At 33.5% G+C, this 144,179-nt stretch overlaps 4 protein-coding genes and 1 non-coding gene across 18 annotated transcripts; all 5 read right to left on the reverse strand.

Moving 5' to 3' along the window:
• Positions 1 to 23,716: 23,716 nt before the first annotated feature.
• On the reverse strand, positions 23,717 to 23,789 carry TRNAA-AGC. Its single transcript has one exon. It is a non-coding gene; the product is annotated as a tRNA-Ala (tRNA).
• Positions 23,790 to 24,975: 1,186 nt separating this feature from the next.
• Positions 24,976 to 26,884, reverse strand: LOC110612401 (peroxidase A2). Its single transcript, XM_021753175.2, has 4 exons — positions 26,592 to 26,884; positions 26,297 to 26,488; positions 25,928 to 26,096; positions 24,976 to 25,486 (listed from the first exon to the last, which is right to left on the reverse strand). Exons 1-4 carry the CDS (start codon positions 26,826 to 26,828, stop codon positions 25,032 to 25,034), a joined length of 1,053 nt encoding a protein of 350 aa, XP_021608867.1. The 5' UTR covers positions 26,829 to 26,884; the 3' UTR covers positions 24,976 to 25,031.
• Positions 26,885 to 33,145: 6,261 nt separating this feature from the next.
• Positions 33,146 to 41,823, reverse strand: LOC110611239 (probable plastid-lipid-associated protein 12, chloroplastic). Its single transcript, XM_021751431.2, has 11 exons — positions 41,508 to 41,823; positions 41,364 to 41,417; positions 36,799 to 36,873; positions 36,313 to 36,432; positions 35,231 to 35,422; positions 34,991 to 35,074; positions 34,809 to 34,901; positions 34,508 to 34,561; positions 34,311 to 34,390; positions 33,605 to 33,712; positions 33,146 to 33,491 (listed from the first exon to the last, which is right to left on the reverse strand). Exons 1-11 carry the CDS (start codon positions 41,742 to 41,744, stop codon positions 33,404 to 33,406), a joined length of 1,185 nt encoding a protein of 394 aa, XP_021607123.1. The 5' UTR covers positions 41,745 to 41,823; the 3' UTR covers positions 33,146 to 33,403.
• A 3,127-nt stretch (positions 41,824 to 44,950) lies between these two features.
• LOC110611237 lies at positions 44,951 to 50,336 on the reverse strand. 13 transcript variants are annotated; one of them, XR_006350185.1, is made up of 6 exons: positions 48,450 to 50,299; positions 47,773 to 47,804; positions 47,627 to 47,696; positions 45,893 to 47,522; positions 45,363 to 45,588; positions 44,951 to 45,225 (listed from the first exon to the last, which is right to left on the reverse strand). XR_006350185.1 is itself a non-coding variant. In XM_021751430.2 (2 exons), the coding sequence occupies exon 1, from the start codon at positions 50,078 to 50,080 to the stop codon at positions 48,470 to 48,472; it is 1,611 nt and encodes a 536-aa protein (XP_021607122.1). In that variant the 5' UTR covers positions 50,081 to 50,299; the 3' UTR covers positions 47,923 to 47,941; positions 48,450 to 48,469. The 13 variants fall into 13 exon arrangements, 1 of the variants encoding a protein (XP_021607122.1); XR_002487334.2 differs by having other exon boundaries at positions 45,893 to 46,004; positions 47,341 to 47,522; positions 47,627 to 47,804; XR_006350184.1 differs by having other exon boundaries at positions 45,893 to 47,804; positions 48,450 to 50,097; positions 50,183 to 50,336.
• A 1,799-nt stretch (positions 50,337 to 52,135) lies between these two features.
• LOC110611097 (callose synthase 3) lies at positions 52,136 to 117,513 on the reverse strand. 2 transcript variants are annotated; one of them, XM_021751222.2, is made up of 43 exons: positions 117,369 to 117,512; positions 116,886 to 117,128; positions 115,916 to 116,016; positions 111,851 to 111,975; positions 111,641 to 111,734; positions 111,365 to 111,475; positions 111,164 to 111,280; positions 110,937 to 111,029; positions 110,212 to 110,303; positions 107,967 to 108,093; positions 96,073 to 96,210; positions 95,888 to 95,964; positions 95,714 to 95,807; positions 79,278 to 79,400; positions 79,075 to 79,192; positions 78,280 to 78,614; positions 78,066 to 78,118; positions 77,927 to 77,987; positions 77,587 to 77,668; positions 77,460 to 77,509; positions 77,264 to 77,350; positions 71,761 to 71,895; positions 71,513 to 71,607; positions 71,329 to 71,413; positions 71,097 to 71,257; positions 70,808 to 70,931; positions 70,621 to 70,721; positions 70,404 to 70,536; positions 70,142 to 70,293; positions 65,425 to 65,534; positions 65,216 to 65,338; positions 65,056 to 65,124; positions 64,748 to 64,937; positions 64,514 to 64,670; positions 63,248 to 63,367; positions 62,706 to 62,824; positions 62,538 to 62,621; positions 55,823 to 55,935; positions 55,510 to 55,739; positions 54,621 to 55,418; positions 54,463 to 54,513; positions 53,557 to 53,742; positions 52,136 to 52,611 (listed from the first exon to the last, which is right to left on the reverse strand). In XM_021751222.2, exons 2-43 carry the CDS (start codon positions 117,097 to 117,099, stop codon positions 52,363 to 52,365), a joined length of 5,877 nt encoding a protein of 1,958 aa, XP_021606914.1. In that variant the 5' UTR covers positions 117,100 to 117,128; positions 117,369 to 117,512; the 3' UTR covers positions 52,136 to 52,362. The 2 variants fall into 2 exon arrangements, with proteins under 2 accessions (XP_021606914.1, XP_043810737.1); XM_043954802.1 differs by lacking the exon at positions 54,463 to 54,513 and having other exon boundaries at positions 117,369 to 117,513.
• Between the last annotated feature and the right edge of the window lie 26,666 nt (positions 117,514 to 144,179).

The following is a 144,179-nucleotide window of genomic DNA, read 5'->3' on the forward strand; positions in this document are numbered from 1 at the left end:
ATACCCTCGTCTCGAATATCCCTAAGGTTAGACGCAAACATACACTTCTCGACGTCATACTTCTTGTCCATAGAAGTCAGTCGGAGGAACCCCACCTGCTCGGCAAGGCTCAGCTGGGGCAGGTCATTGCAGCCCAAGGGAACATCCTCCCAGTCGAGCCCTACTCCCCACGACAGGTCGGTCTCTTTCTTCAACTCTGCCATAAGGAAACTCTCTACCCAGCCCTTTATTGAGTCCTTGTAGCCCTTGAAGAGAGACAGCCCTCCACGGGGGGCAAAGTAGTAAAAATTCTGGATCGCCTTAACAAGACGGAAGAAAGTAACGAATAGACACGCCGTGGGCGTAAAACCCCAGCTCAAGCAGATAGATTCAAAGCAACACATGGACAAAATGGAATTCGGAGACAGCATCTGGGGGGTTATCCCGAAGTACTGAAAAACCTCGACGAAGAAAGGGGTAAACGGAAAAGTCAGGCTGAGGTCCCGTTGCTTAAGGAAAAAGACTATACTACGACCCTTTTGGGGATCTATCAAACTAGGAGGGGAAGGATTTGGAAGAACTATCCTTTCATTCTGGAGGGGAGCTCGAATAAAATAAAGCGGAGTATCTAAATACTTCCGAGAAATGAACTTAGTTATGGAAAAAGGAGTGATGCATGATTTAAGATCAAAAACTTCGGGAAGTTTAGGACCTTCCATGGAGGAATAAGAAAGCGTACCTGAAACACAATAAAGATGGATAAGCAGAAGAGGGCGAAGGAGAACAGAGAGCAGAAGAGAGCAAGTTTTCTGTGAAGACAGAGAGAATTCAAAATGTGAAACAGTAATGAGACGAAAAGTGGTTCTGAACAGTTTTGTCCTGGAGCAGCGCGGTCATTATTACTCACGATGTTTACCCCCTCGTCAGTCGGGCAATAACTGACGAGAAGGTAAAGGGGCAATTGATGACCGCTGGATTTCTCCACCTCGGTCTAGGGTCAGGCCCACGATACCAGCCCATTATCTAGAGGCCCTCAAGCCTCACACATGCACCAGATCCGATCCGCTCAGCCTTGAGACCGGACTCCCGTTAGTCTCTTCAACTGGGTCGGCCCAGCATTGTCGGCCCAACGAACAGATCCTCTCTGGGTTCAGTCTTGATTCTACCTTTCGGCCCTGCTCAAGATCAGGAGGGAGGCCTACCCATCCGTCATAGGGGACCACCTGCATGCACGCCCGGGAAGAATCAGGGGGCCATTACGCATGGGGCAGAAATTTGATTCCCTCGTACATTCGTATCAACGTAGCAGAGACAGGTGGACCAATGACATGCGTTCTGTTACACGTCACTAGCGGACAAAAGGAAACATATAAAAGGAGAAATACTCTCCTCTAGGTCCAAGCTTTTCCTGTCTTACAGAACCCATTGTAAAACCCTATTTTCTGGATCTCAGATCATCAGATGGTAAAATGGCTTCGAGTGAGCTTCTAAATTTATTGTTCCGTGCCTTCACAATAAAATATTTTCTATATTTTTTTAATGTTTGAAATATTTATAACAGAGAAATATTTTCTTAATAAAAAAATTAAATTATTTTTTAAAAATATTTTTTTTAATTTTGAAAATTTTATTTATAAGAGTGCATTTATTTATAAAAATAATTTATATTTGGAAAACATTTTCTTTGTAAAATATTTTTTAATAAAATAATTTATATATCTGAAAGTAAATTAAAAATGATTGGTCAATATGTAAATTGATATTTATAGATAGCTATTTTGACGCTCTAGTCAATAAATTAAAATTATCAGGATGAGTGTAAATTTATAATACCCGGCTAGATCTCAGCACCAGAATTTCTACCTTCCGGCGGAATCTCCGTTGGAATCCGAAATTTCTCGGATGTTGGAATCTTCTAGAAAGGTAAAATAAAGATTTTCTAAAATGATTTTACATGTTTTTATGGTTTGATCAAGAAAGAAAATTGAGTTTTAAAAGAAAAGAAAGTTTTGAAAGGGAAATGCCAGGTTCGGCCGCCGAACCTCATGTTCGGTCGCCGAAAGTGGCTCCCTTTTTCTGTCGCCGAATGTCAAGTTCGGCCGCCGAACGTGGTGGAGTTTTGGAAGCACTTCTGGCCTCCGAAAGTGGTCTGGCCAGCCACCTATAAAAGGCCCCATGTCCGAAAATGGGCGAGTTTTCTCTCTCCATTTTCGAGCAAAGGTGAGTTCTTGACCCTCCATGGTTGATTTTATGTTTTCCTTCAAATCTCCCAGAGTTTTTATGAGTTTTTACCATGTTTTGAAGATTTTAAATCTGAGATCAAGGTTTTAGAAGCTTGGAGACCTCAGGAGTTCGTTTCTCTACATCTCCAAGTTTGGGTCACCTCTCCTCTCGATCTTCAAAAGGTAAGAGTAGATCCTCATCCTCTCTTATGTTTTAAGTAAGTTTTGAGGGGTTTTGAGGGTATGTGATGCATGTTTAGAATAGATCTAAAATGTTAGGGTTTATGGACCCTTATGTTAAATGTATGCTAAATGTGATGTTTGTTGGGGTATAGGCTAGTTTTAAGCCCCTAAATGCTTGAATATATATATTTATGCATGCTTTTATGTGTGTTGGTTTGAGTTTGGAGAGTTTGGGAGGCAAAATGTGCATGAGAGGCTTGAGTTCTCCCATTCTGGAAGAACTCAGGTTCGGCTGCCGAAGCCATGTTCGGTCGCCAAACCTGCCTATGGTGGCATGTTTTGGCCGCCTAAACTGTAATTGTAATACCCGGCTAGACTCTGGTATCGGAATTCCTACCGTCTGGTGGAATCTCGGATGTCGGAAGCCTCTAGTAGGGTAGAAACATGTTTTCATAAAATGTTTTAAAGCATTTCATGGTTTTAAGTATGAAAATTAAATGAGTTTTTGCATGAAAAGTCTTTGGAGGAAAACCCAGGTTCGGCCGCCGAAAGTCAAGTTCGGCCGTCGAACATGCATGCGTTTTGGAGGCACGTTAGGCCCCCGAAAGCATGAGTGAGGGAAGTTCAGGTTCGGCCGCCGAAAGTCAAGTTCGGCCGCCGAACATGGCATGCGTGCGGAGGCACTTTCGGCCCCCGAACGTGGTCTGGCCAGCCACTATAAAAGGGGTACTTAGCCGAAATGGGCGAGCTTTCTCCCATTTTCGGCCACAGCTAGCTTCCGACCTCCCTCTTCCCAATCTAGTGTTCTTCCTTCAAATCCCCACCATTTTTCTTGAGTTTTAAGCTTGCATTGAAGGTTTTGAACTTTTGAAATAAGTTTTGGAGCTTTGGGAACCCAGGAGCTCATTTTCGTGGATCTCCAAGTTTTGGTCGTCTCCCTCTCGATCTTCAAGAGGTAAGAGCCGATCTTAAGCTCCTTATATGTTTTAAGTAAGTTTTAAGTTGTTTTATGGGTAGAGATGCATGTTTAGGCTTGTTGATGAGTTTGTGGGTTTTGATGTTTTGATGAACAATGTATGTTGTTTGTGTGTGTTTGAAGTGTTGTAGTTGGGGTATTTGATAGTTTGAGACCCCTAGGTGTGATGTATGGTGTTTATGCATGTTTTAGAACAAGTTTATGCATGATTGGTTGTGTAAGGGGTTGAAATGGGCATGAAGAACCAAGTTTCTGCCCTTTTGCAGAAACCAGGTTCGGCAGCCGAAGGCACTTTCGGCCGCCGAACCAGCTTGGGAGGCAGCTTTAGGTTGCCGAAGCCTGCCCCCGAAAGTGGGAGTTTCGGCTCTGTCCGAGACTTTCGGCCGCCGAAGGTGCCGCCTAACATGCATGAGTTTCGTCTCTGTCTGGGAGTTTCGGCCGCCGAAGGTGCCGCCGAACCTGCCTGACTTTCGGCTCTGGAGGGACTTCCGGCCGCCGAAGGTGCCGCCGAAAGTGCCCTTCCCAGCCTTTTCTTGCATGTTTTCTAGGGATGTTTTGAGGTGTTTTTATGGAAGACCAGCGAGGCCCATTCTACGCCCCTGGCACTATGTAAGAGAAAGACCAGCGAGGCCCATTCTACGCCCCTGGCACTTTAGGATGTTATGTTATGTTATGTAAGAGAAAGACCAGTGAGGCCCATTCTACTCCCCTGGCATTTGGAGATGTTGAGGACTAATGGTGACAATACCATCCTTTATGTGATTAGCTGTGATGTGTTGCATTTCATGAAAGCATGAATAAGAAAAAGAAAAAGTTAAATAATATGATGAAATAAAATAATAATAATAATAATAATAATAAAATGAATAATAATATACCTAAAAATGGAGGAACTAAAGCAAATGTTTTTAGTTTCTGCTCACTGGGCTTTATAGCTCACCCCCTCTCCCCTAACCCCAGTCTTGCAGGTACAGAGTAGATAGAGAAGTCAGCAGAGTAAGAGAAGTTTATGTAATAGCTTAGCTGTGGACATGGTTTGTTTGTAATGTAAAAGTATGAGATGTAATGTAATGAAAGTTTAATAATGTGCTTGACTAGAGTCTGTTGTATTCCCTGTACACATGGTCTTGTATGAGATATAATGTTTTTATAATGTTTATTTTATCCAAGCCTATGTTATGTTATGTTACCCCATTGGAGTATTTGTTGAGGACTCCAATGAGAGGTTTATGTTATGTTTGTGCATGCACAGGCTGGCTTGGTAAAGAAATGTTTGAATGAAAGAAAAGTTTTAATTTTTATGTATGTTGTTGATCATGTATGGGATTAAACAGGTTCACAGGATGTATGTTTGGCTTGCTACGGGTTCTGGCGGCCTTAAGCCGACCTGAATCCTAGCGCCGGTAGCGGTCCGGTTTCCGGGTCGTTACAGAGTGGTATCAGAGCCCTAGGTTCATATGGTCGGACCTAGAGTGTCGGGCTCATAGATGTGATAGAAAGGTCAAGCACAATAGGAAATCATGTCCACTAGGATAGGATGTAGAGTCCTGTCTTGCATGAAAGTATGATATGCCATGAGATATGCTATGAATATGATGTGTATATGATGTGGGTTCATGTGTTTCCACATGAACCATTTGATGCTAATGTTTTGTTATCTGTGCTGTTTTTCAGTAGACAGAATGCGAAGAACTCGTCGATCAGCTAGATTGACTAGAGTACCACCGGAGGATGAGGGCACGAGCGCCCGTCCTCCAGCATTGCCAAGGGCAATGTCAAGTAGGTCCAACAGGGACAGAGCAGTGGGAGACCCTAGAAGATCTCTGGATCTGGGTAGAAACAGATCAGTAAGAGGAACGGTTCAAGGGGGCAGGTCAGTGGATGTGGGAGAAGAGATGGATGTGGACCAGAGGAGGGATGGTAGTCTTGGTGTAAGCATGCCAGAAGAGGGCATGGGTGAGTCTCAGGGAGGCACTCAGGCCTCGGGGTTTGTTCCACCACCCCAGTACCCACCTTTTTCACCATACCACGGGTATTCGATGGGAGGTACATCGGATTACCCCAGTTTTAATCCTTACCCTTCTTACATGCCATACCCACCTTTCTACCCACAGTATCCACAGTACCCTATGTACCCACCTCCATCCTTCCATCCAGGCACAGCAAACCCTATCCCAGGGGATGCCGCACCTCCACCACCAGCAGAAACCGCAGTTACAGAAACCCAAAGACCTCAACCTACCTCATCTGGAGGGAGCAAGGCCAAGATGACCGACTATATGAAGTTGGGTGCTCCCCAGTTTGATACCGGTAATGATCCGTTTGTGTACCTGGAGAAGGTCAAAACAATTACAGATGAGATAGGGGCTGATGACAGCAGAGCCATTCAGATGGCTGGTTTCACCCTGAAATGCAAAAAGGCCCGTGAGTGGTTCAAGGGCTACGTGAAACCGAGGGTGGACAGTCTTTCATGGGAGGAGTTTGCGAATGAGTTCGCAGGATGGGCTTTCCCTGACAGTTCCAGGGAGCTGAAGATGATTGAGTTTGAACAGCTGAAGCAGACAGATGAGATGGGTGTCGATGAGTACACCGATAGATTCTTAGAGTTGTTGCCGTTTGCTGGGCAACATCTGGACACAGATCCGAAGAAGTCGAGGAGGTATATCATGAGGCTCAATTCCAGGTATTCCTCTTTGATTCAGTCAGCTGATAGAGAAAGTTTCCATGCCATTATAGACATGGCCAGGAGAATGGAGGCTAGTGCCGTAATAGAGGGAAAAGTCAAGCAGTCAGTGGCACAACCTTCTGGTTCTAAGACCCCAGGTGGGGGAAGGATAGACCCTTCATCCTTGAGTTCAGCTAGTAAGAAGTGGGGCAGTACCACTAAGAAACCAAAGAAGAATAAGTTCTGGAGCAAGATCAAGTCAGGTCTGAGATTAGGAAGTGGCTCAAGCTCTGGTGCTGATAATGCAGTGTGTGCAAGGTGTGGTAAGCTACACAGAGGGGTATGCCGATTTGGGACGACAGCCTGCTACAGGTGTGGGCAAGAGGGACACATGTCTTGGGAGTGTCCGAGAGCAGTTCCTACGGCACAGCCCCAGCAGACAACTTCAGGTAGTGTGGCACAGCCAGCAGCTTCAGTCGCAACACAGGCTAGTGGCAGAGGCCGAGGGAGAGGGTCAGCCTCTTCTTCATCAGTTTACAGAGGGGAAGGTCCGTCAGCTCTAGCACGGATCTTCACAATGACACAGCAGGAGGCAAACGCATCCAACACCGTGGTGTCAGGTAATATCATCATTGGTTGTTCAGATGCTTATGCCTTAATGGACCCGGGTGCATCCCATTCTTTTGTTTCTCCGAGAGCGGTCGAGAGGTTGGGTTTGATGGTCTCTGGGTTAGAGTGTCCCCTATGGGTCAGTGGACCCAAGTGTGACCCGTCAGTGGCAGAGTCAGTCTGCCAGTACAGTCCAGTTTTCATAGAGGGAAGATGCCTATCCGCCGACCTAGTGGTTCTAGACTTGACAGATTTTGACGTCATTCTAGGGATGGATTGGCTATCTACCCATGGTGCTACCTTGGATTGCAGAGACAAGGTAGTTAAGTTCAGATGTCAGGATGGGTCAGAGGTTGTCTTTAGAGGAGACAGGGGGAGTACACCTAGAGGTTTGATATCAGCCCTACAGGCTCGTAGGCTGCTCAGGAGGGGTTGTCAGGGTTATCTAGCTCATGTGAGAGAGCTAGACAGAGATGTCAGAGAGCCCGCCTCGGTGCCTATGGTTAGAGAGTTCTTAGATGTTTTCCCAGACGAGCTGCCAGGTTTACCACCTCCTAGGGAGATAGAGTTCGAGATAGAATTGATGCCAGGAACCAGACCGATCTCTATCCCTCCCTACAAGATGGCGCCAGCAGAGCTGAAGGAGCTTAAGGAACAGTTACAAGAGCTGGTAGATAAGGGTTTCATCCGACCGAGTACCTCGCCTTGGGGTGCTCCAGTGTTGTTCGTGAAAAAGAAGGATGGATCCCTCAGACTTTGTATCGACTACAGACAGTTGAACAAGGTCACTACCAAGAACAAGTACCCGTTGCCTAGGATCGATGATCTATACGACCAGCTAGCAGGAGCAGGTTGTTTCTCCAAGATAGATCTGAGATCTGGGTATCATCAGCTGAGGATCAGAGATGAAGACGTGCCAAAGACAGCTTTCAGGACCAGATATGGGCACTATGAGTTCCTAGTGATGCCGTTCGGGTTAACAAACGCCCCTGCAGCATTCATGGATCTCATGAACAGAGTATTTAGCCAATACCTGGATCACTTCGTTATTGTCTTCATAGATGATATCTTAGTGTATTCCAGGAGTGCAGAAGAGCATGCCCATCATCTGCGGTTGGTCTTGCAGACTTTGAGGGAACATGGCTTGTATGCCAAGTTCTCTAAATGTGAGTTCTGGCTGAGGAGCATTTCGTTCTTGGGGCATGTAGTGTCAGAGAATGGTATTGAGGTGGACCCCAAGAAGACAGAAACTGTGGCTAACTGGCATAGACCCACTTCAGTGACAGAGATTAGAAGTTTCTTGGGTTTGGCAGGTTACTACAGGAGGTTCGTTCAGGACTTCTCAAAGATAGCAGCTCCTCTGACCAGGTTAACCAGGAAGAATCAGAAGTTTCTGTGGACCGACCAGTGCGAAGAGAGTTTTGAAGAGCTTAAGAAGAGGTTGACTTCAGCACCAGTTTTAGCTCTGCCATCTAGTGATGAGGACTTTACAGTCTTTTGTGATGCGTCCCGTGTGGGACTGGGTTGTGTATTGATGCAGAATGAGAGGGTGATTGCTTATGCTTCTAGGCAGCTGAAGAAGCATGAGTTGAATTACCCCACACACGACCTGGAGATGGCAGCAGTAATCTTTGCACTCAAGATGTGGAGGCACTACCTCTATGGGGTAAAATGTGAGATCTTTACAGATCATAAGAGCCTGCAGTACATCCTGAGTCAAAGAGATTTAAATTTGAGACAGAGAAGATGGGTAGAACTGCTCAGTGACTACGATTGCAAAATCCAGTATCATCCGGGTAAGGCGAATGTCGTGGCAGACGCCCTAAGCCGGAAGTCACTAGGCAGTTTATCCCACATATCGGCAGAGAGGAGGCCAGTGGTGAAGGAGTTTTACAAGCTCATTGAGGAAGGTCTACAGATGGAGTTGTTTGGTACAGGAGCCTTGGTGGCCCAGATGAGAGTGACACCCGTGTTTCTGGAGCAGGTGGCTCAGAAACAGCATGAGGACCCAGAGTTAGTGAAGATTGCCAGGACTGTTCAGTCAGGCAATGATAGTGAGTTCAGATTCGACAGCAAGGGGATCCTCCGCTATGGGAGTAGACTATGTGTACCAGATGACATCGGGCTAAAAGGAGACATTATGAGAGAGGCTCATAATGCAAGATACAACATTCACCCCGGAGCCACCAAGATGTATCAAGATCTAAAGAAAGTTTATTGGTGGCCAGCAATGAAGAAAGAAGTGGCACAGTTCGTGTCAGCCTGCGAAGTGTGTCAGAGGGTGAAGCTGGAACATCAGAAGCCGGCTGGAATGCTTAACCCGCTACCGATTCCAGAATGGAAATGGGAAAATATAGCTATGGACTTCGTAGTAGGGTTACCGGCGGCGTCCAACAGAGTGGACTCCATATGGGTGATTGTGGACAGACTCACCAAATCTGCTCACTTCATCCCTGTCAGGAGTGGCTACTCTGTGGACAAGTTGGCGCAGGTGTATGTGGATGAGATTGTCAGGCTGCATGGGGTTCCTGTTTCGATAGTGTCAGATAGAGGGCCCCAGTTCACCTCCAGGTTTTGGCGGAGTCTGCAGAATGCCATGGGTACTAGGTTGGATTTCAGTACTGCCTTCCACCCCCAGACTGATGGACAGTCAGAAAGGACCATCCAGACTATCGAGGATATGCTCAGGATGTGTGTGCTGGACTTTGGCGGTTCTTGGAGGCAGCATCTACCTTTGGTGGAGTTTGCCTACAACAACAGCCATCATGCTAGCATCGGGATGGCTCCATATGATGCTTTGTACGGAAGGAAGTGCAGATCACCTGTTTGCTGGGAGGAAGTTGGAGAGAAGGCCTTGGCAGGGCCTGAGCTAGTAGAGATTACCAGCAGGGTGGTACCCATAATCAGAGAGAGAATCAAGACTGCTGCCAGCAGACAGAAGAGTTATGCAGACATCCGCAGAAGGCAGTTAGAGTTTCAGGAGGGGGATCTGGTATTGCTCAAGGTGTCTCCAATGAAGGGAGTGGTTCACTTCGGGAAGAAAGGTAAACTAGCCCCACGATACATCGGACCCTTTGAAATCTTGCAAAAGATTGGGAATGTGTCGTACAAGCTGGATTTACCTGTTTCAATGGCAAGAATCCATCCGGTTTTCCATGTTTCGATGTTGAGGAAGTTTGTGTCAGATCCGAGCAAGGTTCTTAGTGAGCCTGATATGGAGGTCCAAGAGGATCTCACCTATGTTGAACAGCCAGTACGGATCATAGACACCCAGATTAGAAAGTTAAGAAACAAGGAAATCCCGATGGTGAAAGTCCTGTGGAACCACCACAACTTGGAAGAGTGCACTTGGGAGACACGGGAGTCTATGCTCCAGCAATACCCTCATCTCTTTTAAGGTTAGATCCCTATGTGTTGATGTGCTATATATGTATGTTATATGTTTGCCATGTTATGTGTTGTTTGGTGAACATTCGGGGACGAATGTTCTTAAGGGGGGGAGAATGTAATACCCGGCTAGACTCTGGTATCGGAATTCCTACCGTCTGGTGGAATCTCGGATGTCGGAAGCCTCTAGTAGGGTAGAAACATGTTTTCATAAAATGTTTTAAAGCATTTCATGGTTTTAAGTATGAAAATTAAATGAGTTTTTGCATGAAAAGTCTTTGGAGGAAAACCCAGGTTCGGCCGCCGAAAGTCAAGTTCGGCCGCCGAACATGCATGCGTTTTGGAGGCACGTTAGGCCCCCGAAAGCATGAGTGAGGGAAGTTCAGGTTCGGCCGCCGAAAGTCAAGTTCGGCCGCCGAACATGGCATGCGTGCGGAGGCACTTTCGGCCCCCGAACGTGGTCTGGCCAGCCACTATAAAAGGGGTACTTAGCCGAAATGGGCGAGCTTTCTCCCATTTTCGGCCACAGCTAGCTTCCGACCTCCCTCTTCCCAATCTAGTGTTCTTCCTTCAAATCCCCACCATTTTTCTTGAGTTTTAAGCTTGCATTGAAGGTTTTGAACTTTTGAAACAAGTTTTGGAGCTTTGGGAACCCAGGAGCTCATTTTCGTGGATCTCCAAGTTTTGGTCGTCTCCCTCTCGATCTTCAAGAGGTAAGAGCCGATCTTAAGCTCCTTATATGTTTTAAGTAAGTTTTAAGTTGTTTTATGGGTAGAGATGCATGTTTAGGCTTGTTGATGAGTTTGTGGGTTTTGATGTTTTGATGAACAATGTATGTTGTTTGTGTGTGTTTGAAGTGTTGTAGTTGGGGTATTTGATAGTTTGAGACCCCTAGGTGTGATGTATGGTGTTTATGCATGTTTTAGAACAAGTTTATGCATGATTGGTTGTGTAGGGGGTTGAAATGGGCATGAAGAACCAAGTTTCTGCCCTTTTGCAGAAACCAGGTTCGGCAGCCGAAGGCACTTTCGGCCGCCGAACCAGCTTGGGAGGCAGCTTTAGGCTGCCGAAGCCTGCCCCCGAAAGTGGGAGTTTCGGCTCTGTCCGAGACTTTCGGCCGCCGAAGGTGCCGCCAAACATGCATGAGTTTCATCTCTGTCTGGGAGTTTCGGCCGCCGAAGGTGCCGCCGAACCTGCCTGACTTTCGGCTCTGGAGGGACTTCCGGCCGCCGAAGGTGCCGCCGAAAGTGCCCTTCCCAGCCTTTTCTTGCATGTTTTCTAGGGATGTTTTGAGGTGTTTTTAGGAGGTTTTTGGGGGTATGTTTAGAGTTATGTTCTTGTTGTTTGGTGCCTCATTTGAGTCCACCTGTGTAGGTTCGGACCCGAGGAACCGAGACCCCCGGTTGTGAGATAGTCGTTCAGAGTCCGTTGTTAAAGCTTCAGTCACCAGGTGAGTGGAACAACCCCTTAAGTTTTAAAGTAAAGTAAATGAATAAATGAATGAATCATAAAGCATTGCCATGCATCATTATGCCATGCAATATTTCAGGATGTTTGCATTAGAATTCACGAATATGCTGCATTGCATAATTTGATGTTGATGTGGATGGTTGTTGGGTGATCCATAGTCCTCTGATGTTATGTTATGATGATACGTTATGGAAGACCAGCGAGGCCCATTCTACGCCCCTGGCACTATGTAAGAGAAAGACCAGCGAGGCCCATTCTACGCCCCTGGCACTTTAGGATGTTATGTTATGTTATGTAAGAGAAAGACCAGTGAGGCCCATTCTACTCCCCTGGCATTTGGAGATGTTGAGGACTAATGGTGACAATACCATCCTTTATGTGATTAGCTGTGATGTGTTGCATTTCATGAAAGCATGAATAAGAAAAAGAAAAAGTTAAATAATATGATGAAATAAAATAATAATAATAATAATAATAATAATAATAAAATGAATAATAATATACCTAAAAATGGAGGAACTAAAGCAAATGTTTTTAGTTTATGCTCACTGGGCTTTATAGCTCACCCCCTCTCCCCTAACCCCAGTCTTGCAGGTACAGAGTAGATAGAGAAGTCAGCAGAGTAAGAGAAGTTTATGTAATAGCTTAGCTGTGGACATGGTTTGTTTGTAATGTAAAAGTATGAGATGTAATGTAATGAAAGTTTAATAATGTGCTTGACTAGAGTCTGTTGTATTCCCTGTACACATGGTCTTGTATGAGATATAATGTTTTTATAATGTTTATTTTATCCAAGCCTATGTTATGTTATGTTACCCCATTGGAGTATTTGTTGAGGACTCCAATGAGAGGTTTATGTTATGTTTGTGCATGCACAGGCTGGCTTGGTAAAGAAATGTTTGAATGAAAGAAAAGTTTTAATTTTTATGTATGTTGTTGATCATGTATGGGATTAAACAGGTTCACAGGATGTATGTTTGGCTTGCTACGGGTTCTGGCGGCCTTAAGCCGACCTGAATCCTAGCGCCGGTAGCGGTCCGGTTTCCGGGTCGTTACAGTAATACCCGGCTAGACTCCGGTATCGGAATTCCTACCGTCCGGTGGAATCTCGGATGTTGGAAACCTCTAGAAGGGTAAAATCATGTTTTTATAAAATGTTTTAATGTATCTTATGGTTTTAAGCAAAAAGGAAATTGAGTTTTACGCCGAACGTGGGATGGTTTAGGGGGGCAAGTTAGGCTTCCGAAAGTTTCAAAGATTCGGCCGCTGAACTTGCATGAGTTTTGGAGGCACTTGGCTCCGACAAAGTGGTCTGCACCCCTATAAAAGCTCATGACGAAACGGGCGCAGTTTCTCCCCATTCGCACGTGAGTTCTGTCTCCCATGTTCATTTTAGATCTGCCTTCGATCTTTCATGTTTTAACAACTTTCGTATTTGAAGATATTTGAACAAAAGAGCGAGTTTGAAGCTGAGCCATGATGAAATGGCATGTAATGTAATGAATTGTAAAATGATGTAATGTAAAATAATGTAATGATGATTAGTATTGTGCTTGGCCCTAGTGTTTATAGTTAATCCCTGTTGTACATGATCTTGATGTAAATGTTTTAATGTTATGGTATGTTGAACCAAATATGATGTATGAGATGTGACCCAACTGGAGCGTTTGATGAGGGCTCCAGTAAGGGGTTTTATGTTTACAGTTTGGTGCATGCACAGGTCCAGCTTAGTTTATGTGAAAGTTTAAAGTTTTTATGTAAATGTATGATCATGTATGGGATTTTACTAGATGTACAGGATGTATGTTAGGCTTGCTACGGATCCCGGCGACCTTAAGTCGATCTGAATCCTAGATCCGGGTCGTTACAAAATTAATTGTTCAAATTTAAAAAATTTGTAAGAATGTTTATCTTAAATTCTATATATATATTTTATTTTTATAATATAAGAAAATGGAGTTAGTGAATCTCTAAAAAATCCAATTAATACTAATTAGTAGATAAGATATCTCGCAATTATAAGTATAATAAAATTTTATTGTATAATATCTTTTAACGATAATTTAGATGTCATGAATGGCTCTACCGATGACAAGAGAATAAATCTTCTATTATTTTGAGTATTTATTATTATGATACTCATGTCTCATTTTTTATAAATGAGACTTTTGTGACCGAATGTCATAATTTATTAAGACATTACCACTTGATTTTATCGTATAGTGACAGCTTATGACATATTTTAAACGAATATTATGTCATATCAATAACATATTTTTTATTTAATTTTAATTTAAAAATAAAATTTTAAAAATGACTATCGATTAAAAAAAATCATTTTACTTAAAATAGTTTACTTTTTTATTAAAAATATATTTTCCATATTCTAAATGTGAGAAAATGTTCAAAAATATTTTCTCTAAAACAAACATAAGTTAAATTTGTTAACATATTGTATTTTTTAAATTAAAATTAAACAACTAAAACTAAGCTATTTTATTTCATAAAAAATATATTTCATAAAAAATTATTTTTCATAAATAAACAGAGATTTTTAAAAAAAAATTATTTAGCTACATTGTATTTCGCTTATAAATTTATTAGGAAATTTTATTCTAATTTACTTTTAATTTTGTCTATAATAAATTTTAATTTAAGCTGAATATAACTTTAAAAATATAATAAATTTCTAGATTTTTATGGACTTAAATAAATAATTAAGATGTTTAATTTCATAATTAAATTTCTTAATTTGTATGATGTAGTCTAAAAATGAGCAAACTCAATTTTTTGTTTTTCTTAGTTAAGTCTAAATTTAGTGTTCAATTGAAATTTTTGAGCTAATTTAGACAAAAAAAAAATAATAAATTAATTATGTTAAAATTCTTCAATAAGAGGAGGGCTGATATTGAAGTTTAATCTAAGTTCATTTATGTAAGTTTGATTTTCACGACTCTTGTAGTTTAAGTTATATATATATATATTTAAAATCTTATTTTTAAATTTCCGTTATAATATAATTTATTTTTATTAATTTAATTGTTATTGAGAATTTTATTGGTTACTTTAATTTAATTTAATTTTTCGAATATACTAATATGGATGTTCTTCTAATATAGATAGTTTTTTTTTTTTTTCTTTGTATGGCTTTTCCTGCTGTGAACATGTGACAGGTTCCATTTTGAAGCTCCATGAAGCCAACATCAGCTATATTAAAAGGATAAAATTTCTATATATAATATATTTACATATTTATGTTCTAAAATCCAAAAAAAATAGGATTTATAATAGTTGTGTAAACTTGATCGAGAATCTCTTTTTTTCCTTTTATTTCTAACGATCTTTCCGCTACAGTGACATCCATATCTATCGGGCAGATCTATACGTAGTGTCAGTCTCCTTATCTATGTTAGGCGACTATTTAATTTTCCTCAGTACACATGCAAATAGCGCTGTGAAAGGACTGAGCCTGCTTGTTTCTCATCACGTCCCATCATCGGACTGGCTTCCTTCTAACTGGATTTAGGTTCACGGCAGATCTATGCTTTCTGGAATCCAAGCCTAAGCTGCTGGGCAGGCCTGCCTAAATACGTTCTAAACTCTAGGTCTGATCTATTTTTGCGGGCCCTGACTCGATCCAGTTAAATACGAAAATCAACGGTTATCACATATATAATATAAAAGTGTGAAAATGAGCGAATAACATATTTTGATCTTTTTCTAAATAAAATTTCATTGATAAAATATCAAATATGTAATACAGCTTAGTCTAGAAAATATTTAAACAAGACTTCCAAAAGAAAAGATGGTAAACAATAAGCATACCACTAGAAGGCTGAAAAGAGCTTTTTCATATCCAATCTCTAAAATCTATCGAGTCAAACTCGACTCATAAAAAAATGACAAAATGTTGTGCCGTCAATGATAAGCTTCTCTCTACCATCATAATAACAAGAAAGCACAATACAACAATAAAAAAAATCCTTTCGTACAAAAAAATACACATGCTTTTAGCCGTTTCTCCATAGAGTGAGAGAGAGGAAATCTCATTTAGAATCCAAATGACTATCAATAAACCATGAAACTCAGCAACTATGGTTGAGAAGGCAGAAGGTTGAAGCTCTAACTCCATGCATGCGGTGGTAGACAAAACTCGTGAGGAACCGAAGCAACCCAAAAGGGATATCGTGAATGTCCTGGATATAGACTCACCACCCAAAACTCAAGTTCTAGCAGATCCACAAGCCAGATCAACAAGGAAGATATCTGTGAGCGCATGCATGATAAAAGCAAAGCCAACCACAATGAAAAGAGAAAAAAGCAGATAAAAAAAATCTCTCCTTTTAGCACATATTTACTTAAAATATTAAATAAAATCAGTATTTACATCTCATCTAAAAGATAGAGAGAGGAAAAACTCATAATCCGATGGGAGAAGCAAAGCTTCTCATATTCGAAAGGAGCAGGAGAAGCCATAGTACCAGATCTACTACCAATCACACTCGAAGTCTAAAAACAACAGAAAAGAAAAGAGCACTCGTCACCAGAGCTGAAGAACAAGGAAGTACTATATCATTATACAAGAGGACTGTAATCTTTCATATGGACATACTTTTAAACCGTTTATTTAATCGAAAATATTGTTCAGTAAAATATTTTTTATGGATATTATTTATTTTTAAAAAATTTAATTAAAAAGTAAAAATTTTGTAAAAGTATTAAAATAAATTTTGTTTGATTGCCACGTTTACTCATTCAGAAATTTCACTTACTCTATTTACTTTATTGTATAATAAATAAGTTAATTATTTTACTTTAAGCAAGTAGAGTTTCTATTCTACTTTCGATTTTGCCCTAATTCTTATTTTTTTTTATATTTTTTTTATTCTCATTGTGACTTTCTCATGAGACTTCAACTTTTTCCATTCAGCTAAGATTTTTTTCTCTCATCATCTCTAAGTATTTTTTTAATTTTTATTCTAGATTATGAAACTTAAACTTGACTTTTTCTATATTGCATTTTTTTTTCGTTCTTTACTTTTATTTTTAGATTTGTAAATAATTTAATTTTATTATAAAAGTTAAATTCCTTTGCAACGTAAGTGATTTTACTACAATTTGTGAGTATTTTTATTGTAATTTTTCAAATGTTTTTGCTGTAATTTCTAATTTACATCAATTTTGAATTTAGATTTTGTTTACTACATACATATTCTAAATTCTAGCAATGAGGTTTGAATAGGCCATGAAAATGGATGTTTTTATTAATATATTGTTATAATTTTAGAAAAATACAACTTCATTGTTTTATTAAATTTAGCTGAATAGTTAGAAAAAAAATTAAATATTTATAAAAAAAAAATAATTAAAATGATAAACAATATAAAATAGCACTCACAGATTTACTATCCTAATAGCAAGTATATCTGAATAAATCTGAAAAATTTTAAATTTTACTCTCTAATTTTCCATTTTTATTTTAAGAAAAAGAAAAAACAATATAAAATAAAGAATAAAAATAATTTTACTATTTTAGTGTTAGGCCTAGTTGACTGTCTTGTAGTAGTTAATCGTAGATAAGGTTTTAAGAAGTCAACCTCTCTGTGCAGTAAAGATGTTTGATTTGTCGATATGCTATGAAAATAATCCCATTGAGAGTTAGTAATAGAGTAGGGGCATTTATGTCATTTGAACTATTAATTTCTATTAAAATAATTTTACTTTTCAAAATTTAACATATCAATCAAATAGATTAAATCATATTTTTTAAAAATAACTTACTCAGAAAATAAATTATTTTGAGCCAAATAATGTCATATTTTATTATGTTTAAATATTAAGAAAAGTTAATTAATGAAAATATTTTCTTAAATAAAGAAAAAATATTTTCTTTTTAAAAACATAAAGTCATTTTCTATAATTTAATAATTTTATTTAAGATTTCTTTATATAAATTCGTTAATACATTTTATTTTTAAATAAAATTAAAAAATACAAAATAAATTTTTTTATTGAAAAAATTTCAAATAAAATATTTTTTAAATTACAACTTATTTTTTAAAAACAAAAAAAAGCCTTAAGTTTATATAATCATCAAAGAGGATATAGATAGAATTAAAATATATAATAAACTTTTAGTATTTTATTATGAATTTAGTGTTATATTCTGTGATATAAATTTTTGATATTTATTTATTAATAAAAATTTGATAAAGTTTAATTTCATTAGATTAATATATATGCTAGTGGAAGAATAGAAAGTAAAAAAATTTGTTAATTATCTTTAAATTTATGATTTATGATTTTATGTTGTTATGTCGTTTTTCCATTGTTTTCAGAAACTAAAGCAGAAATTACTTATTATATGTAAAAGGAAATTAATTTAATGATTCTATTAAAAAAATTAGTTTATTTCTTATACATTAAGAGCTTAATATTTTATTGCTTTCTAATTAACCTTTAATTTTATTTTTTAGCCAATTTATATATTATCTTCATTAAAAAGTGTTAAATGATATATCTTGACGTAAAAAAAGAAATACAATATATTTAAAATATATCTTGTGCTTATATGTTAAAATTAAATTAAAAATATGTAAACTAAAACCATTTTTTTATTAATATCACAGGTAGATTACTTTTTAATCATTTTTTTACTTAAAAAAAAATATTTACATTACATTACTGCAACTGGCTGTAAAATTTCATTACAAGAAGGAAAGTAAATATGACATTTGGTCCTACTGTTAATCGCGCGATAATAAATTTTATAGATAAAATTTAGCTATTATATTTAGAGTAATATTTATATGATGAGAAATCCATTGAAAGTAAATATTTGGAATGCAAGAGTAAATATCAAGTATAGTTAGAACCGAAGTTACGCTATTCCAATATCCCATGGGATAGCCGACGAAAAACCGTAAAAAAATATTGTAAATGGTGATAGAATTAGTTTCACATATAATAAATTGAAAGTCCGCATCGTATGCTATTTTGATTGCTGCCAACACAGCACATATTTCTCTTGCCATAATAGACTAACACCATACTTGCATAGCAGTACCGTGCACAACCCTACTTATATTATTTCTAGCTACCACAGCAATAGCAATAAGGAAAAATTGATCGAACCAAACTACATCACTATTTAGCTTAATACATCTTAAAGGGAGGACACCAAGTAGCAACTGAACAAGATCTATATGACTGAGATGGAGAATCAGTAAAAATACCACTTTGCTGGTAAAAGGCTGGAATCAATATACATATGATGTGAAACAACAACAGAATAGGCTGTACAAACTCAAAAATACATTTATTTATTTCCTTCCATATATGTCATAAAGTAAGAGTATCATGGTCAGTAACCGAGGGATCTCTGTATTCATATGAAATCTTTCCACTAAGACTTTCTATTATATTGCAAAATTAGAAAAGTCCAAAAAATCAAGTTTATACACTACAAGATTTTTCCGGATTAGTAACGGATTTTTCCGTTACTAATCAATGAAAAATCCGTTACTAACCAGTTTAGTAACGGATTAGTAACGGATTTACATCCGTTACTATGAACCTCGTTGCTAATGCAATAGTAACCGATTAGCAATCCGTTACTGATTTAGTAACGGATTTAGTAACGGATTTGTAATGAAATTTAGTAACGGATTTCAAATCCGTTACTAATTTAATAAAAATTAAAAATATATAAATAAATTGCATCCGTTACTAAATTTAGTAACGGATAGAAATCCGTTACTAATCCGTTACTAATTTAATAAAATGAAAAATAAAAAAAATATTTTAAATTTATATTCCGTTATTAAATCTATTGTTAATTTTAAAAATTATATTAAATTATTAATTTATTTCATTTTTTTAAATGGAATTAATTTATTTCATTATATTTTACATTAGATAATAATTTAATTATGGTAAACTATTAATTTTTTCATTGTATTTTATATTAAATATTAACTTTAATATTTTAAATTTTATTAATTTTATGAGAAAATTATTATAAAATTACATGAGAAAATTTAAAAAAAGAAAAAAAGTGAGAGAATAGAAAAAATGAGATATAAAAGAGAAAATAACAAAAGAAAGAAAATAAAAGAAAATAATGATAAAAATGAAGAGCAAATAAGAAAAAAGGGAAAATTAAAGGAAATGAGAAAAAAGGAAGAAAAAATAGAAAAAAGAAAGAAAATGAGAGAAAGATGAAGAAAAAATGAAGAAAAATAAAGAGAAAATGAAGATATACAAAAGAATGTAAAAATAAAGGTTAGAGTATATATATGAGAGAAAAGAAAGTAAATGAATGAATAATGAAAGAAAAAGGAAGGGAAAATGATAGAAAGTGGAAGAGAAAATGAAAGAAAATAAAAGAAAATGAAAGAAAATATAAGAAAATGAAAGAAAAAAATATGAGAGAAAATAAAACAAAAATCAAGTGATAAAAGAAAGATCAATAATGAAAGAAAATTGAAGAGAAAATTGAAGGAAATGAAAGAAAATTGAAGGAAATGAAAGAAAATTGAAGAGAAAATTGAAGGAAATGAAAGAAAATGAAAAAAAATTGGAGTTAATAATTAAGAAAAAAAAAGATAAGGGAGAAATGAAGAAATGAGGAGTGAAGAGGAGAAAGAAAATGAATGAAATGAAAGGGAAATAAAATGGGGAGAAAGAAAATGAATGAAGTGAAGGGAGATAAAATGGGTGAGTGTATAAATACGCGAATTAGTAACGGATTTAGTAACGGATTTAATCCGTTACTAAATTTTAAAAAAAAAAACGCGGGCGAACTAAAATAAAAAGGCGGTATTATTCTCCAAATTTTAGTAACGGATTTCTTAATCCGTTACTAATTTTTAGATTAGTAACGGATTTAGTAACGGATTAAATCCGTTACTAAATTTTTCAAAAAAAAACGCGGGAGAACTAAAATAAAAAGGCGGTATTATTCTCCAAATTTTAGTAACGGATTTCTTAATCCGTTACTAATTTTTAGATTAGTAACGGATTTAGTAACGGACTAAATCCGTTACTAAACTTAAAAAGAAAATTTGGAATTTTAAAAAATAAAAAATCGATTTTTTTATTAAAAAAATAGTAACGGATTAAATCCGTTACTAAATCTGTTACTAATTATATAATATATTGCATTCCGTTATTAAATCCGTTACTATTTTATTTATTTAATTTATTTATTTAGTAACCGATTTAGTAACAAATTTATTAACGGATTGAAATCCGTTACTAATTTTTAGCTAATTTAGTAACGGATTTATAACGGATCTCAAAATCCGTTATTAAATTTATAAATAATTTTATTAAGTAACAGATTTAGTAACGGATTGTTAATCCGTTACTAAATAATAAAAATTAATAACGGAATATAAAATCCGTTACTAATCCGTTACAAATTAGTAACGGATTTAAATCCGTTACTAATATCCGTTACTATTCCGACAGATTTTTGTAGTGATAATCACAAATATCAATAAGTCAAACTGCACGAGCACATGAGCACAAAAAATAACATGTTTTAAAATTTTGAAGAAAGATTGACAAATGAAATACTTGAAATCTTGCAAAATATCACAGTGAATCAAATTAACAGAGACCGGTAATACATTATAAAAAAGTCGCCAAACAAAAAAGTTTAATTTTAGAGGGAGTGAAGTGATCATATGGTAAAATAAGCAAATTTCTTTCTTTATTTTGAGAACTTAAAAGTTTTGTTTGTATAGGACTCCATTTATATCTAGAAAAATATCTTCCATTAGAATTTTTTTTTTTTGTATTTTCTAATTTTTGAAGTATTTAAAAAATTTAACTAATAAAAAATATTTTTTAATAAAAAATTATTTAAAAAAAAAACTTCTTCTCTTTCTTTATATTTTGAGATTCTTGTTAAAACACCTACATATAAATTTATTAATAATTTTTTTAAATTAAAATTAAATAATAAAAAATAAACTATCTCGTTGAAAAATATTTTATATAAAAATATTTTTTAATATAAATTATTTTATACAAATAAACAGAGGCGTAATTATCAGTATATTTTAATTCCAATTCTTCCATCAATATAATCTGTTAAGTGAACTAGACGTTTCATCTTTCTCATTTTTCTTTTTTGATCTGCACGTTTCATCTTGCTCATTCCTACTCTTCAGTGTTGCCATGTGGAGTTAATTTATCACAGTTTTTAAGATTTTTGAGCTAAAATTAGTGAATTTTTTTAAAAATTTAAAAATTTCGATTATAATTCACTCATGTTTAAATGATTAATTGATCCAAAAAAGTCATCATATATTTTAATTTTAATTTAATTTTTTTGATCTAAAAAAAGTAAAGTGTTTGCATATATTTTTGTTTTAATTTCATTTTTTAATTTTAATTTAATGGATTCTATTTTTATATTTTAATACAATTTTAATTAACTAAAATTTTAAATTTAATAATTTAGATGGAGTGTATTATTATTATTATTATTATTTATATAAATTAATGACTAAATAACTAAAAAAATTTAATATTTATATTATTTTATATTTTAATTTAAATATTTAAATTTTGGATAAATTGATTTAACATTTATATTTGAATATAATTTTAATCAATTTTTAAAAATTAAAATATAAGAATTCAAACACAACATCGAATATAATATTTTATTATTTTTTAAAAATAAATTAATTTTATATATAAAAATAATATTAATTTATATTTAATTATAATTAAATGATTTATTTAATTATAATTAAATGATATATTTAATTTAAAAAAAAATTTAACCGTGAAATATGGTGTCCACAATTTCATCAAAATTTTATTTTTTATTAATAATTATAAAATTTTTATAATAGATATATTATTTTTAATTATTTCATATATTATTATTTTAAATTAAATAATATATATTATAAAATATTCATAATTATTATTTTAAAATAAAATTCATTACGGATGGTTGAAGAGGTGCACTATATATTTAATAATTAAATTTTTTATTTTAAAAATGAATCAAAATTACATTTATGCATCAATTTATTTAAAATTTAAATATTTGGATTAAAATATAAAATAAAATAAATATTAAGTTTTTTTAGTCAATTGACCAATTAGAAAAATAACAATAATATAACTATTAAATTTAAAAATTTATATATTGATAAAAATTATATCAAAATAAAAAAATTGAACCAATTAAATTAAAAAAAATAAAATTACTTTTTAGTTTCTAAAATTTAACATAATTAATACTTTTATTTTTCTATTTTGACGATTCAGTATTTAAATATCTCATTTTTTATATGTTCAAATTCGTACTTATTTTATTCAAAATAACTATTTGGTTAAAGAGTTGTGAGAGGTAACGCTTTTTCTCAAAAATGCATTTGAACTTATTAAACATCTGAAATCCCTAAACCATTCTTTTCCTTTTCTTACTCAAAATTAAAACTAATATTTTAATTCAAAATTAATTATAATTAAATGAAACTAAGTATTATCTCGTAATATATACTCCACTTTTAATTCCATACCAAACATACCATTAATAATAAAAATAGTATATAAAATTAAATTAAATAATGAGTGAATAATTTAAAAAAATTTTTTACCTATTTAAAATATTGAAATCTTATAAGTAAATTTTTTTTATTGAAAAATAATAAAAAATTAAAAAGACTAAATAATATAATATGTATAGCTAAAATAAATAGTACCACTAGAAATTTATTTGATAAAAGAACTCAAAAGTTTTGATTTTAAAAAACACAAAATATCTTAATTGGATAATTTTAAAATAAGAACTATCCATAAATTTTTTTTAAATATATAAAGATTTAATTGTAATTTTTCTTACTTTATATAAAATTACCTAATTATCCTTTAAAAATTTGAAGATTTTCAGAGAAGTACCTGTGTTTCTACTAGAAAGTAATATATATAAACCTAAATCCGAATCTGAAAATTCAAAAGATTAGAAAACTCATACCGACAATTATTTATATTTGGAAATAATAAATAAAATTATAATACATTTTTAAGTGTTAATTTTATTAAATAACTCATAAAAAATAGTTACGCAAACTATTATTGCCAAGAAACATGTTGAATAATGAAAAATTAAAAAAATTAACTATAAGTTTTAAAGTATAAAAATAAAAAATAAAAAATTAGTTTAAGTTAAAAACTAACTTATACTGGTAATAATGGAGATGCAGGGCATCGATCCCCGTACCTCTCGCATGCTAAGCGAGCGCTCTACCATCTGAGCTACATCCCCTATACATTTCCTTTATGAGGTTTTCGCTGTATAGTATATTTCCGACGTGAAAAGTAGGAACATTACTGATAAATGGCTTCTAAGCTTATTCCATAGAAAATTTTATTTAGCTAGGTTCAATTTCACTTATATATTTATTAGAATTTTTTTAAATTAATTTCAAATATTTTTATAAAAATTTAATATAAATTTAATTTAACTAAAAAATACAAATTTTTATATTAAATTTTTATTTTTTTATTAATTTGTATCAACTAAAAATAGAACATATATATAGATTTTAATTGAATTTAACTGAATTAATTTTTTTAATTTTCTTATTACGATTTTGATTCGATTTAATTTTCTCCATTACGATTTTAATTCGATTTTAACTGTAAGGCTGAATAATTTAGTTTTTAATTTTTTATATGATTCAATTTAATTTTAAATCAATTAATTGTACACTTTATTAATTAAATTTAATTTATGTGAATGAAAGACGTTTTAGTTCGTTATAGTTGTATGAGATTTCAAAATTTATAAAAATTTATTCAAAATTCAGAATCAATTTGGAAGAGAATAAATAGTTCTAGCTGTTGTGGATGTGATCTGTGAAGGATAAAACTCATATAACATCAACAATAAATTGTATTTTTTTAAATAAAAGAAATTCTTACCAATATTAAAGTGTACAAAAACCTAATCAATGATAAATATTGGTATATTTAATTGGGTTTGATTAAGTGGATAAATATATTTACTCAGATTCTATAATAAACCTCACCTAATCACTTATTTGGAAAAAAATATATATATAGTTTTATGCAAAAATTTAAATTAAATTAATTTTTCGATTCAAATTCGTATATTCTTACTATCTCTTTACAAGTTCATTAATAAAAAAATTAGTTATAAATCAAAGTAAAAATTTATTTTTTTTTCAACATGGATAAAAATTTTTTGAAATATAATAACTTATATAACAATTATACGGATCAAAATTCTTAGAAAGTGAATGAAATTAACCCATTTTATTGCTTAAAAGTATATACTATACGGCCTTAGTTCATGCGGTTCCGTATCCAGCAAATTCAAAAAAGCAGACCATTTCAGCCAAAAATTACTAGTAAATTACATCATAAATACTTTCATCATTTATAAATATATAGGCATAATTGTGATATTTCTGACGGTCCATGATGGAGAGTACTGTTCCAGTTGTATATATTTTTAATTATTATCTATATAACAGTCATTAAATCATATTAAGCTCACAAGAATACTATCTGCTGTAGCTGAATTCGCATTAACTTCTCTGCAATTCAACCTGATCTCCCCATGAGTTCCTGTTAAAACACTAAGATTTCCCATTCTGATCATGGATTTCACAAAGCTTTCAAAGAAAGCACTCTGATTAGCACTGAAGTGGTTGACAATGGCGACAGTATCAGCCCCAGTAGTTGAAAATAGTTCCTGATCGCTCTGGAGGAGGCCTTGGTTTGATAGAAGATTAGAGAAATAGTTATTGTCAAATGCATCAGGTGTTGTCAATTCAAGATTGGCTATGACACTTGCATTTCCACCTTGTGGGCATATTTGGCGAAGTCTTTGCAGATAAGTTGTGTTCAGTGTTGGGTCTGGAACACCAGTGTTGTTGAAGTTGTATAATCTACCATTGAAAGTTAAACACTGAGCTCTTCCAAAAGTGTGAGCACCTAAAATGAGAGAAAAAGCCATTAGCGCCAAAATGAATTTTGTGACCTTCTCGTCACATATGTTGAATCGGCTCCACGGTAGCCCTTTCTTTGCATAGTTCTGTGTAATTTTTTTAACTTTGAGTGGCCAATCCAATTTAAAATGAACCAAATACTTTTTAGATTCGTTTTTAATTGATCCAATTAATTAAATTACTTAATAATTTTTGCTAACTATATATGAATCTATTCATTTTTTTGCGTGAAATACTGTATCAAGTATCAGTAATACTATATCAAGTATTGGTATTTCTCTTCACTAATCAAGCTAGGCCAGGCAACCTAGCTTATCTATATTAATAACAAAAAGAAGCATCATTTGTATACCCTTCTTTCTCTTTTATTTTTTTTTCCTTTTAATAAAACTTTTTTTTGAGGAAAAAGAGAAGAAATAAGGGTTACCAGAGAGAGCAACCAGGTCAGTGTTTCCATTGAGGCCTACATTTGTAAACTTAGATTTGAGACCACCAAGAGTGTCAAAGGGACTTGGAATGTTAATATTAACTAGAGTTTTGTTTGCTGTTGTGCTGTCTCTTCTTCCTAGTAGATTACTCCACGAGGGACCTCCTGCCTGCACAAAAAACAAACACATCATTAGTCTATGCTAAAAAAGACTTGAGAAATTCATCAACACATGAAGATTAATCAGTACAACAATCTTCCTAAAAAAAAAAATCAGTATAACAATCAAGCTAGCTCACTTTTGGCCTTTCCTATGAAACTTGCCCATATCAGATAAAAGAAAAATAATATATTGCAGGAAATATTTACCAAAGAAACAGATTGTTGAGCTGCATTTGTGAGTATATCAGCACAAGAAACAGTGGAAGGACAGATACTCTCCAGCCTACCCTTGATAGTATCAACAACATCAAAACCTCTGGCAGAGTTTTTATTGGCAGCAGCTTCCTTTTCACTTTCTATATTAGGACTGTCGTCCAACAGAATTGATCCATCGCATCCCTGAAACAAAACCCGTTTCACTTTTTTTTTTGTATGAAATCAAATGGAAAAGAGAAAAAATTAAGCAGTGGGAGATGGAAGGGAGAGAGAAGAGAAGTGTTACATTAACAAAGCAGTCATGAAAATGAAGCCTGATGAGGCTAGCGCCAATCCTGGGATCAGATTGCATGGATTGCTTGATGACCTGACGTATGATGCAAGAAGCATATGGGCAAGTTTCGTCGTAAAATGTTGGACTCAGCTGCCCATTTGCTAACCATCCTCCAACCAGTAATCCACATGCTAAACCTAAAACTAGCATTAATGAACAAGAAGAAGCAAAACGAGAATGAGATTTCATTCTTTCTTTCTTCCTTTAATTTCCTGTGTTGATTACAAGTATCAAATTGGACCTCCACCTTCTATTTTATAGATGGCAAGAAGCAGGATACGAGAAACTGGGACGCGGTCCCTGCCTACACTAAATATATATATATATATTTTTTTAAATAAAGCATATAATTCATTTAAATTATTTTATTGTGAAATGAGTTATATCAGATGAAATTAAAAATTTTATCATGTAAATTTTTATTTTTTTTATAAAAAAATTATGAATTGAAAAATGAAAATTTATTCCATATTTTTTAAAATTAGAACTCTATTCTTAAAATAAGCATGTAAGAAGTAATTCTGAAAGTGTCTGTGTGTATTAATAAATTTGCTTGGACTTTAATTAATTATGACCAATATATGATTCAGTGAGATCGTAGAGTTTTGACATATAAGCTGCAATTTTGGAAAATCTATATGCCATTTATATCCCTATATATATATATATTTCCATGTGATTGATTCCCACAAATTTTCATTAGTTTATAAGAAAATTAGTTATTTAATTAAGGGTTGATGAGCAGTTTGATTTAAAAGAAAATTTAACGAATTAAATTAAGAAAAACAAATATAAATAGATAAATAAACCAAATTAAAATAAAAAATACAAAATCCAATTAATTAGAATTTGAATAAAAATGAATTAATTTTTTTTTATTTATCCTTTCTTAATTAAAATTAAAGCTTGCGAAATTAGATATGCCTTTTAGTTTAATTGGCTATAAGCCCCATTCGATTCAAATTAAAAAAAATTGATCAAATTGAATTAATTTAAAATTTTAGTTTACTTTTTTTATTTTGTTTGGCTTGATTTAATTTAATTTTTTTATTTTTAAAAATTTCAATTATTTCAGTTCGATTCAATTTTATTCAGAAAAAATCACTAAAACCGAATTGATTAGTGACTAAGATATTATTTTTGATAATATAAAAAGTTTAAACTATAACTAAAATTTAAATACTTTAATTAAAATTTAAAATATTAAAAATAGAATAAAACCAATCAAATTAAAATAGTTTAATTCAAATAGGTTTCTTCGCTTTATAAATATTAAAATTTTAATTTTTAATTAATTTAATTTGATTTAATTTTTAATGGAATTAACTAAATGTTTGTGGTTATCGTTATAATTTTAAATATACATAATATTTATTTTTTTAATTAAAAATAAAATAAAATAAAATTTTAATTGAGTGAGTTTGAAATATAAATAAATGTCTGATAATAATTATTGAATTAGAGGAAGCATGTGAATAGGTTGTGTCTGCCAAAAAAGAAAGGTTAAAATTAATAGTGTGATAGATGATGACATTCATAGATATATTGCTGTATAAAATCAAATCTCAATAATGCCATTCTGAGTATCATTTACTTTTATTCCTCCATCGTTAATATTTAATGAAAATATAAAAAAAAACTTTTATAAAAGAGATATTTCATTCTATTTTCTAAAATAAATAAATAAGAAATTTCAAGAATTATATAGTCATTTATTTGAAATTTAATTGAGTATGTTAAAATATATTAAAAATTAATTATATTTGTTGTGCTTTAAATTATCATAGAATTATAAAGTTACTTTTGTCTTGGTGGAGTAATTATTTTATTAAGTTTTTGAAAAAATAATTTATAATTTTTTTAAAAAAATTAATAAAATTTAGAGTATAATAAATAATATGTTAAATTATTTATAATTTTTTTTTATAAATTTGCATGTAATCATTATGCTTTTTTTCAATAAATTTTGATTTTAGTTGTTCAATATATTAATCTCAAATCATAAATAATGCAAATGTTAATAACTTTCATTAACATGGGATGAAGGAAAATAAGTTCTCCTTCTCTAATTCTTCTTCTTTTTTATTTTTTATCTTTTATTTTATCCTTTTTCTTTGAGCCTGGACCTCTATCTTTATTGAGTTCATCGGCTTTTTCTGTCTTTTTGGGTAGGGAGAGTTCTCTTTTTCGGCCTGTTGATTTTTCTTTTTTCCACTTTCGTGTTGCGACTATTTTCTTTTATTTATATTTTTATTTTTTTCTTTCCTTTGAATTTGAATTGGGCTCATTTTTGTAAAGGTGGTCTTTAAAGAGGAATATCTTGATCTTGCATGGTGTTTTGAGTGGTTAACAAGTTTGCTCTGAAAGCTTAGGTATGTTAGATTATTTTAACTTTTTTTTATAAATTATGATGATTTGTTGATGCCAAATCTAGAATAAAAAATTCAATCACATGACTTGATAAAAAATTAAAATGTGATATTTTTTAAAAGTTATTTAATTATACTTCTGACCAACTAATAAATAATCAAGCAATTTCACATAGAAAATGCCATAAAAAGTTTTAATGTGAAGGAAAAAATCTATATTAGAATGACACAAGGTTGAATATTGATAAATTAATATACAATAAAGAAAAACCAAAATTTTAAGAATAAATTCTCATTATATAAATAAATATCAAATTTTTATGTATTAACTTTTTTTTTTTACATATAAAATAAAGATTATTTATAACAAAATATTTTTCAATCCTAGTACAACAAAACAAATTTCAATTAAAATAAAAAAATAAGATAAATTATAGTTAGAATAAAAAAATATAAGATAATCATATTTAAACGAGTAAAACTAAGTTTAATTCTACTAATTTGGCTTCTAATCCATATAGAATCATAAAAAATATCAAAACACACTAAAATATTTCATATATGAACTTCCAAAAGTGAATTTATAATGACTGAATTTGGATCCACGAATTTTAAATAAGCCAATTTCTTTTTCATGCCTTCCAAATGTGGTATTTAACATGAATAATTCGACTTCGCCTTGATTTTTCGTGATTTCTTACTTTTCTAGTTGAATATTCAAATAATATTATAATGTTACACTTCAAGTTGTTGAAAAGTATTGCACCTCTTGTGCACACATCAATTCCTCCATTTTGATAATATGCACATTTTGTAGTTTTAATATTCTGAAACACTTTCATTTAAAAAAAAATATATTCTGAAACACTTAAATATTAAATTTAATTTTATTTAAAACATATTGATTATTTGAATTCTGATATCTTAATAGGTCAAATAAGGGTTGGAGAATACCAAGAGAAAAATTCAATTTGGACTTTACCTTCTGAAATCAAACGTGAACACAATCAAATTCATAGAAGAATAAGAAGTAGAATTATACTTAAACTTTAATTCCCAGACGAACAGTGTTATGGGCATAACATATATGACAAACATAATCTAGTTTCAAATCCGAAAAACAAACAGATAACTCTAATATGCCAAAATGTAGTCAACCTTGATTTTAGCTACTTATATTTATATTAAGTTAGAACTCTTAGTACTATAAAAAAAGTACATTCTGATGTATCTAGGGACATCTCATCTCTCATCTCCCATTCTTAATTAGTGTAGGAGGTTGAAAACACTTTTCTCATTGTGGTGTTTCAGCCATGAACATAGCGACTAAGTTTCTTCTTTCAATTAAAGAATAATTAAGGTCTCGGTTCAATTAGTTGTGAGATTTACGTGATTCTTTTATTTATTTACTTGTTCTTTATATTTATATTATTTCTGTAACTAGTGTTTATTACTATTTTATTGATTATTGCAATAAGAGTCCATTGTACAGTTATTCGAATAATATATTGTCATTCAGATTGATTAAATACGTAATTGTTTAGTTTAATCTGAAACAAGTGGTGGATTAGGTTGTGGAAGGTTCTCCTAAGTAACAATATAATCTAACTTAAATGAACCGAGTGTCTCGATTTGTTAATTAGAACCAGCTCTTTCTAAATCTTTTAATGCTATTTTAATGCTGTAATTGGATTAAATTCTAGGAGCGTGTCCTATGATTGTCCAAGAGTTAGAGTTAATTAACGAGCGTTACTTAACTAGTTTTATCTAAGAAAGGATTGGATATTTGAAGCGTTTTCAGTATCTATAACTAGTTTATCAATAATTAATTTTGAATTAATTTTATATTTTTGATCAACCAATAAAACTGAAATTAAAATTATTCATTTTACTAAATATTTCTCCTCTTGATTCTCTTTCTTAAATTTAATTACTTTTTTTTGAATTAGTTTTATTTATTTTCACTTCTCTACCTTCAAAACTTCACCATTTTATTTTATTATTTTATTTTTATATATTTTATTCATTCAATAGAATTAATTTACTTACTAGTCTCTATTAGATCGATCCTGCTTAACATTATCACAAATCGATCCTGCTTACCATTATCACAAGTTTTATTTTTTAATTTTTAAGTAAAAATTTATTTTTGGTGGTTTCGACGCCTATTATAAATAGAAAAATTATATATTAAATAGTAACTGATGCAGAATTCAGAATCTAACTCAATCAAAAATTCCGTCACAATTTAATAAAGAATAAGACTGAGATATCTATCAAATCTGTCACATTATAAGATTATTACAAAATTGAATATTGATAAGTTGCTATATAAGGGAGAAAAATTGAAATTCTAAAAATAAATTATCATGGAGAAAAATATCAAATTTTTTATTTATTAACTTCTTTTCTTTCTCTGAAATAAAAGTTATTTATAATTAAATATCTCTTAATTTTAATCGTAAATAAAAAATGATAAAATTAAAAATAAAAAAATTACTTTGAGGTAAGAAAAGGAATTTACTTTTTCGAAAAGTTATAAAATTATGATAAATAATTTCATACTTTCTGAAAATTTGAATTTCCATTGCTAATCAAAGGAACCCTAAGAGTTGAATATATGCAGACTATGCATAATTATGTTTTTTTACCATATTGTAGTTGTAGCAATTAACAAGGCGGGGCAATGGACAATATATAAAAAGTGACCCATACTAACGGTTGAGCTATTAAATCAAACCTCAATTCATTTTAAAAATATGCTTATACGTCATAAATTTAATTAAAAATTAATATAAATTATTTAAAATCATCACAAATTTAAATTTAATTATTATTATTCGAATAAAATTTAAACACCGTTAATTTCATATATTTTAATTAATAATTTATATAAAATATATTTTTCATTAATAATTTTTATTTAAAAAATTTAATACTTTTAAAAAATATTTAAATTTTAATTTTTAAATCAAAATATAAATTTTTATATAAATATTATTATAAAATATATATATTTATATTAAATTAATTATTTATATAAACATATTAAATCTATTAAAATTGAATCGAATTAGATATCTAAATCCATTATCATCCCAACACATCCAAAATTTATAAAAACAAGCATAAATCACAAAAACCCACAAATCAGACAGGTTACCCCGATCACCATCAACCATAAAAACAGCAGCCCGGAAGCAACTTCTAGAAACGCCTTCTATCCAGGAAGAAGCAAGCAGATAGAAGATCAAGGACCGAACCAAATAGTTTACAACTGTGAATATGCAAAAATTGTGTATGTTTCAAGGATTCCTCTTTCCTTTTCTTTATATGTTTGTTCCCCTTCGAACTTTCATGCTATTAATTTGAAAACTAATCAGAAAACCATTCACCTCCAATAATGGTAATCATTAAATAATAAGGTAAATTACAAAAAGATCAAGAATAATACCATGACTTAGTATTTTTAAAAACTCAAAACATCCTTAAATTTTACTTTTGTTAAACACTTTAATTAATTCATTCTTTTAGGTATTATTTCTTCCATCTCATAATTTTTATTTATTTTTATTTTTTTATACATATTAAAAAAATAAGTAATACTTATTGAAAAGACTAATCTATATTTTTCAATTATAAATGAACAAAAACGTTAATAATGCTAAAATTCAATGAGTAAATAACTATGTATTTAGAAATTGACAACTAAAATATATTACAATATATTTAGAAAATGGATAGAGAGATTAAAGTATCTACCAAGATCAAATCTCATAGACATTTGCATGAGGTTCTTACATTTAAATGTAAATATATCTGACAACTATATTTGAACATTTCACATCCTTATCTAAAACAAGAAGGTTGATCCTCAAACAAAGCTGTGTTATATACATATATATATAAACCAATGCCTTATTTGTCCTACCGGTGTAAGATAAGGCATTAGTTAATTCAAGTAGGACTTCCCAAGAACTTACCTAGGTATATTTTGTTCTGGGATTTAAAATGGTCCAACTTCCTCTCCATGGCAGAAGTTACCTTCTAAGGAGGAATAGCCTGGAAAAAAAGGAAAAACATGATAATAATAATAATAATAATTGAAGAGCTAACATCCTAGAGAATGCACATGTATAACTGAACACACAATATCTCTTGGGAAATGAACTTCCTCATAAGCAGTTTTCAACAAATAGCTCATTATATACCAAACAAGGCCGAAAATACTAGCCTTTCTGAGTTAGCTTGGCTACATGGCAATATCACTTGTAATTATAATTACATACAGAACAAAAAAGCTTATTAGTTTCATGTTTTCCCTTGGCCTGTTGCTATGGATGTACAAGTTAAAGTACCATAAAATTTTACTCTTTCTTTTGATACACCATTGGCCTATTCCTGCTTTGTTCCATCTGTCCGTACATGCACGAAAACAATGCCATTATACCCCTTGCTAATTCTGATCTTTTCATCAGTATACCTGCAGTATGTACATCATATTTTAGCGGACAGAATCTGGCTAACTCTAGTACTAGATAGATAGTGGAATAGGTAATTTGATAAGTCATAAAGGAGATTGAATTCAAGTCTTACAGCAGCTCTAGGTTAATCTTGGTTTCCATCTCTAAAGGATATCCATAAGGGCCTGCAATGATCGCTGCATCATCCATTATAACATTGTATTTGTTTGTCCCAGATTTCCTGCAAACATTTGATGGGTATTGGCTAATTGAAAAAGAGAAAGCAAACTAAAATTTTGATTTGCTAATGCTTTTATTCTTATCATCCCTGCAAAAATTGCTACTTAAGTACATGTCGTAGAACATTTACTAAAAGCTTCCCTAAATTCACAAGACCTTTCCCAACCAACACAAAATCTATTTCTCTCAACCCTGGTCCCTTCACTTCTCCACTTCAACTTTTTAAAACCTCTGAAATATCATCTACTTAGTTTCACCTCTGAAATATCATCTATTTCTCTCTGGCTTTCCTTTTTCCTTTTACTAGAACTTCAATCCTTTCCTCAATCCTCAACCTTGTCAAAAGAACAATCCACTTGACACACATGTCTCCACATAAATGGGAATGCTAACTTACATGATGTATTCAAATAGTGCGTTAGAAATTTAGAATTCTCAATCCGAAAACCAATCAGAATTTAATGTAATTTGGTGGTGCAATTAATGTTTACGTTCTTTATCCCACAACTTTTTACATAGCTCTGCCTCTATGTATAGAATTACCATCAAAGACAACATATGCATAATAGATATTTTTGCATAAAAATTTGTGAACTCACTCAAATGTTCCAGTCATGGAGAATCTAAGCCCAAGCAAGATGTCTACCACAAACTTCAGTTGTCCATTATTTTTGACAATCTAAGAAGTAAAATGAGGAAAGTGAGGAAGTGAAATAGTCAAACAGGATGAGCCCATGAATGATAGTCATGTGCACTAGTATCCATTGTCAGAATAACAAACAGAAAATATTTCTACCTGCTTGCCCATAAGACCATTGGCAGCATTTTCTATCCAACTGTCTGTCTCCGTCTGCAATAGAAAAACTGCTTATTTGAGCAGAGTACCAAGTAAAACCTTGGCAATGTTATAACAATACTCATGAACTAAGTTGAGAGAATCTGCTAAGAAAACTATAGTGAATGTATTCTAGACGAGTGATAGAATTTGAATAACCCAAACCCTATTGAATAGATTCCGATTTACTATCATTTTCAGATATAAGGCAATGGTGTTTTTAAGTAATTCAACATGGATGTTAATATCATCACACAGTCACCTGTGAACTCCATATCATTTGCCATTCTCCATCGAGGAGTTCTATTTCGTCTTTAGCAGTGTTCTTATTTAGAGATACGAACTCATCTATTGCCTGTAAAAATTATAGCAAAATTAGCAGTTGAATATTGGCAGAAAATATTTCCTTCAACTCATTATTCAAAAAAACAATTCCAATTTTACCTCTCTGACTTGTGTTTCTGTAGAAATGGCTGCAAGCAATCTTTGCCTGGGTTCAGTTTTTTTTTGCAGCACAAATGTGGTGCCCTGCACTATAGAAATGTTGCTGTGTATCTTTAGTAAATTAAAACAACAGGAGACTTCAGAGCCAATACATTCAATACAAAACTCCCCAGCAAAGGAAATGGAGAAGGCCACTGAGGGCTCAATTAATGTGCTGGATACTGTGGAGACTATATTTACCTTATTTCCTCTTGATATGCGAAGGTTTCCGGATGGGGACAAGTATGTAGTGTCCAACCAACCCTTTGCTTCATCACCAAGAAGCCGGAATGGCACTGGATAGGGAACTTTAAATGGTAAAAAGTTGAATGAAAATGCTGCTCTGTCAAATCGAAATATGATCCGTTTTCCATTTTCAATTGCTGCTGCTGCCTGTGTAAAGACAAACAAGATGCAAAATTTCAGAGAGAAGGCTGCAGGTATAATGTATGAAAAAATTTGAAATATGATCTATATTTGCATGGAAATCCAGGGTACAACCAGTGCATCTTTTGCTATCTGAACTGTTTAGGAGAAGAATAGCATCAACTCACTATTTGGAAGGCAATTCTAAGAAATGAAAGAAAGGGAGCAAGTCAAATTGGAATAGCGAGTAACATTAATAATTTATCTAGACACTCCTTGACATTCAAGATTGCAGTCCACTTAATAGTTGGATGTCTAAACTTTAACATCGCGTCACTACTAAAAACATCTTATCACCTGGCCACTTCTCACTGGAGATGAGGAATGAAAACTCAAGGAGAAATGTCTATCGTTGATATGAAGAAAATTGTGTTTCCAATGAAAATGTTCAGATTATAAATATGAAGAACATAGATGTTCCTTTAAGCAACTTTATGCTTTCTTCCTCTATGTCAAGGCATAGTTCTCTGGCTTTAAGTAGGTTAATCTGCTGTTGAGAGGAACAGAAAACAGAAAATTGTGTGAAATCCTTCTAGTTTGTAATGCAGAAGATAGGCGAAGCTCTGGGTAAAAAATAATAAGAAAGTTGAAGTATGCTGTTGAATGCTTAATTACAATCTGGTGGAAATAAGCCAAGACTTCATTAGAATACCTATGAGGATTCTATTAACGTCCATGATGTGAACTGCAGGCTCAAGGGCTGAAAAGGTTGACGAAAGTAAGTTTCTAGTCTGGTCATGATAATTTGGTCTAGAAGACAAGTCAGAGTTCTTGCAGCCACAATAGCTCCTATAACTTTGAACATATAGATATTTCAAAAGCATTTGACAATCAAAAGATAGTGAGTGAGTTCATACCTCCACCTTTAGCTCACCTATTGCATCTGAGAACCTTACAATGTTAGATACACGTGGATCATTTGTCTTAAGGTATACCTCTTGAAATACACTAAAGAAGTCAACACCTACAAATGTTCTCTGCAAAACATATGCAGACCAAATGAAAATAATTGAGCACAAAATACAGATGAAAACAAAGAAAAGATAGACATGCCATTTAAAAGTAGCATTAACCCCGTTAAACAATTTGCCATTCTAAAGCATTTAAAGTTAAATTCACACTTTTCTGCGCAAGAGGTCTTCTTAGGTTCCACAACCCAAGTACCCAAGATTCAAATTCTAGACCTTGTGCTCAGAAACAATAAGCTTTGATCATATTAAAAGATAATTCATCAGAAAAGCTAAAATTCGTTGATGAGAGGCTAAGAATAGGTTTTAGTATCCTTTACATGTCCGCATGGGCACACACACACAAACATACATGATGAGGAAGTGTCATCTAACCTGAATTGGAGATGCTGTCCCTGGTCTAGTTGTAAACATCAATTGCCAGCAACCTTCAATTAAATCTGAGCTTGTCTGTAGTTATTCAACAGCATAAGCACTCGCAAGGAACAACAGATTACGGTAGATGACAAAACAAAATCAAGCCATAACATGTTTTCTGGAGGTTACAAAGCTTAAAAGAGAGGAAAAAGCATTTGGATTACATAAAATTAGATGCATATATGCAAGACTTGCTAAGAGCAAAAGGTAGTGATTAGCAAAAGACAGCTTCAAGATCTTTTTGCCAAATGTGTGCAGAAAAAGAAAATTCCTGTCTATGTCATTTGGGAAATATTTTCCAAACCAAAGTGAACTTTGCCACATAGGCAGAGTCAACAACAACGCTAACACTATGACTACAGGCATTGCTTACCACCACTATAAAATGAAGGCACGACAAACTTTGTATTAGAATGCCAATACTACAAGTTGTGGGATTGCGTCACTAAAATCCCACCCAATGGCTATAAAATCCCATTATAAGTTAACGCAAAAAAAAAAGAAAAAAGCTATAATTTAATTTAAAAATAATACAAAATTACAGTTATTTAGACTAACGCTATATTTCTCACATAACAAACACTATATTAAAAATTAATTACAAATTATTATTATTATATTATTAAAAATAATTATTAAATCATTAATATATTTAATGGCATAACAATTAATAATAATATTTGTCAATTTTTTTATGCCTAATCAAATTAAAACAACAGAAATTACAAGTACTTAACTAAATGAAAATACAATTAATAAATATTACATCACATAAATATTTTTTTTTTTCATTTTAATAAGATATATGTACTATAAGTACGCAAAATAGAAAATTCTAATTGTAACAAATACATACCTTTTTGTTGATTTTGTTACTTGTGTTCCAATAATTCTTTTTTGTGCACACACTTAAGAATACCAAAGTATTTTAAAAATACATTAATTATATCTATTTAAAATTTTCAGGTACTATTAAGTATGGGTAAGAAATCAATTTACTAATAGTTTAGTCTTTATAAATAAATACAATTAATGTTATTCACAATTTTTAATATAACATTTGATGTTAAAATTATTACATTAGTCTAAATAAATACAATTCATACTAATTTAAACTAAATTTAAATTATTTATTTTTGTGTTAACTTACAACTGGATTTTATAACGATTTTGTGGTATTTTGGGTCAAATAAATGTCACTGTGTTGGCATTCTCACACAAAGATTGATGTGCCTATATTTACAGTTTGCAAGCAAGGCCTCTAATCATAGTGGTAAGGTTGTTATTGACTTTGCCTACATGGCAAGATTCTCACCCACAACCTAGCTGCTGCACGTAAAAAGCAAAAAATACCATCTACATATTAAAGCTCAAGGAACAACAACACTAGAGTTTGAATTTTATTTTTTTCCTTTAAACTTCATGATATAGCTTTTTTTTCTTCTTGTGTATGTCCATCTGTAAAATAGAATAGATTTTTGTCTTGGCTATTTTAATTTCAGTAAGGTTACTTTTATTTCATGAGGTTATGCAATACTGTCCTTAATGCTTTGTGTTTACTGTTTATTGATTCATAAATGATTCTAGCTAGTGAAATTCAAATAGAGAAGCTAAAATTTATTTATTAAATTAATTTCATGATTGAATCTAAAAAGGGTGTTGCAGGACTAGGACTATTCAAGAGGGACCCTGAAAATAATATATGTTAGTTCACAACTGAAGAGCACAAATTAACAATAAGGGATTCCTGATTTTGATTCATTTAGATTATTGATTACATGAATAGGGATCTTTAATATAGATGATTATACTACTTGTAAAGGACAATTGACTTTATTGAATCCTAATATTTTATGCTACAAAAGATGCATTGGGTTGATTTTCAAGCATAAATGATGGTTGTAATCTAATGCTTTCCATCATAAGCAGTTCCTTAGATTAATTTAGTTATTTATTTTTATTTTGATTCTTAGTTTCAATTAAACTTAGATATTTAGTTTCTTAAATAACAATAGTGATATTAGTTTAACTACATATACTATGTTAGAACGGTGGGTGTATAAATCGGTTTTGAGGCGTGAAAGGAAAATATTTTTTTTTTAGAATTAATTACCCCACTGTATTTGCTGCTGGGGTGTGGCAACACTTCTTCAAAATATAACAAAGCCAAGAAAATTACAGGCAATAACTCTGTAATTTTCTAGAAGAAATTCAGATTGAAAATTTAAAGGAGAATAAGAAAGAATATATAGAGTTTGGAGTAACTACTTGTGATTGTTGGAGACACTTTTTTAAATTAATATATTTGTGACCGTTAGAGACACCTTTTCAAATAGATATGTTTGAGTAATCAATTATCAGTTTGAATTAATCACGTGCCAAGTGCCAAGTTTTAATTTATAATATAATTTATCAATTTTGGATTCCCTCCAAAATGTCTCTCCAAAACACTTCATGTTTAAATTAAAATTTTTCACAACATAAACACTTGAAAAGTCTTGTAATATTTTTATGTGAGATTCTTTATTGTCCATTCTCATAACTTATTAAATTAAACAAGCTATTTTTATAATATACTAAAGTTGTGAAAACTGAATAGGATCAGCTGTTTGGACCAGTTTATCAGGGAACCGGAGCCTGGTCCAATTCAGTGCACTACAAACCCTTATTTTTAAAAAATTGCTATATACTGGAAAGAATTAGCTGGTTAACTAGCAAACTGGAAACTGTCTATTCACTTAAAAAAATGAAAGGAAATCTTGCAATTGAGGAGATTAAAACCCTAAGCGTGGACACTTCTATTAGTTCTTATCCTTCCTACTGAAGGAATACACACGCGCGCACACACACACACACAGTCTTTTTTTTTAAAAGAGAAAACATTATTTGTAACTTCAATAATTAATTAATAATTTTACATTATTAATACTACTATGAAATTTCTTTATTTTTATACTATTTAAATTTAAAATATATTCTATTTATTGTTTTATAAAATGTAAATTTCTTAAAAACTTATTTCTCATTAATATGAACAAAATATATTGTTATGAATTATTTTAAATATTATTGTAAAATTATCACACAAAATTTCAATTAAAATGTTAAATCACTTTTAATATTTACATATCAAAATTTAACTAAAATTATTTTAATTATCATTATAAAATGTATTTAACTACTAATATAATGAAATATTATTTATAAAGAAATTACTAATTTTCAAATATCATTAATTTGTTTTTTAACACTATATCGGTTAAACCTTGATTGACCCTAGTTAAACCCTAAATACTTGACCTCTACCTTCACTAGTTTATTGACTGGGATAGTTTTAAAAACATTGCATATGATAATTTGATTTTCGTGGGATGATACTCTTTCCCACTACTTTATTACTTGAAACGTTTAGTGCACTTGCTAGAGTCAGTTAGGTTGCATGAAGTGACCAAGTGACACTTGGTGCACATGTTGTGGGCGGAGATTTGGAATGGTGCTCTCTTGGAATAAATCCATAGCACATCAAGAGACATAGACAGGATAGCTTCTAAAGAAAGCTCCTTGGCCTTAAAGTTCCATTGGTTTGTACCAAACCAAATTCCCCAAAGTAGCACAATCAGAATTTTCAAGTAAGGAGCACAATAGTAAATCAAGAAGTTTCAGAAACCAACCAGAAAATAGATTAGGCAGAGTTGGAAATATCAACACACAAGGGGTCATAACGCCAAAACCAACACATGAAGTGGCAATGTCAAGAGGGTAATGCTCAATAGTTTCACAAGCCATGCGACATCTAGAACACCATCAGCGATATTCAGTGCGTCTGGAATGCAAAACTGAAAGTGTAGGTAGCACAACTTTGCTGCATGCCAGAGAAAGAGTAGGCACTTCCTGTGGGAGTGGGAGCTGAAGCTTCCACAGTTTAGACCAGTTACTATATATATACACGTTATACTATAGACTCAGTTTCAGTCAATCGGTTTTAATACTGCTCTGACAACATAACTAGATTAAAACACTCCAGATTACAAAAGCCCATCACACCGTACAATGGTTTTGCTCCAAGCAATCAAGTGAAACTTTTGCTACTCATTGTGTTGCCCCATCAAAAGCAAGCCATCACAGTTTCAATTTCCTTATACAGGAACACAGGTAAAAGAAAACAGGACATAGCATAGGTGTGTACACTCCCTGCTTTTGTAGATATATAATGTTTTAAAAAAAATAAATTACAAAATTTAATTTGACTACTTTATTTTATCTTTTACAGTGGAAACTAAAACGAATTCTTATAACAAAAAGAATTGAATTATTTAATCATAAAAACTGAATGCAATTAACCAAAATGCAAAATCAGTTTAAACTAAATGTAATAAAAGCATCATAATTCAGTTAGAACCAGAAGAACATTTACCCTCTTAAGCACAGAGTTGCTGCACATCAGGGTAAGTAGGCAACCAGCAGACTATATGCAGGAAAATGGAAAACTAATAGCTAAAACTGAAAAAGAAATTATCACATACTGGTTCAGGAACGCCTTCTAAACCTTCTAAAGCTTTCACTGCGCTCTCCACTTCCTACAAAAAGTAGAAAACCCTCTTTATCAGTTATCATCCTCTAATAACATCTAAATAAATCACACATATTACATAATAATAAAAATTAACCTGCAGTTGCTGAGGAGATGCGGATTTGCCTCGGCCTTGGATCCCAATAAGGGCATCAATCAAGTGAGTTTCGGGTTTAGAGAAAGAGATAGATTGCTGCTGTTCCTCCACAAGAGAAGAGCGGGAAACATGGAGACCTCTTCTACAGCCATATGCATGGAGCTTCTTTGAATTGAATTTGGGAAATGGATTCAATCCTAGGCTTAAAGTTACACTAAGATTCAATTTCATAGCCATCGTTGAAGAGCCGAAAACTCAATGGTTCTGTAATCTTTCAATTCGGAAAAAATAAAACATTACTAAGATTTTTATGTTTATTAGTGGCGTTGGACTGAGAGCTGAGATATGCGTAATCTCTCAAGTACTGGGAACGTGACACGTGGCTTCTCACAAATCAGAAACCTTTTAGCAATTTCTTTTTGCCAGTTCGAAGCAAAATAATTCTATATGTTTGTGATATGACCTTTATCCAGCAATTTTATTTAATGAGTTTTTTTTATTTTTTAAAATGACAGCGGAAATTGAAAGAGTGAAATATGAGATTTATTAAATTAATTTTGTGGGTGTTTTGTTTAATGAGTTTGATATTTTTTTAAGTGGTTTTTACTTTTGCAAAAAATAATCATTTGACTAGAAATATGCTAAATTAATGAAAATTAATATTAAAAAATATAAAAAATATATTTTTATATAAATTAATATAATAAAAATAAATTAAAAATAATATTTATTTTATTTTTATAAAAGGGTATTATTTATATTTTAAATGTTAATATATTTTTACTATGTAAATATTTTTGTATTTTTATTAAAAAAATATTTTTGCATTAAAAACCTAGTGGGCTGCAATATATAATCTATCAAAGAAACAAACTAATAAATGGTTTAAACCACAAAAGAAAAATGCTCACAAACAAAAAGCCCAATAAGCCCATGTGCAAATCAGGCGTTGCACGAAGACCATCTACCGTTCACCAACAAGATTGCCAACAAACTAGAACCGCAACACCATCAGTCAACAGTAAACAATCTCAGAATGTTAAGAAGCGCAACAACAAGCAGGAAAAAAGAAAAATAAAGAAGGAAATGAAAAGCAACAACACATAGAGACAGAAGGAACAATCTTGCAATCTTGAATCAAGAGTCACAAGCATATTGAGACTGTCGCCCAACCCACTGCAATCTTCAAGAGCCATCGCTAATGTCTAGCGAAGAGACAAACATTTTTCGGTTTGGATAATTATGGATCAATCAAATATAAAATTTGAATAGTAAATAAAGATATATTTAGTCTAATTGACTTGCAATGGACAAATTGTTCTTTTACTTCAAAATAAACTTATAAAATTTCAGTGTATCCCTCCATAAATCTTTGAAATGATTCATTCAATTTCTTAGATCTCAATTTTATAATTGATTTTTGAAGTAATACTAACTCATGATTTTTTGTGTTATTGAATGATCCAATAAAAAATTTAATAAATTTAATAAAATTTATATATTAAAATTAATATATAAATATTAATATATAAATAAATAATAAATAAATTATATAAATAAATGATAAAAAATTGAAGCAAAACTATACAAAGCAAATAATTATTAGTTTTGATTTTCAAAATTTTCATTTAAATTGTTTTAATTCATTTTTGATAAAAGAAAATTTAAAAAAAAAATTAACTGAATAATTATTTTTGAATGATTTTATATAGTTGGGTACATGAACTATATAGCTTTTTTTTTTTTTTTTTTTAATTTTATAGTTTTTAATTTTAAGTTTATTTTTATTTATTTATATTGTTTAATAGTGATTATTAAGAAAAATTAAAATTAAAATATTTTAATTAAATTTTAAAATAAAAAAAAATATTTAAAAAGTTTAATTGACTGAACCAATTTAAACAGAATTAAGATAATTCAATTTAGATTAATTTTTACTTTTATTCAATTTAATTTGATTCTTATAATTGATAGAATATATGGTAGGAATATAAAAAATGATGTGTGCATAATACTTTTAGTAAATACATTATTATTAAAGGATACCGACTAAACCAATTATTGATGATATTAAATAACGAGATAGTAGGTAACAAACTCTTTAAAACGATTATTATTTAAGACGTGTAAATGTATAATTGGGTGTGTTTAAAAGGGGCGTTATTCCACCTCTCGTGAAAGCCATGGAGTAATCTTTTGTCTTCCTGTTGCCTCCCACCTTCATAATCTTGAGAATAATAATTCTGAATAATAATAAAAAAAAAAAACTACTTCTTCACATGATGTTCTCTCGAGATGAGTTACCTATCAAATCAAAATCAATTCCAGCTAACATTGCATTTGATAAAAACATTAGATTCTTGTTCTTCATCGATCTCAGAAGCTTCGCTCATAAAAATTGCAATATTAAGGTAATGCTATTACCTGGTTGCTTGAGTTTACATGAGTGGTGAAGGCAATCAGATCGGAAAACGGGAGTTGAGTAGGAAGTGGAAGTCCTTCGTTCAATGACACAAAAGACCCTTGTATCATTCTTCCGCCCCTGTATCAAGTCTTATAATCATGGAGAAATTATTGACTCGGACTGCTTTTGCTGTATCGTTTCTTGTTGATTTTGTCTCCTCATCTAGTTTGCAGTTTTGGGTATTTTCATGCTTAATGCAAATCTCTGTATAATAGAGGATGCAATGATAATAAACAAAGTAAATTTTGGGATTGTCTTCTGCTTCTTGTATAATGCGATAATCTTCGGATAGCGATGAACGGGTAGGTAAATAGGAACGGTATTGGATTGAGGGTCTTGGCGAAAACAGCAGACTTAGGAAATTAGATTATCAAAAAAGACTATAACGAACCAGAAAAAATATTTGGTTCCGTTAGGATCAACACAATTTTCTCTTTCAATTGCATTTGATTTGGTTTTCATTTCGTTTTTACAATTCAATTCAAAACTGAAGCAACCAATGTCACACTTCTAATTCTACATCCTATTCTCGTGAATAGGCGCACACAGTTCCGATTCTAAATTTGCCTAGAAATCAAAACTGAACTGAAATTTCAATTCTACTACTCTTTCTGTTCCAATTTGATACAACTATCGAAGCTTTGATTCCAGTACAGTACATTCGAGGACAGTCCCAGCTTAGTTCCAGGTAGTTTTATACAATTTTTTTAATAAAATCATTCTTAAATTACCATTTAAATGTAAAGTCAATCATTAACATTGAGTATATTATATACATTACACAATTAAACTATTTACTAACTACGTAATCTTTATCCCGTGAACATATACATTTAATTAAGAATGAAAATAATATCACATCATAAAATATATATTTCAGTTACTAATTAAAATATTTTTATGCTAAAATTATTATAAAAAAATAAGTGAATAAAAAGATAAAATAATAGTTTGTATTGTCCATAATTATATATATATATATATAACACAAGAATTATAATATATATATGTGCAAGTACATTAAAAGTCTATAAATTGCAGCTGCCAACGTATGAAGAAGAGAGAATTTGCATTGTTTATTAAATTTGGAATACGGACCCATTGCAAGTGCTTCTCTCCTATTTATATTTTATACTAAAACCCCTAATTGTAACATATTAACTGCCCTACCTATCGCAATCAGCTCATCTCATCACAGTCAACCATCCCACCTCCATTCATTACAAAACCCATTTGAAATCATGATAGCTTGCCCTGCCAAATATACAATTGAGAAAGGTGGGGTGAGGGTGGAGTTGATGCAGAACTTCCAAGTAAAATTAACTAAAGAAACTAATAAATAACAACGAATTATAAGCTATAGAAAGCATTATTACAGTAGTGTTTCTTACCATAACATGTGCAGGACACATGAACAAAGTTCACAAGACAAAATGAAGATTGCAAAGCAATGCGACTGACAAATGGATGGCACTGCCGAGTCAGCTGAGATTTGCAATGCGACTTACACATGTGATGGCTGAGATTTCACGTGTTCTCCTTGCCCCTTCAAGATTCCACCAAGTTGAGTAAAACTCAAGCACTCATAAAAGGGAAACAAGGTGAGAGAAGAAATTCCTGAGGTTAAAACCAATGTTAGGATAGCAAGTTATGAAACACAAGGCTGAAGAAAAGACGTGGCATTAGCTTTTTGTCTACTACTACAGTGAGTTTACATGAATGCTAAGATTAATTAGAAAATAATAAGTTTCTAAAAATAAATCTCAAAATCTTTTACAACATCAATTGTACTTTTCTTCATAAAAAATCGTAATAAGAAGTTCTTTATGAATTAATTAAAAAATAGAAATAGTAATAAACTCAACAAGTCGACTTAAGTTTAAACCAAACTACATGCAATCTCCAAATGTTTGCAGCCTACCATTCATGTCAGTTCAAGCTCAGAACCAAGATTGAACACACTTGACTTGGATCAGAATGTTCGCCTACTTGGAAAATATGTACACTCCGTACACCATTAAGAGAGAGGTTGCCTGTAAAAGTCAGAGGAGTCTTCATCAAGCAACGATTGTTTGCGGATTCACTGCCAATTTCATAAACCAGATGATTTATAAATGGATATACCCATCTATAAAACCTGAATGTGAACAATATATCCATGCAAATACCCCTATTTATGTGCCAGAAGAACACTATAGCTCTCCAGATTAGACACTAGTTTAGCTACAGGTTGCACCTTATCATCATCAACTGAAACCATCAAAATTCATATAGCAGTAACATTGATGGCATAGCCCCATACTAGCCATTCCTACACTATTTTAACAATCCTCTGTTCCTTGGTAGTACAGGTATCTAGTGTGAGTAGGTGCTTGATCTGTCCCAAGTAACCAAGTCTAGGACCAAAAGCCAAAATGCATTGCATTACACAAAATGTAACTAGCATTACTATGTGAAAATAAAATAAAAAGCACGGAAGAAAACATAATTTCTTAGAAGGTGATGAAGATGAAGAATCAGTTCTTGGGAAAATTATGGGTGCTAAAAAGACTAATCGAAGGAGAGGGAGAATTGCAAACAAAATGGTTATAAATGTGTCAAAGTGGCATAGTTTGAACAAGGAGAAATATCAGGAAAAAATTTGGAATCTTATCTACATAGCTCCAGGCAAAAAACAATTCGAATGGAAGCAAGAGAACCGATTGTCTAAGAACACATATGAAATATTTCTAATAAGAAAAAAAATCCTAACTAGTTTCAAAACTTCTTTCTAAAGGCTTTAATCTCATTTATCTCCACAAGTCCTGATTAAGCAAAAATATATTGTGGTAAGTTCAGGTGACTAGCAAACATCATCTCTTCCTCTTGCCTTCCTTTTCGAAGTACTTTTTCTGATGAGCAAGAAAATTTCCAACTGCATGAAGAAAAAATTAGGATGCTAAAAACATTATTTGGGGAAAGAAGTTGTGTTTTTCCTATGCTAGACCAACCACCCATCTCTATCCATGTTGCAACCAGTTGAGAAAAGGACTCAAAGGGACTGATGTCTGCTAAGTCCAAGCAGACTTTTTTGATAGTTACAGACACAAAACTACTGATAGTAAATTGACAAAAGGACTCAAAATAATGCAGTGCCCAAACACAAAACTACTGATAGTTACAGACTTTTTTGATACATCAAACATCACAAGCACTCGTCAGATTTCAATAGTACAAATATCAAGTCCAATAACACATGTTTTATAAGCCAAATTCCTTCCATTTGTTAGAGATGATAATTAACTATTAGCATCATATGTGAAGCCACAAAACTTATGAGTTCTTAAAGAAACTGAAAAAATAAAAGAGGAATCGACAATACTACATTACCATTAATGATAATGAAGTGCAATTTTGATGAACAATTATGCTTGGGAGTCACTTTTACTGAGAGCTTCACAAAAATGTGTACCAATCCCCTTCTGGCTAATCATTTTCCTATTTGCTATTGAGTAGCTCCACCCTCCAATATAATTCAGACTTCTTCAGAGTACATTGCATGCCATAATAAACTGATAGATGTCCCAAACAAAAGTTGTAAAGTAAATAATTGACATCTATTAGAGACATATTTATTGCAATGGTAAATGTTAAAACAGTTTAGGCAGCCAAATACCTCTTGTCCTTGTTCACAAATGACAATGTTCATTAGACTCCAATTGTTGGTTTCCTACCTCAGTTCATATCTAGAAAAAGGACATAATAGATCTGCACTTTAACACTAAAATCATTCATACAATCAGACTGATTAAAACCACTAACCTCTATTCTGGAGAGGCTCTTCATGCTCACAACTGTTCAGAATTCCATGGAGAAACCACCACAAAGTACATTAAAGATTTATCCATAAAGCAGAGGGTGAAGCAAGTCTCATGATATGAACACATTAAACAACAAAATAGCATTATACAAGCAGAGCAGCTGAAACCCTCTGTTCAAACCAGAATCAAAGAGCCATAATAAAGAAGTAAATAATTTTGTAAAAGAAATAGATAAAGTTAATAGCAGAAATATCAAATGCACCAAAAAGGTTTAATGGCATTAAAGATGAGAAAAGCCCATAAATGGTTAAGGATTTAGATTAGCAGTTGAGGTCCCATTCAAACACCAGATAAAGAGCAAGGTACACAGAGACTTATATGTTTATCAGAATGAACCTCCATACAAACTTCCTACCAACTCCCAACATGGAAGGCCCCTACCTCAAACAACCCCAACCAAAAACAGAAAAGGACAAAAACTAAGAAACTACAACCTACATTTGCTATTCCATAGTAGGGAAAAAGAGAGAACATATTTCAATTTGTCCTTATTCCCCCCTTGACCAACAAAATATAAAATCACAAACAAAAAGAAAACCAAACATCTACATTGACTGCCATATATCCAGTGTGCAAAGAGACAAATGATACGTTCTATTATTCAGAGAAGAGACTTACATTAACACGGGACAACTAGATTAGTCACCGCTGCCAATGCTCTTCCCTAAGTTGGATTCTTCAGCCAGCACGTCCTGCACAATCTCATTAACAAAACCATCACCCTTAGACAACTCCTCCTCCTTCGCAATCAATTTTTCCATTACAACATCACTCCCCACTTCCTCACCTTTTGCCTCATCATCCTTCTCAATCACTTCATTTCTAACCACAAGCTCACTTCTCGAAATTTTATTCTTCACCGCATCCTTCCCAATTTCGTCATTATACGACACAGTCTCTTCCATACAAACATCATGGCTCCCCTTGACATCATTTGGAATAGTCCTCCTTTCCCCATTTCCACCCACATACTCCATCTCGTCATTATTATCATTTCCAGTTCCACCAACATCCGATCCTCCATCACTCTCATTCTCATTTTCATCATTCTCATAAACATTTTCAACAACCTCCTCATTAATATCTTCCACAGGGACAGGCATAACACTGATTCCCTGACCTTGCTGCCTCTCTAAGAACTGCAACCTCCTCCTCAAATCCCCCAACTCTCTCTCCATCAGAAACAACCTCTCTTTCAATGTCAAGTTCTCTTCTTCCAATTGTGCTATATGGGTATCTTGATCATCCACCCTATTCTCCAAGATGTTATTGTAACTATAGTCCCCACCTCCATAAGTCGGGTAAATCATCTCAAACCTACTCAAATCATGGTCCAATCTCCTTTCCACCTCCACATGTTCTTCCACATCACTCTCACTCGACCCATTGCCCTCATCTTCATCCTCCTCATCATGAACCTCCGCTTCATTTCCAGGTGATCTCAGTCTAATCAGACCCTTCATAGAACCATATCCATCAACACCCCACTCTTCCTTTGCCATGTCACCTAATACCTCTCTCGACGGCGAGAATATCGGAGTGGGCAAAACAGCAGGGGTCACCGGACAAGGGGACACTAAGGATGCGATTCCTCCAGCTTTTTTTGCACGGATAATAAAAGACGTTGTGTTTCGAGGTGCATATGGGGCAAATCGGTTGTTGAACTTTTTCTTTGGGTGATAGTATTTTCGAGCTTTCATCCGGTTTTGGGTTTGGAGTTCATTTAGGCTAGGGGGCTTATAACCACCGCTACCACTAGGTCCCGCGGCAGCCAAGGCAGCGTTGGAGATGATGGGTTTATTAGACATGGGCTTGTCCATTCTTCTCTGGTCTTTGTTGTTGATGTTTTTGCCCTTCCAATTCGTGCTGCTTCTGGGCTTTGAAGGGACAAAGTTATTATTAATGTTACTATTGAACTTCGAAGGGTTTTGTTGATTCTGGAACTTGTTCGCTTCCATTGAAGACTGTTGCTGAGGTGGCCATGGCTTGTAGCTTCTCTGATTCATCCTCATCATCATCGGAGGTTGCTGCTGGTTCATTGCTCCAACATGACTCATCATCTGAGACTGAGACTGAACCGGGGTCAACACCTGGGGAGGAGGTTGGCTCATGGCCTGCGATTGAACCAAAACCGCCGGATTCTGACTCAAAATCTGAGGCTGAACCGGATTCATTACCTGAGGTTGACTCATCATCTGCGCCTGGCTCATCATCTGCGCTGGATTCATCATCTGCGATTGATCGTTCATTCTCCCTGCCAGAAACCCTAAAAAAGAAATTACAGTAAAAACCTTTCCGGGTTTTGAAACCTAGAGCAAAAGAAATCAATCCAAGAACGAAATTCCTAAAACCTTTAATTCAATTTTGGATCTTAAAGCTTGGATTTATAAATTTCCTTCTAGTTTTATAGAGATCTGGAAATTTCTTCCACTACTTTGAAAGGACCGTTTCGCTTCCTTGAATTGCCGTGAAGCGCATAAGATTCGTTTTATAGAGGATAAGGAAAACCAATGGCGGTTGGATTCTTCTTTCCGCTCAGGAATCAACGTCGATAAAACAATCCACGTGTCACTCTTCTCATTGGATTTGATATCAGGGTTTGATTGAATTTCCATTTTACCCCTCAAATTTCCAAAAATTAATTCCTTGAGCATTTTTAATTTGGATTTCTTAAAAAAAATGTGACTATTTTATTAAATTAGTTATCGCTACGAAGATTAATTAAATAATTAAATTTATTTATTTTAGTTGCATTTCCCTAATAAAGGAGGAATCTTAATATATTATATTTTACATTAAAAATTTATAAAGCATTATCATTATTATGAATTATTTTTAATATGGCAAAAGAATAAATAATTTAAATACAACAAAATACAGTATCTTAATAAATTATAAAAATTAATCCTTCCTTTCTTTCCATAAAAATAAATATATTTTAATTTTTAAATAATAATTCATTATTAATTATAAATATGCTATTATTTAATATAAATTGAAAAGTAAAATTCATTAATTATATAAATAATTCAATAATATGAATTACATAATTTCTAATGAATAATATGAATTGATAACAAATTTTAAGAATGATATAAATTTATAATTTTAATTAGTATTAATTATGCCTTTTTATCGTACATAAAAAGTAAATTTATCTTATAGGCCAAGACAAGTCATATGAGGTTATCGGCTTTTGCTTTGGCGATGTTGCGTTGGCTAAATGCAACAAAATATAGCTTAAAGAGTTTGGAGTGCTACAATTTTTTTAACACACACGTATATTTCTCTAATTCATTAAATATTTAAATTAAATGGTATTATATTATATTATTAAATAAAAAATCATATTATATTATTAAACAGTTAAATTTATAAAATATAATATTTATATATAAATTAATCATATTATTAATACTTAATTAAAAATCACATTATTATATTTTAAATTTTATGAATTGTACTCTAAATTTTTTATAAAATAATAAGATTATTTTTAATAAGAAAAAAATCATTTCAGTGTTTAATAAGAATTTAAATCACAATGAGGAAAAGTTAAAATACGATTAGCAATACATTAATTTTTTTTATTTTTTAATAAATTATTGATATTATATATAATTTATATTCAATTATTATAATTTGCATAAATTTAGATATTCAAAATAAACTTTAATTTTAATTCAGATATTAAAAAGCTTCCAAATCTTATATTGACATAATTATATATTAAGCTCAATTTTTTCATATAAAATATACTTGACACATCACTATAATTATTGAATTACAATTAATATATATGTAAATTGAATATAACAAATTGCTATTTAGTTTAAATAAATTAACTTCTATTAATTTTTAAAAATATATTAAAATATTATTAAGATTTTAAAAAATCGTTGACAATAAATTCCTTAATTACTGAATTAACATATCATTATTTTTTTCTTGAAACAAGGAATAAAGTTCATTATTTAAAGAGAGCCAACAAATAGAGTATCCACAACAAAAGAATTAAGGCTCATGTCATGAGATTAGGTACCAAAATCATAGCTCCTGCGTATCGTATCTACTTCAAATTGTATGCAGTTCAACTAATGGTCTACTGCCCACTTTAAAACTTGTCCAAGGTCAAGAGCTTCAGCAAATATAAACTCCGTCTATCCATCCTGATTTGGCAATCCGCCTATAACTACAATTTTGAGCTTCAACCTCTACATAACCAAATTAAAAGGTCTACCTGAAATCATTCCATGCGTTCCAGTTATCTGGACAATATATCATCAACTGGCATTTACTATTAATTTTGCCCACAAAATTCTACTTGGAATTAAATTAATCATGGATTAGTGATAGCTTACAGAAATTAATATAACAATTAGGAAGGCAGCTTTTTGATAAATTCCAATTACCAAAATTCGCTTCCTCTCATCCATCATCACATTTACTCCCCTGTTTCATAATTACAACAGTCGGTTACAGTAGACATGGACAAGATTCTCATTAGCCTGTTGACACTACCAGGACAAGGTTACTCCTTGTTTCGAGAAGACCCATCCTTCCTTGGACCACCAAGAATACGTGAAATTTGCAGACCTCTACTAAATGCCTGGTTGAAAAGCATACGAGTCTGGAATTCAGACACAAAAGGAAACCAGGCGAGGAATGCAACTGGAGTGAACAGAAGCAATCCCATGATGATTTCATAACCACGTGCCAGAGTCCGAACTGATCCCCAAAAGCCAGCGCGATGAACAAGAGGCTTACAAGCTTGTGCAATCTGTAAAAAGGAAAGCAACATTAGAAGGACATTGAAATGCCTCAAGCTGATGATGCAACTCCGCAGTCAGCATTGTTAATTTTCTATTCATGTGATCCAAGGCACTACGGCCGGTTCTGTCCGACAAATTTCAAGATTTTTATATCAAGTTATAATTAGGCATTCAGTATGCTTTGTTTTGGAGATTTTTTTTTTCTAACTTAATACTTCCTCCGACACAAAGATATATTAGCTATCATATAAGTGCTTAAATTTCAAGTTTTATCTTACTATAAATTTTTAAATAATATTGAAAATTACATTTTATTGGTAATAAAAGAATTACTTTTTTGATGTATTAAACTTACAACCTCCTTTTCCTTTTAAATTATAATAATTTACCAGTATTTATTTTATTTTTACTTATTTATTTGGAAAATAACATTCTATTGCATATTAAGAAGGTTATACTAGATTTAGTATAACCAAATATAGATTGTAAAATCGTAACTAATCTATACTACAATAATGTAAATAAAATATAATGACATCACAAATAAGCTAAATATTATCATCTGCATCTATTGAGTGCCCACCTACCTAGTATAACTAACTCATGGAGGTACTACATAATATCCTTTATAACCCTATATTGAATATGAATCCTCTTTTAAGCTTCTGGATTCTGATCTTATTTTCCTTAAGCTTCATTTTCTCAGCAATAACTACTTGGTTCCACCCGATTTGTGCACAAGGTACACTACTGGGGCTCAAAGAAGTTTCTATAAAGTGAGAAGCTATTTCATGAAAGCATGCACATAGCTGAAGGTACCACATTCGCCAATATGCACATGCAGGCTCTTGTTTGCAAGTCAGAAAGCACAGGATCTCATTCTACCTTATAATTTATAACCCAGTTTTAGACTAAAATGTCAATGATAATTACAAAGTTTTAAATTCACTTACCAAAAGCATCCCCCAGCCAGTTGGCATGAAAGCAAGAATGCATACAACTATATCTTGAATTGTCATGTGAGGCAGTGCAATTAAAGTCACCAGAATGGAGACGAAAGTAAGGAATATCAGTCCCTTGATCAGACGAAACACAAGCTGGAAGTTTGCACTGAACTTGCGTCTTCCAACAGATACTGTCTGCAGAAGGAAAACAGATACATCGAATCATACAAGTGAGCATGCTTTCACATACGCAATTTAGCAAATTACAGGTTCAGTAGTTTCAGAGGAAATTTACATATTTACTTGTATGGTTTTAATCTAAACCATATAAAGATGGCAAACAGATGATACAGTTCTCCAAAGTAATTTTTATTCTTGTTTTCCCTTCATAAACAGGTTGTGCTTGTCTTATACATACCCTCAGTTTGCAACAAAAATTACTCAATAGCCTCATCAGAAGAGTTAATTTTGAAGAACATTTTGATGCACCCAAAGTTATTCATGAATCATATAAAACTGAAGCCAAATAACTGACTGTTTCCTCCTACACGCCAACAGAAAAATCGAACAACCAATGTGGCCCAAAACTATGCATGTAAAAAAGATTAAGGCCTAATATTAAAAAAAAAAATATTGAACTTTTTCAACTTTTTGCAAATATAATCGGTACATATATTTAGTATATATACACATATAACTCGATGTCAAAATTGGAGATATCAACTGTAAAAATTGTCACATAAGCTAAAAGCTGATTTAGAACCAAATTTGCCTTGGGCTATGAAAAATTAACCTTCAAAAATTGGCTAAAATTGCAAAGAAAAATAAAAGAATTGACTATCATTGCAAAAGTTAAAAAAAAAAAAAGTTTGAGATTTTTTTGACCATTTAGCCATTTAAGAAGCAGTTGCTTACCTTCATCACAAACAATATTAGAAAGATGACCAGCCAGGATATTCCATAGACCTATGAGAAACGGAAAGAACACTGATGTTGATTTTGTGCTTCATCCCTCTTTTGATAAGAAATAAGTTCTAAGTATAGAAAAGGAAAAATAATTGCAGATGACGTACCAGAAAACTTTTGGTGTTCTCTGTAATCTTTAAGTGATATACAAGCCCATATTGATAGATAAAGAATCGTAAAGATAACAGTATCTCAGCCACAATTCCACGTTTTCCTGAGTGACGAAGATGCTCTTGTTCCTCCTCCCACCATGATTCCCAACTCTTTTCTGGAAGTACACCTATACCCCCTCGGTTGCTAATCCATTTATTCCAATCAGTCCAATCATCAACGATCTTTTGCCACTCAAAACCAGAGGGATTAAACAGGAAGGGAGCAAAAAGCCATGTCCCAACCATAAACCACATAGATATAGTAATCAAGATATAAGCAAGAGCACTTCTGTAAGGCTGGCCAAAGATTTGGTACACAACAAGCAAAATCATCATCTCAATACCCTTCACAAAGTGGCTGCGAGAATAAAGCCTGTAGTTCTCAGCAAACTTGGCATGGAACACCACAAATCCTCGACCTGTAGGCCTGTATTTCGCACCTCCATGAAGCAAAGTCCTTCCATAATAGTGTGTCTTGGTTCCGAGAGAAAATGTGAAAAATACTGGTGCAAGTTGCAATTGCATTAATATAAATTCACTTAGCGCAGTTCGAAAACCCCTTTCCAGGCCAATTTCCATCAGCATAGGCAAGGCCATCAAAATCCCAATTTGAACAAAAGATTGAGAAGCAAGAGCCACTTGAAGAGGTTTATTATCTCGAATTGCTTTCTGATCAATTAAACCTTCTTCCAATCCACTCAGAACAAGATAAAGACGGCCATAAAGGAATATATATACAGTAAGAACAGTAATCTGTAAGACAAAAAAAATAAAAAAAACTTTAGAATCTACAGCATACATATAATTCTAATGTATTACGATAAAACTGAAGTTCGTAACGTACCAGAGTACTGAAGTAGAAACCAACAGTGGTGAAATAGCAAGACAACATACGGAAAAAGTCAAAGCGGTGTCCAAGCCGGTATATATCACGACTCAGCGTCTGCTCACCATTACCATTAGCAATTTTGGCCTCAAACATAGAAATATGATTGAGTCCCACATCCCTCCCCTTCCCGACTTGAATGTATTCATGATGTGTAACATTGCCTTCACGAAGTGTAGAATTGAAACCTACAGTAGAAATTAACTTAAAGTTACTCAGCAGAAGAAAAGATAACGGACAAAACCAAAGGGGAGTTCTACAAGAAACAAACCAGCAAAAATGTCTTCACTTAAATTGATAACTTTTGATGCTTTACTAACACCCCCTCTAGTGAGGTGAAAAAGCCTATCGAACACATCTGGATGACCATAGTGGAACCGAACCCTAAATTGAAAGAAAAAATGGTGGTGGAAAATTTAGCACGAAGAACATAAAATAAAAAGATTATGTTGAGAAAAAGACAATAAATAGATTAACAAGCAATAAAAGTCTATTGATGTATCTAAGGAATGATAATCTGCAATAAAATGTTAGAAATGAAGCTTCCGTTCACAACTTCACATTGAACTATTGTAATTAATTACTTTTTATTTAATAAGCAAAAGTCAATAGTTCCTCTCTTCCACTCTAAGGATGCACTTCAAAGTCCAAAAAGGAGAAAATTATTATCAAAAATATCTTTAAAGGAAAATAATCACATAAAAATCAACTATCGCCCAAAATGAAGAATTTAGAATAATTTATCTTTATTTTTTCCACTTAAGTTGTAAATTCCCAGGAAAGAATAGATTTAGCCCATGGATCATATAAACACCTACCCTACAGATATTAAAATCAAGGGAGAATTACTATAAGGTCTCTAGGCTGTTAGAAAATTCATTAGTTCATCTCCATTTCAAAACCAGTCAATTACAATGTTTCTATATTTTATAAAATCAAACTGTTTAGTTCTTCTATTAGAGATATTGCTAGTCAACTTGTTTTATTTTTAATCAGAGAGACTAAATAGTATGAGCATTTAAAGTTATAAGGACTAAATAATATAAATATTTAAGACAACTACTGGTTTTTTTTATAACAAAACTAAATAGTTTGATTTTATAAAATACAGTGACATTAATTATTTGAAATAGAAACGAACTAGTGAATTTGCTAAATATTTAGAAACTTAATACTAATTCTCCCCAAACTCAATCTAAATTTTCCAAATAGACCCAATTAAATCCAGAAGCAACACATTTCATCCATACATAACATAGAAGCAAATAATTTCCCATTCTAAACAACAAAAAAATGTATCAACTAAGCATTTTCCCCTTTTTCAACAAAATATTTAGTAATATGCTTTTCCCATTAAGCATTTAGGCAAGAAAGGACACATGACTGAAATTTTGATTGCTAAAAGAATTCTTACTTGACTCGTCTCTCATTTTAGAAGCTTTCAATAAAGCGATCTTACACTTCACTCCCTTTTCTATTGTTGACACCCCTTAATCCCTATCATTCCTCCCTTGCACACTTTGATTCTCATATAACTCGTCAAATTCAAGAATCCCTCTGTTAGAGTGTGTACAGCTTGTAGATGATTGACTTACCACAATAGGTAGCACAATTTTGGGTCATGACTATAGGATTTAATATATGGGCAAATTTTATCTAAAATATAGAATATTTTCATATCCAAAGTCCTTGTATCCTGTATATATATCACTATTATTCACATAATGAAATACACTAAAAATTCTTTCAATTCCTCGTGTTCTTACATGGTATCAGAGCCTCTTGGCTCATTTGAATACGTTAGTTTCTAGGTGAGTTCTACCCAGGGTTCTGCTTCTTTGCTTCATCAACTCCAGTGACCACTTTGTCTCACTATCGGTCTAGCAAGGAGCGCCACCATGTGCTTAGCCAAAACTCTAAAAATGGTGATCGAACAGTCTGCAAGTGGGGCTCACGTGCCGCTGTTACGTTCTATCACAGATTCCACGTGTTGGCAAGTAAGGACAAGTGGCAGCTCCAGCGAACCTCTGGTTCCTTCTTCGAAATAGCCTGGCTATTTCCTTTAATACATGTCAACAACATTTCAGACTTAAATGACTCAACAATGTATCTTTCACCAATCTTCATGTGATGATACACTATCTCAAAATGGATGGGGTGGTAGAATGGAAGAATCAACATCTTCTTGAAGTTACTAAGCAGTTTTGGGTCGATATTGTCTCTACAGTATGTTTTTTATTAATCACATGCCATCTATAGCACTCAATGGTGAAATTCCCCACCTTATCCTTTTCCCAACAAGCCATTGTTCCATTGGAGCCACGGGTATTTGATTGTACTTACTATATTCGTGATGTGAGGCCTCACGTCACTAAACTAGATCAAAGCCTTGAAGAGTCTTTTTGGGATATTCTCCCTTTTAAAAGAGGTATCAATGTTATTTTCTAGATCTTCCCTCTAGTACTTCTCCTGAACAATCAGCTAGTAGTGTTCCTCCAGCAGCTCCAATGAAGCCGCTAGTTGTTCAGGTCATTTCAAAAGACAAGCAACTAATGAGACATTTCCTCTAGCAACATCTTCTTGGTCATCAAACCTGCCACCAAGTGATCTTGACCTTTCTATTAGCCTTTGGAAAAGGAAATGCCAATGTAAGTCTACTTACTCTATGGCCAATTTCATTTCACATGATCACTTATCATCCTCGTCTAGTTCTCTAATTGTGTCCCTAGACTCTACTTTCAAACCTAAAACAATTAAAAAAGCCTTGTTTCATTTGGTTGGCATGATCCAATGTTTGAGGAGATAAAAGAGCATTGGATGATAACAAGACATGGGATCTAGTAGATTTATCTCAAGTCAGTGTTGGCCAACAAGGCACTAGATGAGGCAATGCAACCTACCAAGTGAGGCTCTCTACCTTGAGGGGAGCACCTCAAGGGGGAGGCTAGAGGCGAGGAGAGGGCGAGGTACAAACTACCTATTCTCTTATATTATTGTAAATAATATATAAAAAAATTTACTATTTAGTCCGTTATAAGAGAACTCATTAATTAGTCCCTTGGTTTTAAAAAATATATTAAAATGTCCTTGACATTTTAAAAAATCTACTAGTTAATTATTTCGGTTGTCCAAACTATAAAGATTAAATAGTAACACACTAAAATTAACAGAGAAACTAATTTGCAGGCCATTTAAAACGTCAAGAATATTTTAATATATTTTAAAATCGCGGGACCAATTAATGAGTTTCTCTATTACATGAGGACTAAATAGCAATTTTCCTAAAACATATATATATTCAATTGAATATATATATAAAATTTGGCTTTGTCCCCTGTTTCAAAAAGGGGTTCCCTCTTGCCTAAGGTGATAAGGGACCATGTTGCCTTAATATCGTTTCTCGCCTTAACAACACTACGTCAAGATAAGGAAACTGTGGGATATAAAATGATTTTTACAAGTAAAGTTAATCTTGATGGTTCTGTAAACTCAAAGCTAGACTTGTTGCTAAGGGATATGCACAAACTTATAGAGTAGACCACTCAAATACCCTCTCCCATATGGCCAAAATGACTTATGTGCAATTATTCATATCCCTCGTTGCTTCTCAACATTGGCCGTTACATTAACAAGATATCAATAATGCATTTCTTCATACTAATCTTCAAGAAGAAGAAGTGTATATAGAGCATCTACTTGGCTTTATTGCTCAAGGAAAGCGTGGGAAAATCTGTCATTTGAAGAAATCTCTATATGATTTAAAGCAAAACCCCGATGCTTGGTTTGAAAAGTTCAATTAGGTAGTTCATTTGAACTGAAAAAAGGAAGTGTGATCACTCGGTCTTCTACAATCAATCTCATTTTCTAGTCGTATATGTTGATGATATTATTATTACAGGAAATGATAATATAAATCTCTTTTCTCGAGTCCTTGCATTATAACTTTCACACTAAGGATTTGGGTCAACTGAAAAACTTTCTAAGAGTAGAAGTTTTAAGAAGTAAAAAAGAAATATTCTTATCTCAGAGAAAATACGCTCTTGACTTGCTCTCAAAAACTAAGAAATTGCAAGCGAAGCTCTGCAACACACTAATGGTTCCCAATGTCCATCTCACAAAAGATGATAGTGTTCCTTTTGATAATCCAGACAGGTAATGGGAACTAGTAGGGAAATTAAACTGTCTTACGGGCACACCAATATTGAGTGTTTTCATATGCTAATTGGGCTGTATCGAAGAGTGATAAAAGGTCTATTGCATGCTACTATGCTTTTATTAGAGAAACCTGGTGTCCCGGAAAAGAAAGATGCAGAGCATAGTATCCAGATTTAATACAGAGTCATGGCTCAATCCACTTGTAAAATTTTGTGAATAAATCTGTTAACAGAAGTTAGTTTAGATCTCTCACCTAACAAAACTTTGGTGTGGTAATTAGAAAATAACATTCGGTAGGTTTAGTTTCGAACCAAACAGAATTTGAAAAACCGAAAAATTGAATTGTCTTAAATTCTAAATCAAACTAAAATGATATCACTAGAATAGCCAAATCAAACGAAACCGAGTGATTAAAACAAAAATTTCGAATCTCAATCTAAATTACTTGTAACAAATTATAATTACCATTCATTGTGTTTCTAATCTCAATCAAATTCCCAAAATCTGAATCAAATATAGATGCAAACATATAGCCTTAGTATCATTTCAATTTATCAAAAAAAGAAACAACAAATACACAAGTAAAGATATCATATTTTGAAGAAACTAAGTAAAGATCACATGTTTTGGGGATTAGGAATTTCAACAATAAAATAACATAGATTTTGTAGAAAGAGAAGCAAATAAACAAAAAGAATACACAACCCATTATAGCAGCTCATTGCATATCATATCAATCCTTTGAACTCGCAATCGATGATGAATCTTTGCTCGCTGCACAACCAAAAGGTTCTCGCTCGTCAAATCAACCAAGGGTGAAGTCCTTCCTGTCCTCTACCACTTGAAAGGACCTCTCCCTTGTGTGAAAGAATCACAGCTTGAATCTGCCACGTCTCGCCATCAACACCAGATCACACAAAACAAAGACAAGGAAGAGGCCAAGACCATAGAGCAAAGAAGAAGAAGAAGAAGAAGGTAGAGAAGGATAAGAGAAGGCAATATAAATGGAAGAGACAATCTTTGTCTATGAAAGCAATAGAGATGGGTTAGGGTTTCAAATGATTGAATTGCTGTGTATATATAGGACAATATAGGAACTGTGATTTGGTTCGGTCTATTTTGGTTTTTTAATAAAAATAACCAAACCAAATAAAAAATCAAAATTATTCAAAATCTAAAACCGAATCAAAATGGTTTAAAAAAAAAATCTGAATTGATCGTAATAAACCAAATCGATTCGGTTTAGTTTCTCCGTTATAAACGAGAAGTGCTTAGTCCTAGTGATAGTCAAGTTGCTCTCCATATTGCTTCCAATCCAGTGTATCACGAGCGGACTGCCATTTTGTTCTTGAAAAGATTTAGAAAAATTTAATTTCCACCGAACATGTGAAGATAGGGAGCAACTAGGTGATATATTTACAAAAGCATCTTTGTAACAAGCTGAGCATTATTACCATCTATGCTTCAGCTTGAATGAGAGTCTTAGAGCGTGTACAGCTTGTAGATGATTGACTTACCATAATAGGTAGCATTATTAAAGGATTTAATATAGAAGCAGATTTTGTCAAAAATGAAGAATATTTCCACACCCAAAGACCTCGTATCTTGTAAATATATCACCATTATTCACATAATGAAATACATTCAGATTCAGTAACCAAAGGTAAGGTCTCCATCTAGACCTCGACTTATGTCAAAACAATTACAAAGGAAATAATTTCCATTTCAAACTTGCAAAGAGTAGCATTACGAATGAATTTCAAGGGAATAATTTGCATACTAAAAACTATACTAATAAGGTGCAACATACATCACCCATCACTAAAGAAATTCAAGTCTAGAGCTCCAAATAACTCCTCTGCGCTGTCTTGGGTTACATCTTTATCTAATTTGATTTTTCTCATAATATAAAGGTTTGCTTATTTATAATGGAAGACCTAAGACATAGAAGGGATTCTCCAACTATATAGAAATATATCAAATTTCCCTAAATAGCAATATATAAACATAAATAATTCTATTTACTTGGGAGTACAAATCCTACACTAAATAGCAATAACTTTCCATAATACTCCCACTCAATTGAAGTGTGGAATCTCTTCAATTCCAACATTTCCCCTTGATGAGATTCTATGCAGGAGCTAAAAACTTTCTCACAAAAACGAAGCTAATTCAAATACGTTCACACAAAAGGCACCTATATAAAGCACCAAAAGATAAAACCACCCTTCCACAAGCCTACCCAAAAAGAATGTCAGAACTACAAGCTAGATGCTATCTTACAAGCTAAAAAAAGGAATGAAGATAAAATAAATTTCAAGAAGTTTGAACAATAAATATTTTTTATAGATCTCGAAAGCATAATACGCAAATTCCTAGAATGCATTTATGGTCACATAAAATATAGAAAAAAAATGCATTTATTTGTCTCTTAGAGAAAAATAAATTAAACCAAGAAAGCATAAGGGTGGGTCAACTGTCCAAATTTTATCAACAATATTTGATATCATATATGGATCAACTGTGTGCAATTGAACTCTACAAATAACACCATAAGGTTCCAATGACCCTAACAGCTGCACTCGTATGACTGACTTATATGTTCAGGAATTTATGATCTAAAGATTCTGATGTGCTATAATTAGTTAACCTTATTTTTCCTTAAATAATACACTGCCACATTACAAATTCAATCTAATTGGATAGAATGTGAAGTTTTTTATTTATTTCTGTCCTCCCACACCTCTTGGGGACCACAATGAACAAAAACTATGAGAGGACGGAGAAAAAAAATGTAAGATAGGAGTGTACAATATTTCAAGCAGACTTACTTTAGTGGGTTGGCCAAAAGTCTTTGACCTATAGTCACGAAACTGGTTTCCTGATTGGACATAAACCATGCCAGAGATGAAACACTGCATCAACAAAGGGAAAACAAAAGCATGATCCCATAGCATCCAGTATTGCAAGAACATAACATATAATTAAACTAGTAATACCTTCCCGTAAATATATGTTCCCTAAGTCCAAGTATTGAAGGAAATCTCACACCATCATGCTTCTTGAGAAATTCTTGCAGCAAATTCCTCATTTTTAAAGCCTCCTCCATGTAGTTGTCCTAAAGAAATTAATACAATGGAAGCCAATAGGTTATGATAAGGATGGTGTTTACTGGACTTAACCATTTCCATTTCCTAGGTCATGGCTGATTAAAAATGAAAACCTCATTGTGCAGCCAAGGAATTATATTTAGTTATTATTTTGATTAAATTTTCATTATAAAGAGGTTTAAGCCTATATTACTTGGGAAAAATAATTGGGAAGTAGTACTTTGTTTAGAATTTCCCACTTATTATTGGTTTAGTATTTTCTTATTTTGAGATTCTTAATACTAATAGTAGTAAGATTAGTTATTAGTTTATAAATTTCTGTGTAAATGAGGAATATTCATAGAGCTTATTATGATCATTACTGACAGTAATAACATTTAAGAGCTTTTTTTTTCCCTTTTCTATGTCCTTTGTGTTCTACATGACAATACCTGGTTCATATCTATTGTCTGCAAGCCTTCTCCACGTGTAAAGATAATAGCATGATTTTGGTTTTCAGGTTTTCCCTCCCCCAATATGGCTGGTCCAGGAAGTTTGATTCGATAAATAACCTGCACAAGGATTCCAGGAGGACAATCAAATGGCAAATATAAGGATGAAGCGCAACCATGCAGTAGAAAATATTCAGAAAAAAAGGACCTTTTTGGCCAATTTGGCAGTAAAGAATGAGATAAAATGGTCCCATAATATGGAAGCTTAGGGAAGAAGAACAAAGAATACAGAATAATCCAATGTGATCTGGCCATCCACAACGATACATGCATGAGTATCTGTAATAAATTATATTATAAAGATCTGTCATATGGAAATGAATGAGGAGAGGTTGCACGATGCCAGACATAATATAAAAATTGACAATTTGGTTTGCACTCTCTCCTCCCTCCACACCTCTAGTGTGCCCCAAAAGATAATCAAGAGTGTCCCAGTGCACCAGGCTTCCCAGGATAGGAGGAGTGTTATATAACGTACCAGCCTTTTGATATTGTATGAAAATTCACAACCAAGACCAACTATGCTGTGCAGTCTGACCTAATTATTTAGTGCAAGCAATCATCTCTTTCAAAACCACTTAATCAAGAGAGTTTCAAGAGAAAGTACTCTTTTTTATCTCTCTCAGGGAGCACAATGGCAGCATCATAATTTTTTACTACACCTGTTTCATTGCACTCATCGTTTCAAAGGGAACTACAAAGAGGACAAACTGTTCCCCACTAACAATCCAGTCGTTATTGTTTACCATCTCTGTTGTCTCAATAGTTTTATCTTGAAGCACGCAGGTATTTCAGAGTTGGTGTTTGTCAAGCACAGACAGTCAATAATTGCATATCAAATGTTTGCAGGATGTGTAAAACAAGGCCTAGCATGGGCTCATAAGTCATAACATGTACAAGGAGCAATTATCAGTCACAAATCGTAGAGAATATGTTGCCTAATTCTTAATCAATGCTTGTAAGAAAACCTTCTTATTCACAAAAAAGCATCTAGTGAGATCTTCAAAATTTATATATCATGCCAAAACCTCTCTAAGAAAGGAGTGCTTGCAACGTTCTTGCAGGGTGATCTAACTGCAATAGTGCAATAAACACTACAAGCAACCAAGAAAATAAATGGAATGAAAACATTTCCAAACAGCAATAAGATACATATAGAATATTATAATGAGAATCCAATATAGCCTTTGCACTAGTATGATTTACCTCATCCAAATTTTGTACTGGCTCTGAAGAATCAATAGACTTGGGAGAGGCTGCCTTCACAAGAGCAGAATAATAAACTTTTTGGTTGCTCTTCTTGGATTTGTCTTGGCTAGTTACTTCAACCTCATCAATATATGCCACACGGAGTGATGGATGCCTACCAATTGGAAATATAAGCAGGGGTTAAAAGTTATTGAACCCTGTAATACAACCAAAAAGTTAACCTGAACATACATTGTCATGAGCCTCAAAATGTCCTGTGCTCGAGCATGACCAGATCGCTTATCAATACCGTATTGTTGGCATGATACCACATATGTGAATTTCATGTCAGCTACAGCTTGACATTGTGCCAACAGTGACCTTTCTCCCTTTGACTGATCCTCTGTGTTTAATTTTATAGCTTTATAGCCCTCCATCAAATCTAAGGACATGTAATAAACAGGTTAAGAAACAAGTTTATGCCTAGACCAAAACAAATATCACAAATAAACACAAGATAATCAAACTATTGTACATATTGCAAAAAATTTGTCAGTTACCTTCATGTCTGGCCATATCAAGAAAAGCTTGGAGCTCCAAAGCCTCCCGATAATACATCATACCTCTTACTGCCATTTGTAATATTGTTTAGTAAATAGAAAAGCTAAATTTAGTCACCATTCCCTCCAAACACACAGAGAGAGAAGAGAAAGAATCTACCAGTTCTAGTCAACGTTTGACCCCTATATGAAGCCCATAGGCGTTGTTCCTCTAACTTCTCCTTTGCTTTCAGTTCTTCTTCATTTTTGCAATTTACTCGATCAAGAAAATTGTTCCATTCATCTGTGCATTACTATAGAATTAAGACCAACAGGAATATAATTTGTATTTTATCTAGCATAACAGCTGAGATTTGAAAGAAACTAAACCTGGAAAGATTTTTTGCAAGTAAAAGAGGATTGAAACACCATCTTCATTTGCCTCTTCCAGATCTTTCAAGGAAAATAGTACCTCCTCCATGTAGTATGGAGTTAAAACACTACAAAAAATAATAATATGAGAAAATTTTGGTTTTATATTGTTAAAAATCAAGCTATAAAATACAGGATAAGCAACAGAGTTTTCTCTCTGTTATAAGTTATAGAAAGTAAATAAGTTAATATAGGAAGTAAATATTGATAGATGGGTCAGATGCTTAATCTTAGAGATTGTATAATCATAGGTTTGATTTTCCTTCCTGTTTAGATACCGTCTCTCATTTATAAATAAGTTGTAATCTCTATTGTGAGACAATAACAAAATATTATCTTTCTACATGGTATCAGAGTCTTTCTCATAGAGATTTAATTTTTTCTCTCTCTCGTCAAGTTTTAAATTTTTTTTTTTTTGGAAGACTTAGGGCTCTGTTCATTTGGGTTACCCATAAAGGGTAACATTTGGATCTCACCATCGTTAGAGTCGCCACACCGTCCCCTTGTCAGATCTGAAGTTTGTTTGCCGTTCGGGTGTTGAGTGGAGGTGTTTTAGGTACTATTCATATTCGGGTACTGTTCATTGGCACTGTTCGCGGGTACTGTTCATCGGTACTGTTCACGCCGGGTACTGTTTTCTGATTCTGTATTTCTTTTGTTGCTATCGTTTTGGGTTGGTTGTCCTTATGGCTGAAGTTAAAACCACCACGATAACTGATGTGATTCCTATGATGACTAAAATCATGGAACACAAATTGAATGGATCTTCCGATCAGGAAATTTTGATATCTGCAAATGAGTATGCACAATTCATCCAATACCAGGCATCTCTAAAATCCTCTAATTCCTCCTCTATCACTACAATTGCCGAGTCAGGTAACTCTACTGCATGTCTTGTGTCTTCATCCTCCAAATGGGTTATTGATTCTGGTGCTACCGATCATATGTCAGGTAATTCTACCATTTTGTCCAATCTTGAGTCTCATACATCGCCTTCTTATGTTACTCTTGCCGATGGCACTAAATCTTCTGTCATGGGTTCCTCTTTCTGTATCTTCTGTGTTATGTCTCCCTAAGTTCGCATTTAATTTGCTTTCCGTTAGTTAACTCACTCGTGCATTGCATTGTTGTGTCTCATTCTTTCTTGATTATTGTATTTTTCAGGATCTTTCAACGAAGCAGATTATTGATAGAGGGAGTGAGTCAGAGGGTCTTTACGTCTTGGATCAGCAACTACCTCCATCTCCTCGATCTTTGGTATGCTCCACGCGTTTAACACCTTTTGATGTTCATTGTCGTTTGGGGCATCCTTCTCTCTCGGCTTTGAAGAAGTTATACCCACAGTTTCATTCTTTGTCTATTCTAGATTGTGAGTCTTGTCAATTTGCCAAACATCATCGTCTACCTACATTGTCTCGAATCAATAAACGGGCTTCGTCCCCCTCTGAGTTAGTCCATTCAGATGTTTGGGGTCCTTGTCCTGTTGTGTCTAAGTCTGGCTTTAAGTATTTTGTTACCTTTGTTGATGATTTCTCTTATACTACTTGGTTATTTTTAATGAAGAGTCATTCAGAATTATTTTCTATTTTTTGTGCATTTTATGCTGAAATCCAAACCCAATTCAGTACTTCCATCCGTATATTGCAAAGTAATAATGCTAAAGAGTATCTCTCTGGGGAATTTCAATCTTATTTGTTACAAAAAGGGATTCTTCATCAGTCCTCTTGTGTTGCCACTCCTTCACAAAATGGAGTTGCTGAAAGAAAAAATCGACATCTTCTTGAAGTAGCCAAAGCCCTCTTATTCCAAATGAAGGTACCTAAATGTTTTTGGGCTGATGCTGTATCCACTGCTTGTTTTTTGATCAATTGCATGCCTTCCTCCATCCTTCATGGTGATATCCCTTATAACATTTTGTTTCCCACTAAATCTTTGTTTCCTATTAAGCCACGTATCTTTGGTTGTACTTGTTTTGTTCGTGATGTTCGTCCACAGGTTACTAAATTGGATCCCAAATCACTCAAATGTGTCTTCTTTGGCTACTCTCGACGTTAGAAAGGGTAATGTTGTTTTTCTCCAGATCTGAATCGGTATCTTGTGTCTGCGGATGTAACATTCTTTGAGTCCACTCCGTTTTTTCCGCCATCATCTGTTTATAACACCCAGGAGGAGGAAGATGACCTCTTGTTATATACTGTTCGCTCTCTGTCTCCTCAGACTGCTCCTACACCTTTCGCCAGATCGCCCTCCCATCTTTCATGTGTATTCCAGAAGCTTAGAGGACTCTGACTCCGTTCCGCTACCCGCTTCTTCGTCGACCGATCCTGCTCCCACGGATCCTTCACTGTCTGATTTGGATTTGCCCATTGCTCTTCGCAAAGGTAAACGTACTTACACTTATCCTATTTCATCTTGTGTCTCTTATGATCAATTATCCTCCTCTTCTCGTTTTGTCACTGCTTTAGATTCTATTTCAATTTCCAAAACTGTTATTGAGACTTTGTCCCATCCTAGTTGGCGTGCTGCAATGGAAGAGGAAATGATAGCCCTTAATACTAATGGTACTTGGGAGTTGATGTCCTTGCCCCCAGGAAAGCGGGCTATTGGGTGCAAATGGGTGTTTGCAGTGAAAGTAAACCCTGATAGATCTATTGCTCGCCTCAAGGCCCGTTTAGTGGCCAAAGGTTATGCACAAACTTATGGAGTTGACTATTCTAATACATTCTCCCCAGTTGCTAAGCTCGCATTTGTCCGATTGTTGATTTCCTTGGCGGCTACTCATGATTGGCCTTTGCATCAACTGGATATTAAAAATGCTTTTCTTCATGGTGATCTTCAGGCGGAGGTTTATATTGAGCAACCACATGGTTTTGTTGCTCAGAGGGAGTCAGGTAAGGTTTGTAGACTTCAAAAATCCCTTTACGGCTTGAAATAGAATCCTCGGGCATGGTTTGGCAGGTTTAGTGAGGTGGTCCAACATTTTGGAACGAAGATGAGTAAGTGTGATCACTCAGTGTTTTATAGAAATTCTGATAGTGGAGTAATTTTGCTTGTAGTATATGTGGATGATATCATTATTACAGGAAGTGACATTGCTGGCATCACATCCCTAAAAGAATTTCTTAAAACACAGTTTCATACAAAGGATTTGGGTTCCTTGAAATATTTCTTAGGAATCGAAGTTATGCGGTGTAAGAAAGGCATCTTCTTATCTCAAAGAAAATATGTTCTTGATTTGTTGGCAGAAACAGGAAAATTGGGTGCTAAGCCTTGTAGTGCCCCAATGACCTCTAACCTTCAACTTACCACAGAAGACAGTGAGCCATTTGCAGATCCTGAAAAGTATAAAAGATTAGTTGGCAAGCTGAATTATTTGACGGTGACTCGTCCTGATATTGCATATTCAGTAAGTGTGGTAAGTCAGTTTATGTCTTCTCCTATTGTTGCCCAGTGGGATGCTCTGGGACATATTCTTTGTTACCTTACAGGGGCCCCAGGGCGTGGCCTATTCTATGGTAACCATGGGCACTCAAATATTAAATGTTTTTCTGATGCTCTGATTGGGCAGGCTCGAAAGTTGATAGGAGGTCAACTACTGGGTATTGTGTTTTTGTGGGAGGTAACTTGGTCTCATGGAAAAGTAAGAAGCAAAATGTGGTCTCCCGTTCTAGTGCTGAATCTGAATATCGAATCATGGCATAAGCCGTTTGTGAAATCTTGTGGGTACGTCAACTGTTGAAAGAAGTTGGATTCACAAATTCGGTGCCTGCTAAGTTGTGGTGTGATAATCAAGCAGCCATCCACATTGCCTCCAATCCAGTATTTCACGAGAGGACTAAACACATCGAGATTGATTGTCATTTTATTCGTGAAAAGGTCCAACAAAAGATAATATCAACATGACATATCCGAACTGGAGAACAATTAGGAGATAGTTTCACTAAAGCTCTGAATGGGACTCGAGTTGATTATATATGTAACAAGTTGGGCATGATTAACATTTATGATCCAACTTGAGGGGGAGTGTTATAAGTTATAGAAAGTAAATATGTTAATATAGGAAGTAAATATTGATAGATGGGTCAGATGCTTAATCTTAGGGATTGTATAATCATAGGTTTGATTTTCCTTCCTGTTTAGATACCGTCACTCATATATAAATAGGTTGTAATCTCTATTGTGATACAATAACAAAATATTATCTTTCTACACTTCCTATCTTTAGGTTCATTTTCATAAATTAGTTACAAAATGATCCCGGTATGAAGCAAAAGAAGCTGTGCAGAAACTTTGTATCCTAGTATGCAAACCATTACAGGAGATTGGACACCATGTTAAGGGTAATACCATCAGAAATTCAGAAAAAGTTCCCTGTTCATACCTTTTCCTGGTATAAATATTATACTCAATTGGGCCTGGCTTGGCTCCCCAAAGATATAGTAATCAGCCACTAAACAAGGAATTGGGCATCTTCAATATGTTTCCCCCAAAGTTTTATCTAGATCTTAAGCATGGGATAGCTTTCTAAATTATGTGGATTGATATTGACTAGGATAAAGAGTTCACAATGAAAAAAAGAAGTGAGAATTTAACGTGATAGACTGCATACTAGATGTTCAAGACACGATTGCTTTTATTTTTGCAGTTGAGAAGTATTGACATAAAGTAAGCTTACGAGAAAGAAAGCATATTGCGAACTTTAGGCGCGGCAGGCATGTCCATAAACAATGAATTTGAGAAGAAAGAAATACGCCTTCTAGCTTCTAAGTTCGATGGCACATCCATGGCAGATTCTTTTGTTGTAAGCAAAAGATGAAGCCTCTTGATCTGAAAATATAAGCAAAAAACCAATTAGATGCAAGTAAAACATAGTCATACATTCACACATGTACACATACATACACAGGTATCTCCAATCTCCAACTAAGGAAACACACCTTCTCATTCCATGCTTCTGTTACTGGATCGATAGGAAACTTGATAGCTCCAGAAGATGCAAACAACTGATATTGTTGATTGAAAGAAGTAATCTCCTCATGCCCAGATCCACCATGCACTGAATCCACCAAGCTGTTGAAAGGAAAATGACAATAATGTTAGGTAGAAAATAAGACACAAAGATGCCATATAAGACAATTACATCATTTGTTGTACCTCGATATATGATCCTCCATCATTATGTCTCGTGTCACAACCTCTAGCATGTCCTGGAAGAGAATCACAACTTGATCTCTGTCCTCCTGTTTGTTATTTTGCTGCATAAATTAAACAAAGCGATGAGCACTTCTCACGATTTTTAGTGCGACCGAAACAATATTATTAACAGGATATTGAATACTACCAAATACGCGATAAGCTTCACAAAATGATTGCAGAGGCTAGGAAGAGCACTCATGTTGTACTCACTTATCAAGGTACCATCTTCTATGTGTTTGTCAACTTCAGAAAATATGAAATTGATCACTCTGAAAACCCACCATCAAGAAAAACACCAGGATACATCAATTTATGGTAAAAATAACAACATGAGAAAACTTAGTTTAATAAAAGTAGTCTAGAAAGAACTTGCAATAATATATCTTTTGGATGTTCATTTATACTATACACATAGCATTTGCATAGGAACGCACTCTTTCTCGCGCAATCCTTGAACCAAGAACTTGATGATGTTCTTAAATGAAGCATAACATTCACGAACAGCACAAGACATGTAGTTGTCAGCCCCAATTCTCTTTTTTAACTCTTTATCTTTACCATTACTGTCCTTCGCCATATCCAAGGCTATTGGAATCTGAAAGGGCACAAAGAAGTATTATATTTACATCTAGGTTATACAAATTTACCACAGGAGTACAAAGAAACCTTGCTGGCAAGCAAAAATGGAGGCCATTGTATGAGTTCCAAATCTTGATCAGCCCAATATGGAACAAGCAACAAATCCATTTCCCTGAAAGGGGACATCATGGTCAAATAAGCATACCATGTATATGAAAAGGTTCAACGAAAACTAGATTAATTGCACGACCTTCAAAACCAGCATGCTTACCTATTGCTTATTAGATCTTCCTCTCTAAAACTACTGATAATTTTGTTCCATAACTGAGCAAATCTCGCTGCCTCTTTATTTTTGTTAGAGGGAATCTACACAAGCCCAAACACATAGGTTCATGCGAGGGTGTATTCATAATAAGTTTATTACAAAATCACAAGGTCACAAATTTGAATTGTGTGTTTGTGTACTTATGCATCTGGTGCATGCACATGTAATGACAGTCAATACAGAAGAAGTCCAACCTCAGCAAACTTGCGAGACAAAGTGGCCTTCAGTCCTTTCCTTTTCGGCTCACTCTTCTCCTCTGGAATTAAACAGGCATTAAAAGCACCAGGCAATGATTCGAAACGGGATCTAAGCATTCCTAATGTTCGAATCTGAAATGCACACAAGACATTAAAGCCCCCAAAAAGAGAGAGAGAGAGAGGTCAAAGAATTTTTTCTGCATTGGTCTCAAAATTTTCCATACCAAAAAGCAATGACATGGCAAGAAAATAATGAGTTAAGATGCACGAGTCATGAAAACAAAAAATAAAAACATATTGCTTTATAAATCCACTATATAAAAGAAAATCAAAATGGTCGAGGCAAATAACATATTTTCATAAAGAATAACTGCTGTCATATATACACGTCGAGCCACATCCAGGCCTAGCAACACACATAAACAGCAAAATTTTTATGAGACTGATATCCATATGAAAAGCAGCATGCGTAATAGCATGATCCACAACGGGGAAAAAGCTACTAATAATGCAATCACGCATTGACAAAGCATAACCTCCAATAAAGACTAACGAACACAGTATATTTGCATGGATATTTTGCCACATGGTTCCACTTTTTCCATAGTATATTTCATAAGAGCATGTTGGCATATCAAGTTTGTTTCAGTTTCAAAAGTAGGAGGTTTTACCCAGAGCATTGTTTAAGAATGTCCATTACAAGACAACTAAAAGTTCAGCTTTTCTATACTATACACGGAACTATTCTGAAGAAGCCTACAGAAGTCTGAAGTTGATTCCATAAGACCAGCTGATGTAGATCAAGAACAAATATCAAGAGTAACAATTCTCAAGATTTGGAACAAGAGAAAAAAATTCTTGAAAGAACTAATTCTCGAAGTCTTTATTTAATTTTCAATAAAAACAAAATAATCAACAGGTACCAAATAATAGAAACCCTAGGCCTGTTTATAGAGTATTGTAACACTAATTATGTTAGGATCACTGGATTACGAACCCTAAGTACATCCTTTTAACATTTCTGAAAATCAAAAGGAGCCCTTCTTTCTCACATAGCCATGAGAATATGAGAAAGAACATTATGCTCTGTGCGAGTCCAGCTTGGTGTGCTTTTATCCTTTCAGAACCAAAAGGAAGCAGCTATGCATCACAGTGACTACATTAATTTTAATTTTTTTGAATAATTAAAATAAAACACAACCTAATTAATATCTTAAGTTCAAGAGCTCATAATATACTAAAAGCAAAGGTAATTTTAATGTTCTTAATGGCCTCTCTTTTTTTCTATATATTTCTCATTTCAATTTTTCATTCTAATTTTAGTTTCATTTAAACTACAGTATTATTATTAGGGGTATTGGACCAAAAAATCCAAACATTTACAGTAATTCACATTTATATCCAACATTTTAAATCTTAGATGGTAAAGCCAAATATTTTCAATTTGACACAATTATAGCCAAGAAAACTAAATTGAATCCTATAGTCCTTAAAGTTTTATATTATTAATAAAACATATAATCCATTAATTTAAATTTTATATTGAAATTAACTATATTTTATATTTATTTTATGTAATATTAAATATATTGTATTACATAAATATCTATTACAAATAAAATTATATTATATAACACATCACATATAAATAATATGTATTAAAGTATTTCACTAAATGTTTATACTCAATATTATAAATTATGTATATATTTTTTATATTTAGAAAACATTATTTTCCTATTAATAACATTCTAAACAAAACGAAATATTATATGCTTTAAATGGTAAAGTTTTATCTTTTTTTATATTGTAAGTTTTTATTAATATCTACGATATTATATAAAAGTGAAAACAGGGAGTGAATAATGAGATTAACAAATAATAACATTGTTACAATAGAAATATGCATTTAAAGACTATTTTATTATTCAAATAAAATTTAGGGATATTATAATTTAATGTTAACTTATACAAATTTAATTTAGTTCTCTTGGTTATAATTGTGGCAAATTAAAAAGATTTGCTTTACTATCCAAGATTTAAAGTGTTGAATATAAATGTGAATTATCATAAACGTTTGGATTTTTTTGTCTAATAGCCCTTATTATTATCATTGAAATATTTTAGAACAATTAATTTCATTTTGTAGCGCACATGTATCATGGTTGAATTTTTTATTTTTGAGCAAAATAAACCATTTGGAGTTATACACACGGGTAATTTAAAAATTAGTAGCTGTTACTGTTTTAGCTAAAATTGGAAATGAAATCATAGTACCTATGTAAGAATTATTTAACATATCGAAATCGTCACCTATATATAACATCTACATCTTCAATTGTTTCATTATTGAAAAACTTTTGATATATACATATTATAGGAGAAAAGAAAAAGAAAAAAAAAAGGTTAGCAGTGAAATTTGAAACATGGTCTCAAAAAGCAGTATCTTATAAGCAAGGTGGTATTTTCAATGTTGCAAATTGCAATATCATAATTTTCACTGCTAAATTTAACAAAATGGTCAGCATTCATTGATCAACAGTCAAGTTATAATACTCCAGACAAGGTAGCAGAGTATGTTATGCCTCAATAGTTGTAAGATTAAATTGTCGCTCATATGTGCCCCCTTTGGGAGTGAGTTGAGCCCTACAATTGTGAAGTCACATTTGCCATTTGGTTAAACATTTAACTCAAAATCAATGTTACTAATAACATTCTAATCATATTGCTCCACTACTAAATTTTATTTTTTCATTGCATATTAAATAGGGGTATGTTAGGAAGCTAGCCAAAAAATTACTATCTAAAAAAAAAAAAAGTTGTCAATAATTTGAGACAAATAAAAAAGGAAAACAAGCCTATCTTTATAGGAAGTAGGGAGTATAAAACTTGATTGTTGATAATGACCGTGCTGACAACTCTGTTGAATTTACCAGTGGTAATTTTACAGTTATAACTTGCAATGTCAAAACTAAAAACATTTTGTTAAGAACTCCTTTCGAGACTTGCTTCTTGCAAAGTTTAATTATCTATCATCATAGTTATCTCCTATAATATGCGTATGTTGAAAGCTTTTCAACTATGAAACAATTAGAGATATAGATGCTATAAGTAGGTGATGACTTAATACTCGTGCTCATCAATTTTCAGACAGATACTATAATTTCATTTTTAATTTTAACTAAATATGTCAAAGTCACCAACTTTAAAATACTCACATGCAAACTGCCCAATGGTTGATTCTTTTCAACTAGCTTAATTTTCTTACTAGGAGGAATGGTTGAGTTTGAGTCACCTTCAAATTTTTATTTAGGTGTTTTATTTTATTAATTGAATTTATTTATTTTAATATTTAAACCACTAAATTGTTCATATATATCTTTTCAATTAGTTTAATTTTCTTACTAGAAGAAACAGTTGATACCCCTTGTAATTTTATTTAGGTGTTTTATTTTATTAATATAATTTTAAAATTTTATTTATTTATATTAATTGTTTAAACCACATATATGAATTTCAAAATTTTTAACTATTCATGTTTCCTACTATTGTCGATTTAATTTTTTCATTTATTTAAATATTTAATTATTATATTTGCGTTAACAATTGCAATACTATACTAAACCAACTCTGGAAATACTATTTTATGATAAAATCAGAATTACTTTGTAAACCGACATTCTATTAATAAAATATCAAATATTCGTCTTATTAAGGAAGCAATTTGTTGAACTATTTCAGAGCCTTTTTATATTTTACCTATTTATCTATCTATCTCGCTATTATAAACACCACTTTAAAGTACTAAGCCTTTGATGGACATTATTACTCTTTTGTTATCTATATACTCTTCCATTTATCTATCTCCAGTTCTTAGTCTATTAGAGGTGTAAATTTTGGTTCAAAAGTAATAAATAATTAAATTTTCTCTCTTAAATATAATTAAAACATATGTAATTTATTTAATAACGTTTTTTAAATAATAATTAAAAAAATAATTTAAATATATAAATAATTTCTATATACCTATTAATATAAGATTAGTGTTTGGCTGTTATTTATATGGGTTAATTCTCACTTTTTCTAATCAATATGATTATTAATTTTTTTTATAGCTGGACTTCACAATTCAATAATAAATATTATATTATTAATTTATTAACATTAGTTGGTCTAAACTATATGTACTATAGTGAATTAGTTAAACTTTTATTCAATTGAAATAATTAGATGATTTTAATAATTATTAATAGATTACAATTTTGTTATAAGATGCAAGTACAATATTTTATATTATTATAAAATAGAATTTGAAATCAAAATACTAATTTTTCTATTTATTAATTATACTCATATAATAAATATAAGAGAAAATTATACCCGCAGTAAGGGAGTTAGAGATTTGTTCGGTTCTAATTGAAATTATATAATAAGAATCTAACAAAAATCGAAGCTAGGAAAAAAGTAACAAATCTAATAAAATTCTACAAACAAAAATTTCAACCTAACAAAATTCTTAATCTACATAATTCCATAATTACTATAAATATTGTATCCCCAGCTCAAGTCACTGGATGTTTGAGATCTTTCTATTTTCTTTTATATCTCCAAGCATAATTAATTGCCACGACTTTAGTTACAAAAAATTATTTTCTTCGTAACAAGAAAGGAATTTTATTAAGAAAAAAAAAATGGAGATCATATAACAAGGACAATAAGACGTATCCTAGCAAATTAACCCAGGCACATTCAAAACAGCAACACCCTCCTTTTCATGCTTAAGAACACTTTATAAGGGCTGTTTGGTATTGTTTTTGGAATAATTATTGAGAAAAAAAAACACTTTTTTAGATGTAGGAATTAGGGAGTTTTTAGAAAAAGCTCTAAGCACATAAAAGAGAGTTTGGAAGAATTCTAAGAGCCATCACACCAACTATGACAAAGTTCAGCACTAAAAGGAAATTAAAATGTTATCCAGCTAATCTGGCGTCGAAGTTGGAAATTTTGGGGGACATCATGCTCAGCATCAAATGCCTGACTTTGAACTGGAACTTGAACCCTTGTGTCTGCATGCCCTAAAATTTTCCATTGCATTGAGCAATAGACCTTATGTTCAGTACCAAGATTCTTAAAATTATCCCGCACAAGCATTCAGATTAAATTCCAAGAGCCATCATAACATATTTGACAGTTCAAAAATTTGGGATCATCATGCTTTCTACATGAAATGACTGCTTTTGAACTAGAACCTAACACTGTGTCTGCATGCACTAAGATTTTGCAGCGCATGAGCAATAGCCCTTATGTTCAGCACTAAGATGCTTAGATTCTTCAGCACAAGCATCCAGTGCTCAATTTTCTTTTCAGTTATGAAACACCATGAAAGCACTTAGAGATTTGTAAGTTAAAATGTATTAAGAAAAAATAAGTTCACAAAAATGCTGAAATGAATGTGGTTGTAAGGAACACTATATGCATGCTAGAGAAATTTATTCCTAACCTCTCCAAGACGTCTGAATGCACCATAAATACCTCCAAATAATGTGGAAAATATGGCATACCAAATCTGGGCATCCATAAAATATACCTAAAAAGGAGTTGATATGTTAGAATCTACACTGTATTTAGTTCAAATAATAAGATAACAAACAAACCAAATAAAGGAATAATTTAAACATGAAAAAATTAACACGCACAAGAATAATTGGAGCCCAGAGAGCAATCACAACTCCGATATTGTTCCTTGCTGCAAAGAAAACAAGAAAATCAAATACTAATTTTGATAAATAGCATAAAACATGCTATTATTATCTTCATAATTACCACGAGGAAAAAACTCATGCCACTGGAAAGTAGTAACACGAACATTCATAACAGCTTTTGTTGGACCAACTAAAGGCTTTATCTGCAACCCATAAATTATCATTAGAACAAGGAAAAAGAATTTCTTTCTAAAAGAATTTCTTTCTAAAACAAAATGGTAAATTTCAGTTGACTTAATCCAGCCTATTGCTACTTATTACTTTGACAGAGAGTATTGCAACCTGAAAAGATAAGGTCCTAACCTAACCAACACAAAAGTACGTGCAACACAGAAGTATAAAGTCTCCCTTGTTTTCGGGATAAAAAGATAAAAGAAATCAGGGTATTTGTCATGACACACCTCTATGTAGTAACTAAATGCCAACTTCGTCACTATAAGAAGGACCCAAAACACTGTATACCTGAAAGTTCAAACTAAGACATTAGATATGAAACTGTAAATATAAATGTCATTTGTCATTCTGGCAACGAATCCATACTTGAAGAGTGAAAGTGCGCTCTCATGCATTCCTCGTCCAACATAGAGTCGCGGCTGCAGATATCATATTTAGGCATGCTTTAGATGATATGATATGTACAAAATTTATGTCAGATTTTAATTATTTGAGTTTAAATATATTACAAAATTCCTATATACAATTATTTAGTTAGATACAAAAGGATAACAAATGAATAAAAGCCCATTCGGAATACCTGTGACCACCACAACATGAGCATCACAATCTTGTAGTTTGACCTCTCAAGGAATCGACGAATGAAGGGAAAAAGAAACAGGGTTGCTGCTAACATATTTGGTGACAAGTAGACCACTACCGCCAAAATAAACAAGGAAGGCGAGCTAGAATTATTACCAAACCAGCTTTTAATGGTTTGAGCAAACCCCGGAGGGTTCTCCCAAGTATAAGCATAAGTAACAGGTAGAACTACCACCCATGCAGCAGCTGAAACAACCTTCAGAATATATCTCAACTTGACATGGAATGACATGATCTGTCGTGCTTTCCAATTGAGGATTACATCAAGGACAGCTTCATTGTTTAACAGAGAAATTGTCACATATCAACCTCCCACTAAACAGCAAGCTTTTGCAAGATTCTTATATGATAATCATGATTATGAATAATAAAAAAACTAGGTAACCATGACAGGAATAATGAAAAGACTCTATAGGAACACAGTACATTGCACCATCCTCAGAAATCCCAAAACATAATAATAAAGGGAACCACAATAGTTCAAATCACATGGACAGGGAAAAAGGGCAAAGTCAATAAGATAAATAAAATGATGAAAAATTATGATGTATCATATTTAAGCCTCTATAATATCTCCATTACCAACAGTTGACCAATTACAGGCTTTTTTGCTCTCATTTTTGCTATCATTTTGGATAAACAAACCCTAGTTGCTGATCAAAGAATATATAGTAGATAAACATAGACAATTTTGCAATATTACAAACAGTGAACAGCATAACTACACTCATACCTTGCCCAAGCTTTAATATTGCAGCTGTTATGAAGACACTCAATACTTTCTTGAATACATCACCAGTAAAGACAGAACTTAGTTGCCCCGAACCATTCCAAGCAACAATAATCATAGCCTTAAAATAATGAGCAAACATCAGCACCTCACTGAAATAATCAAAGATTTATGGAGAAGTATGCAACAAAGGGAAGAAAACATACCTGTAAGCACAGGATAAAAAAACTCCACATCCGATCGAAGCTTCTAAAGATATGCCAGAATGTACGTACCTCAACAAAATTAACTTTCCCCACCCATCGATCTCTAAAGGCTGGTTTGTTCTCCTGGATAGTCAATACCATGGCCCATAGCAACAAACAATATATCATTGCTCTTTGCATGAGGAGATATTTTCATATTATAATGCATCAATTCATCAGCAGACTAACACATCAAACACTTAGAAATAAGTGAAAAGACTAACTAAATAAAATATTATGAAGAATTTTGGAAAAATTTAGAGTATTCTTGTATTTCACTCTTCATCTTTACAATTAGTCTACATGACTATTTATACACAAAGAATTATATCTAAACAGGAAGCAAATAATCAAATAATAATTATAGAGATAATTAAGGACCCTAATCAAATCAAATCATATCCCTAAAATCAGTTAGGATCAACAAATAAGTCCACACTCCCCCTCAAGTTGGTGCAAAAATGTCGCACATTCCCACCTTGCAAATCAGATTATGGTAGATGTTATTGTTGAGCCCTTTAGTAAACACATTCACAAGTTGCCCAGTAGAAATCACATTAACTAGGCTCAAGACACCGTCTGTTAATTTTTCTTTAATGAAGCGCCGATCAATTTCAATGTGCTTCGTCCGGTCATGTTGGACTGAATTTTGTGCTATAATTATAGCAGCTTTATTGTCACAATACAAAGTTATCTTGTCTCTCTCGAGCAACCTCAACTCCTCCAATAACTTCTGTAACCATAAGAGTTCACACACATCTTGGGTCATTACTCTGTATTCTGCTTCAACACTTGACCGAGCAACAACACTTTATTTTTTGCTCCTCTAGGTGACAAAGTTTCCTCCCACAACTGTGCAGTCTCTCCTGTTATCGAGAGATCCTGCCCAATCTGCATCTGTAAAAGCTTAAACTCGGAAGTGACCATATTTGGAGTAAAGAAGCTATTTTCCTGGCGCAGACTTTAGATGCCTTAAGATGCAAAGTACAGCCTGCATATGAGTCTCGCGAGGGTCATGCATGAATTGGTTGACTAAGCTAACAGTATAGGCTATATCCGGTTGAGTGTGAGAGATAAATCAATCTTCCTACCAATATCTGGTATCTTCCAACATCCACGAACTCACTAGTTCCTGCTTCCAGCTTGTGATTACTTTCAATGGGAGATTCGGCCGATTTACACCTCATCATACTAGTTTCTTCCAAAAGATTCAGAATGTCCTTTCTTTGAGAGATGAAAATTCCTTTTTCTGATCTAGCCACCTTCATAACTAACAAAATATTGTAGTTTTCCTAGATCTTTGATTTCAAATTCCTGAGCCAACAACCTCTTTAGTTGAGCCATTTCCTCTTTGTCATCGCCTGTCATCACTATATGATCAACAAACACAATAAGAAGGGTGATCTTACTCTTGTGATGTTTGATAATCAGAGTGTGATCAGCATTGCTTTTGTTGAATCCCACAGCGATTGTGGAAAAGGGCAATGTGCCCCTTATATGGGCCATAAGCACTCCTCCCCCTTGAGCTAGCTTTTGAGTGAGTTAAGCTTGACCCAAATTTAATATGGTATCACAGCCTCCCCATCCGATGTTGGGTCTCACATAAATATGTCTTCTCATCAGCGAACCCAGGAGAAATTTCCATGAACACTTCTTCCTCTAAATCTCCATGGAGGAAAGCATTCTTCACATCAAACTGTTGCAAGTCCCAGTCCAAGTTGGCTGCACAGGATAACAGAACTCTGATTAAGTTCATTTTTGCAACTGGGGCAAATGTCTCTTAATAATCCACTCCATAGGTTTGGGTGAATCCTTTAGCAACCAATCTGGCTTTATACTGTTCAATTGTGCCATCAGCTTTGTGTTTCACTGTGAACACCCATTTACAGCCAACGAGTTTCTTCCCAGGTGAGAGAGTGTCAAGCTCCCAAGTTTCATTTTTAGCCAATGCTTTCATCTCTTCAATCATTGCTTCCTTCCATTTAAGATCTCCAAGAGCTAGATAAGGCAAAGGCTCTATACTCTATAGGAAGGAGACATGGATTCATAAGAAACAAAGTTAGAAATAGGGTGTTTAGTATAAGATCTGACCGCTTTTCTTTGTGCAATAGGTTTATCTAAGTCATTGGAGCATTCAAGAGTTGTGGATAACTCACGAGAAGAAGATTCTTGAGTGGGTAACTCACCAGAAGAAGATTTTAGACTCTAAATAGACTGCATAATGGCTTCTTCTGCCTTGTCTCTCCTCGAATACCTTCTCAAATCTGGCTTGTCCAAACGATCAATTCTCTCTCCCTGATTGGACATCTCCTCTGTCTACTAGAACTCAAACTCTCTAGTTGAACCATATCATCCGGAATCACAGAATTCGAGATACCTCTTCTTGCTCATTATTCTCCCCCTGAAGAGGTGAGTGGGTAGTACTAAAGTAGGGTTCAGTTTCTCGAAATGTAACATCCATACTGACTAAGTATTTCTTAGAGGGAGGGTGATAACACTTGTATCCCTTCTGTGTCGGAGAATACCCAACAAACACACATTTAAGGGCCTTGGGATCCAATTTCCCTGTCATCCTAGTATGGACAAAGTAAACTCACCCAAATACTTTTGGTGGAACAACGTATGAATTCTTCCCTTGTAGAACCGCCAAAGGGCTCATAAAGTTAAGGGTCTTGAGAGGCATTCTATTGATAAGATAAGCAGATACAAGAATTGCACCTCCCTAATATGCTTTGGGTAGATTCATGGTGAACATAAGAGATCGAGCTACCTCCAATAGATGCCTATTTTTCCTCTCAGCAACGCCATTTTGAGCATTAGTATAAGGACAACTAGTCTGCTGTACTATCCCATTATTCTCCAAATAAGCAGAAAAGCTACTATCCATGTATTATCTTCCATTGTCAGTTCTCAAAATTTTCACCTTAGCATCAAATTGAGTATAAACCATCTTATGAAAGGATTGAAAATAAGAAAATACATCACTTTTAGCTTTAATTAAATAGACCCGAGTCATTCGAGTGCAACAATCAATAAAGGTGACAAACCATCTGAAACTTTGATGAAAAGAAGAAAAAGAGAGTAGAAGATTTGAGAGAAAATATTTAATTATTCCCATCAAGCTAATTGGGGTATATATATTACTTACAAGAGTACATACTAGGTAAGAAAATAAATTAATTCCCTAATTATAGCATAATCATATCCCAATCATATCACACAATCATATCCCTAATTATCACTACAAATCAAGGCTATTTACAGAAATAATCTCAATATACAGAAATAATCTCAACACTCCCCCTCAAGCTGGAGCTGGAGCGTACATATCATATGCTCCAAGCTTGTTACAAATATACTCTATTTGTGATCCTCGAAGTGATTTTGTGAACACATCAGCTAGCTGATCATTTGAGTTGACAAAGCTAGTAGAAATGCATCCGGACTCAATTTTTTGCCTAATAAAATGGCAATCCACCTCTATATGCTTCGTCCTCTCATGAAAAACTGGATTTGATGCAATATGGAGGGCAGCTTGATTATCTCATATCAACTTCATTTGACCAGTATCGCTATATTTCAATTCCTTAAAGAGTTGCTTCAACCAAATGAATTCACATGTTGCTAAAGCCAAAGCTCAATATTCTGCTTCTGCACTTGATCTTGCTAGCACGCTCTGTTTTTTACTTTTCCAGGATATAAGATTCCCTCCAATCATAATACAATATCCTGAAGTAGATCGTCTATCTGAAGAAGAACCTACCAAGTCTGCATCAGAATAGCCAACAATTTGTGAGTGACCCTTGTCCTCATAGAGTAGTCCTTGTCCTGAAGCTCCTTTGACATATCTAAGAATGCGAATGACTGCATCCCAGTGACTACTGTATGGATTTTGAAGAAATTGACTAACTACACTTACAGCAAAAGAAATATATGGTCGTGTGATAGTGAGATAATTGAGCTTGCCAACCAATCTTCTATATCTAGCAGGATCTTTAAGTGGTTCCCCCTGTTCAGGAACCAATTTGACATTTGGATCCATGGGAGTATCCACATGTCTACAGTCTAACATGCTTGTTTCTTCCAATATGTCCAAAGCATATTTTCGTTGAGAAATTGCAATACCTGTTTTAGACTGTGCCACTTCAATCCCTGAGAAATACTTCAGTTTTCCAAGGTCTTTAGTTTGGAAATGACTGAATAAATGTTGCTTAAACTGAGAGATTCCATCATGGTCATTTCCTGTAATGACAATATCATCAACATAGACCATCAAGTAGATGCATCTATTGCCATTATGTCGAAAAAACACGAAATGATCAAAATCACTTCGAGACATTCCAAACGGTTGAACTACATTGCTGAATCGTCTGAACCATGCTCTTGGAGACTGTTTTAGACCATACAATGAGCGTCGAAGAAGGCATACTAAGCCTGACTCCCCTTGAGCAACAAACCCCGGAGATTGCTCCATATAGACTTCTTCAGCGAGTTCTCCATGAAGAAAGGCATTTTTAATGTCCAGTTGATGAAGGACCCAGTGATTAATTGCAGCCTGTGAGATAAGGAGGCGAACAGAAGCTATTTTGGCTACGGGAGAGAAAGTATCACCGTAATCAAACCCATAAATCTGTGTGTAACCTTTAACTACAAGGCGAGCTTTAAGGCGATCAATTTTGCCGTCAAGTCCCACCTTAACTATGTAAACCCATCGACAACCAACAATAGACTTACCAGGTGGTAAAAAGACCAGTTCCTAAGTTCCATTATTATGAAGTGCAGTCATCTCCTCAACCATTGCATTACACCAACCAGGATGATCCAATGCTTCTCTAACTGTCTTGGGTATAGAAACAGCAGACATGGTGGAAATAAAAGTATAATAGGAAAGAGACAAATGATGATAACTCACAAAATTATAACTGGGATGAGGATTGCGAGAAGAGCAAATACCTTTTCGGAGAGCAAGAGGAGGAGTAGTTGTTGCTACTGAAGGTATGACCGAAGTAGGTGATGATGGAACTGGAGGTAAGACACTAGAAGTACCTACATCAGGGAGAGAAGTATCATTGTTAGTAGCAAATGGGTGGGGCTGACGAGTGTAGACCTGAAGGGGTGGGTGGACTGACATGAGGTGTAGGTACAGGCAAAGCGCTAGGAACAAAGGTTTTGTGCGTTGGACTAGAAGAAAAGTAAAGGGAAGTTTTAAAAAAGGTAACATCTGCAGAGACAAAATATCTGTTAGTAGTGGGATCATAGCATTTGTAACCTTTTTAAAGCCGAGAATAGCCAAGAAAGATGCATTTAACTGATTTGGGCTGGAGTTTGTCTTTACCAGGGGTATGATCATGAACAAAACATATAAATCCAAAAACTCGCAGTGACAACTAGTTGGAGGTCTGGTTAGGAAAGAGAACCGAATGAGGACTCTGATACTGCAAAACAGAGGAAGGCATACGGTTTATCAAGTAGCAAGCAGTAAGGACCGTCTCGCCCCATAAACGTAGCAAAACATTATGATGTATGAGTAAGGTGTGGGCAGTTTCAATGAAATGCCAATTTTTACGCTCGGCAACACCATTTTGTTGAGGTGTATGGGCACAAGAAGTCTGGTGAGTAATACCCTGAGTAGACAAGAAATGAGAAAAAGATGAGGAAAGATATTCTCGTGCATTATCACTATGCAAAACCTTAATGCGGACACCAAATTGATTATGTATCTCAGCACAAAATTCTTGAAAAATGGAGAATAACTAAGAGCGATTCTTCATTAAAAACAACTAAGTGCAACGAGAATAATCATCAATAAAAATAACAAAATACTGAAATCCCAAAGTTGTACTGACACAACTTGGACCCCAAATATCTAAATGAACAATATCAAACATTGAAGTGGCCTTGTTATTGACTCGTTTGGGAAATAAAGCCCGAGTTTGTTTCTCAAGTTGACATGACTCACATGATAAAGAAGACAGAAGAAAGACTCGAGACGATTTTCTGCAATTTGAGAATATTAGGATGTCCCAAACGGTTATGAATAAGCTCAGCGGACGTGGTAGAAACAAAAGCAACTGAAGAGGTGGAAAGGTGGTACAATCCTTGTGACTCAGATCCTGTTCCAATCATTCTCCCAGTACTTCGGTCCTGCACAACAACAGAATCAGCAGTAAAAGTTACTGAACAATTAAGATTTTTGGTCAATTTGCTAATAGAGATTAAATTATATGAACATTCAGGAGTGAACAAGACAGTAGTTAAGGAAATAGAAGGAAGAAGTTGTACATCTCCTATTCTTTTAACTTGAGTTTGTGAACTATTAGCTAAGGTGACTTTAGATGGTGTAGAAGGTGAAACAAGAGTAGAGAAAAGATTGTGATTACCAGAGATGTGATCAGAAGCACCAGAGTCTAGGATCCATGGACCAACAGGTGAAGGCTTAGTTAGACAAGCAAAGGAATTACTAGAGTGAGCAATGCTGGTAGATGGAGGGTGTTGCTCAGCTGCTTGGAACTGCAAGTATTCTTTATAGTCCTCTCCAATTAAAGTAATTGAATCTAAGTCCTGAGATTTATTGGTAGGTTGTGGAAGCAGACCTTCTTCATTAGATTGGGCAAGATAGGCTGTCAGCTTGCCAGTATTATCAAAATTGATTGGACCGTGGTGGTAGGTCATGTAGTGCCCAACATGCATCCTGTGTGTGGTACAGCCAAAACTGAGGATTCCATATCTGTAGCATCACCCTTACTAAGGGAAATACGTAAGAGCCTAGCTGACACATTTTCTAAAGTTGGAATAACTGAACCAGTCAAAATTTGACCTTTCATAGAGCAAAGGTCATATCACAATCCAATTAATGCCAAAACCATAAAAAATTTATCATGTTGTCCTTGCGCATCAACATCATTAGTAAGGGGCATAAGAGAATTAATTTCATCTTTCAGAGTTTCTACTTGACCCAAGTAACTAGCCATATTCTGATGATTTTATTATAAGTGAACCATATCAGACACAACCTTATAGATGCGTTGTATATCATTAGTATACAATATTTTGGCTTTAGTCCAAACCTTACAAAAAGTTTTGCAAAATTGAAACAAAGCAAGCAATTTTGGATCTAACGAATGCCATAAAAGACTACATAGTTGAGCATCAACCTAGCATCAATCTTTTACTCATATCAGTGGCATTTTTTGTTAAATGATCATTATACCCCTGTCCTACAAACCATAATTCTACGGATGTAGCCCAAGACACATAATTATTACTACCTTGCAACTTAACCGTAGCAATTGAAAAGACAAGTTTAAGAGACTCAGAACCTGTATCGAGGGTGTTTTGCTTCTTAGACATGTCGAGAGAGATTATGAAACAACAAGGAACCAAGTAGGGACCCGAATCTGCAAAAAGGAGCCGAATCTGCCAAAAAGAACGCCTGTGAACAGTAAATCTGAAAACCGGACCTACTGGGCTGGGGTCGCCAGTGTGAAACGGTCGCCGAAAAGTGTGCACGTGCCGGTGCGTGGCCAGAAGCAAGCTGTGCAGGGTGGCGCGTGGAGGCGCGTCCGGATGCGGTGCTTCGCCGGAAAATAAATCGGAGGCCGGCGTCGAGAATGGGCTGGGTGGTGAGACTAACTGATTTTCAAAAAGTCAGCAAAGTAAGGTGGCAAATCTGCCACTCAAAGGTGAACCAAATTTCTTGGCTCTGATACCATGAAACTTTGATGAAAAGAAGAAAAAGAGTAAAAGATTTGAGAGAAAATACTTTATTATTCTCATCAAGCCAATTGGGGTATATATACTACTTACAAGAGTACATACTAGGTAAGAAAATAAATTAATTCCCTAATTATAGCCTTAATCATATCCCAATCATATCACACAATCATATCCCTAATTATCACTACAAATCTAGCCTATTTACAGAAATAATCTCAATATACAGAAATAATCTCAACACCATCGATTACCAGACAAGGAGACAGTTTGAGTAGGCCCCCAAACATCAAAATGAATAGTCACAAAAGGAATTTGACTTTTATAATGACTCAAAGGATAGAATGTTCTAGTGTGTTTAGCATACTCACAAGCATCACAAAACAGAGAATCAAATTGAGTTCTAGCAAATAAATTAGGATAAAGTTTTTCTAAGACAAAAAAATATGGATGCCCTAACCAACTGTGCTACTGTATTATTTCCTTATTAACATCCTTATTTTCTCCAAAACAGGCTTGAGATATCGAAGAACCTGGATCACCCTCCAACATATATAAGCCATCATACAGCCTACCATTGTCAATCCTCTTTCCTGTGCCAAGATCCTGAATAACACAATGTTCAGGAAAGAATTCAATTTTACATTTAAGGGCATTGGTGATAGCACTGACAGATAAAATGTTGACAGGAAAGTGGGAAACATGAAGGACAAATGATAATTTAATGTTGGATGTGCAAATAGCACAACCTGTTCCGAATATGGGAGTAAAAGAGCATCAGCAATTCTGACACTATTTTTGGTTAGAGAAGGAAAATAATTGAGAAAGCTTTTAGAAGAGCCTATCATGTGTTTATTCGCACCAGACATGGAACATTATTAAGAGAGGAAACTTTACCTGACTTTACAAAGTTAGATGTGGCACCAGAGGATGAGTAATCAGAGTTAGGAATCGAGATCCTTTTACCTTCTGCCATGGTAAAGATTTATGAACCGCGAAATTATAGGAGGTACCCAAGGTTGTACACACGAGAGCCCAATCGATTCACCAAAATACTGGGTAGAAGCACGAGAAGGCCGGAAAAATGGTCGGAATCATCGCCGGAGTGATCGAAGCGGCGAAGCAGCGTCAGGCGATTGGTCACGCGCCGGGAAGCGATGAGACGCGCGAGGCACGTGAGTCTCACGCGCAGGCTTTTCCGACGTCGGAGCTAGGCGATCAGCCGGCGACAGTCCGGCAATTCTCCTGGTGTCGGCAGTGAGAGGAGGAAAGGCTCCTAAATGGGTTAGTACCAAAAAGGGTAGATCTAGGGTTTTGAAACCCTAAAGAGGAAAAATTGAATTTGAACCCTAAAATCAAGAAAAGGCTATGATACCATGAAGAATTTTGGAAAAATTTAGGGTTTTTTTGTATTTCACTCTTAATCTTTATAATTGGTTTACATGACTACTTATACACAAAGAATTATATTTAAACAGGAAGCAAATAATCAAATAATCAAATAAGTCAACATATTAATTTACATGACTCATTAGCTATTACCCAAAGGATATGAAAACAGATCCTTAATAGGCTCTGGATAGCACATAAAACGAGTAAAAGCATTATCTACGTTAGCCTCCGTTTGTTTGCAAAAAATAACTTGTATTTGAAAAATGTTTTCCATGAATAATATTTTTCAATAAGATAACTTATTTTCCATTCTTAAATTCTAATTTAAAATATAAAATATATTTAACAAATTTATATATAAAAGTTCTAATAAGATAATCAAAGTGTGAAAAATGACTTTCTCTTTTAAAAAGATAAAATTATAGTTAGCTTCACATAGATTAAGAAAAATGTAGTTAATATAGTTGAAGCAATAAACTTTATATTGTTTTCCTAAAATGCCCCCCACTTATAATTTCCATTATGGAATCACGCTTGAAACTAATAAATTTTACTTGTTCAAGGTATATTAAATACAGGTATATTAGGAAGATAATAAATAAATTATCATCTAAAAAAGGAAAGTAACCTATGATTTAGGAAAAACGAAAAAGGAAAGCAAGCCTATTTTGTGGGTGTGAAGGGGTATATCAAATCATATTTATAAAGCAATAATTAGGTTTTACCAAACATTACCATCATGTATCATCAAAATACCAATATTTATAATTGCTATCCCTAACATAACATCCTAAAGTATGGAGCATAAAATATTGAAATTATGAAGCAAGATAATGTTTTGACTAGTTAGTAGTTATTCAACTTAACATTTTTAAATGTATTTTTGTCCTCGTGGACCTAGTCATTGCTCATTGGATGCAGGGTATCAAATAACGGCCGTTACGTAACGTAACGGCCGTTATGTAACGGTATCAGGGGGGGCCGTTACCCGTTAGGCCGTTACCCAACGGCCCCCCCTGAATTGCGGCCGTAACGGCCGTTATGTAACGGTAACGGCCGTTACCGACAGTGAAGTAACGGTAACGGCCGTTACTTTATCCAACAAAAATTTCAGCCTGCAGAGAATATGTTCAGATTGTGGAATCCAGCTATGCATGACCACTTTTGCCCTCTTTCTCCAGCAAACACAGCAGACAACTTCATTTTTCAACTAAAATTTCCAACTTTCTCTTCCTTTTCTCTCAAATATCTCAATCTCAAGCTTCCCTAAACATTTCTCATTTACAATTACAAGCTTCAATCTACCATTAACTACTTCATTTCAAGGCAATTTCTTCTAAAAGGTGAGTTAATATTTCTGTGTATTTTTAATTAAAGTTGCTGTATTTTTTTTTTTTAATTTTTGTAGATTAAATTTGTAGTTTTGAGTTAAAAATATACTTTTAGGCTATTAATTTGTTAGATCTATAAATTGTATGGTTTTTGTTAGTTTAATTTAGACTCTTTTTCAGAAATTATTATGAATTTAATTTATTTTTAGTTGCTGTAATTTTTTTTTTTTTAATTTTTGTTGATTAAATTAGTATTTTTGAGTTAAAAATATACTTTTAGGCTATTAATTTGTTAGATCTATAAATTGTATGGTTTTTGTTAGTTTAATTTAGACTATTTTTCAGAAATTATTATGAATTTAATTTATTTTTAGTTGCTGTAATTTTTTTTTTTAATTTTTGTTGATTAAATTAGTATTTTTTAGTTAAAAATATACTTTTAGGCTATTAATTTGTTAGATCTATAAATTGTATGGTTTTTGTTAGTTTAATTTAGACTATTTTTCAGAAATTATTATGAATTTAATTTATTTTGAGTTGCTGTAATTTTTTTTTTTTAATTTTTGTTGATTAAATTAGTAATTTTGAGTTAAAAATATACTTTTAGGCTATTAATTTGTTAGATCTATAAATTGTATGGTTTTTGTTAGTTTAGTTTAGACTATTTTTCAGAAATTATTATGAAATTAATTTATTTTTAGTTGCTGTAATTTTTTTTTTTTATTTTTGTGGATTAAAGTGTTAGTTTTGAGTTAAATTAATAGTGGTAGACTAAGACTTGTAGTCTGACAATTAAAAATTTCATATTTATATAATTTATGTTAAATAGAAATTAATGTATGGAGTTAGGTTAAAATTAAAATATTAGTTATGAAAAAAAATATTTGCCTTCCCTGTATTTGACATTTGATATCTTTTAATTTTTATGAACAGTTATTAAATATTTGTATTGAAAATGCCTCGTGGAAGTGGTTCTAGTTCTACTCAAGGAGGTGGTAAACCAAGTGAAGATATTGGGTGGAAGTTTGCAACACCTACAGGGAAAAAAGGAGAACTGATTTGTAATTTCTGTGGGAGAAAAGTCACAGGTGGAATAACGAGATTGAAATTGCACTTGGCTAATATACCTGGTCAAATTGCAGGTTGTCAGAAAGTTTCTTCCCAAGTTAAGAAGGATATGGCCGCTTTCCTGAAAGAATACCGATTAGCTAAAAAGGATAAAGAAAAAAGAGAAAGAGAATTAGAAGAAGAAATTATGAATATAAATAGAATCGAAGATGATGAAGAGGAGGAGGAGGAGGAGGACATCGAAATGGAAATGGCGAAACGGGCGAGCATGAGACAGTTGGAAGAAGATGAATTTAGAAGGAGAACTGGATCTAGATTTGATGTTGGTGGTAGTAGCAGACAAGTGTTGGGTCGTTCTGCTACTACACGTGAGAGAGGTAGAGAAGCACAAAGATATGCAGAAGTATCTACACCGGCATCTCGGTTGGCTGCCACAGAAGTTGAGATAGAGAGAAGCAGAGCTCAACAAAAGCAGCCAAAATTAAAAAGTAAATGGTTGAAGGCACAGAAGGAGAAAATGTTGAAAGCATTTGGAAATTTTGTTATACATAATAGACTTCCCTTCAGTATTGTTGAGTCACCGTGGACAAAACCACTTTTAAGAACAGCAGCAGAAATCGGGCCTAATGTATCTCCACCTAGTGCTTATGAAATTGCAGAAGTTTATTTGAAAAATGAGTACAATGAGATGAAAAAATATATAGTCTCATTTGATGGAATATGGAAGGAGAGGGGAGTTACCATAATGTGTGATGGTTGGAGTGGGCCAACACGTATGAGTATAGTAAATTTCTTTGTCTACTCAAACAGAGGCACAGTGTTCCACAAGTCTGTTGATGCATCCAATGTGGAGCATAAAGATGGAGAATACTATTTTAAAATTATGAAAGAAGTAGTGGAAGAAATTGGCCCTCAAAAAGTTGTCCAAGTGGTAACGGATAACGAAGCTGCCATTAAATTAGGAGGGAAGAAACTAATGGAGAAATTCCCTAATCTATATTGGACTGCTTGTAGTGCTCATTGTATTGATTTGATTTTGGAAGATATTGGAAAGAAGAAGAGTGTGAAAAAAATAATTGACCAAGCCAAGGTAATTACTCAATTTATTTATAATCATAATTGGGTAGTCAATTATATGAAGAAATTCACGGACAATAGAGATATTATTCGACCTGGCATCACTAGATTTGCCACAAACTTCATTGCTTTAGAGTCTATTGTCCGTTATAGGGTGGGGCTAAGGAATATGTTTGAATCGGAGCAATGGATAATGAGTAAATATGGGCAAGCAACAAGTGGTCCAGCGCATGAAGCTAAGAAAATTGTGCTTGGCTTAGGCAACGAAGGAAGAAACTTTTGGGAGAGGGCACAACAAATAATGAAAGTTCAAGAACCTCTCCTGAAGGTTTTAAGATTAGTTGATGGAGATGACAAGCCAACAATGGGATTTATATATGAGGCAATGGAGCGAGCAAAATTGGCTATTCAAAAAAAGTGTAGAAGCTATTTGGAATATTGGAGAATAATTGATCATAGATGGAATTTTCAATTGCATCATGACTTACATGCCGCTGGTAAGAACATTATATTATAATTTGATAGTTTAGAAAGTTAAATTGTTAAATTAAAAGATAACTTATTATCTATCTTCATATTTTATTTTGCAGGATATTTTCTAAATCCTCAATATCAATATGGCCCACATGATATTGGAAATGATAATGAGATCATGTTGGGTCTCAAAAATGTGATTCAACGTCTAGAGGGGGATTTAGTAAATCAAGGAAAAGCATTAAATCAAGTAAGTAACAACTAACAAGCTAATTCTCAAGTGTTACTACTATGTTAGTGTAGTTGAAGGCTTGAAGCTTGAACTGTTGCTTTTGAACTTGAAGTTAACTTACTGGAATTTAGAACATGTAGGCCCTACTTTTTCGGGACAAAATAGAGAGTTTTGGAACAGCTTTGGCGCAAAAGGCAATTAAGTTCACTAATCCAGGTACTAAGTTTATAAAATAAGTATAAATTATTTTTGTTCGTTCCTTTTTATATAGCTAAGTTCATAAAAATAATAAAAATTTTAAAATATTTTGCAGCTGAGTGGTGGATTAATTATGGAGAAAGTGCTCCTGAGTTGAGAAAAATTGCTATTAAAGTACTGAGCCAAACAACTTCAGCTTCAAACTGCGAGAGAAATTGGAGTACATTTTCTCTCATTCACACAAAGACAAGAAACAGATTGAAGTATCAAAAATTACATGCACTTGTCTTTGTGCACTACAACATGAGGCTGAAAATCAGAAATGTGACAAGAAAGAGCCAACAGGAGTTAGACAGGAGCTACGATCCAATTAATTTGGATTATATTTTTGAAGAAGATGATCCGTTAAACTCTTGGTTGGAGGAAAGGGAATCTCCATTGCTTGATGGGCAACCAAATCCATGGTTAGATGATGAAGAGGCGGGTAATGCTCCATCACAGTCTGAATCTGCCACTCAAACTCAAGGACAACAAGGTACTGCTGGTGATGATGATTCTTTTATTTTATCCAGCTCTAGTAGTGATGATGATGATGGTGGTGGTGATCAAGGTGGAGGAGGAACCACAGTTGAAGGAGGTGGTAGTCGTAGTTCACAAGATCCACCTAGTCAAAGACAAAGTGGAATTAGAATTGCTTCTGAACCATCTCCGATGCGTACATATCAAAGATCACGAGGCTCTCATAGTTCTAGTACTGGTGGTGCTGAAACATCCCAAACAAGAGGTAAGGATGTTGCATATGAGGAGGAGGGGTCAATTGATTCATTAAATTATGGATACAACGCTGGCACGCATAATCCAAATTTTATGTATGGTGGTGGACCTGGTGGTAGCTCATCATCTGAAGATACTTCATCAAATTATGGGTTCCATGGCCAATTTAGAGGGGTGCCATATCCAACAAATTATCCTCCTGCATATTCATATTACCCCTTATCAGGAGCAGAGTCAGCTTTATCATACCCTCAGCCAACTTATGGTGATCCTAATGATATTATGGGTGGTGATTCTTTATTCAGTTTTGATCCACAACAATACTATCAACATCAGCAGCATCACCTTAATGATCAAAGCTCAGAGAGCCAAAGTCAAGACCAACAAGAACCTGCACGACGTTCTTTTTGGTGGTAGTGAGGTTGGTAATTTCCTATATGGCATTTAATTTAAGCTAAATAGTAATATATTTGATATATTTATGTTTATTATATATTTGTATACATTGTTCTGAATTAAATCTATTGATATCATATCATTTTATGAACTTTGCAAATTGATTTGAAAAATTTGCGTAGCGCCAGGCCGTTACCGTTACGTTACGGCTGTTACAGACCTGTTTCCGTTATCCGCGACCGCGGCCGCGAACGCGGCCGCGATCGCGATTTAAAACCATGGGATGCACTTTGTTATTCAGAATATTCCCTTCATAACACTATAAAGTGTCCAATTGGGTGCAGTGCACCAAGCGTAGAATTAGAAGAACTTAAAAAATCACAAAATATACAGGTAGAAGAGGGACTTTTGGTACCCATGTCTCCAAGGCTAGGCAGATGCCAGATCATCTCAAGTTCTTCTGTTGAGAACTAGAGAAGAATGTAGCTACCTTCATTACTTGCTGTTGCTCCTTTCCTCTTTCACTTGGCTCACTTTTTGGTAAGGCATAAGAGTAGGAAATTTCTTTCAAATTTCACAACATAAAAAGAGAAAATTCCACATGAAAGTGCAGATGAAGTAACAAGGACAAAGGGAAAAGCTGGAAAGAATGTATCCTTCAACCTTTGAAATTTTCTTAGAGCATAATTGGTTGATGTTTTTAAGAGCACTGCTTTTGAAATAAGTACTTCAAGTGCATTATTTTTGAACTGGGAAAATCTTAGTGACTTTTGGAAAACCAGCTTTATATTACACCAAGGAAAAGAAATAAGTGAAAATGTTATTTTAAACACACTAAAAGTAAAGTTTTTAATTCTCAAAATATGAAGAAACAGCAGTAAACAAGAGGTAAACAGTCTCTTAATTTATAGCTATTGATTGGTAATTTCAGTTTCAAAAAGATACCTGCATCTAACTTCACTAAATTTTAAGTTTTAAAACTGTAAAAAGCATTTTGACCAACCAATGGGAAGCTTCTGGCAATATTATCAGCTAGAATTTCAGGCTTCCTTTTCTACAACCATTTATGCACAAAAAAGACATATTGGCCAATCCTGAGGGGAAGAGCATTAGCTGATTTTGATCCGCCTTATATACATGTTTTTCCTATTGTATTGTTCAATCCACCAAATGCAACATGTAGAAACTCCTTTTATCAACTCCAAGTTCCTTATACCTGATCCTTGGATTAATCCTGCTAATTGATTTATCCATCATCACTGACCATCCAAATTAGAATCCAAAATTTTTCCACCATTTACTAAGAGGTTAGAATTTGCTTCAGAAGCATTTCAACCTAACTTGTATTTCCATTACACTGCAGTTTCAACTTAACTTTCAACACCGCAGGTCTACTAATGTCTGTTTGCAGTGCTGAGCCAAAGCAAGCGAAACAAATTAAACAAGAGAAAGGTAGCTCTCACAGATGGTCCTAATGCAATCAGTCTATCCAAACTCACACTCACAACTACAAGACTAATTGCCTTATAATAAATTACAAACTAAGAGTTTAAATATTCAAATGTTCATATTATAATGCCAACAAGTCCTGATGCATTCAGTAAAATACTTTAACTATTTCCACCATTCAACTCTACAGGCCGCAGCTGATAAAAAAGGTTATTTTTCCCTTTATAATACTTTATAGACAGAAATATAACATTTAAGAAAAGATAGAGCAGAGGAAATCAGCCATTGCTTACCCCATTTCTCTCATTTCGGGATTTTTCAGGAGGTAGGTGAAAGAAATCAGCATCTGCACGCATTGGCCAACCTAACCGAAAGCAATCAACTGACCTGCAAATCATACGATCATAAATTAATCAGTAGAATAAATACATCAAGCAGAGGAACACTGGAAGACATAAGACTACTACCAGAAGTATTCATTTAAATCATCATAGTTTCTCCATTGAGAATGCTTTGATCTCCCCTTTTGACTCCTTTTAGCTTCCTGTCAATAATCAACGAACACAATCATAATTATATTTTAGACTCAGAAATAAGGAAAAAGACAAACTTTTAGACCAGAAATGGAGAAAGAACAAGCCACATGCAACACCTTTGCAATCACATCGTAGATAGGGGTAACAACTTTTTTCAAGAATGCCTCTTCTTCACCTCCATAAGCAGGCTTGACATTTTCCCCTGTCATTGGACTGACATTCCCAGCTAGCATGCCATAAAGTTCAAATGCCATCTACAAAAAGCAAAACAGACAAGCACCCAATTACACTTAACATAATGCAGAAATATAATATTTTGTTATCCTTCACAATAGAGATTACAACCTATTTATAGATGAGAGACGGTATCTAAACAGGAAGGAAAATCAAGCCTATGATTATACAATCCTTGAGATTAAGGATTAAGTAACTAACCCATCTATATTAATATATTTATTTCCTATATAACCTGTAACACTCCCCCTTAAGTTGGCTCATAAATATTTATCATGTCCAACTTGTTAAAAAAATATTCTATTCGAGACCCATTTAAAGTTTTGGTGAATAGATCACCCAATTGCTCTCCTGACTGGTGGAGATTAAATTTTCTTGAATCTTCTCACGGATGAAATGACAGTCAACTTCAATATGCTTAGTCCGTCCATAGTATACTGGATTGAAAGCAATGTGAAGAACAGCTTAATTATCACACCAAAGTTTCGCGGGTGATGCAACGCCCATACCAACTTCTTTCAGTAGATGATTTATCCACAAAATCTTACAAGTCGATTGAGCCATGGCCCTATATTCTGACTCGGCACTCGATCTAGATACAACATTTTGGTTCTTACTTTTCAAAGACACTAGGTTTCCTTACACCGTAGCCCGTAGTCGACCTTATATCACTTTTAGATCCCGCCCAGTCAGCATCAGAAAAACACTCAAGTGCAGTATGCCCATGATCTCTGTAGAGTATACCGAGTCCACGAGTCTCTTTTAGATAACATAGAATTTATTCTAGAGCAACTCAATATTTCACCATAGGTGCAGACATAAACTGGCTTACAACACTTACTGCAAAAGCAATATCTGGTCGAGTCATCACCATAAAATAGTTCAGTTTTCCAACCAATCTCCTGTACCTCTCTGGATCATCACAAGGGTCTCCATCATCTTTTGTAATACATATATTAGTAATCATTGGTGTGCTACATGGTTTAGCTCCCATCTTCCCAGTTTCTGCAAATCAAGTATATACTTCCTTTGAGACAGGAAAATTCCCTTTTTACTCCTGAAGACTTTGACTCCTAAGAAATACTTAAGCTGACCCAAGTCTTTGGTATAAAAACTCGCATGCAAGTAGTTTTTGAGAGAAGAGATCCCTGTACTATCATTCCCTATCATTCCCTGTAATGACAATATCATCAACATATACAACAAGGAGAATAATACCAGTATCTGAATTTCTATAGAAAGCTGAATGTTCACACTTGCTTTTTTTCAATCCAAGTTTTTGAACAACTTCAAAAAACTTTCCAAACCATGCACGGGGACTTTGCTTCAAACCATACAAAGATTTCTTCAAATGGCAAACTTTCTCATACTCCCCCTGAGCAACAAACTCTGGTGGTTGCTCCATATACACCTCCTCTTGGAGGTCACCATGTAAAAATCCGTTCTTGATATCTAATTGGTGTAAAGGCCAATGCTGAGAAGCAACTAGGGAGATGAATAAGCGGACTGAGGTCATTTTTGCACAGAAGAAAAAGTGTCAGAATAGTCAACACCATAAGTTTGGGCATAACCTTTGGCAACAAGACGGACCTTAAGCCTCGCTATGGAGCCATCTGGATTGACTTTGATGGCAAAACCTATTTACAACCCACAGCCTTCTTGCCAGAGGGTAAACCAACTAGTTTCCAAGTATGATTTTCATCTACACCCTTGATTTCCTCAAACATTGCATCACGCCATCCAGTTAAGGACGTAGAAGAAGAAGACAGGTGATCATAAGACAAAAAATTAGCAACAGAATAGATAGATTCACACTGTCGTTTACCTTTACGAAGACTAATGGGGAGGTCAAGGTCAGTCGGTGGTGGATCTGATGGTGAAGAAGATTCTGGTGCAAGACATGTATCATCAGGTATTGGTCTCCGAGAGTAAACTTGAACAACTGACGGGTTAACAGGAGGCTGAGTATTAGGAGAATGTTACCATCTAAATTGTGTAGCAGAAGGCATACTCGAAGAGGTCCCACCATCATATATGATTCTATAGATGAGCCACTCATCATCATCATCCTTTGTGCAACAGGATAAAAAGGAACTTTCTCGGAAAAAACTACATCTGTTGCGACCAAATATTTGTTGAGGTCTGGACAGTAACACCAATACCCCTTCTGAAGGCAAGAATATCCCAAGAAAATACACTTTAAAGCTTTAGGATCAAGTTTAGTCACATGAGGTCTAACATCCCGAACATAGCAAGTACTGCCAAACAGTCGTGGTTCGAGAGGAAATAATAGCTTCTTAGGAAAGAGGACATTATAAGGAGTATTACCGTTTAGTACTGCAAAGGGCATGCGATTAATGAGAAAGCATGCAGTAGAGACAGCATCAGCCTAAAATTGTTTAGGAACTTGCATTTGAAACAATAGAGCTCTAGTAGTCTCAAGAAGATGTGGATTCTTCCTTTCAGCTATCCCATTTTAAGCGGGTGTATCAACACATGACGATTGGTGAAGAATATCATATTGAGCCATAAGCCTAGAATGATTCTGACATATATTCTTTAGCATTGTCGCTTTGCAAAATTTTCAGAGAAACATTAAATTGAGTTTTGATTTCAGCACAAAAGGCCGAAAAATGAGAGAACACTTCTGAACAATGCTTCATAAAATAAATCCAAGTCATTCTAGAGTAATCATCCGCAAAAGTGATAAAATATCTTAATCTAGTCTTAGATCAAACCGGACATGGGCCCCAAACATCTGAATAAACTCATTCAAAAGCAGACTCACTTAAAGAGATTCGATGATGTTTTGAAAAATGACATGACTCACATCCCAGCAAAGATACTTATGAAATTGAGGGCATAACTTCTTCAAACCAGTAAAGAAGGGTGTCCCAACCGACAATGTGCTTCAAACGGAGACACGACATTGGAGCAGGCAGCAGGCTGAGACACCTATGCATCCAAAATGTAGAGACTCCCAGATACATGTCCTTTACCAATAATCTGCTTCATCACAAAATCCTGAATGAGACAATGATCAGGAAAAAAGGAAACACAACAATTTAGGTCTTTGGTAAGTTTACTCTCAGAGATTAAATTAAAGGCAAGATTAGGTAAACTTAGTACAGATTATAGGGTAATAGAAGGAGTAGGTTTAACAGTCTCAGAACCCTCAACATTATGGGTTGACCCATGAGCTATAATAAGAGGAGAAGGTGCTTTATGAGATCAAAAACTAGTAAAAATATGAGGATTACCTGTCATGTGATCTGTGGCACCAGAATCAATGACCCACTTATATGAAGAGGAAATAAGACACGTTTTACCTGTCTCAGCCGCTACTGAAGACGTTAGGATAATAATATGGGTCTTACTGTCAAAAACCATTTCAACCAAAACTCTATACTCCTTTATCTTCAAACGAATTAAAGGAAGATAACCCAACACCCAAACGGCAAATGAACCACAGATTTGACAAGCGGGTTGTAAGGCAACTAAACGCTTCCACCCAACACCCAAACGGCAAACGAACCACAGATCTGACAAGCGGGTTGCAAGGCAACTTCGGCGTAAATATTACCCTAGATGGGTAACACAAAAGAACAGGAGCCCTAAGTCTCCAAAAATTTTAAAACTTGACGAGAGAGAGGACTCTGACTCCGTTCGACTACCCGCTTCTTTCATGTGTATATAAAATAATTCTATAATTTGGCAACTTTGTGCAGTTTTTATTATTATCAACTTTTATAATACTCTTATATATTAAAAATAATAAAATATATAAAATATAATAACTACGTATCAATAAATTTATAACTGGTATTATTTAATTATTATTATAAAAAATTGTATTATAAATAATATTATCAATTAAAATAATATAAATACATTATTATAATATATTAATAATTAAAAAAAAATTATAAAAAAGTGAGTAGTGCCAGGCCTAAATTAAAGTGTCACAGCCGACAAGAATGACGGAAAATTAGAAGAAGCTAGAAAAGCTAGAAAATTAGAAGCTAAACCTATTCCTATATATGTCTGACAAAGAATGACGGAGACCCTTATGATGATCCACAACGAGACACAAGAGGTTGGTTGAAAAGCTGAACTACCTTGTAGTGATGACTCGTCCGGAGATTGCTTTTGCAGTATGCGTTATAAGCCAATTCATGTCTGCTCCTACGGTGAAACATTGGACCGCTCTAGAACAAATTCTATGTTATCTATAAAGGATCCCAGGACTCGGTATACTCTACACTGATTATACGTATGCTACCTTGAAAAAATAAGAAGCAAAATGTGGTACCCAGATCCAATTGTGAGATTCTATGGATAAATCATCGGTTGAAAAAAGTTAATTTGGATGTTAGGTCACCCACAAAACTTTAATGTGATAATCAGGCTACTCTTCACATTGCTTCCAACCCATTATACCACGAACGGATTAAGCATATTGAAGTTGATTGTCATTTCATCTATGAAAAGATTCAAGGAAATTTAATTTCCACCAGTTGCAGGAAAGCAAGTTACAGGAAAGCAACTGGGTGATCTACTTACCAAAGCATTAAATGGGCTTCAAATAGAATATCTTTTTAGCAAATTGGGCATGATAAACATCTATGCTCTATACTCCAATTTGAGGGGCAATGTTAGAGTGTGAATATAATCTAGAGATTACATAATCATAGGCTAATTAATACTAATTGATGATACTTGTTGAGATTATTTCTGTAAATAGCCTAAATTTGTACTGATAATTAGGGATATGATAGTGTGATATGATTGGGATATGATTAGGGTATAATTAGGGAATTAATTTATTTTCTTACCTAGTATGTACTTATAAGTAGTATATATATCCCAATTGGCTTGAGGGGGATAATTAAGTATTTTCTCTCAAATCTTCTGCTCTCTTTTTCTTCTTTTCATCAAAGGTTTCATGGTATCGAGCCAAGAAACTTGGTTTGCCACTCAAAGATCTCCCACCTTACTTTGGTGACTTTCTGGAAATCAGTTAGTCTCATCACCCAGCTCATTTTTCACGCCAGCATCCGATCTACTTCCTGGTGAAGCACTGCCTGCAAATCCGGCCTCACGCGCCGCCCCAACCAACCCGTCTCCTGCCACGCGCCGATGCGCGCACCCTTTTCCGACAATCGTTTCACGCCGGTGATTCTTCCTCCAGCCTCACCCGGCGCCGACGACTCCAGCCCAGCAGGTTCAATCACCTGTTCAGCCCGCCTTCACACGCCCTCCAGCCACGCGCGGATGCGTGTACCATCTTCCGACGACCGTTTCACGCCGGCGACTCTTTCTCTAGCATCGCCCGACGACGACGACTCTAACCCAGTAGGTTCAATCGCTTACCTAGCCCGTCTAACGTCGGATTTGCTGTTCACGAGCGCAAATCCTTATTTTTTGGCAGATTCAGTCTCCATGGCCCAATCAAATATTGCGCATTCTAGTAATTCTTTTACTTATCTAACCAAGTCTTTACCCATTGGTTCATGGATCCTTGACTCTGGTGCTTCTGGTGCTTCTGATCATATCTCTGGTAATCCCTCTCTTTTCTCTACTCTTGTTTCACCTTCCACACCATCTAGACTCACATTAGCTAATGATTCACAAACTCAAGTTAAAGGGATCGATAACGTATATCTCCTTCCTTCTATCCCTTTGACTAATGTTTTATTTACCTCTGACTGTCCATACAACCTAATCTCTGTTAGCAAATTGACTAAAGATTTTCACTGTTCAGTCATCTTCACTACTGAATCTGTGCTTGTGCAAGACCGGAATACTGGAAAGATGATTGGAGCATGATATGAATCACAAGGATTGCACTATTTTTCCACTTCTAACTCTCTGCTTGCTTTTGTGTCTTCCACCCCCGCTGAACTCATTTATAGTCGTTGGGAACATCCAAGTCTGAACAAGTTACAAAAACTGGTTCCTAGCCTCTCTTCCTTGCCATCTTTAGAATGTGAGTCTTGTCAACTCGGGAAGCAAACTCGAGAGTCTTTTCCCAAGCGAATCAATAATAGGGCCAGTTCTATGTTTGACATTGTTCATTCAGATATTTGGAGTCCAAGTCGGGTTAGTACAACTCCGAGATTTCAATATTTTGTTACCTTTATTGATGAGTATTCTCGTTGCACTTGGCTTTTTTTGATGAAAAATCATTCTGATTTGTTCCCTATTTTTCAAAAGTTTTATGCTGAAATCCATAATCAATTTGGTGTTTGCATTAAGATATTGCGAAGTAATAATGCAAGAGAATATTTGTCTTCCTTGTTCACTCATTTCACTCATTTCTTGCATTAAGATATTCCGCCCAGTTGTCTCTGCATGTTTTCAGATGTATATGCTTTGTTCATGATCATACTCCTGGCAAAGACAAATTCTAACCCAAATCAGTTAAATGTGTCTTTCTCGGCTATTCACGGCTTCAAAAAAATTACAAATGCTATAATCCTACTATTAACATATATTTTGTGTCTGCAAGTGTCACCTTTTTTGAAACCTCTCATTACTTTTCTTCTAGTCCAACACACAAAACTTTTGTCCCTAGCGCTTTCCTTGTACCTCCGACTCCTATTTCTTCTTTGCCGCAAGTGTCCATCTCCCACTTCTATGCCAACTCTTCAAGTCTATACACGTCGGTCTCACCCATCTGCTAATAACAATGACATTTCTCTCCCTAATGCAGGTACTTCTAATGACTTACCTCCTGTTCCGTCATCACCTACTTCGGTCATGATTTCAACAACAGCAGCTACTCCTCCTCTTGCTCTTCGAAAAGGTATTCGCTCTTCCCGAAATCCTCATCCCATTTATAATTTTATGAGTTACCATCATTTGACTCCTTCCTATTATATTTTTGTCTCTGTTGTGCTGTTGTTTCCATACCCAAGACAGTTAGAGAAGCTAATATCATCCTAGTTGGTGTAATGCCATGGTTGAAGAAATGAATGCTCTGCATAACAATGGAACTTGGGAACACTGTTGGTTGTCGATGGGTTTACACAGTTAAAGTGGGACCTGATGGCAAAATTGATCGCCTTAAAGCTCCTTGTAGCTAAAGATTACACAGATTTTTAGGCTTGATTACAGTGATACTTTCTCTCCCGTAGCCAAAATAGCTTCTGTTCGCCTCCTTATCTCATTGGCTGCAATTAATCACTGGACCCTGCATCAACTGGATATTAAAAATGCCTTTCTTCATGGAGAGCTCGCTGAAGAAGTTTATATGGAGCAATCTCCAGGGTTTGTTGCTCAGGAGGAGTCAGGCTTAGAATGTCATCTTCGGCGCTCTTTGTATCGGCTAAAACAGTCTCCAAGAGCATGGTTTGAACGATTTAGCACTGTAGTTCAACAGTTGGAAATGTCTCGAAATAATTCTGATCATTCTGTATTTTTTCAATATAATGGTGATAGATGCATCTATTTAGCGGTTTATGTTGATGATATTATCATTACAGGAAATGATCATGATGGAATCTCTAAGCTTAAGCAACATTTGTTCAGTCATTTTCAAACTAAAGATATGGAAAAATTGAAATATTTCTTAGGAATTGAAGTGGCATAGTCTAAAACAAGTATTGCAATTTCTCAACGGAAATATACTTTGTATATATTAGAAGAAACAGGCATGTTAGACTGTAAACATGTGGACACTCCCATGGATCCAAATGTTAAGCTTGTTCCTGAATAGGGGGAGCCACTTAAAAATCCTACTAGATACAGAAAATTAATCGGCAAGCTCAATTATCTCACTATCACACGACCAGATGTTTCCTTTGCTGTAAGTGTGGTTGGTCAATTTCTTCAAACTCTATAAAGTAGTCACTGGGATGCAATCATTTGCATTCTTAGATATATCAAAGGAGCTCCAAGACAGGGTATACTCTATGAGGACAAGGGTCACTCACAAATTGTTGGCTATTCTAATTCAGATTGGGCAGGTTCCCCTTTAGATAGACAATCTACTTCGGGATATTGTATTATGATTGGAGGGAATATCCTAGAAAAGTAAAGAACAGAGTGTGGTTGCAAGATCAAGTGCAGAAGCAGAATATTGAGCTATGGCTTTAGCAACATGCGAACTCATCTGGTTGAAACAACTCCTTCAGGAATTAAAATATAGCGATACTGGCCAAATGAAGTTGATATGTGATAATCAAGTTGCCCTCCATATTGCATCAAATCCAGTTTTTCATGAGAGGACGAAGCATATAGAGGTGGATTGCCATTTTATTAGGCAAAAGATTGAGTCTGGATGCATTTCTACTAGTTTTGTCAACTCAAATGATCAGCTAGTTAATGTTTTCACAAAATCACTTCGAGGACCACGAATCGAGTATATTTGTAACAAGCTAAGAGCATATGATATGCACGCTCTAGTTTGAGGGGGAGTGTTGAGATTATTTCTGTAAATAGCCTAGATTTGTACTGATAATTAGGGATATGATAGTGTGATATGATTGGGATATGATTAGGGTATAATTAGGGAATTAATTTATTTTCTTACCTAGTATGTACTTATAAGTAGTATATATATCCCAATTGGCTTGAGGGGGATAATTAAGTATTTTCTCTCAAATCTTCTGCTCTCTTTTTCTTCTTTTCATCAAAGGTTTCAATACTAATTGATTGATAAAGGATTCTTAGGAGTTGCCTTAACAATGTCTTGTAATTTATATATAAACACATACTTTAATAGAGGAGACACAAGATTATCTAATTGCTCCTTGTCTTGTTACACATATCATTCAGAACACAGAATTCGAGATTACCTCTTCTTGCTCATTATTCTCCCCCTTCTCCCTCCAAAGAGATGAGTTCTCAGAAGGTAATATTCATACTGACAAAGTATTTCCATAGATGGAGAGTGATAACACTCATATCCCTTCTATGTTGAAAAATACCCAACAAATATACATTTAGAGCTTTGGGGTTGAACTTTTCCACCGTCCTAATATGGACAAAGCAAACACACCCAAATACTTTTGGTAGAACAATGTATGAATTCTTTCCTTATAGAAACTCTAAAGGACTCATAAAATCAAAGGTCTTGGGAGCATTCTACTGATAAAATAAGCAGATGCAAGCCATCTCCCCAGTATGCAGATGCAAGCCATCTTCCCAGTATGCTTTGCGTAGGTTCATAGTGAACATAAGAGATTGATCTACCTCCAATAGATGCCTGTTTTTACTTTCAGCAATACCATTTTGTGCACTAATATAACCATTTTGTGGATTAATATAAGGAAAATTTGTCTAATGTACTATATTATTGGACTCCAAATAAGCAAAAAACCTACTATCCATATATTTTCTTCCATCGTCAATTCTCGAAATTTTCACCTTAGTATCAAATTGAATACAGATCATCTTGTGAAAGATTGAAAATAAAAAAAAGACATCACTTTTAGCTTTAATCAAATATATTCATGTCATTCGAATGCAACAACCAATAAAAATGACAAACCATTGAAACCATCAATTACCAGATAAAGAAACAATTTGAGTTGGTCTCCAAACATCAAAATGAATAGTCACAATAGGAATTTAACTTTTATAATGACTCAAAGGATAGGAGGTTCTAACGTGCTTAGCATACTCACAATATCACAAAATAAAGAACTAAAGTGAGTTATAGCAAATAAACTAGAATAAGGTTTTTCTAAGACAAAAAATGATGGATGCCTTAACTGCCCGTGCCATTGTATTATTTCTTGACTGACATTTTTATTTTCTCCAAAACAGGCTTGAGATATCAGAGAACCTGGATCACCTTTCAACATGTATAAGCCACTATGCAGTTTACCATTTCCAACCTCTCTTCCCTATGAGAAGATCCTGAATAATACAATGATCAGAAAAGAATTTAATTTTACGAGCATTGGTGATAACAGTTAAGAGCATTGGTGATAACACCGACAGATAAAAAGTTGACAAGAAAACGAGAAATATAAAAGATAAATGATAATTTAATATTGGGTGCACAAATAATAGAATTTGTTTCGGATATGGGAGTAAAAGAGCAATCAGCAATTCTGACACTGTTGCCTTTAAAACAACCAGTCATGTATATATTCGCATCAGAATCAATAATCCATAGAATAGTATCAAGAGAGGAAGCATCATTTGATTTTAGAAAGTTAGATGTGGTACTAGAGGAGGAAGAGGTATCAATATGAGACAAGAGGCCCTTGAGACTCAATTTCATCAGGGGAAAAGAACTCAGCAGCATTGTCTCCTTAAAGGGCTCCTCCACAGTTTCTACTAAATTAGCTTGAGTTCTAAAAGTATCTCGTTTCCCTCACGGCCTCTAGTGGGACGACCATGTAACTTCTAGCAAATCTCCTTGGTATGCCTTGGTTTTCCACAATAGTCACAATGCAAGTAATCTTTCTCAGAATTAAAAAGCTGTGGTGTGCTCAAACTAGTAGCCAACCCAGTCTTTTCAACTGGTGCAATATAGAGCATAGCATGTCGACGACTTTCCTCTTATTGAACATAGGCATGAATCTCTTCCAGTGAGGAAAAGGGTTTTTCTCTAACACTTGGACCCGAATTGGATTATATTCGTTATTCAACCCTACAAGAAAATCATAGACCCACTCTTTTTTAATCATTTTCCGAAATTTGATTGCATCTCCCGTACAATCTGTCTGGAAGTTCTGATAGTAATCAAGCTCCTGCCGTAAGCCACATAACTCAGAATAAAATTGGGAGATAGTCATTTCTCCTTACTTAGCACCATGAATCTTATTACGAATATCATAAATTTGGACATCATTTCCAATCTTGGAATAAGCTAAGAACAATGCCTCCCTTATCTTTGCATAAAGTTAAGTAACCATATCATAACAAGATAATTATCTGAATCCCATTGAGAAAAATCTGGATCACTCTCATTTGGTTGCTTCTCATTATCAGTGACATAGCCATGCAGTCCTCTAGCCTTGATAAACAACAATCAAGACCTTGACCAAGCAAGATAATTGATTCCGCCAAGTTGTATGGGACTAATTTGCAAGGAAGGGTTATCAGAGTTAGGAACCGATTACCTTCTACTATGGCAAAAACAAATGAACCGTGAAAGAATAAGAGGTACCCAAGGTTGTACACACAAAAGAACCCAACTAAATCACCAAACGACCAAGTAGCAGCAAGGGATGGCCGGAAATGGGTCGAAAACAGCGCCGGAGTGGACTGGACAACATGGCAGCATCGGGCAATGTCTCGCGCCGGGAAAGAAGGGCGCGTGTGGCTTTTGATGAAGAAAGGCCCCTAGATAGGATAGTACTAAAAAGGTAGATCTAGGATTTTTAAAACCTCAAAGAGGAAAAATTGAATTTAAACCCTAAAATCAGGAAAAAGCTGATACCATAAAGAATTTTAGAGTATTCTTGTATTTCAATCTTGATCTTTAAGTAATTTATATAACTATTTATACACAAAAAATTATAACTAAACAGAAAGCAAATAATTAAAAAATAATTACATAGATAATTAAGAATCCTAATTTATGCCTAGAATAAGTAATCAAATCAAATCATATCACTAGAATCAGTAAATAAGTCAACATAATCAATCAGCTTATCAAGAATTTATCAACATTAGAAGCTCATCCATACAAGGTTCAGATGATAAAAAGTGAAAAAGGCATGGGTTAAATACCATAACTGTGTTCTTTATAATAGGCAAAGAATGACATGAATGACAAATGCAGTTTCCAAGATGGGACATTATTGGAACATACATGATGATAAATGTAGCACAGGCATTCTGGCATGAATCTCAAGTTTGCAGCTTCCCCCCATATCAAAAGATACAGACCCATATAGAGTAATTTACGCTGTTGCACCTCCTGCTGTATGGTTGGCAACCTGCAAATTTAGAGTGAATATGGTATCAAACTATCAATATAAGCTATATAATTGGACTCCACGACCACCCAACCCCTCCGCTGAAAAAAATTGAGAGACGATACTAAGAAACAGAAAGGATATGGATAATGGATAATGGATAGGCCAAGTCAATAACAAACAAATTTTATTTATCTAGTAGTTTCTTTCCAGATTTTCCATTATCTATCTTATCATATTTTCTGTTATCTTACCCTAAATCTAATAATTGCTTGTACTAGACTTCTACTTCGATTTGAAGTATCCAAACCACCGCTGTAAAAGGAGTATATTTTATTCAATAAATCAGGTAGATTTATTCTAAGAATTGTGAGATTGAGACTCTCATTTTTTAGTCTTGAGGTGTTAAGGGCTCCCTCTAATGAGCTCTTTTCCTATTAATCACCCCATGACGCGATCCGAGACCATAACAACTTGGCATCGGAGCCTGTTATCACGGGTGTTTCAACAAATCTAGAAAAGTTGAACTCTTGAATGACTTAGCTCAGCAAATTTCTGAACCAATTCAAACCTTCAATAGGGGATTGAACTAAAACCAAGATGGATCAAATCGCGGCCAATCAAATTTTGGTCAACATAAGAAGATAGAAGTACTTGTGGTACCTAAAATGACAAACTAGACTTTCCATCGTGCGATGGCACAAATGGTACATTATCATCCTACATTTTGAGATCTATAAGAGTGGGGATAGTAGATCATGTTTTAAAAGAATTTGATTTAGTTTCAAATGAAGTTACCTTTGATCCAGACACTCGGATTTCCACTATAGGAGAGTCTATCAATTGTTTATGGATAATAGATAGGTCAAATCCATAACAAATAGATGTTATTTATCTAGTAGTTTCTTTTTAGATTTTCCATTATCTTTATCTTATCATATTTTCTGTTATCTTATCCTAGATCTCACAATTGCTTCTATTAGACTTTAATTTAATTAAAAGGATTAAAACCACCACTATAAAAGGGATTTATTTTATTCAATAAAACAGGTAGATTTATTCTAAGAATTGTGAGATTGAGACTCTTTTTTTAGTCTTGAGTTGTTAAAAGCTCCCTTTAATGAGTTCATTTTCTATCAATCACCCCCATGACGCCATCCATGACCCGGGACCATAACAATATGATACAAGAATCCTGCAATTTCTTTCTCTTTTTTTTGTCACTAACCTCACATTTATACTGAATACTAACTTTAAGCTGCATTTGGCCATCTAGAAAAGTGCAATACGGCAAAGCAAACATAGAAATGCGGGAAAAGAAAGAAGAAAGGCTTGGAACCTTGAACATCCACTTTGTCATTGGGATGTTAGGTTAGCATATAAAAGGGACGCGAAAAAATATATTATTTCTGTAGATAAGGAACCTGAATAATTCTTAAATTCTACCTTCCATCTGGATAAACTTTTAACTAGACCTAGGCTAGTTGGATGCCTAATTTTTTCTCATCTTTTCCATTGCTCAGCTCCTTCTCCCTTTCCTCATTTTAAAGGACATTCAGCTCATATGCTCCCACATCCTCCTATTTTCTATTTACTCCATCAAATAATAGTCAAATTTTGAAAAGATTTTCTCAATAGCTTATGAATCCCTTTCATAAATAAGTAAAATAATACTCTCTCCATCCCACAAAGATAAGCTTGCTTTCTTTTTCATCTATCCCAAATTATAGGCCATTTTCCTTTAAGACGAATTCATTTCCTTTTCTATGACATTGTTCAAACATACTTTCTTTGATTGTTAATTACCTTCCTAATATATCCTTATTCAATGTGCATTTTGAGAAGTAAAATTCAATAGTTCCAAGAATAATTTAGTAATTCAGCAACATGAGTGGAGGGTACTTTAGGAAAGTCAATATAAAATTTATTGCTTTAACTATATTACCTATTTTTTATTAATCCATGTGAAAAATAAATAGGCCTATCTTTATGGAACAAAGGGAGTATAATCCCATGCCTATAAATTTACCAACTGGAATATGCAACAAATTTCTATCATGTAAGAATTAAGAAAAGGACCATATGCAATTACGAAGCCACTTCCTACTTATAGTTCAAATTTATAGAAGGAACCCTTACCAAAGACTACTTTTTCTATCGAGGTACTTGCACCATTTTTTGTAGTTCTTGAAAAGCTTCTTCATCACTTCTGTCAATGCACGCTCATCCAACTAGGAAAAGATATGCATATGTCACAAGAACATGAAAAAGTAGTGGTACTCTTGCAAAAATTTAATTAGTATTGCTAACACGATTTGCATTAAATTAAGAAACAGAGCAGCAATTAGCTTCTTTTCATGCCTTTTATTATAAATTCCAGAAAAAAGACAGTAACAAAAAACTTTTTCTCGTTCAACCTTCAAAAAAATTTTACCCTGTATGCCTTTTTAAAAAAGACAGCAATTATCTAGAAAGAGGTGTACAAGTAATATGTAACATGTACACCAGAATATCCCAAATAGTTTTGGTTTAAGGCTTTTTTTTTGTTGTTGTTGTTGTTATTTTGTCATCAAAAACCAAAACATTTGAAGATCAAACAAAGTGTGAATGCAATTCAGCAGTAGACATACAAACAACAAAAGGAAAAAAAAATGTATAAGCAAGGAAATACAAACAAGAGTAGAAAAAAATTTACAAGCAATCCTCTACAGCTGTAATTGCTCTTAAGTTGTAAACAAAGGGAAGCATGCGCAATGTCCTTAACAATACACTTTTCCAGATACTATGCACTATCCATCATGGTTTTAGGGGATGGCAACTGGAAAATGTTGTAACCACTAAAAATAATTGTCTCAAAGACAAACCTTGGGTTGCTGATCAGGCTTTGGAAATTGTCTAATGTGCACATTTGCAAGTAATAAGATTAAGTGCTCCCTCTGATTAGCTACATTATCCTTCTGCAAATGCAATACACACGATGTAAATAATCAAGAAAAAATGATATGGACTTCTAGTCATATTCAAGAAACATATTTTAACACGTATAAGAAAAAAGAATGCACAAAGAAATAATTCTTCTTAATATGTTCACCTGAAACCCAAACATTGCCTGAAGCCAATCTAAAATATCTTCATCTTTTTTCTTCTTGTAGTCCTTGGGCCAAGGAAGACCCCTCGTATAGCGCAGAGCAAAAACGGCAGCTTGGATCTACAAGAGACAAATAGATAAGACAAGCATTCAAAATGGTAGAAGAAAAACTAAAATAATTAAATGCATACAATGGTAACATACCTCGGGATACCTCATAATTGCCTGATTTGCACTATCAGGATCAAGAGGAAGGATATTGTAAGCAACATAGATCTCAGTCTTCTCAGCAACTTTATCATGAGCTTCTAAAATCTTTACAAATGTCCACAAACAACAAACCACACAAATGCAAGCAATGGTGAGCAATCAGATTTTTAATTGGATAAATTTTGGATTGGAGTAGGCAGATATCCACCTATGAGACAAAATATTCAGAATAACAGGTAAGGAGATAATCAAGTAGTGCAAAAGGTTCACCTCACGGTCCACTTCAACAGATTGTGTCAGATTAACAGCCTTCAAAACCTCAAAGAGAACATTAGCAGTTTGATAAGCCTTTGTAAGCTGAGCACTGAGTTTCAAGAGAAAACCAGCCGTCAAGGACAGTAACTATCACCCCAAATAAACTCCCTACTAAGATATGCTAAAAGAACATCTCTCTCTTTCTCATTAGAGCAAAGAACTTACCGGTCAGCTTTATCAGCAGTATTTTGCAAAGCTTGGATATATTTTTTGTAGTAATGCTGATAAAAACTCTGCATTTCCCTTGCATCACTCTTTTTCACCCTTCCCATCAAGGTTGGATCATTCTCCTGGAAAGAATTAAAGAAAATCCACCTAGTAACAAATAGAACTAAGAGCACAAATATGAACTAAAAAGCTGAAGGCATCACTGAATTACAATCCAGATAATGTTGTCATCAAAATCATGTACTACAAGACAAAATGGTCATGGATGTTGAGACATGCATTTCAAGAAGTGAACATGCAAAATCACGTCCTATCTATCAAAGAAATATAGATAAATAAACAAGTTAATCAGGAATGCAAAAGAGCACCTCAACATGCATATCCAGTGGACCTCACCCAGATCAATATTTCTACATTTTCCTTTGCATTGTTGTTCATGGATCTTCAGAACACACATCAAATATAGGATAGGAACGCTTTTCCCAGACAAAAGATTTAAGAGTCACATATATATTATGTATTCTCAAACATCACATTTAAGGGCCTTCTGTTTCACACACTATCACCTTCAGATGCAATATTCCCACAGCTTGCAAACATTAAACTGTTTAGAACTGAGGTCCAAAATGGTTCCCCCAAGTTATTTAATAGTTTCTAAGCTAGCCAATATATACCACTTAAATTTTTCTTCACCCATCAATGTTGCTAAGCCACAATCTAGGATGGCTCCGGTACCAATTGTAATGGTACCGGTCCAAACTGACCTAAATAACTTTTAGATCCATTTTCCACTTAGCGCAAAATGATTAATCCAAGTTATTTAATAGTTTCTAAGCTGGCCAATATATACCCCTTAAAATCTTCTTCAGCCACTGATGTGGGACTTTCAGAGTCAATATTGCAGATGTATTGTCCTGGGCTACCACAATGGACCAAAACACAAAATCTAAAACCTAATCTTCATTTAATCATTCAGATGTAATTTTAGAAAAATAGACGACCAAAACTGCAGCTTAGCAAAGCAAAATCTGCAAATATGCAAAGCTGTTTATAACCAGTAATAATATTCTATTAGAATTTGCACAACTCGCCAAAAGGAAAGTTGATATCTAACTCCAAACAGACCATCTTGCTTTTATTGATATGCCAAATCAGCCAATGCAAATATAAAATAAGCAGATACCACTTCTACATCCACTGCAAACATTCACAGTGACAATGAAGGGAAATTATTGTTTCCTTAAGCCAAATATTACTAAAAATAAGACTCAACACAAAAATGGAACCCTAAAAAAGAAACCCTTAGGGCCTTTTACTTGTACATAAAAATAAATAAAGAAAAGTTTTTCGATTTTACATTTTCTCAGCAAACTTCGATTTTAACTTTCAATGTAAAGCAAGGGATAATATGGAAAATGCATTCACCTATCAATGGAAGAAATCAGCTCTCCAATTCAAAAATTTTTAAACAAAAAATTATATCTATCATAATTATAAATAAGCTATTACAAAATATATTTAAATTTTTATTTTATTTTAAATTTGTGTTATTCATTTATTCTATAATATGAGGATTAATTTTTATCATTATAAACAAATACTTCTACAAATAATTTTTTGACTTTAGATATGAAAAAAGGACAATATCATTTTGGTCACCAAAAAATCATTGTCTTTAATTTGAGAAATGAAACCAAGTTAAAGTCATTCCAAACTGGAAAGTAGTTTTTTAGGGTACGTAAGGAATCATTTCTGTTTACAGTTTTTTATTTCCTTTTTCCAAAATAAAAAATATGAAACTCTCTTCGGATGTAATTTGGGTGTTTTATGTTTTCTTTATTTTCTTTTCACGTGTCTTCAAAACATGGAAACAAGCACATAAAACAAGAATGGTTGTCTCGTTTTAGTTTTTTCTCTGTAGTACAGTTACATATTTTTAGCCCGCCCATCCACTTGTTTAGGTAATTTTTGTTAGTTTTTCTAAACTTATATACTCCCTCCGTCCCACATAATTAGGGCTGAGCAGAATGCAGTTAAAACTGGAAAAGCAAACAGAACCATTTTGCACATACACACACACACACATAGAAAAGGAACCCCACACCTACATTGCATTCTTTCGCTGCCCCTCCCCCTCCACCCAAACTGCTTCTCCTTCTCATTCTCTACTCATCTTCTACTCTTTCTCTCTATTCTTCATGTCTCTTCTTTTTTTTTTTTTTGCTTTCTATGACAAAACTCATCAACACATGAAGTGACTCATAAAACTTGGTTGCCGTAGATTGAAGCCAATAATGTCAACTGGTTTCTCAGTTTCTGTAAGAACAAGTTTTATGAGATGCATGAGGCATTTATCTCCTGTTTTGCATATTTGTTACATTTGTTATGTTGCAAATTTTCTAGGCTACTTTGTACATTTGTACATTGCATATTTGATTAATCGCATTTCTAAGTGTATAATGAATTGTTAAAAAATATTGTAGATTGATGCTTGTTTAGGTATGTGATTCACGGGGTTTCATATATTGTTTTCTTTTGCATCTAGCAAATGTTCATGGGTATTGATTTCTTGTTTTCATTTGCATATGGGTATTGGTGGCTGTAGCTGGGATAGGAAGGAAAAGGGTGGTTGCTGGAAATAGTTGGTTGCGATACGGCACCATTTGAGATGGCTACTGGGAATAGAAGTGGCTAGAACCTGTTGAATCCACATCGATTGTGGAAAGGGGTAATGTGCCCCTTATATGGGCCATAGAGGCTCCCCCCTTGAGCTAGCTTTGAGCTAGCTTTTGGGGTGAGTTAAGCCTGACCCAAATTTAACATGGTATCAGAGCCTCCCCATCCGATGGTAGGCCTCCCATAAATATGTCACGCCCCAGTAAATTATGGGCGTGAGGGGGGTGTGTTGAATCCCACATCGGTTGTGGAAAGGGGTAATGTGCCCCTTATATGAGCCATAGGCAGTCCTCCCCATTGAGTTAGCTTTTGAGGTGAGTTAGGTTTAGCCCAAATTTAATAGAACCAATCAGTTAGAACTAAACTAGACCAATTTTTTTTGGTTGTTCAGTCTCTAAAAAATAACAATTTCCGTTTTCGGTCTGGATTAGAACCAAACCAACTGATTGTACACTGCTGCACAGAGATAGGCTACTTTCTTTTTGCATTCATCCCCAAATTATAGATCACTTTTCTTTTTATGTTTCAGATAATAATTTATTTATCAGATTTCTATTACTTACACTCCCATTTAATATGCATTGAAAAAGTGAAATTTATTAGTTTCAAGAATAATTTAATAATTGAGCAATATGAGTGGACAATACACTAAAAAGGTAATATAAAATTTATTGCTGTAACTATATTTTCATAATGCATACAAAAATAACTATAATATTTGTGGGAAGGAAAGAGTATTATTTAATAATTATAATAATAAAGTTAAGTTAAATCCAATAAATTTAATAACAACTTTTGTTGAGAATGAACTCTTATAAAAGTTATGAATATAATGCATCGATTAAAATTCTCATCCCTTTAATTTTAATAATATTTTTAAATATGACGAATTTGATATATTACTACAATTAAATAATCATAAATTTATTTTTTTAAAATGTGTAAAAAATATGAATTATTTAATTTATTTTGTAATGAGCAAAAAACCTTAGAAATTGATAATAAAATACTTTTTTTGGAAAAGCAAAACATAAAAACTGTAAAGAGTTCCAGTTTTGAAAAAAAAAAAAAAAGAACTTACAATGGTGCCAAACATAATCCTATATCCATCTAAGTCCGACTCACAACTAACTACTAATTTTATGTCAGAAGTATTTAAAATGTAGTAACTAGGAAGTTCTACAAATGAAAATAAAGAATTATGCTTCTACATGCAACCACAGCTGTAACTTAGTTCAGGTTGCAACACTCTCACTAAAATTTTCTACTCCCCAAAAACTATAATCCTATATCCATCTGACTCAAATTAACATAATTATTTTACATCAGAAGAATTTTAATTTTCTAACCAGTAAATTCTATAAATGAAAAGAAAGGATTGCTTACCCTTTCAAGACGTTGAAGAAGTGCAGTTTTAAATTGGCGAACACCACGTCCACTAGAAGTGGGATCCAACCTATGAGCTTTCTCGAAGGCATAAAATCGGCCTACATTAAGAGAACAGGAAAAAATGAGACAGTTATCAAATGGAATATCTACTACAAATGGCTGTTTGCTCGGAGGAGCACAAGGAAGAGCTCAAATTCATATAGATGAAGTTGTTTTTCAAGTTAAATTTAACAAAAGTAGGAAACTAAACTTACAATCAACTGCAGAAAATTCAGAACCAAAAAATACTCCAAAACCTATAGTTGACTTTCCAAGATAAAGAACTTAAGCAAAGTCACTGGAAATTATTTTGCCCAGCTAAACAACCAGGACCAAGACATAAATGATATGCAATATAATTCCTCAATATAGCATACTTTTAGATGTGCAAGTATGTTTTATATTGCATATGTGAAGTTGCAGGGATATGTCAAATCTCATTCTCATGGACACACATGCAACAAGCAACTACGGCTATAAATTTGTTCTAGGAGAAATGGAAGCTTGCAATAAAATGCACAAAGCAAGCTCAGGCGACCCAAGACACATTAAGGCATATAGAATGCAGCAGATATGAGAAAAAAAATAAGCTAAATTTTTCAACAAAGTCTGATACCGTAAGCTTTAAAGACTTAAGACACAAAGAATATCCAGCACCACACTCAAAACAGGCAAAAACCCACACTAGCTAGTTTAGTTTAGCGTACTGTCACAACTCGACATACATTCTGCTATTAAAAAAACTAGAATTTGGAATCAATTTTGTTTGAGAGAGAGAGAGAGATAACATTACAAATGAGTTCTTCAATACATACTCCTAAAAGAAATACAAAGCGATTAAAAGCCTGAACAAAAGCAGATAAGGGGAAATAACTGAATTACTAAAAGTAACAAAAAGGCAGCCCATTTCATCATTTTATGAACTTACATAAATAAGCAACTCTTGGATTCCCAGATTCCACTTCATTAGCAACACGAAGAATCGGTGCGATCTCAACGAGTGAAGACGGTACAACCTCACTGTCAAATATAGACTCTCCAAGATTCCCCGCCGCCGTCTGCGTCCTCATGATCCGCCGCTGCGGCTGCGGCTGCGGCGTCGGCGTCGACTGATCTGGGCCGCCTCTCGAGGAGGACGCCATTTTTCCCGGTAACTACACACTCCACCTCTCTGAAAATAGAATAAATAAATCACTACTACATAGCCAGTTACCAGTAACCAGACACCAGAACCTCCAAGACCCCAAAAAAAATTGCAGAAAAAATTTTTACAAGAACATAAAGAAATACTAAATCAAGAACACTATAACATTTAAAAACAGAAGTACATTGCATCAACTCTAACAAAATGAACTACAGGAGAGAAAGTATAATGCAGATAGAGATCTGAAGAGCTAGATTTACAACTTACAGAGACAACACAACCCTAGATGAGAGAACAGAGAAGAAGACAAGGAGGGAGAGAGAGAGAGTGAGAAGCTGCAAGTCTAAGCTACTTATTAGTAAGAGTGGAAGCTAAAACAGTGCTAAATGTTTCCCTCTTTTTACTGCTGTTGGTGGGATTTTGTTGTCGAGGTTTGTATCACGGAAACGACCTTGTCCTTTGGAATTATTACGGGTTTGCCACTGTTTGTAGTTGCGGTTTTCTGGATTGCTTCCCGGCTCCATCTCTTGTTACTTGTGAGCCTTGATTACTGAATTGCCCTTTCATGAACTGATAAAATTGATATGAAATAAATTATAGTTAAAATTTTTAGTTACAAATATAATGAGGTTTAATTTTTTAGAGTTCAGGCTTTTTATTTTACCTTTCTTAATAATAACAAGGGAAAAAGTAAAGTCTTATAATTTTTATCATTTTGAATTATACATTGAGTTAATATAGATTCCTTTAAAATTATAATTTTTTTAAAATTTAACTAAAATCAGCTAATAACTTTAGAAAATTTTAAACTATATTCTTCATTAATTGAGCAATTAATAGATGAATCACTTCATGTTAATTGAAATTAAATATTTTTTATTTTTACCATGTAATAAAGTTGAAATATAATGTTTTCTCACCAAATGGGGAGAAAAAAATGTGATCTAAAAATTTTGTTTAATTTTAAATCATTAAAATATAAAGCAAGAGTAGTTTAACAATATTATTTCTCTATAAAAATGTTATTAAATTTTTGTGTATAACAATGAAATAATAAAAGCATTATAATATATAAATATATGATTAATTTTTATAAAAATATAGATAAGTGAGGAGAATAAAAAAAATGGTTTTAAATTACCTTTAAATTATATGATGGAGTTTAAAAATATTAAATTTAATTTTTTTTATCAAATACCTTTACACTATCATTAAAAGAATTAAATAAAGTAATCATTTATTAAAATATGTGAGCTATGTATTATTTAATTTATTTAGTTTTATTTAGATATATTTAGACTTTTTACTAATCGTTTAGAAATATTTTGAAATAAAAAATAAAATTTAATATTTTATACAATACAAGTATTTTTAATAAAAAAATACTGAGTATTGGGGTAATTTCGTAAAATAAAGAAGAGCAGCGATTCTTGCAAAATAAGGAGAACAACATGGGCATTTTGGGGAAGATGGTTCAAAATTCCAAAAAGGTAAAAGGGCGAGATTCTTAATAATAGGTAACTAGAACGCCGGGCCAAAAGAAGGTAACCGTTACAGATTGGGAATATGATGAAAAAGTTAAGGGCAAAAAGGACTTTTGAATTTGTAACTATCCCAAGGAGCAGAGATTCCCTTTTATTTATTGGATGCACCTGGGAGAAAAGATAATTGTCGGTTTGTTTTGTCCGAAGTTCCAAAATTTCTTTTCCCCCCTTTATGGGTCCCACTAATTCCTATTGATAAGGACAGTACTGCAGTAGTAATATTACTACTGTCCACAGTGGACCCTGCAAGACGATGAATCTTATACCCTTATGACGTGGCAATGGCAGTATGGACAAGAGCCCCTGTCATGCCACTTTGGGTTAATTAATTCTGAGTATCTGCCTCATATTTCGAAAATTTATATGTATGGAAAAATTTCTCACTGTTTTTTTTTTTATACTTTTCAAATCGACTCCGATATACTTGTTAAATAAGTTAAAAATGAATTCAAAATGTTATAAAGAAATTTAAATATTTAATTTTAAAAATATAAAAATTTATTTATTAATTATATTAAAATTTAAAATTAAAGTTACTTTTCGTTATAAATGTTTTTAAGTGTATTTATTCTTTACAATTAATCCATATAAACATTTGAAATCCTTTTTCTATTACTTTAATAAATGAGTGTAGATATTTTTTTTCCATTGTTAATAACTATAGTGGATTTACTTGCAGCTTCATGGTCAAGCATAAGATTTAAAATTAGATGGTAATAATCCATAAATTTTTATAATTATTTTTATAAATATTATTATTTATTATTATTAATTATAATTATATTTTATTAAATATTATTGATTATTACAAGCCGAAATTAATTTTTAAAACTTTATTTATTTAAATATTATTAATATTAATTTTTAAAATAAAATAATATACAATATAAAATAGAATGAATATAGACAATTTCAAAATACACTTGCTTATATACGTATTTAAACTTGTATTTTTTAATTAAAAAAGAGAAAAAGAAGAGAGAGAATGAAATTAGCTAAGAGATGTGATGGTAATAACATTTTTACTTGTGGTAATATAGAAACATGCTACAACATATGGTATAGACTTTAATAATATTTAATTTATAGTTATAGGCATTAAAAAAATAAATTAAAGTTATGTGATAAAATAAAAATAAAAATAAGGAAATTTTAAAAAATGAATTTTCCACTTCTATTTTAGATTTAAAATAAAAGAAAAAACCCTTATGAACTAAACGATGTATTTTAATTTCAAATTTTAAAGCTCATATTTAATGTTTGAAATCTAAATTTTAAATAAAAGTGAACGAATTGAAATGTATTAAGATAATCAATTGAATTAGATTTTGATACTTGGAGAAATTAATAATTAGTATGGTGGTTTTCTATTTTTTGGGTCAAAGAATGTGTTGACGATGAAGGAAGAATAAATAACTTAGCCATTCCTACAATTCCTACAATATTTTTTTATATTGAATATTTTTTTGTCTATTAACTAATATTCCTTTTGAAATATTTTATCTGCTCTTTCGATAAAGATATTTATATTATAAATGACGTGTCCCTACATACTTTGCATTAATTGTGTGCAAGCGGTTAGCTTGGCGAATGTACTAGGTGGATCCAGAGTGGATCCTCATTTTATTGAGTTTGGGGTTTATAGACAAGTTGCCTCGTTGGCCTCTATGGGCTCGTTACTCCCATTTTCTTAGAGGTGTTTCAGCATTACCATTTGAATCGTAGGATGCTAACTCCTAACTCTATATCATTCATGAGTTTCCTTGAGGTTGTTTGTTTGTACTAGGATTTCATTCCTTCCCTTGCTCTATTTCGTAATCTCTTTCGGATGGTGAAAGGAACTAACAACTTTTACTACTTCACACCTAAAGCTGAGATATCCCTATTTGTGGGGTACAATGACTCAATTAAAGGGTGAATAGAAAATTTTGTCACCACTTAATTGAAAGAGAGCTTCGTGGTTGAATGGGAGATTGGATTATTGTTGGATTACCAGTGAAGTTTTCTCAAAGCTTGGGTTGTTTATTTCTTCTACATACACCTCCCTAGGCAGTTGCTCTAGCTTTTTCATTAATAAACGACTGAGTAGGTCGACCTCTTCCTTCTCTATTTCTCTCACGTTAGCCAAATACCTTTGCACTGTTGCATCTTTTGCCTGATATACACCTTCACACTGTAAACTTGTAGATCAGTGACTTCAACCCCAATAGCTAACCGCATTCCATTTATCAAAACTTCATATTATTCCATTTTGTAAGACATTAGAAAATTTAACGTCAATGCATAAAAGGTTGCAAAACTATGTGGCCCCTTTAGGACGATCCTTACCCCACTTCCTGCTAAGTTCGATACCTCGTCTACAAATAATTTCCACAAAAAATCCCTTATCGGCAGCCCTGGCATAGCATTCGTCATTTGACTACTCGATTAATCCATTCTCTTTTTATCTGTCGACTTTAAGGTTTGGTTAAAAAAACACTCGGCTATGAAATCAGCTAGTGCTTATGCCTTGTCGCACGATGCCGATACAATAAGAAATAAGGTTTATTTTTATCGATTAGGCTAACATATATCCTGAGGTCTTCAACCTATGAAGTACTCTTCGCAGCGATTGGTCCATCATCACTATGCCTTGATGGTTCTCAAGGTGTATCTTGAATTTCCTTATCACCAACAAAAGAGTGAAAGGTAGTTTTTTTATGACGAGGTATCTAAGCTTAGGGCCCTTCAACACTTTACTAATGTGAAAAACTGGTTTCTGAACCCTTTTTATTTCTCTTACTAACATAATGCTGACTACTTGTTTTAACGCAGCTAGATAGATAAAAAACTATTCTCTGAGCTAGGAACTACAAGGCCTCGACATTGAATCTTGCCCCATATTCTCTTAATGACTCATTCCTCCTTTCTCTTACTGTTTCAAAGTAACTGATTTTTCTTTCTGCAGGACGCGTGCTATGAATTGTCTAATAAATAAGTTAACTAGATCCACAAATGCCCATATGCTTTCTAGTTCCAAATTGTTAAACTAGGCTTGAGCTGGTCCTGTCAAAGTGGTCGAGAAAACCTTAGGTAATAGAGTATTGAAATGTGTTTGGAGTTTCATGAAAGTTTTATAATTCATCACATGGTCCTTCGGATTGCCCCTCTGGGTATGTTGCTAAGGCCAACATTACGAACTTCTTGGCTATTGTCTCTGTAACGCCCCGAAAATCCGGACCGCTACCGGCGCTAGGATCCGGGTCGACTTAAGGCCGCCGGGACCCGTAGCAAGCCTGACATATAACCTGTAAACCTGTATAATCCCATACATGATCAACAACATGCATAAAAATTAAAACTGTTCTTTCTATGAACAACAACCAAACTCAACCTGAGCATAACATTAACATAACTTTGATCCCTCAGTGGGATCTCATCTGTGCCCTCAAAGGGTAACATAACCTGTGTTGAGCTGGTTTACATAAACATCATCAAAATCTCTAAGATCATGAAAAAAGGGATACATCATTCTATGGTCAAGCACACACTAACATCCATAAAACTCATTACAACTATACTGTACTTTTACATTACAATTTGATCATGTCCATTTCTAGCTATTACATAAGCATGACTTCATCACTCTATCCGAACTCCCGCACTATATCCTGTACCTGAAGCCTGGGGGAAAAAGGGAGAGGGGTGAGCTAGAAGCCCAGTGAGTAGAGCTAGTAAAACACATTAACACTATGCTCAGATGGAATGCATCATAACACAAACAATTCACATATGGGTTGGGTGAACTCGTCACCAATTTGTCCAAGTTAACTCTGTGCCAGGCCTGTAGAATGGGGCCTGGTCTTCCTGTCAGAACATACATTACTTACCATTTTTCCAGGGCCTCCTCTGGCTCCTGGTCTTCAAGTCCCATAACCGTGCTAGACCGTAGGATGGAATCCTGGTCTTTCCTTACTCTGTGCCAGGCCTGTAGACTGGGGCCTGGACTTGCTTACTCTGTGCCAAGCCTGTAGCATGGGGCCTGGTCTTCCTGTCTTGGACTAATTGGATCATCCAACATTCACCCACAATAACAACAATTTATGCAATGCGGCATATTCGTGAAAACTAATGCAATCATCCTATTGCATAATCATGATGCATGAAACATGATAAAGCATTTAATTTAAAAGATTAAGTTTTAGTTCCACTCACCTCTGGCTGACTCTGACAACACCGAAGCAGCTGAACTCACTGCTGGGGTCCTCGGTTCCTCGGGTCCGAACCTACACAGGTGGACTCAAATGAGGGACCAAACAAACCTGAACATAACTATAAACTACTCCCCAAAAACCCCTAAAACATCCTGAAAACATCACAGAAAATATGCATGAAATGGCTGAACAGGGCACTTTCGGCGGCACCTTCGGCGGCCGAAAGTCCTGGACAGAGACGAAACTCAGCTAGGTTCGGCGGCACCTTCGGCGGCCGAAAGTGCCAGACAGAGACGAAAGTCTCTTTTCGGGGGCAACTTCGGCAGCCGAAAGGCCTGCCTCCCCAGCCATGTTCGGCGGCCGAAAGTACCTTCGGCTGCCGAACCTGGTTTCTGCCAAAGGGCAGAAACTTGGCTCCCTTTGCCCATTTCGCCTCCAAACCTACCAATCATGCATATTTCTCAACTAAAACATGCATACAAGTTCCTAGGGGCCTCAAACATGCATATACCCCATCTACAACACTTCAAACATACTCAAACAACACACATTGTTCAAAACATCAAAATATATCCATAACTCAACATATACCCTAGCATGCATTTCTACCCTTAGATCTTCATAAAACTTGTTAAAATCATACATTGAGCTTAAGATCGGCTCTTACCTCTTGAAGATCGAGGGTTGAGGAGATCTAAACTTGGAGATGGGAGAAGTTCCAACTTTTGGTCTCCAAGCTCCAAAACTCGTTCTAAGCTCAAAGATCTTCAAAACCAAAGTTATAAACTTGTAAAGATCATGGAAAAAGGAAGGAAAAACTCAAGATTGGGGAAGGATAGCGGAATGCTCACCTTGGCCGAAATGGGGAGAAAAAAGCTCGCCCATTTTCGGCTAAGGGACCCTTTTATAGTGGCTGGCCAGACCACGTTCGGGGGCCGAAAGTGCCTCCGCATCCATGCAAATGTTCGGCGGCCGAACATGAGGTTCGGCGGCCGAACCTTGACTTCCCTCACTCATGCTTTCGGGGGCCTAACGTGCCTCCAAAACGCATGCATGTTCGGCGGCCGAAATTGACTTTCGGCGGCCGAACCTGGGTTTTTCCTCCAAGGACTTTTCTTGTAAAAACTCATTTAATTTCATACTTAAAATCATAAAACACCTTAAAACATTTTTATAAAACATGATTCTACCCTTCTAGAGGTCTTCGACATCCGGAATTCCACCGGACGGTAGGAATTCCGATACCGGAGTCTAGCCGGGTATTACATTCTCCCCCCCTTAAGAACATTCGTCCCCGAATGTTCCTCAACTAGCACATGCAAGGCATACAACATAACATACACATAAAACACATAGAGACTAACCTTAGAAGAGGTGAGGATATTGCCGGAGCATAGACTCCCGTGTCTCCCAAGTGCATTCCTCTAAATTGTGGTGGTTCCACAGGACTTTCACCATCGGGATTTCCTTGTTCCTTAGCTTTCTGATCTGGGTGTCTAGGATCCGTACTGGCTGCTCAACATAGGTGAGATCCTCTTGGATCTCCACATCAGGCTCACTAAGAACCTTGCCCGGATCTGACACGAATTTTCTCAACATAGAAACATGGAAAACCGGATGGATTCTCTCCATTGAAGCAGGTAAATCCAGCTTGTACGATACATTCCCAATCTTTTGCAAGACTTCAAAGGGTCCGATGTACCGCGGAGCCAGCTTACCTTTCTTCCCGAACCGAACCACTCCTTTCATTGGAGACACCTTAAGCAATACCAGATCCCCCTCCTGAAACTCTACTAGCCTTCTGCGGATGTCTGCATAACTCTTCTGTCTGCTTGTAGCCGTTTTGATTCTCTCTCTGATCATGGGCACCACCCTGCTGGTGATCTCTACTAGCTCGGGTCCTGCTAAGGACCTCTCTCCCACCTCTTCCCAGCAAACAGGTGATCTGCACTTCCTTCCATATAAAGCTTCATATGGAGCCATCCCGATGCTAGCATGATGGCTGTTATTGTAGGCAAACTCCACCAAAGGTAGATGCTGCCTCCAAGAACCGCCAAAGTCCAGCACACACATTCTCAGCATATCTTCTATGGTCTGGATGGTCCTCTCTGACTGTCCGTCTGTCTGTGGGTGGAAGGCAGTGCTGAAATCCAATCTAGTACCCATGGCATAGTTTTATGGATGTTAGTGTGTGCTTGACCATAGAATGATGTATCCCTTTTTTCATGATCTTAGAGATTTTGATGATGTTTATGTAAACCAGCTCAACACAGGTTATGTTACCCTTTGAGGGCACAGATGAGATCCCACTGAGGGATCAAAGTTATGTTAATGTTATGCTCAGGTTGAGTTTGGTTGTTGTTCATAGAAAGAACAGTTTTAATTTTTATGCATGTTGTTGATCATGTATGGGATTATACAGGTTTACAGGTTATATGTCAGGCTTGCTACGGGTCCCGGCGGCCTTAAGTCGACCCGGATCCTAGCGCCGGTAGCGGTCCGGATTTTCGGGGCGTTACAGTCTCTAGTTGGATTCTCCTAATAAATGGTGGCATTGCTTGTAATCCAATACTTTTATCTCCACACTACCCCAGTTTGACTAGCAGTTGTTCTTTCATTCTTTTAAACTTTTAGTACATTGTCTCATCATCCTCCATCAACCGCTTCCCTATCCTGAATTGCTCTCTTCTGAGCTTGTCTTCTGCATAGTCCTCTTTATTTTCTTCAAGATCCAAGCAAAAACTTTCGCTCGCTTCTTTCACAAAAAGATCTTGAACTATCCTGCTGCGAGATCTTGCTATCGACTTTGCAGTTGCCAATCACCTTCCACTATTTCCATTTATTTCTCTAGCCTCTTGGCATCCCTTTTGCCAATTTAAAATTGATTGTGGTTTGTTGTTGTTTGGTTCTAGGGCAGAAACTAGTGAGTCGGATGGGTTAAGGCCTCTATGCTATAGGATTTGGTTTAAGTTGTAGTGACATGTTCTATAACTCTTAGTTTGATGAAAGGGATTGTGGGCTGGATAAGTTGGTCTACATTGGTGAAAGGATCATACCAGGGTAAGAAATGTGAATGAGGCAATTTGCAAAAACAGATTTACATTCACCGCTGGGTAAGATTTACCGAGGTTGGGTTGGTAGCATTTTCTTTCACATGGGAAGAGCTCGTGCCTCCGTTTGTTGTGTGGATCTCAATGAGTATTTTGGAACTCCGATAGCCTGAAGACAATCTCTTTCTTATGACAATTAATTCCCATAGACGATGCTAATTGATACTCAGAGGAATCAATAATTAATATGGTAGTTTTTCTGTATTGATGATTAGGAAGAATGAATTCCTTTCATTCCTATGATGTTCCTTTATATTGAAGATTTTTTATTTGTCAGCTAATATTCCTTTTAGGACATTTTGTCTACTTTTCCGACAAAAATATCCTTATGACAGGTGTTGTGCTCTTATGTACTTCACATTAATTGTGTGCAAGCGGCTAGTCTAATGTGTCTACTAAGTGAATCCTGAGTAGGCCCTCATTTTCTTGACTTTGTAGTTTACAAGCAAGTTGTCTCACTTTCCTCTATTAAGCTTGTATGGGCGGTATGCCTGTTTACGTAATATTTAGGTTTGGGTTACTTGGATCGAGCCCATTTAACATTTTTAATTTTACTAGCTGAATTTTATGTGGGTAGATTTATTACCGAGATCATTGAATTCTCAAATTTTAATAAATTGTATTAAATTGCAAAATTTAATCGAGAACATAAATTATAATGTAAAGATAAAAAATGTCATTTATCCTTTTTCATTTGGCATGATTTATTTTATATATTTTTTTATAAAATTATATAAATGACAGTTTTTTAAAATGAAAATTTTTTAAATAAACAAATTAAATTCTTTCATTTTAAATAAACAAATTAAAAAGGAAAATAATTAAATTAAATAATTACAAAATTTTTAATTCCCGAGAGACAAAATGAATGAAAATTAGGAAAGCTCTATGAAAAAGCCAAAAAAATAAAGAAATTATAAGAAAGTTATGTGAAGAAGGCAAAATAAAAAAAGACAAAATAATTGGCAAAAAAAACTATAATTAAAGGTAAAGAATTAAAATTAAAAAAATAAATTGCAAATACTTATGAAATTAAGGGATAAACTATAAATAATTAAAATATCTCATATTAAATAATATTTTATTATAAAATAATAGTAGAAAAGTAGATAAAAGAATCAAAATGCGTGATATAATTACAGACTTAAGTGATATAATAACAAAATAACTAAGATATAAGGACTTAAGTGATATAAGAACTTAAGAAAAAATATTTTTGTTTTTATGGATTTTTTTTAACTCAAACAAAAGAAAATTTTGTTTTAATGGCATGAGTTTTTGTAGTTTTATTTTTTATTTTTGTGACCAATGAAAAATTTATTATATTTTTTAAGGTTTATTGGCTAAGTATAAATTATGGTAAAAATTTATAGTATACTATAATTATGGTAAAAAATTATAGCATACTATAAACTCATAAAAACTAGAGAGGTCCAAACCATTCAACCAGACCAAATCAACTTAACTAAAAATCATACAATCAAAGAGCAAACCGATTAAATTAATACCAAGTTTTGCCACACAATAATGCCAACCAACTTACTCACCGTATAATTTTACTTAACAATATTCAGATAGACGGCAGCTTGACTTATATTGCCAAAGCACCGACAAGACGAGGGAAGCAACTAACAAAACCACAACAAACACGTATTCGATAAGAAATAACAAACAAGAAATCTAAAATATGCCCCGTCAATAAATAAATAAACACCATAAGTATACCAGAAATCTTCATGAGTTGCCACTGAGATCACCGATTCGGTCCATGACATTTTCAATATAGAATAACTATGGAACCACAAGAAGTATGCGTAAGAAAACTGCAGCCCCATCAACAAACAAACAAACACCATAAGTATACCGGAGACCTCCATGAGTTGTGACTGAAATCACCAGAATAGAGAGTTGATCTACGATATTTTAATTATAGAATAGCTATGAAACTACATAATGGAGCCAAACTAAAGATTTCGATACCGATTATCACCGACCTCAACGTTCTTAATAACTATTGTAATAGAGCGAGCCTAAAAATCACCAACAAACTATTATTTATATAAAACAGAACAAAAATAAATAAACGAGAACAAACAAAGACAAAAAATCAAAATAAAAAAATGAACCAACATCCTTGGCCCAAAGACAGAGAATGTATCACCTACTCTTATGAATCCCTTTTTCTTCTCTTTCGAAGAAAATATAGTTTTACTATAGCCACTTCCTTTAGTTTTTGTGTATTATTATATTTTAATAATAATTTTATTAGTTTTAAGATTAATTAATTAATTAATATAATAAATAATTATTAAAATAAGTAGTTTGATATTTTTTATTTTAAAATAAAATTAAAAGTTTTATTCTCACATATTAAAAAAATACTTGTTAAAAATATTTTATCTTATATTGAGCTAATTTAATGTGAACATAATTTTGCCTTTAATTTAGTAAACTATATATATAATTCTTATAAAAAACTGATTAAGTATAAACAACCTTGAATTTTTAATTACTTTTTATTTATAAAAGAGTGATATTTGTCCATCCGTATATATACAATACGATAAGAATATATATTGCTCGGGGCGTGAATAGATTAATTTAATCGATAAAATTCAATTAATTCAATTCAATCCAAATTAGTAAATTTAGTTAAATAATTTATTAGATTAATTTAAATATTTTATTCAAATTTTTTATTAGTTTGGTTGATTAATTAATAAATAATTATTTTATATTCAATTATATATTCTAAATTATAATTTTATTTTTTTTAAATTTTTGTGTTTAGTTTGAATATGATACTAATTTTGTAAAGGCAGTTGAATGTCAAAACTTTTTTCAGTCAAAATTTTTATAATTAAAAAGCAGTTTCAATAAAAAATAGCTGTTACTTTTGTATATTTATAACAAAAGATTATCAAAATTAATTCTTAAAATATTTTTTATATATCACAATATATTTAAAATGTGCTCCTTTTATTTTGTCTTTTATATTAGTTATTTTAAAATTATTGTATATTTTTATTTTTATATTATGATATTCACTCAATTTTATTATTTTTATATATCTTTTATTCTTTAATTATTCTAAAATTATTATCCACTTTTATTTTTTACATTATAATAATATATAAATTAATTATTATAACTCAATTTTATCTTATTTTCAAAACAATCTCTTATTAATTACCATTTTTCTAAATGAGTGTTCATAATATCTATTAATATTTAATAAAATTTAGAAAAAATTATTATTTAGTCCTTATATTATAAAAAAATTTTACTTTTGTATATTTATAACAAAAGATTATCAAAATTAATTCTTAAAATATTTTTTATATATCACAATATATTTAAAATGTGCTCCTTTTATTTTGTCTTTTTTATTAGTTATTTTAAAATTATTGTATATTTTTATTTTTATATTATGATATTCACTCAATTTTATTATTTTTATATATCTTTTATTTTTTAATTATTCTAAAATTATTATCCACTTTTATTTTGTACATTATAATAATATATAAATTAATTATTATAACTCAATTTTATCTTATTTTCAAAACAATCTCTTATTAATTACCATTTTTCTAAATGAGTGTTCATAATATCTATTAATATTTAATAAAATTTAGAAAAAATTATTATTTAGTCCTTATATTATAAAAAAATTTTATTAATTAGTCATTTAATTTTAAAAATATATTAAAATATCCATTACATTTAAAAAAGTCTCGTACTTAATCTCTACGTTAATTTTATTATTTAATTTTTATAATTTTAAAAAATTTATTAGTTACTTGCTTAGATTTTTTAACAGTTTATTAATTAGTCTCTCCATATAAAAAATATTTTATACTTTCTTTTATTTATAATATTTAAGAGTTAAAACTAATAGAGGGATTAATTAGTAAACCTTTTAAATATCATGATATTTTAATACATTTTTCAAAATTAATGGACTAACTATTGAATTTATTTATACTATAAAGATTAAATAGTAATTTTTTCTAAAATTTAATATATTTGAGATGGTGTAATTAAAAAGTTATTAAGAAAAGTTATTTTTTAATAAGTATAAAAAATAGAAAAAAATTATAAAATAAAGAGAATAATATATAAATTGATTATTATAACTCTATTTAACTTAATTTTATTTTTAAATAAATTTTTATTAATTATTATTGGTGGGTATTTAAAATATTAATTAATATTTAATAAAATATAATATTTTTAAAATAAATATAATTGAGAAATGAATAAAAAATTTTGAGAAAAGTAAAGTGGATAAAAATTTATAAAATGATTAGAGTATTTATTTTTTTCCAGCAATGCACAATTCCAAATAGATTTCAAATGGACTTCGAAGACGGTGTTATTTGGGAAGGCCAAGGCCCAGGATTGGTTCAGTAAGAGATCATGGCCCACTATAATTTGTGTTAGGATGGGCTCAACCTAGAGATGAGTTAATGACCTCAACCCAATATCGGCTATAGGAGGGGTTCAAGTCGAGCTGACTCCGGCTAGACCTGGCTAAATTTTTTGATAAGTTTAATTTTAATGCATAATTTAATATAATTATTTAAAAATATATAATTAAAATTTATATTATGTAATATTTTAATATTATTTTATCTAAAGAAATATAATTTTGGACCCTATATATTTTTAACGAGATCATGATTATCTCGTGAAGCACTTAAATGAATCACAGTAATAACTGTTATTTGGATTAAATTACTATGAAATCCTTGACATTTTATGAAATTAATTAATTAATTTTTATTTTAAATTACTTAATTAAAAAGTTTTTATATTTTATAAAATTTAATTCTTTTATTAAAATAACAGTTAGCTAATATTTTAAAATTATAGGTCAATATTTATTATTAATAATAATATTTAACAATCAATTTATAAATTTATAAGAGATTAATGATAGATCACTATAATATTATCTCACTTTCTTTATTTTTATCTTAAAGTTTTACTTTTCTATAATGATTATTTTATTTTCATTATTATTTTTTATTTTAATTTATTTTTTCCTTTTCTATCGTTTTCTATTATTTTATTTATTTTCTATCACTTTTTTCTATTTCCTCTCATTTTATTATATTTTCTATTATTTCTTACTTTTCTCTTTCCCTTTTCTTTTCTTTCTATTTTCCCTTCTACTTTTTTTATCTTCTCTTATTTTTTTTATTTTACTTTTCTCTCATTTTCTATTTTCTCTCACAATTTCGTTATCTTGCTTTTTTCTCTCCTTAAAATAATACCATTTTCCTACTTTCTAATAATTAGTAAAGTGAATAGTATTCAGTTCAAATAAAAAAATAATCGAATTGAATTAATTTAAAATTTTAATTTAATATTTTATTCATTTCAATTCGATTTAATTTTTAATTTCAAAAATTTTAATTATTTTGATTTGGTTCGATTTGAATTAGAAAAAATCAAAAAAATTAAACTGAATCGATTATAGTATATTATTTTTAATAATATAGAGATTAGATTATATTAAAATTAAACTATTCTAATTAAATTTTAAAATATTAAAAATAAAAAATTTATTAAAAATTTAAACCAATCAAATCGAATCTAATCAAACTGAATCAGATCGATTTGATTTAATTTCTGATCAAAATCAATTCGGTTTAGTTTTTATAAATATCAAAATTTCAATTTTTAATTTATTAAGTTCGATTTAATTTTAAATTGAATTGACTGACTGATCACCCCTAATAATGAGATTGCATAAAATAACAATATAATTATAATTAAAAAATAGTTTTACATTAAAATAAATTAATTATAAAATTTATTTTGTAATAAAAATATATTTTTTAATTCTTTAAAATATTAACGGATTTCAAAATTACTAACAAATTTGGAAATGCATTGGTGAAAATTTACTGGTGAACAATAATATTTTTTAATTTTTAATTTTTAATTTTTATTAATTGGTAATATAATTAAAAAATTTGTTGACTACCGACATATTTCAAATAATTTGGTAAAAATTACCAAAAAAATTAATAGTGACAGATCAAAACATGTTGTCAATAGAAATTATCAATAAATTTCAAAAGAAAATCTGTTGATAATTTTTGAAAATCTTAGTGTTTTGGTCATGTGATGGTCTTGAATTAGAACCAAGCAGAAAGAGACAAAAAGGAAAAGAATAATTATAATTGTTTTAAGCTTAATTATATATAATTAATAAAAAATTCTAGAATTTTAATATAGTTTCAATTTAAAAAAAAAATTAAATATTAAATATATTAAATGCATATATATGGTAATAGTAAAAAAAATCCGGGTAAGAAAATCCTCGCACCCATAGAAAAGTTAAGGCAGTATTCGTTTAATATGGAAAACACAACTATGAAGTGGCAAAATGAGTAATAATACTTCAATAAAATGTCCAAGAATGCCTGCCTAGTGAGTCTTTTTTTTATTTTTTATTTTTAAGTTTATTTTCGGCTCTGACATCCTCAATTTGGATGCTATTCGATTTATTTTAATTATTAGAATTAATTAAATTATTGAAATTTGTTTTAAAAATGTAATTTAATATTTAATTATCTATTCGATTTAGTGGAAAATATTAAGCATATTTTAGTATATACTTCTAAAATTTCAAATTGATTTTTTGGTTTAACCTGAATTGAATTAATTTTAATTCAAAATGAGTCAGATTAAATTTACGCGGAAAAATATTATAACGGTATATATTATGTAGTATTAATAAATAATTAAATTTCTTTTGTGATTTAATAATACACTTTGGTTAATTAATAACTATTAGCTTGTGTAATCTTACAACTACTATTAGCTTACAAAGGTAGTTTTTCGTTAGCTTACGTAATAAAAGTAGTTTTTCGTTATTTTTCATTATAGAGATAGTTTTTCGTTATTTTTCGTTGTAAATATATAGTTTACGTAATAGAAGTAGTTTTTCGTTATTTTTTATTATAGAGATAGTTTTTTTTTAGTTTTTCGTTATTTTTTATTATAAAAATAATTTTTCATTGTAAATATATGGCGAGAGATTTAAACTCAAATTTTCATTCACCTTTCATATTTTAAAGGTAATTATTTTTTTTTATAATTGAGTATTTATCTTATAACTTAAAATAATAAAAAATTTAACGCCTAGAAAAAATCGTATAAATTATATAGTGTCTACCTTTTACTTTATAGTTAAAAGATCAAATACACTCCTAAATTGTATAGACTAAATATTTCAAATTTTAACTTTAGTCTAGATATATCTCTAAATTATTATTAAAAAATAAATAAAATAATAATTTATTATGATTTTAAAATGGAATTATACTCTACTTAGTCTTATTTGAACTTAATTGACCTTTTAATAATAATTCAAAAGTAAATTTAAGTTTAAAAAAATTAATTTTAACATTTTTTATCGAGTACAAATGTTAAAGAAGAATTACCGAGTACAAATGGATATTTAAAATAAAAATCACAAAATAAAGTAAACTTGCAGCATTAAAATAATTATTTTTTTAATAATTTATTTCCCTTTTATTTAAAAAAAAATGGCTAGATTACGTTTATCAATTTTACTCGTCATATCTCAGTATACCTACTAAATATTAAAAGCAAGATAATACCATACCGTTCGTTTATATATGGAAACATCATAATCTCACTCGATTCATGTGGCCCCGAATTCTGAAAACAAATCAAAATACAACGCGAAAAAAGCTTGCAATTTCTCTCATGCCCTCGTCAGAAATTACCTTATATATACCATCCTCACAAGACTAATGCGCTTCACTGGCTAATTTAGCATTGCCCTTAATCTTTCCTTTGTTGTCTCTCCATTCATGGCTAGAAGCTCCGACTGCTTCAGCTCATACCCATTTGGTCTTAACCTTGCTGATGATCCCATGGATCATCTTCTGTCTGTCAACTCCAACGGTCTTAGCCTTGCTGATGATCCCATGGATCAGCTTCTGCCTGTCAACTCCAACCCAGGCCAGAATCATGTGAATGAGACTGGTTCTCAACTGGGTTTGAATGGGGTTGTCCAAACTTCCCAGATTCCTCAGAGAAATCCTCTAATGGTTGCCCTTGGTCAGCTTGGTTTAGGCCAGAAGATGACTGAAATGAGAAGCACTTATGTTAGCCCTTATAGGGTTCTGGTTCATAGAGATCATGGTCACCCTCAGCAACCAAAGTTTTCCCTTGGAGAAGTTGCTGTCACTGAGGTGGTGACAACGACTACCAGGTTTCTGACACCATTTTCACCAAGGGAATTTCAATCTAGGGTTATGATGAATCATGATAATAACCTAAATCTTTGTCTGAATCAAAATGGTTTGAATTTTCATGACTTTTTTGACTCTAATGTGTCTAACAGGAGTCAAGAGAAGAAACCAGCTGTGCCTGAATCTGAACTCATGAAGAAATATACTGCTGAGTCTGAGCTCATGAAGAAATCTGCTACTGAATCTGAGCTCAGGAAGAAATATGCTGCTGAATCTGAGCTCATGAAGAAATCTGCTGCTGAGTCTGAGCTCATGAAGAAATCTGCTGCTGAGTCTGAACTCATGAAGAAATCTGCTGCTGAATCTGAACGCAAGAAGAAATCTGCTGCTGAATCTAGACCCAGTGGTGCAGATGCAGAGAGGCCAATTATAGATCGCACTCGCAAGAAGGGAGATGGGAGAACCCACAGCCTTCCTCACAAAAAACATGGTCCGTACACTTGTCCAAGGTGCTTGAAAGTGTTCTTAACCTCACAAAATTTTGCAGCTCATACGACAACCCATTACAAACATGAGACTCTTGATGAGAGGAGGAAAAGGTGGGCAGCCAAATACAGAAAGAAGTATCTTCACTTTGTTCACCAGTCAACTGCAGGACGCCGGCTAACCAGTTTCCCTAACTTTTCAAGGGTGCCTTTGAAGAGGAAGCAAGGCATACAGATGTCCAATAAGAAGGATATGCAGCTGGAAGATGAATATGGGCAAAGGACTATGAGTCCATTGCCCAACCAACCAACTGCAGGAGGGCTAACCAGTTTGGCTACCACTTCAAGGGTGCCTTTGAAGGGGAACGAAGGCATAAAAAGGCCTTATGGGAAGGAAGTGAAGCTGGAAGATAAATATAGGCAAAGGACTATGAGTCCATTGCGCAGCCAACCAACTGTAGGAGGGTTAACCATTTTGCCTACCTTTTCAAGGGTGCTTTTGAAGAGGAACGAGGGCATAAAAATGTCTAATGGGAAGGCTGTGAAGCTGGAAGATGAACATGGGCAAAGGACTGTAAGTCCATTGCCCAATCAACCAACTGCAGGAGGGCTAATCAGTTTGGCTACCTCTTCAAGGGTGCCTTTGGAGAAGAACCAAGGCATAAAAATGTCTAAAGAGAAGGATGTGGAGCTGGAAGATGAAGATGAGCAATGGATTATTAGTCCTGAAGCTCCAAGCAACTCTCTTGTTGATGTCAGGATCAAGAACAAAGCTCCAAGCAACTCTCTTGTTGATGTCAGGATCAAGAACAAAGCTCCAAGCAACTCTCTTGTTAATGCCAGGATCAAGAAGGAGAAAACAGCTATATGATTTTCTTTTCTGTCTTTGTGTCTCTCTATCTCTCTCTTTTTATATTTTTTTCTTTAACAGTAAAACAGTCCTGAATAATTATGAGTAGCCTCCTTCATGTTTCCATCATATGCAATGTGATATTTCCTTTATGTTTTAACATTTAGCAATTTTAGTTTTTGTATCTCTGTGTTTGGGTGCATGAATGTGTTTTTGAGCTAATCATGAACTGAAATGGTACACAATTTTATTATTAAGTGTGTGTAAGATTAACTATATTCCAACAAAAGTTGTTTGACGTTCTCAATTAATATCCAACAGAAAAAATTGAAAAAAGCAAGTAACGTAAAATTAATTAGTGAATTGATTAGTAGTTTTCAACAACCAACTAGTAGTATGGGATAAAATGATGGATTTCCGGTAGAAGTATATTTTTTATTTTTTATTTTTTATTTTTATCTTTTGATTTAGATAATGCACTCAATTTCATTTGTTAGAAGATTTATAACTTTCTCATTTTGTGGAACTTAGGATTCTTATAAGATGATATCAATATTTATAGGTTAACATGTTGAGGTACGTCACTAAAAGTCTTTTTTCCCTCCTTCTTCTTCTTTTTCTTTTGATTTTTTCCCTTTTTTGTTGACTCTTTACGTTTAGATGATTATCATTTTATTTTAAAAAAATATATAATATAGTGTAAAGTATAAAAATATATTCTATAATTTTATTTGCTTTTTCATCTCAAACTCCGTAATTTAATTTATATGAAATTAATATTTCACAATATTTTATTGTTAGCAAATAGTGACATGTAATTGTAAACGTTGTAAAATAATATTGATATAAAAATTATATCACAAAATATTATATTGATATAAACTACGTTAATATTTTTTCACGATGAATGAAAATTATTATTTTTTACCTAATACTGTAAAATACTATTTTAATACAAAATAAATTATAAATCTTAAAAAGAAAATAAGTTAAACTACATGATATTCTTTTTGTACTTTTTCCTCACAAGTTCTCAATTATATCAAAAAAATGTAGGAGTACAAGTGAAATTAATTGATTAACTAGTAGTTTTATATAAAAAACTAGTGATATGAGATAAAATGTTGGAGTCCTAGGAGTCATATTTCCTATTTATTTTCATTCATTATCTTTTAATTTGCTAGAAATTTTTTTAAACTTCTTTTGTGTAATACTGAGATCATTATATATATATATATATATATATATATCAAAATTTTATAGGTTAATATGCTGAGGTACATTCTCAATTAATATCCAACAAAGAAAAAGAAAAAATGATATTGGTTAATTAATTAATTAATAGTAGTTTTATATAACAAACTAGGGATATGGCATAAATTGATAGATTCGTAGTGAAGTCATATTTACTATTTATTTTCATCCATTATCTTTCAATTTAGATAATGCACTTAGTTTTAATTTGCTAGAAAATTTTTAAATATTAAAATTTTGTAACTTAACATGCTATGGTACATTGTTATAAATTAATTTTTTTAATTTGGACATTTATGAACTTATATAATATAATATAGCCACAATATAGCTACGTGACATTCTATTAATATCCAATAAAAAAAGGAAAAAGTAGAAAAAAAAGTGACTAATTTATATAATAAATTAGTGATATGAGATAAAGTGATGGATTCCTAGTAGAGTCATATCTCCTATTTATTTTCATCTATATGTTGGAGCTGATAAAAATAATAAGGAAACAAAATCAAAAGAGAGAAAGTGGATCTCTATTATTCACCCAAAGAAAAGAAAACAAAGCCTTTTATAGGCATTACAAAGTAAACTAAACAAAACTAAATGGCCTAAAAATCTGCAATTAATCTACAGCAGATATGATTTTATTTGCCACTATTAACAATAACATAATATCAGGAATAGAAACTAAACACTTATGATTTTGTAATCAAATCTTAACATGCCCTCTTGATTCAAAATCACTGATACCCAATTGTTGACCAAAATAAGCATGTTTTGGCTGAGACAACGACTTAGTGAATAAGTCTGCAACTTGATCATTAGTACCACAAAATTCCAGCTCTATTTCTCCATTTGCAACCAACCTTCGAATAAAATGGTGCCGAATCTCAATGTGCTTTGTTCTGCTGTGGAAAGCTGGGTTTTTTGTCATTGCTATTGTACCTTTGTTATCACAATAAATTTTAGTTGTTGCCACTTGCTCTTGATTCAAGTCAGCCAGAACTCGCCTAAGCCACACAGCTTGACATGCTGCAGAAGTTGCAGCAATATATTCCGCTTCTGAAGATGACAAAGCGATAGTATCCTGCTTCTTTGAACTCCATGAGATGGCACCTGAACCAAGACTGAAAGTGTAACCCGATGTACTCTTTCTATCATCTAAAGAACCTGCCCAATCACTATCAGTGTAGCCAAATAATTTGAAATTTGATACGGTGGTATACCAAATTCCAAAATTAACAGTTCCAGCAACATATCGCAATACCCTTTTTGCTGCTCCAAGATGATGCTTTGTTGGACTGTGCATGAACCTGGATAAGACACTAACAGAGAAGGCAATATCAGGTCGTGTATGAGACAAATAGTTCAGTCCACCAACCATCCTCCGAAAATAAGTTACATCAGCCTTCTCCGTCCCATCTTCAGCTTGTAATTTTTCATTCAAATTCATTGGAGTTGCAGCCACATTGCATTTTGCCATGCTAAATTTCTTAAGCAAATCATTTGTATATTTTTGTTGTCCAACAAATATCCTATCTGCATATTGTTTTACCTCAAGCCCAAGAAAATATTGCAATAACCCCAAATCTGTCATCTCAAAATTTCTCATCATAGAAGACTTAAAATCAGCAATAAGACAATTATTGGATCCAAAATAAATCATGTCATCAACGTAAACACACACAACCAGAAATCCAGCTTTGCCTTCTCTTTTTAGGTATAAAGTGGGCTCATTTTCACTTTTAACAAAATCATTTTCACCAAAATAGCTGTCAATTTTACTATACCAGGCTCGCGGTGCTTGCTTAAGCCCGTAGAGAGCTTTTCTCAATCTGAAAACTTTATCCTTATGATCTTTTTCAACAAAGCCCTCAGGTTGAGAAACATAAACTTCTTCCTCTAACTCTCCGTTCAAAAAGGCAGACTTCACATCAAATTGAAAGACAGGAAGAGATAATTGAGCAGCTAAAGCAAGCAATAATCTTACAGTTTCAAGACGAGCGACTGGTGAGAATGTTTCTTCATAGTCGATACCTCGTTGTTGGGCATATCCCTTTGCTACAAGTCGTGCTTTATGCTTTTGCACACTCCCATCAGCATGATACTTGGTTCTGAAAATCCATTTGAGACCAATAACATTCTTTCCTTTCGGTAAATCAACCAACTCCCAAGTTTGATTTTTCTGAATTGAAGCCATTTCTTCATTCATAGCAATTTTCCATTCTTCCATTGTTGCTGCCTCCTTATAGAAAATTGGATCTGAAACATTCAAAGCAAAAGAACAAGTTTCATATATTTCTTTTAAGGATCGGATCTTTCTCGGAGGAGTTTCAGTTGATGATGAACTTGTGCTGATTGGACTGGAAGATTCTGTGCTGGCTGGACTTGATGAGTTGCTACTTGCTGAATTTGATGGTGAAGAATCAGCAACATCATTTGATGGTGAAGAATCAGCAACATCATTTGATGGTGAAGAATCAGCAGGTTCACAAAAATCAGCAGCTTTATTCTCTATCACTGGAGCTTGGTCTGACTTCATAAATTTTGTCCAATCCCATCTTGCATCTTCATTAAAAACCACATTTCTGCTAACAATAATTTTGCCACTTAAAGGGTTATATAGCCTATATGCTTTAGATTGAGTGCAATAGCCAACAAAAATGCATTTTTTAGATTTTTCATCAAGTTTGTGGTGAGAATTAACTAAAGCATATGCTATACAACCAAAAATTCTTAAGTGACTTACACGTGGTTTTCTACCTCTCCATGCTTCATATGGTGTTTCATTCATGACAGCCCTTGTTGGAGAAATATTCAAAAGATATACTGCAGTTGCGACAGCTTCAGCCCAGAAAGAATTCGGAAGGCCTTTGACTTTGAGTAAGCTTCTGGCCATCTCCATAACAGTTCGATTCTTCCGCTCGACAATACCATTCTGCTCTGGTGTGTATGGTGCAGTAAGCTCCCTGTGAATGCCATTTTCTTCGCAAAAAACATTAAACTCAATAGAATTAAATTCACCACCTCTGTCAGTCCGGAGACATTTGATACTACTATCATGTTGATTTTCTACCAGGCTTTTAAATTTCTTGAAAGTGACAAGGGCTTCAGATTTACAATTCAAGAAATAAACCCAGTTCATACGGCTATAGTCATCAATCAGCAAAAAGAAATACCGACTACCACCAAAAGATTCAGTTTGCATAGGTCCACATAAATCCGCATGTATCAATTCAAGACAACCATCAGCTCTCCATGACTTTCCTACGGGAAATGACTTTTTACTTTGTTTACCCAAAACACATCCCTCACAAAAATCAATAGATCCAATATTGGGTAATCCATTAACCATATTTTGTTGACTCAACAACTTCAACCCTCTTTCATGCAAATGTCCATAACGTAAATGCCACAAAGTAGATTCAGCAATTGTATTGACAGCAAGAGCACCATTTTCAATGGAAGCATCTAATGGAAACATCTTGTTTTGAGCCATTGGAACATTAACAATGGTAAGACCCGTTTTCTTATCCATAATGCTACATGAGTTATCATCAAATACGATTTTATATCCACTAGTCATCAATTGCCCAATACTTAATAGATTATAAGCCAAACTAGGAGCATATTGCACATCATTTAAGAGTTTGGTTTTACCGTGACAAGTTTTGATGGCAACTGTACCTTTCCCTTCCACTTGAAGTACCTTGTCATCACCTAGCCGAACTGTTGATTTCTCTTTCTCATCAAGCTCTTTAAACAATTGCTTTGTACCTGACATGTGATTAGAACACCCACTATCCAAAAACCAAACAGCATTAGCATGGATAGCAATTTTATCAACAGCATGAGCCATAAACAGCATACTCTCTTCTGGTTCCTCTTCTTCTTCAGCAACATTGGCATGCTTTCCTTCATTCTTTTGCTTTTCTTCATCCCTTTTCTTGGCGAAACAATCAGCTTCTCTATGGCCTGGTCTATCACAATACCAACATTTGATTACATAACTTCCATACTGTCGCTGTTCTCTAGAACGACCTCCTCTTCCACGGCTGCTGCTGCTGCCGCGACCTCGACCATGATAACTAGCACGATAACCACTGTGAGAGGATTCTCCTTTCACTTGAAATGCCTTTTCTTCAATTCTCACTAATGATTTATTTATCCGTCCTTCATGAGCTTGTAAAGAACCCATTAAATTATCAAAAGAATAAGAAGATAAGTTTTTAGACTCTTCTATTGCAGCAACCACATAATCAAATTTAGGAGTCAGACTCCTCAACAATTTTAAAACCATAGTCTCATCAGTAATTTTTTCACCATATGCTTTCATTTGAGAGACAATTTTAGAAGCTCTTGATAAATATGCATGAACAGACTCAGAATCACTCATTTGAAGCGTTTCAAATGATCGACGGAGAGATTGAAGTTTCACAGTGATTACCTTTGAGGAACCTTGAAATTCATTTTTTAGAATCTGCCATGCTTCCTTAGAAGTTTCCGCTGCTGAAATACCCGAAAAGATCTCTTCTGATACAGCTTGTTGAAGGAAGAACAGAGCTTTTGCATCTCTCTTTTTGTTGTCTTTTAGCTTTTTCTCATCATCTGAGTCGCTGTACCCGGACTCAACCAGCTCCCACAATTCCTGCGAAATAAACATGGTTCGCATTTTTATGGCCCAAAATTCATAATTGACACCGTTGAAGGAAGGAATTAAAGGTTGGGTGGAAGTAGCAGTGCCATTTACTGCCATTTGAAAGGTTTGCGTGAACCACTCTTTTCCCTAATTTTTTTTTCTCTCTCTCCACTTTGCGCAAACAGTGGCTCTGATACCAAAATATGTTGGAGCTGATAAAAATAATAAGGAAACAAAATCAAAAGAGAGAAAGTGGATCTCTATTATTCACCCAAAGAAAAGAAAACAAAGCCTTTTATAGGCATTACAAAGTAAACTAAACAAAACTAAATGGCCTAAAAATCTGCAATTAATCTACAGCAGATATGATTTTATTTGCCACTATTAACAATAACATAATATCAGGAATAGAAACTAAACACTTATGATTTTGTAATCAAATCTTAACACTATTATCTTTTAATTTAGGTAACGTACTAAGTTTTAATTTCCTGGAAAATTTTAAAACTTCTCTTTTGTATAATATTATAATCCTTATATGATAATGCTTTGGATATGCTTTCGCCTTCTCCTAACGCCGATCATATTTCCTCTTCTGATGAGGGCGAGGAAGATAGGGCACCTTTCTTCCTCGCAAAAAGGTAAAACATAGGGATCCTAATATGTCTTCAACGGTGGAGGGGTATCTTTTAGAGTTTTGGAGTTTTCAGGTATGGATGTTGAGAATAATACTGTTAGAGATGAGGACTTTTATTTTGAAGAATCTGAAGTGTTTGTCAGCAAATCAGGACCTATACCAGTGTTTGATTTCCCTAATAAACTGGAGAATGATTAGGCCTCTAGGTGGAGGAAGTTAGTCATTGTCCGACTTTTGGGCACGAAGATTGGCTATAGGTCTTTATGTTCGAAACTCCACACTTTATGGTAGGTGGTTCTTGCAAATTTTAGATATGGGTAATGACTATTTTTCAATCAAGTTTGCCTTTGATGAAGGATTTCAAAAAGCTATCCTTGAAGGGCCTTGGGTCATAATGGGTAGTTATCTCCTTATGCAACCTTGGCATCTTGGTTTTGATATTGCGTGTGATAATATTAACGCAACAATTATTTGGATTCGTCTTCCAAGGTTACCTTTTCATTTATATCATGAAAAGATGTTATACAAGATCGATTCTGTTGTTTTTCATGTTATTAAAATTGATGCAAACACTGCTGATGCAGTTCATGGAAAATATGCTAGAATAGTTGTTTAAATAGATCTGCAAACTCCTATGGTGTGTTGAAAGTTAATATATAGACTAGAGTGTAGTTGGTGGAGTATGAAAGTATCCTATAAATATTTTTCACATGGGAAATGATGTCTGAGATCCTGTAAGGGTAGGTTCAGAGGTTTATTTATCTCTCTTTCCTTTTATTACTTTCTCTTTTATTCTTTAGTGACGTGTAATAGTTATCCTGCGCTTATATCCTCCTATTATAGTCACGCCGACCGTACGTATGGGCAAACTACGTCATTTCCTATCATTAGGCGGCCATTTAATTCTATCCAGCACTATGTGGACATGATCTCGAGTATCACGGGGTTTGTTGTCCCACGGAGTTAACGGGTTATTCGTGACAAGACTCCCTACGTATAGGCTTGCACCCAACCCGGCTCATCAAAGCAAGTTCAGAACGTGTACATGGAGTAAACCCATGTATTGGGCCCTAATAGAACTAAGCCCAACTTTCCTAGCGCGGGCTTAGTCATGGCTGGAACGTCCAAGGCCCGGTTGTCATCAAGTGCCCCTTTACCCGCTCATTAATTATTCTATGATTAATGAAGTATAAATTTGAAGGTCCCAATTATTATCGCGTAGCTCTAGGAGAGATCTGTCAAAATGTCTCTTCTTCATCTTTACTCATTTCAAACTTAGACCTTTGCCTTCACTCGTTGCTCTGCCTCTTGTGCTGCTTCTGCTATCTTATTCTTTCCCTTCTTTGTAATCCCTGCTTTTCCAATCCAAAGTACGTCTTACTCCTCTTATGCCTTCTATTAGGATTCCCAATATAGTGGGTCTGGCGTCCTCTGTTATTCCTTCCTCTTTCTTCCACTGCTTTTTTCGTGACTATTCTGACACTACTATCTTTAGAATTAAGACTCCTTTACCTAATAAATGAATTATTCTTCTCTACCCACCGCTGGCGGGTCTGATAGACGTTCAACAATGGCATAATTTGATTTTTCTAATTAAATGGTATGATTTTGGCCTAACCTTTCCTTTTACTCATTTCTTTATCGAGATTTTCCGCCATTTTAGGGTGACTCCCTTGAATGTTATCTCTTAACTCTATTCTGTTCATGTGCTGCTTTGAGTTTGTCTATCTATGTTGGGATTTTGCCCATTTTATCGAGTTGTTTTATACCTTCTTCCATCTTATTAGGTCTATCTATGGGTTTTATTATTTCGATTCTCGAGCTGAATTGTTCATATTTGCGGGTACAAAAACTTAATTAAAGGTTGGGCTGAAACTTTTAAACTTTTGTGGTTGTCGAAGGGTTAATTGAGATATCGACCTCTCTTGGATAGAAATTGCTCAGGGCTATAATGACTTCTCTAAACTAAGTCTAGTGGACTAAATTTGCCTTTTTCAACTTATCTCTATAAAGAAAAAATATAACGTCCTCAGACTTACCTCTATAAAGAAGAAATATAACGTTCTCAGGAAGTACATGATTTGATATCCTTAGGAATGAGAAAATAATGCAAGCCGATAAGGAAGTTA

This window comes from Manihot esculenta, chromosome 3 (genome assembly GCF_001659605.2).
Source record: "Manihot esculenta cultivar AM560-2 chromosome 3, M.esculenta_v8, whole genome shotgun sequence".
In the NCBI taxonomy this organism is placed as follows: Eukaryota; Viridiplantae; Streptophyta; class Magnoliopsida; order Malpighiales; family Euphorbiaceae; genus Manihot; species Manihot esculenta.

Excerpts from the sequence above, each read along its gene's own strand:
- LOC110612401 (XM_021753175.2), bottom strand. The coding sequence starts at position 26,828 with ATGAAATCTCATTCTCGTTTTGCTTCTTCTTGTTCATTAATGCTAGTT. Across the intron at positions 26,489-26,591 it reads TTCATGACTGCTTTGTTAAT|GGATGCGATGGATCAATTCT; the intron begins GTAACACTTCTC and ends GTTTTGTTTCAG. Across the intron at positions 26,097-26,296 it reads CTCAACAATCTGTTTCTTTG|GCAGGAGGTCCCTCGTGGAG; the intron begins GTAAATATTTCC and ends TTTTTTGTGCAG.
- LOC110611239 (XM_021751431.2), bottom strand. The coding sequence starts at position 41,744 with ATGGCTATGAAATTGAATCTTAGTGTAACTTTAAGCCTAGGATTGAAT. Across the intron at positions 41,418-41,507 it reads CATCTCCTCAGCAACTGCAG|GAAGTGGAGAGCGCAGTGAA; the intron begins GTTAATTTTTAT and ends TACTTTTTGTAG. Across the intron at positions 36,874-41,363 it reads TAGAAGGCGTTCCTGAACCA|ACAAGCTCAGATTTAATTGA; the intron begins GTATGTGATAAT and ends GAATAACTACAG.
- LOC110611237 (XM_021751430.2), bottom strand. The coding sequence starts at position 50,080 with ATGAACGATCAATCGCAGATGATGAATCCAGCGCAGATGATGAGCCAG.
- LOC110611097 (XM_021751222.2), bottom strand. The coding sequence starts at position 117,099 with ATGGCGTCCTCCTCGAGAGGCGGCCCAGATCAGTCGACGCCGACGCCG. Across the intron at positions 111,030-111,163 it reads AGGCAATGTTTGGGTTTCAG|AAGGATAATGTAGCTAATCA; the intron begins GTGAACATATTA and ends TTGCATTTGCAG. Across the intron at positions 95,808-95,887 it reads GATTTAAATGAATACTTCTG|GTCAGTTGATTGCTTTCGGT; the intron begins GTAGTAGTCTTA and ends TATGATTTGCAG.